The sequence below is a fragment of the Somniosus microcephalus genome, chromosome 1 (assembly GCF_052327205.1).
Source record: "Somniosus microcephalus isolate GS21.2 chromosome 1, FLI_Smic_1.0, whole genome shotgun sequence".
Classification (NCBI taxonomy): domain Eukaryota; kingdom Metazoa; phylum Chordata; class Chondrichthyes; order Squaliformes; family Somniosidae; genus Somniosus; species Somniosus microcephalus.
This window is the reverse complement of record NC_140987.1, coordinates 428720599-428864777: the sequence shown is the minus strand read 5'-3', so window position 1 is coordinate 428864777 and position 144179 is coordinate 428720599. Positions and strand designations below refer to the sequence as shown.

Here is a 144179-nt window from a genome sequence, read left to right as displayed (position 1 = left end):
AAAGCCCCAGAGCAATATTACTGGCAGTAATAAGGCCTAGAGCAATATTACTGGTAGCAATAATCCCCAGAACAATACTACTGATACCAATAATCCCCTGAGCAATATTACTGGTAGAAATAATCCCCAGAGCAATATTACTGGTAGTAATAATCAACAGAGCAATATTACTGGTAGAAATAATCCCCAGAGCAATATTGCAGGTAGTAATAATCTCCAGATCAATATTACTGGCAGTAATAATCCCCAGAGCAGTATTACAGGTAGTAATAATACCCAGAGCAATATTACTGGTAGCAATAATCCCAAGAGTAATATTACTGGTAGCAATACTTCACACATTACTACTGAAAGCAATAATTCAGAGAGCAATACTACTGATAGCAATAATACCCAGAGCAATATTACTGGTAGTAATAATCCCCAGAGAGTTATTATTGATAGCAATAATCTCCAGAACAATATTACTGGTAGTAATAATGCCCCAAGCAATATTACTGAAAGCAATAATCCCCAGAGCAAAATTAGTGATAGCAATAATTCCAGAGACAAATTACTGATAGCAATAATCCCCAGAGCAATATTGCTGGTAGCAATAATCCCCAGTGCAATACTACTGATAGCAATAATCTCCAGAGCAATATTACTGGTAGTAATAATCCCCAGAGCTTTATTACTGGTAGCAATAATCCCCAGAGCAATATTACTGGTAGTAATAATCCTTAGAGCAATATTACTGATAGCAATAATCCACAGAGCAATATTACTGTTAGTAATAATCCCCAGAGCAATATTACTGGTAGTGATAATCCCCAGAGCAATATTACTGATAGCAATAATCCCCAGAGCAATATTACTGGTAGCAATAATCCCTGAGCAATATTACTGGTAGCAATAATCCCCAGAGCAATATTACTGGTAGCAATAATACCCAAAGCAATACCCAGAGCAATATTACTGATAGCAATAATACCCAGAGCAATATTACTGATAGCAATAATACCCAGAGCAATATTACTGACAGCAGTAATACCCAGAGCAATATTACAGATAGCAATAATGCCCAGAGCAATATTACTGACAGCAGTAATACCCAGAGCAATATTACAGATAGCAATAATGCCCAGAGCAATATTACTGACAGCAATAATCCCCAGAGCAGTATTACTGATAGCAATAATCCCCAGAGAAATATTACTGGTAGCAATTTTCAGGAGTCAAGAAACCTGAGATTCAGCTATGCCATGCTTCTGTGTAACTAGCTTTTGAATCTTCAATTGCTGCACACTGTTCAAAACATTTACTTGCTTATGCAATGACAAGTCACAGGGCTTTTATTGTTGAGCCATCTTGAAATTCAATTTCCATTCCTCCCTCACAAAACTAACAAACATGATGTGGAGATGCCGGTGTTGGACAAACATTACAGATAACGGGAAAACAGGTCAAACCGGTTTTTAGGCATGTTGACCAATGGATCCATTCAGATTGTAAGGTGAAACCCTCACGTTCCAAGGTGAAAAATCTCATTAAATCAGGATTTCTGCGCACCACACTTGCATTTACGTGGGAATTGCAATAAATAAAATTGCAATAAAATGGAACATTTCACAATTAATAGTACAGAAGAAAAAAGGAGACTATAGAAATGGTAGCGTTAAAACAAGAATTACAAGTAAGTGATTTGCAAATAACCAGGTATGACTGTAAAGAACAAATTTTTTAAAACTTAGTTTTATTACCAATAGCAATAATAAATACTAATAATAGTAATAAACATGCAGAATATCCAGTCTATTAAAACCCCTGCTCGCCTTTGAATTGCGCCAGAGGATATTTTATATCTAGCTGAACAAGTAAGCTTTGCTTTAATGCCTCATCTGAAAAGCCTAGATTATGCACATGAGAAAATAAGGGGAGCCATCACACCCAACCTCCTACTGGGCAGTGATAGGATTGGCATTGGCAATAGGCCGGGGACCCCAGCTTGTTAGGTAATGCAATTTAAAAAAATGTTTGTTTAAGAGGTTGGAAATAGAGATAAATTTAATGACAACTCTGAGCTACAACAACTTGTATTTACATACCAGAAAATTATAAAATCTGTTCCTTCAAAGCCCTTCAAGCCCATACCTCACTTTCTGATTCTGGTTCTATTTTGAAGTAAGAAAAAGAAAAGAAAACGAAAGACTTGCATTTATATAGCACCTTTCACGACCACTGGACGTCTCAAAGCGCTTTATAGCCAATGAAGTACTTTTTGAAGTGGAGTCGCGGGGGGTGATTTTCTGAGGCCCGAGGAGGCGGGTTTGGAGGCGGGAAGGTGGGAAAATCGGAAAAAATTAGTGCAGGTTCGGAACCCGCCTCCATGGGATTTTGCCGGTGCCAGTTTTGCAGGGTGGGAAACGGTCCCGCCTCCAGATGGCCAGAGAGCTTGTTTAGAGGCTTCAATGGTCATTAAGGGCCTCTCTAATCCTATTTTGAGAGGCCCTCATTACTTTTCGACCATTTCGGTGTGTTCCACGACCCTCCTAAACCACGCCAGCTAAACCTGGCGGGTTGACAAGTGGGTGGTCTCCTCACAGCTGCAGCTCTACCATTAAATCGGAGATTTCCTCAGGGATTAGTTGCAGGTGGCAGAACGTTGCTTTAAAAAGGTCTTTCAGCACTTTTAGAAGGCCTTCTAAAGTCAGAGGTGCTGCAGGTTGTATCTATCAACTGTGGGCTCTCCTTGGAAGACCTTCTCCCCGCTTGCAATGAGCGCTTCTCCAATGGAGACATCTGCCTGCAGCATGGGAACCATTCATTTCATTTCACCATGGACCTCAGATTCGGATGTGGAGCATCCACGACAGCAGCAGAACCAGGCAGCTCAGCAGCAACAGCAGCAGGAGCCCCAACCTCCTGTTCACCCACCTGATGCTGCACAGGGCAGAAGGCGCCAGCGCATCGAGTCACCTCGCCGCAGGAGATACCCACGACAGAGGGTTTACAGACAGAGGATGAGCTACCTCAACATGAGTGAGCAGCAGTGCCAAAGGAGGCTGAGACTTTCGCGAGAGGTTGTCCGAGACATCTGCGCACTGCTGCACCAAGACCTGGTGCCCAGAGGAACAGGTGGACACTCCTTACCAGTGGCTGTCAAAGTCACCACCACACTCAACTTTTTTGCCTCATGCTCCTTCCAGGGATCATCAGCAGACATCAGCGGCATCTCCCAGTCGGCCGCCCACAGTTGCATCACGCAGGTTACTGATGCCCTTTTCGCAAAGGCCCACAATTACATCCAGTTCACAAGAGATCAAGCAAGTATAACCGCGCATTCGGTTGGCTTAGCAAATATGGCAGGCATGCCAATGGTTCAGGGCATCATGGACTGCACACATGTGGCCCTTAGGGCACCCCATCACAACCCAGCTATCTTTGTCAACTGAAAGAGCTTCCACTCCCTCAACGTACAGCTGGTGTGTAACCACAAGAAGGAGTTTTTGCATGTTTGCGCCAAGTTCTGTGGTAGTTGCCATGACTCTTTCATCCTGTGGCATTCTAGTGTTCCTCCGCTTTTCAATCCGCCAAACCAACTTAATGGATGGCTCCTTGGTGACAAAGTCTACCCCCTGAAGAAGTGGCTAATGACGCTGATCAGGAGGCCAGCTAACGAGGTTGAAGAGCACTACAATGCCAGCCACACTTCGACCAGGTCCATCATCGAGCAAACCATTGGGTTGTTGAAGATGCGCTTCCGATGCCTTGACCGATCAGGTGGAGCCCTGCAGTATACACCATACAGGGTCTTCAGAATGGTCGTAGTCTGCTGTGCACTGCACAACATCGCACAGCGTCGTGGCTTGCAGCTTCCTGATGAGCAAGAGGCTCAGTTCCAGCCCTCCTCAGATGAGGGTGAGGATGAGGAGGAGGACGAGGAGGCTGAGGAGGAGGAGGATCTGGAGGAGCAGGAGGAGGACAGGGCGCCGGTGTATCGACCAGCAGCAGCGGCAGCACACGAGCACATGGCTGCCCGTGATGCAAGGGATGAACTTATCCTGGCCAGATTTGCATAGGTTGTCCAAGTTGGCACATGTCCTTGGCTCCATCTTAAGACATCATAGACAATGGACATGACTCTCTGGACTCCTTTCACTCTGGCCACCAACCTGACATTGCAAGTGTGGCTGAGCCCGCAATGTGGAGCTGCCTAAGGCGAAAGAACAGATGGCATAACGCCAACATTTTGGCATCAAATCATTTTAATGCTTTCCAACAGGGATGGCATTTCATCAATACACACAAACATTCTCCCAATCTGCACACAGATCTGGAGGTTATATCCCTTGCCAGCTGGACCCACACAGCCTTGGTTTCTTTGGGAGGCCTCTTCCTCCCAGATGAGTGGAAGAGCACCTCCCGGCTAGCTCTCACCCCCTCAACCAACATTTGCAGTGCTCGGGGAGGCCGTTGCCTTGGAACTGGACATAGTGGTTTCTCAGAATATGTTGCAGGTGGTGCAGCATTGGCAGAAATCCAGTGGAATGATCCAAGGCAGCAAGCAGCCCTAAAATCAGGCTGGAATAGTGATGTCAGCGGAGGCGAGTTTCAGCCCCAAAACACTAATTGACCAAGGGCAACCCACACCTCTGAAATCAACTGGCCAATCAGGGGAAAATCGCAATTTTTTCAAAACTATCAGTGGAGGCGGGTTTCAAACCCACCCAAACCAAAACCCGCCTCCAGAGGGAAAATCGCCCCCACTGTTGTAATGTGGGAAATTCTACATAGAATTAATATTGATATTCTAGCATTGATATAATAATGCACATTTATGAATCCAATGTACATAATACGTAACACATCAATGCAATCATTGTGTTAAGATTTCAGCACAGCAGCAACATTCAGGGATACCGATAACTGAAGCAGCCATAAAGCAGTTGTCAGTATCTACAAGGTGGCCACAGACACACTTTCCTGCTCATCAATATTTCACTTTGAGATATAAAAAAAATGCGGCATCAAGAACAACCGATAGAAACAAATGTGTGGTTTGCGCTTTCCCATTTTAAAACACAAACCTTGGGGATGATCTAGTCTAAGTGCAAAAGCAGGAAATGTACTTCTTTCGGGTGGCGCTGCAGTGAGCGAGTCAGATGAGATATCACCAGAGAAAGGGGCCAGCCAGCAGGTGGAGCCAGGAAATAACTAAAAAAAACAGAGGCAACGACACAGGAAGAAACGTGGATTAATTTCTCTCTCTCTCTTTCTCTTGTGTTTCATTTCGGAGCAGTGTCTGGGGAAGTGGGCGGGGGGGGGGGGGGCAATCTGGGCTGGGGCAGTGTGTGTGTTGCCCTTGTCTATGGAAGCTGATTTCTCCATTGCCAGCATCATCATGCCTTGCCACAACGCCCAGCAGCAGCAACACAGCAACTCCGAGCCAAGCCACTCGCTGCCCAAGCAAGTGAGGTTTGCCCCCAGCGCCGAGCCGGGCGAGCCGATCGGAGCCCAGCTCAAACTGCTGCCCATGAACGATCAGATCAGGGAGCTGCAGACCATCATCAGGGACAAGTAAGTGGCGGAGGGAGGGAGCAACAAAGTGCGACTGGGAAATGCATCACTTGCTGGTGAGATTGGCCTTCCTTCCCTTTCCCCCTTGTGTGGGTGTCTATCTATCTATATATATGTGTGTGTGTGTGAAGAGCCTGGAGCTCGAGGCCTCCGCTCAGTCACACGAGGAGGAGGGAAATGAGTCACTTTCTGCAAGCTCATGAAGTTTTTTTCTCTCACATGCATCGTAAAGTGAGCGAGCGGCCGCAGCCCTCCTCAAATGCACAATCCAATCTAACAATGCATAATAATCATTTTTTTTTGTAATTGTCCGAAATAGCCACAGGGGGATGTTGTCCAAACACAAATATGTATGTGAAAAGCAAAATACTGCGGGTGTTGGAAATCTCTCCTTTCCCGTGCTTGTGGCCTTGCTTTGCATTTCCAGTATTTTTTATTGCGTTCATTTGCAGTTTTTTTTCATTGCCTTGTCTCGGTTAACCAAACCGGCTGGACCTCACAGTGTGTCCTGATAATCTGGTTGGACTGCATTTCAGTTTCTCTCTTAAGTTCAACGCAGTGCAACATTGAAAAGCCATGATGTGGAGATGCCGGTGTTGGACTGGGGTGGACAAATGTGGGAAGTCACACAACACCAGGTTATAGTCCAACAGCTTTATTTGAAATCACAAGCTTTCCGAGTACTGCTCCTTCGTCAGGTGAAGTCGTCACTTCACGACGAAGGAGCAGCGCTCAGAAAGCTTGTGATTTCAAATAAAGCTGTTGGACTATAACCTGGTGTGTGACTTCCAACATTGAAAAGAAAGACTAGCATTTATATAGCGCCTTTCATGACCACCAGACCTCTCAAAGTGCTTTACAACCAATGAAGTACTATTTGAAGTGGAGTCACTGTTGTAATGTGGGAAATGCAGCAGCTAATTTGCGCACAGCAAACTCCCACAAACAGCAATGTGATAATGACCAGACAGTCTGTTTTTTTAATGTTGATTGAGGGATAAATATTGGCCAGGATGTGATGAAATATATTCCATTCATCACTGCCTGTTTTCTGTGTCTTCTAACTGCCTGCTTTCTGTGTCTTTTCCCTTCCCCCAGTCCTCATGTATTATGCATTGGAATGTGCTGGAACTGGTTGTGTGCAGGGCTCCGCCCATACCTGGCTCCTTTGTAATCTAACTTCAGTCCGGCATCAGCCTCCTGAAGGTAGACATCTCTCTATTTTACGTGTTATGTTCTGAGTTAATAAAAGCCTTACTTTTGTTCTGCTAACTTCGAGTCTCGGAATAATTGAGGCACATCAATTTTATTAACTCAATTTTCAACACTATGGATCAACTCCTGAAACCCGAACGTTTGGATTTGGATCAACATGCTCCGGACGCATCAGCACGCTTCGGACACTGGTTTGACTGTATGGAATTCTTCCTGGACAATTCCGCAGCCGTCAAAGACGCTACGGACACTGCGAAGATGAGACTCGGAATGCTACGGAATTGGGTAAGCCACCGGGTTTACCCCCTCATCCAAGACGCCGATACGTACCTGGCCGCCTGCAACACCTTAAAGGCGCATTACCAGCAGCCTACGAATGAGGTGTATGCTAGGCATCTACTCGCTACTCGCGCACAGCGACCTGGGGAATCGGTGGAGGAGTTCCTAAGCATCCTGAAAAAGCTTGGCAAGGACTGTAAGTGCCGAGATGTAAAAGCCGCAGTGTACACCGACGAGCTTGTTCGCGATGCCTTTATCACAGGCCTCAGCTCCACTCACATCCGGCAAAGACTGCTGGAAAAAACGGGGTTGGACCTGAAACAGGCTGCGGACACCGCGCGGTCCCTGGAGATGGCCCAGAGAAACTCGGACGCCTACTCTTCAGCCCGCGCCGCCCACGCCGCCACGTGTGCGCCGAGGGCGCCGCCATCTTGGAAGGCATCTTCCCCGCCCGGCAGCCCGACACCGGCGGGGCCCAGCTCTCCCCCCAGAAGCCCTACGACAGCCGCGACGCGTCAAGGACCCAACTGCTACTTCTGCGGGCAGCCAAAGCACACCAGAAACCTGTGCCCGGCGAAAGGCACCACCTGCTTTAAGTGCGGTAAGAAGGGGCACTTCGGGAAGGTGTGCAGAGGGAACCCCGCCGGAAAACCAACCGCCGGAAAACCCGCCACCGCCGCGTGTGCGCCGTGGGAGCGGCCATCTTGGACGCCATCTTGCCCGACCTCGTGGGGTCCGCCATCTTATGAGCAGACAGCGTGGACGCCATCTTGTCTCGATCAGGGCCCTACAGTGGCATCGGTCACAGTGGACCAGACCAGGCCGCATCCGCTATCCAAATCAATGGTGGACATCGAGGTAAACGGGTGCCGGGTTAAATGCTTAATTGACAGTGGAAGCACGGAGAGTTTTATCCACCCTGAACTGGCACAACAACTCTCCCTAAAGGTGGTCCCTGCTCAGGGTACCATCTCTATGGCCGATAAAACCCAGACATCGACCATTCTGGGTTACTGCACGGTACAATTGTGCGTTAACGGAACTGTGTATGATAATTTTAAAGTATTAATCATGAAGAATCTATGTGCGAGCGTGATCTTGGGTTTGGATTTCCAGTGCAACCACCAAAGCATCACGCTCAAGTACGGTGGGTCCCAGCCGCCCCTCACAGTGTGCGGTCTGGCTACCCTGAAGGTAAAGCCGCCTTCGCTATTCGCGAACCTTACCCCTAACTGCCGACCAATAGCGACCAAAAGCAGGAGGTACAGCTGGGAGGACAGGCGGTTTATCGCGACCGAGGTAGACAGGCTCCTGAAAGAGCGCATTATTGAACACAGCAACAGCCCGTGGCGCGCCCAAGTGGTAGTGGTAAGGGGTAGCGAGAAGAAACGGATGGTGATCGACTATAGTCAAACGATCAACAGGTACACCCTACTAGACGCCTACCCGCTACCCCGCATATCAGAAATGGTGAACCAAATCGCCCAATACCGGGTGTTCTCCACCATCGACCTCAAGTCAGCGTACCACCAGCTCCCTATCAGACCAGAGGACCGCCCGTACACCGCCTTCGAGGCGAACGGACGCCTCTACCAATTCCTCAGAGTCCCCTTTGGGGTGACGAACGGGGTCTCGGTCTTTCAGAGGGAGATGGATCGCATGGTCGATGACCACCACTTGCAGGCAACCTTCCCCTACCTCGACAACGTCACCATCTGCGGTCACAACCAGCAGGATCACGACTCGAACCTCGAGAGGTTCCTGAAAACCGCACAAAAACTCAACCTCACCTATAACGAGGACAAGTGCGTTTTCAACACCACGCGCCTCTGCATACTGGGCAGCGTGGTGGAGAATGGGGAAATCGGACCAGACCCCGACCGATTGCGCCCCCTACGGGAGCTGCCCCTGCCCAACACTCCCAAAGCCCTGAAAAGGTGCCTGGGGTTATTTTCTTACTATTCCCAATGGGTTCCCAACTACTCCGACAAAGCCCGCCCCCTCTTGAAAGCATCCTCTTTTCCGCTCTCTGCTGAGGCCCACGCCGCCTTCAAAAGCATTAAGCAGGATATTGAGCGGGCCACGCTACAGGCAGTGGACGAGAACACTCCATTTCAAGTGGAAAGTGATGCGTCCGACTTCGCCTTGGCGGCCACCCTCAACCAGGCGGGGCGGCCCGTAGCTTTCTTCTCGAGGACCCTCCAAGGCCCCGAGATCAGACACTCCTCCGTGGAAAAGGAGGCCCAAGCCATCGTGGAGGCAGTGCGCCACTGGCGCCACTACCTAGCCGGCAAACGCTTCACCCTACTTACCGACCAGCGATCGGTAGCGTTTATGTTCAACAATAAACAGAGGGGGAAGATTAAAAATGATAAGATTCTTAGGTGGCGGATCGAGCTCTCCACTTTCGAGTACGACATCATTTACCGGCCAGGGGCCCTTAACGAATCCCCTGACGCCCTCTCACGAGGGATGTGTGCCAGCGCCACCGAGGATCGGCTACAGACCCTCCACAACGACCTCTGCCACCCAGGGGTCACGCGGCTGTTCCACTTCATAAAGTCCCGTAACTTACCCTACTCGATTGAGGAAGTTCGGTCTCTGACCAGGAACTGCCGCACTTGCGCTGAGTGCAAGCCTCGGTTCTACCGCCCAGATAGAGCCCACTTAATCAAAGCTACACGGCCCTTCGAGCGGCTCAGCTTAGATTTCAAGGGCCCCCTCCCGTCCGTCGACCGCAATGTTTACTTCCTGAACATTGTGGACGAATACTCCCGTTTCCCATTCGCCTTCCCCTGCCCAGACATGACCAGCGCCACGGTCATTAAATGCCTCAACAGCCTGTTCTGCCTGTTCGGTATGCCGAGCTATATCCACACGGATAGGGGGGCGTCCTTCATGAGTGAAGAGCTACGCCAGTACATGCTGTCCAAGGGGATCGCCACGAGCCGTACCACCAGCTACAACCCCCGGGGTAACGGCCAGGTGGAGCGAGAGAACGGGACAGTGTGGAAAGCAGTCACTCTAGCTCTAAGGACCAAGGGCCTCCCTATCTCCCGCTGGCAGGAAGTCCTCTCGGATGTGCTCCATTCGATACGGTCGCTATTGTGTACGGCCACTAATACCACGCCTCATGAACGAATGTTTGTCTTTCCCCGGAAATCCACCTCGGGCGTATCCATGCCGTCATGGCTCTCCACCCCAGGTCCGGTACTCGTGCGAAGGCATGTGAGGGGCCACAAGACGGACCCTCTCGTGGAGCCAGTACACCTACTCCACGCCAACCCCCAATACGCATATGTCCGGCACGCCGACGGAAGGGAGGACACCGTGTCCATAAAAGACGTCGCCCCAGCCGGCATCAACAACAACCACGGCAATAGCAGCGACGACGATCACAGCAACCCTTACCCACCCACTATTCTTTCATCACCCCCGGAAGAACATCGACCAACGGCACCCCCACCAACTACCCCTTCAACAACCCCGGCGGCACCCCCGGCAGAGACCCAGGAGGCTACCGGGGACACCCAGCCGACACCCGCGGCACCACAACAGCCACGTCGGTCGCAGAGGACTATCAAACCCCCGAACAGACTAAATCTATAGAAGGGGTGAATGTGATGAAATATATTCCATTCATCACTGCCTGTTTTCTGTGTCTTCTAACTGCCTGCTTTCTGTGTCTTTTCCCTTCCCCCAGTCCTCATGTATTATGCATTGGAATGTGCTGGAACTGGTTGTGTGCAGGGCTCCGCCCATACCTGGCTCCTTTGTAATCTAACTTCAGTCCGGCATCAGCCTCCTGAAGGTAGACATCTCTCTATTTTACGTGTTATGTTCTGAGTTAATAAAAGCCTTACTTTTGTTCTGCTAACTTCGAGTCTCGGAATAATTGAGGCACATCACAGGACACCAGGGATAACTCCCCTAGCTCTTCTTCGAAATAGTGCCATGGGATCTTTTGCATCCACCTGAGAGAGCAGACAGGGCCTCAGTTGAACATCTCATCCAAAAGACAACACCATCTGACAGTGCAGCACTCCCTCAGTACTGCACTGGAGTGTCAGCTTAGATTTATGGGCTCATGTTTCATGGAGTGGGACCTGACCCCACAACCTTCGGACTCAGAGGCGAGTGTGCTACACACTGAGCCACAGCTGACACTAGGTTTAGTCGCTTATTTGTGTAGGGGTTTGGATAAATGATGTCCTACTGTATTAAACATTGGTGCCAATAACAAAATATAAATGAAAGTTACCTGTGGGTTAATTTGTTTTTTGCTTATCTAAAGCCAGTGTATATTTTGGTCTAAAAGTTACACCCGACTATCAGCCCAAAGTTTCCTCTGAACTGAGTAGGTTAATGCATAATTATTCACTTTTCTAAAATATGTTGAGAATATAATTATTTTTGTGTAGCCCTCTTTTCTGCCAATTTTATATCCTCTGCTGCTTCTCTGCTGAAGGTGGTTCTAGGGCATCAGGAACTCTCCAATACCTCACCCATATAGACATCCTTCATGTGTAAGCCTAGGCGTTGAGCCTTTGCAGGCTGTTCAAGCACGGGGGGCAGCACAGTTGAGCCCGACCCTGTTCTCACTCGAGTTCCACACAAGCGCAGTTCCACCAGAGGTCATTGGATAGCAATCAAGAGCAGGAACCATGTCGCACCCCTACTGCCGTCCTGGCTGAGATAGCTAACTTAGCGCAGATCAGGAACGGGGACCTTCTGGTTGGCATGGTTCAGTTACACGCTGGCTTTATACCAACTGAGCTATCAGCGGAGCTAGCTCTTACACTGCATTCACAGTGAAAGTTTTTCGTCAAGTGCAAAGCGGTTCTAGCTTTGCGCCAACACTAAATTTGTGAAGTATAAATCAGTCGTCAAAGCCTGAACCGACTTCAAAGCAAAGCAGGCACTGGATTCAGGCTGCATTTACACTGTAATTGCAGCATCAGTGCAAAGTGAATCCTCTTCACTACAGTTATAGTCATTTTTTCATTACACTTTTGTGGAACGTTTTGGGACATTTTTCTACATTAAAGGTGCCATATAAATGTAAGTTGTTGTTATTGTTGCTGCTATACCTGCCCTAAACCTACTCCCAGTCAGAGGAACACAGGAACAGGAGTAGGCCATTGAGCCCCTCGAGCCTGTTTCGCCATTCAATCAATTTATGGCTGATCTGCGACCTAACTCCATAAACCCGCCTTTGGCCCATATCTCTCAATACCTTTGGTTAATAAAAAGCTATCAATCGCCGATTTAAAATTAACAATTGACCCAGCATCAGTTGCCATTTGCAGAAGAGAGTTCCAAACTTCTACCACCCTTTGTGTGTAGAAGTGTTTCCTAATTTCACTCCTGAAGGTCTGGCTCGAATTTTTAGACTATGTCCCCTATTCCTAGAATCCCCAACCAGTGGAAATAGTTTCTCTCTATCTACCTTATCTGTTCCCCTTAATATCTTGAAAACTTTGATCAGGTCACCCATAACCTTCTAAATTCTAGGGACTACAACCCCCTAATTTGTGTAATCTCTCCGTGGAGTCCGGGTATCATTCTGGTAAATCTTCGCTGCACTCCCTCCAAGGCCAATATATCCTTCCTAAGGTGTGGTGCCCAGAACTGCTCACAGTGCTCCAGGTGTGGTCTAACCAGCACTTTGTACAGCTGCAGCATAACTTCTACCACCTTGTACTCTAGTCCTCTAGCTATAAAGGCCAGCATCCCATTAGCCTTTTTGATTATTTTCTGCACCTGTTCATGACATTTTAATGTCCCAACCCCCACCCCTCCCATAGTTGGAATTCTATTGGAACAATTTTGTGATGCTGAAATTATACATGTTGGGCTTGAAGTCAGTCGATTTTTATAATGGTAAATGTTTCTTTTTATATTGTATGGTTCAGTCTGAAGAAAATGACATTTCATTAGTTAAAAAAACAGCCTAAATCATGATATTTCAGAATATTATTGAGGCTTTTGTTTCCAACTAGAAACATTTGTTGGCGTAAAAAATATTTGGATTTTTCTCCCCTTCTCATCCTTTTTCTTTTTGATGTAAACCACAATCAGTAATTATTTTGATTGTAATGTGATTATCAATATGGGTTCAACCCATTAGAAATCACAATTCTATACACAATGGGATGTCCTACCTGGTGCGTGTTTGTGAGTGTGAAAGGTAAATGATAAACTCCTGACAACAACAGAAGGTTATGTGTATGCGTCATCTTCTCGCTCTGTGGGTGAAATAGGGGAGGGGAAGGGGGAGGGGGAGAAGGCAGATACAGGTGCCAGCGTTTCAAATTCAGAAAGAATGTGACGGCAGGACTAGACAATGACACATGAGGGAGATACAAGGCAGATGCTTATCACAGGGAAACATTTAACCTCGACAGTGGCAGAAGAGTGAAACTAAAAATGGTACGGTGGTGGTTTCCAATGGCAGCGTGTGCAGTTTCTGTACTTCTGTTATCAATGATTGAGAGGTCACACGGTGCAAATTATCATACATAATTCTTATATTTTCCGATATTACAACAGTGACTGCACATCAAAAGTAATCTATTGGTATAAAGTGGTGTGAGTTGCCCTGAAGATGTGATAATAAAGCACTATATGAATGCTGGTTCTTTCATCCAATTTTCAATCCTAAGTCGCATAATTAAGTATTTAAATGTTTGGAAATAACAACAACTTGCATTTATATAGCGTCTTTAATGTACTAAAAACATCCCAAGGCGCTTCACAGGAGCGTTATCAGACAAAGTTTGACACCGAGCCGCATAAAGAGATATTAGCACATGTGACCAAAAGCTGGGTGAAAGAGGTAGATTTTAAGGAGCAACTTAAAGGAGGAGAGAATGGTAGAGAGTAATATTCCTTGTAAGATGCGTGGCTGTGCAGCGCTCCAGGGACCCCGCGCAGCCGGCTTGCCCGCTTTTAATGAGAAAAACCGCGCATGCTAGGTATTTTGAATGGCCCGCGCAGCCCTTAAAGGGACCAAGCGGCCCCAAACAAAATTACAGGGAGCACCGATGGAAAGGCGGAGAACTTTAGGGAGGGAATTCCAGAGATTAGGGCCTCGGCAGCTGAAAGCACGGCTGCCAGTGGTGGAGCGATGAATATCAGGGATGCGCAAGTGGCCAGAATTGGAGAAGCGCGGAGATCTCGGGGGGGGGGCTTGTAGGGCTGAAGGAGGTTACAGAGATCGGGAAGGGCGAGGCCATGGAGGGATTTAAACACAATGAAAATTTTAAAATTGAGGCGTTGCTAGACCAAGAGCACAGGGGTGATGGGGGAACGGGACTTGGTGCGAGTTAGGATACGGGCAGCAGAGTTTTGGATGAGCTCAAGTTTACGGAAGGTGGAAGATAGAAGGCTGGCCAGGAAAGCATTGGAATAATCGAGTCTGGAGGTAACAAAGGCATGGATGAGGGTTTCAGCAGCAGATGAGCTGAGGCAGGTGCGGAAACGGGCGATGTTATGGAGCTGGAAGTAGGCGGTCTTTGTGATGGAGAGGCTATGGGGTGGAAGTTCATCTCAGGGTCAAATAAGACGGCAAGGTTGCGAACAGTCCAGTTCACCCTCAGACAGTGGCCAGAGAGGGGGATGGAGTCGGTGGCTAGGGAAAGAAAGAAAGAAAGACTTGCATTTATATAGCACCTTTCACAACCTCAGGGTGTTGCAAAGCGCTTTACAGCTAATGAAATACTTTTGAAGTAATGTAGGAAACAGAGTTTGTGACGGGGACCGAAGACAATGGCTTCGGTCTTCCCAATATTTAATTGGAAATAAAAATCGGAACATCGCAGGAATTGTGGTGATGGGCTGATCAGGAACATCACAAGTCCCATGCTAAATTTTTGGGAGTTGGCAGGTGTGTGGATGGTGAATTCACAGAATATCTGTAACGACCTGCTGCTGGGACATTCTTATATGTAGGGCAGTCAGCATCTGTAAAGGGAAAAGACAGGTAACTGAGATCTCGGTTGTGTATCCTTTATCGGAAAACGAGTTCTGATGAAGGGCTACACATACAAAAAGTCAATAATCTGTATTTCTCTTTACAGATACTGACTGGTTTTCTGTTTATTTCCAGAATTTTCTATTTTTATATCAGATTCTCAGCATTTACATTTTTTCCCTTTAACATTTTGACATGTTGTCCCGGGGTGTAAGCGCTCCGAGACACCATATACTAAAACCAGCCAGTTTTACTTTCTGACGCGCCCCCCCCATTACTGCCCTAGAATTAATTAATACAGTAAAGGGCTACTAAAGACCATCATAACTGCAACAGTTATTAATGACTACCAGGTCTACATATATAAGTAATTGGATCTTGTAAAACTTTAGCAGGGACAGGGTACTGAATTTGGATGATCAGCCATGATCTCATTAAATGGCGGAACAGGCTCGAGGGGCCGAATGGCCTACTCCTGCTCCTATCTTCTATGTTTCTATGTCTATGTTTTACTTAACATATTTTAATGTTGCTCTTAGGATTTTAGTAAAGTGTGATGTGGGCGTGTAAGGTATATACTACGCCCACTTGAACTGGTGTAATAAAGATAGATTTTCCCTTCCAAATTTGGGTTGTGTCTGGAAAGGAAAGAGAACTTTTGTTCTATGTAACACTGGATTGGTGGTAACAAGCCTGTCATTGGTACTGGTAGTGGTGGGAGAAAATTGAATGATAAATTAGATGTTTTACACAAGGAGCACAACATTACAATACATTGAAGTAGATTTTTGCCACAGTGTATTGGTGCAAATATGCTAAGTAAGCCTAGTGACACTCCTGTATTGTGGTTTTCAAAACCTTTTTAACAATTTTATCCAGCAATAACTGGAAAATCTAACTGTCCAAATCCAAACTATTGAATCAATAGATCCAACTGTCAACACTTGTTTTGAATCAGAAAGGGTTGTTCTTCAGATCAAGGTGTACAGGGTATAAAGGTTTAATATTTTTCTCACAGTTGTGATTTATACGGAAGATCTCAGTAAGGTACAAAAGCTCCACTTACACACGAAACATTTCACCAGTGTTACCCTAGAATTTAAATATATTACCTAACACATAATGCAGGTTTTACAAAGGTACTGTACTTACCATAGTAAGAACCTTTAGTTCCAAAATTCTTACCTTGGTTTTGGGAACTTTTACTATGGTAAACAGGGAATTTTTAGTCACCACGAGACATTTCTGATTTTGGCTATGCCATCAGGGAGATGGTGCAGAGTAGAGGCCAAATGCTTCAAACCAAGGTGTCAGCCTTGCATCAGTGGTAGCACCCTCGTCTCTGAGCCAGGAGGTCACGGATTCAAGTCCCACTCCAGAGACTTGAGCACATAATCTGGGCTGGCACCTCAGTACAGTACTTGAGGGAGTGCTGCACTGTCAGAAGTGCCATCTTTTGGATGAGACGTCAAACCGAGGCCCCGTCTGTCATCTTGGATCCCACGGCACTCGAAGAGCAGGGGGTTTTAAGGAGCGTCTTAAAGGAGGAGAGAGAGGCGGAGAGGTTTAGGGTGGGAATTCCATAGTTGTGGGCAGTGGTGCAACATTGGCAGGCACCTTTGATCAGGTTCTCTCAATCACTCTCTTTGATCAGGTTCTCTCAATCACTCTCTTTGATCAGGTTCTCTCAATCATTCTCTTTGATCACTCTCTCAACAGGGAATGGTGCATGACCCAGAAGACATAAAGAGGAGCAAAAATTAACTTAAAGAGTGCCATTATCAGGGTTCAAATCCAGACCAGACTAATAAGTTAAAAGACTCTCCTGTGTATCTGTTCACTGTTAACTCACTTCCTGAGGGGCGTTAACTCATCAATACAAACTCTCCCTAATTGGCAGTCTTAAGAAAAGCTGTAGCATGGCTGCTGTGGGAAATAGAAACATTCACATTAGTGCAATTGGGAGTTCTGAGTTTGCAGCTAAGGCATATTGTTGGGGCAGAGTGGAAGGAGCTTCACTCTACCGTTGGCCATGCTGCACTGGGGATACTTGATTGTGACACTGGCTGGCCAAAATGGGAAAGTATTCCATTTCCTCGCACTAACAGTCCTCACATTGATGAGCACAATATTCATGTAAGACGGCGCATTTGTTTTTGAATTGAGCTTAAAATATCTTCAGACTTTGGCTTTGTCTGATCTTTGTTCACGTTTGTGAAGGGCGAAACGTTTGTGCTAAAATAACTGACATTTTGAAGGCTTTTGTCTATTACTAAGTAGGCTGCCCCTTTCCTTTCATCCCCAGAACAACCAGCAGAGGGGACTTCGTATTTTGTGCTGATCGTTTGGTGAGTCGCAACGTAAACTTGTCATTATTTCTGTATTTTTAATTTGTTGATCCATCAAAACTCCTCCTCAGTCAGGGTTCTCCCAGGAAAGGTGAGTGGGAAGGGAGAAGAAGGTAGAGTGCAGTGGGGCTTTTGGGAATGATGTTACAGTATTTCAAATGGTAGCCCCCCTTTTTAAAAAAATAAATAAAAACTGTATGTATATTTGACACATTTCTCTTTTGGCAAAGAAATGGACATTGTTGCTTAATTTATTTTCTCTTTATTGTCCAGTGAAAGGATAATATTTTTTTAAATTTGTGATACATGTGTGCAGGACAAAGTCAATGTTCCTTGACCTAGGAATATTATATTACAGATCAGACTGGTGGTTGAAGAAGGACTGAACCAGCTGCCATACACTGAGTGTACAGTCACAACTCCTACAGGTTAGAGATAAGCAACGTGCACTTAACTAAGGCGCCACAGTAATTGGGCTGCTTCACTACTATACCTGTGATATTAAAAAAAGTTCTAAATGTCTTGTTATATAGATGCCATTTTAAAAGCTGCACATTAAAAGGGATATGGCACTTAACAAAGTTCTTTTTTGCCTTTACTAATAACTGAAATATTTTCTTTTACTACGGTGGGTGCGGTAATTGTCAGCAATCAGGCAGCCCTCCATTTGTAAATGAGGTTCATTGCCTAGACAGATACTTTAAGCTGATGTCCCAATGCCTTAAAGAGAATCACAATCATTACCTTTTTGGAAATCAGAGGGGGTAATTTTGCCAACAATAGTGTAAAACGGGCAATACCGGATCAGCCGCCCAGTATACCTCTCTCCCGATTTTCATTTCCATAGAAGTCGGGAGCGATGTAAACAGGCATCTGATCCGATATTGCCCGTTTTACACTCGCTCAAAGTCAAAATTACCCCCAAATTGTTCAAAAGGATCACAGCAGGCAGCAGTAGGACCTCATGGTCTTCAGGCTAATTAAGTGAAAAATGGCCAGGCTTCCCACCCTGGGGCTGGAATTTTCCGTGGGGTCAGCAGGCGCGATCAGTGGGAAAGTTTTTTTCCCCAGCGGGTCGGGACCCTGCTGTGAACCCGCCGCCATGTGCCTTTCCCAATGTCGGGTTTGTCAGCGCTGAGTAGACCTGACACGCAGCGGTGGGTTCACAGCGGGGGACCAAATTCAGGAAATTAGTAGCTTGTTTAGAACCACTTAAGAATGATTTTCAGCTCAGCTTCTGCATTTGACAGCTTGCCCATGGAGTCCACACTGGTCATGGACCACATCTTTCAAGCTGAGGCGGGAGTTCAGTAGCCATTGAATCAGCTGTTGAGTTGACAGCTTTAAATGTAAAGTGAAAGCTCCCACCTTACAGAGATACCTTCCCTCATCCACAAGCTCTTCCTCGCTGCATTTCCACAACAGTGTCACCATGCTGCAAGTCTTTACACAAGTCTCCATCCAGTCTAACCTCATTACCTCTCTCACCATTGACAGATCGCTTCTGTCATCTCTACTTTACCTGCCATCTATTCCATCAGCATGGGTGCCCTTTATACTCTCTCACCTTGGTCCTCAGAATCCTACCACGATCAGCCCAACATCAGCAGCACCAGGCACACCAGCAGCACCAACACCAACCTCCGCAATCACCTGATGCTACACAGGACACAGGGCATCAGCACCTGACCACATTGCTGCCGGGGAGGCCAGGGATGGCCTCACCATAGCCAGATTTACTTCGCTTGACGCTGTACACCCTGGCTGCCACATGACGCGCCAAGTTGGCACCACCCCACACCAACACCATAAAGCATCACTACAATGCCCAAGCCATTCCTTACACACTCCCCACCATTGCGGGGGGTACAGTTATGTCTCACCATTCACTGCAACTCACTAAGCCACTTCCAAAGGTGCACACACATCTGTCCAAGAATTCAAAGTGTTGAAAATAAAGGTTTCAGTGTTTGACACCACATTAATAGAAGCTTTACATGAACATTGCATAAAACACCCAAGTGCCTACATTTGTGTGTCGTTAGTTGGTATGATTGCACTAGGATGAGGGTGAGTGTGAGGGGTGGCTAGTGAGATGGGGATGGAGATGTCGCCCGCCACGGACCTGCTGAGCTTCCCCAGAGACTAAGCTGTACGCAGCCAGACACAAAGAAAGGGGGAATTCTAACCTAAAAAACATGTGGGTGTGGGGTTAGTTAAATTGTTAAAAATCGGATTCCCGACCTGAACCCGCCTCCAACCACCCACTTCCAGTTTTAACGGGGGTGGGCAGCCAACCCGCTCTCAGGAGGTGGGATGTCAATTTCAATATTATAATGAGGCTGGAAGTCTCTTCTTTAACCTCCATTTTGTTTTTAGCTGCATCTGGTCGGGTTTTACACACTTTGTAAAACCCGGCAGTTACAGCAAGGTTAAAAATTTATACCTTTATACCTACCTCTTGGATCTAGGGTCCCTACCTAACACCTGGATGAGTACAGCTCCAACAACACTCAAGAAGCTCGACACCATCCAGGACAAAGCAGCCCGCTTTTTGATTGGCACCTCATCCACCACCTTAAACATTCACTCCCTCCACCACCGGCGCACCGTGGCTGCAGTGTGTAACATCTAGAAGATGCACAGCAGCAACTCGCCAAGGCTTCTACGGCAGCACCTCCCAAACCCGCGACCTCTTCCACCTAGAAGGACAAGGGCAGCAGGCGCATGGGAACACCACCACCTCCAAGTTCCCCTCCAAGTCACACACCATCCTGACTTGGAAATATACCGCCGATCCTTCATCGTCGCTGGGTCAAAATCCTGGAACTCCATCCCTAACAGCACTGTGGGAGTACCTTCACCACGCGGTTCAAGAAGGCGGCTCACCACCACCACCTTTAGGGCAATTAGGGATGGGCAATAAATGCTGGCCTTGCCAGTGACGCCCACATCCCAGGAATGAATAATTTTTAAAAAACACCCCCCGTGATCGGAGACCCCCTCACGAGGCCTTTGATCGCCTTCCTGGACTCCCCACCCGCTCCCGATGATCCTGAGGCCCGCCCGATCCTCCGGTGGCCGTAGGTGAAGTACTTTGCTGAGGTTCGGATTTGGACAATTTTAGAGGATAGCACTTTTAAGGAGTTGCTAGATCACTGTTTTTTGGGGAGCCATGTTGGCTGTTGTGAAACTTTATGTAAGCCATTTAATGCTATAGGTGTCATGAATAGTATCATTTACATTACGTTTGTATCAAGATTGCGAGAAAGATCTCCCAAACACTTTAATTACACTTTCTCTTGATTTTTCAGTCCATTTCTAATGATAGTCGAAACGATTTTTGTTTAAGCTAAGAATTGATATCACAGACTTGGCTTAGGGGAGTCAGTGAGCCTGATAGTGAAATCAACAACGGCAGATAAAAGTCATTAAGTGCGGAAACTTCAGTGATTTTTATCACTTAGCAGTGTTCCATAAGGCTCCCTTGCTTACTCAGTGCCTTTATCCAGTAAGTAGCTGAGACTCACAGACCAGGTTTGATCCACAGTCTGTTCTGAGTTAACTGATGTCAGCCATGGCTGGAACTGGGGTGGAACAATTGGCCTCAGTTCTTGTGGGTTTAGGGAGGGAAAAATCAACCAAAGTGCCCATTGCTGATCACTCTCCAGCGACACCTTCTGGAAGTGTATGTGCTGTGTGGGTAATGTCAGGTGGGGGCAGGGTTGGGCTGAGCTGTGATGCCCCCACCTGTATTGGAGCAGTACACTCACTCTGAGGGCTTACACAGAGCCTCTTGCTGAGGTACTGAAAACTGGCTGTGGACACCTGATTAAAATTTACCCCAGGAGAGGAGGGGAGTCTGTGATCGACAGCCAAGGCAGCAGTTGGGGACATTTGTTGAACTAGGGAAGGCGGTTGAAACAGCCAGGGTTGCCACATCTGATCATTATCCAACCACCCTGGAGGTGGTAACAGGATTAAAGAAAGACTTGCATTTACGTAGTGCCTTTCATGACCACCAGACATCCCAAAGCGCTTTACAGCCAAGTACTTTTGAAGTGTAGTCACTGTTGTAATGTAAGAAATGCAGCAGCCAATTTGCGCACAGCAAGCTCCCACAAACAGCAATGTGATAATGATCAGGTAATCTGTTTTAGTGATGCTGATTGAGATATAAACATTGGCCCAGAACACCAGGAATAACTCCCCTGCTCTTCGAAATAGTGCCATGGGATCTTTTATGTCCACCTGAGAGAGCAAACAGGGCCTTGGTTTAACGTCTCATCCGAAAGACGGCACTTCCAGACAGTGCAGCGCTCCCTCAGCACTGCACTGGAGTGTCAGCCTAGACTTTTGTTCTCAAGTATCTGGAGTGGGACTATGAACCCACAACCTTCAGATTCAGAGGCGAGAGTGCTACCACTGAGCCATGGCTCTGACATTAGTTGAGATGGTCCTCAAAACACCTGCCACCGCTCACTGTTTGGACTCATAGGACTAGCAACTTGGGCAATGCACAGGAGGGCAGCAGGCATGAGCAGGAGTCGCCACATTCAAAGAGATGGGGGGAGAAATGGGAGGTAAACAGAACCCTGCGAACCCTCCCTGACAAAACAAAGAATGTTAGTTAATCATAGCTCCTTTGGAGTTCTTTCTTTAGGAGGCTAGATGGTTAACCTTACTGACCCACTTTTATTTTTAAATGAGACTGTGCCAGTCAATCAAGAGGAAGCGCAATTTATTTACTGACTTGTCAGGGGTCAGTACTGAAGCCAGTCCTGGCGGGCATCGTAGAAATGTTTGAATGTTGGTCTGGTCGTATTCAAGGCCAGATTGTTGATGCTGCTGCGATAACAGAACAGGCACTGCCATGCAGTTTTGTTCTTTTGTTTAGTATTGCAGCTTGGAACCAAAGTATGTGCTGGCTGCACAATGTAAACACAGTAAGTCAGGGTTCACTGAACTCCACATGAATGTACTACAAGGGACTGAGCAAACACTTACCCTGATCAGTGGGGTATTTTTATTGTAGTTTAAAGGATGGGTAGCTCAATGAGGCAGTACTCAAAATGCAAAATACTTGTTCCCTTAGGAGACCCCGAATTTATTTATTTTTAATTTTTAATTATTCTCCTTTCTTTGAGGAGTAGTTGTGAGTTGAAAGGGATTCGTCCATCAAGACTGAGAGACAGTTTATCAAGGTAGAGGGCTCTGCTGAAAGTATGTCTGAGTCAAGGACTGCTTTAAAAAAAATATACAACTTGAATTGGTTCACTCTCCTTGTGCATTCCCTTTGCAGAGAGTGGGTGGGTGACCTGCTGCCAGGCAGAACATAAGAATTAGGAGCAGGAGTAGGCTATCCGGCCCCTCGAGCCTTCTCCACAATTCAATAAGATCATGGCTGATCATCGACCTCAACTCCACTTTCCTGCCCGATCCCCGTATCCCTCGATTCCCCTAGAGTCCAAAAATCTATCTATCTCAGCCTTGAATATGCTCAACGACTGAGCATCAACAGCCCTTTGGGGCAGAGAATTCCAAAGACTCACAACCCTCTGACTCAAGAAATTCCTCCTCAACTCAGTCGTAAATGGCCAATCCCTTATCCTGAGACTATGCCCCCTAGTTCTAGACTCTCCAGTCAGGGGGAAACAACCTCTCAGCATCTACCCTGTCAATCCCCCTCAGAATCTTACATGTTTCAATGAGATCACCTCTCATTCTTCTAAACTTCAGAGAGTATCGGCCCAATCTACTCAATCTCTGCTCATAGGACAGCCCTCTCATCCCAGGAATCAATCTAGTGAACCTTCGTTGCACCGCCTCTAAGGCAAGCATATCCTTCCTTAGATAAGGAGACCGAAACCAAAAGAGACCAGTGCACCTCCTGAGTCAGCCACTAGAGGACGCCGCTGCATTTTAATTTCGAGGTTGAGAAGTAAGCACTTCAGTGACTGGTCAGGAACAACTTCCTTCCTGTGTCCAGCTGAAGATGAGCAGAGGCCAAGTAATGCGGTGTCTACCTGCGCGCTCTGAGAATGATGTGTGACATTACAGATGGGATGGGGGGCGGGGTGGAGTGGAAGGAATTTAAATCACTAATGTGATGCTAACCCCAATTAATATTTCATTTTATACAGGCCATAAATATGATGGCGTGAAGTTTGAGAAGGGAAACTGTGGTGTTAGTATTATGAGAAGTGGTAAGTTATCATTGTTGAGTATTATTAAAGCTGTTTGCCATCCATTATCTTACTTGCATTCAGTAGGCCAGCCTGACGTCAATGAGAATTGCAGCACCTAACCTCGGAAATGTGGAGAAGATGGCAACTTGATCAGGAGGCTAATCATGAACACCTACCTCTTCTTCCTGCTCCTCCATTTGCCTTTTGTGATCCCCACTGCCATGCCCTTGAATGTGTGCAAAGACTCGGTCATCACTGTCCTTCTGTGCACTACACACAAAGCTATATTCTGATCTTGTGGCACCTGACCGTGCTGCCAGTGCATTCAGAGTCTCTGGAAAATAGTCCAGAGGAAGAAGGCTGTGTCGATGGTTCTGTCAGGACACACCCCTAAGAATTTTGACTCCCTTCTTGGAGTAGAGTGTGCAGCAAGGGACAGAAATGTGGGTGGGGACAGAGCCAGAACATTCCATGAGCACATTCACACCTCCCAGGATGGCTGGCGGTTCCCTGAACCACCCCATTATTTACACAACCTACCAAATATCTCCTGTTCGAAGTGATGATCGCCCATTTTGGTTTAAAATTGTGTCCTGTATTGTTTGTATTTTAATTGTAAGTAAACTCCAAGCAATTTGTTTAAACTACTCATGAGATTGTCTATGAAAAAAAATGAAATAATAATACATCCATTGGAGTTTTCCTATAACATTTACACAAATTGATGAGGCGTTTACAAATGCTTAAACATTAGTTTGGGAGATTGTTACTGGTAAAAATGCATTAACAGTTACACCTAACAAAACCTGGCGATTGCATGATCTTCTTTCAAAATTAACAGTTCCACTTTGCGCACATGGGAAGAGAAGATTGCTGACGCAGATCATTTTCTATCTTCTTACAGGTGAAGCAATGGAGCAGGGTTTGCGAGATTGTTGTCGATCAATACGCATCGGAAAAATCCTAATACAAAGTGACGAAGAGACCCAGAGGGCAAAGGTGTACTATGCAAAATTCCCACCTGACATCTACCGCAGGAAAGTGCTTCTAATGTACCCGATATTGAGTAGGTACCACATGGTCTCATCGAACCATTCGGTTGAAACCTGTGAATGGAAAGATCAGAACAGGTTTCTTATTGAAAGTATAGAGTTTTACACTGATTTAGCGTGTAGTTGTGTTTTGGCGTAGACGTACATTTTACATACAGACCATTCACAGGAGTGCGTTGGTACAATGAATTTGGCATAATTGCACATACATAAACACCTCAGGATCCAGGAGTTTTGCTGGTAGTGGCCATGGGGCTGGGGGTAGTCAGATAGGGCCATATGCAGTGCAAAGTTTGGTCAGAACGAGTGATATTTGGTCTCCACTTGGGACTGGACCTCCTCCCTGGAGGCCTGTACAAAATCATCCCCAAACATGATGATAATGGGGGGAACCAGGATGAGATGACACAGAAGACAGATCCAGGTGCCATGAGAAAGCGACCCAATCTAGATGGGAATATACATTCTGTAGATAGTAATCAATTGTTATGTTTTAGGTATTTTAAATGATAGATTAGCTATGGATAATAATAGTTTGGCTCAGTTCTATTATTAGAGGAAACTGCTAGAGAGAAATATGCATGCAGATAAAGGCCCGGATTTTACAGTCAGTGCCGAACGAATGCCGCTCGCCGTTCATTACATTTACACTTGCCCACAGACTTTCTGTGGGCTTTTGCACTGCGATTTGCGATAATTATAGGGCCAAAACAGCGCGGCATCGGCTACAGGGGATCTGAGACCTGTGTGAACAGTGCAAGCAATGGTGTGTCTCCTTAACCAATCAGATTGAAGAGTCCTTACTGCGACACGCAGAATCTAATCCAGGAACTCCAAGTTAGAATATTTAATGTAATGCAAAATCATGTACAGAAAGAGAAAGAAAGATGGAATTAAGAGAGAGAGATAAGAGACAGAAAGAAAATTAAAATTTTTTTTTTTTTTTTAAACCTCCAACAATAATTAAAATCTGAAGGAACACTTTTAAAAGTAAATTTTCAGGCAGAGAAGTTGTTTGGCAGTAATTAGGACATCATGCCATTAAAAATTCACTTACACTGAAAGGGACAAGACCTAACATTTTCTGGCGTGTTTAGTGGGTATCTATCACGTAAGTACCGCAACTTCACGCCCGTCCATGTGTTTCAATGCCGAGTCTCTCGGTGAGATACTGTTACAGTGAAGCTTCTGGAGGAGCGGGGCAACTCGGACAGCAACTTCCTGATTTCCGCGTTTAACTGCGTACGTGCGGACGCCGGAAGTTTCTGTCCGACTTACTCACCGTTATTCTTACCGCAAAATCCGGGCCATTACCATTTAACATACTTTTTCATGAATACACAAAGAAAGAATTTGCATTTATATAGCGCCTTTCACGCCCACAGGACGCCCTGAAGCGCTTTACAGCCAATGAAGTACTTTTGAAAGGTAGTCGCTGAAATGTAGGAAACACAGCAGTCAATGTGTACAGCAGGATCCCACAAACAGCAATGAAGTAAATGACCAGATCCTCCCTTTTTCTTGGTGTTGAATGAATGATAAATGTTGGCCAGGATACCAGGAGAACTCACCTGCTCTTTGAATAGTGCCGAGGGATATTTTACATCCACCTGAAAGGGCAGAAAGATGACACCTCTGACGGTGCAGCACTCCCTCAGTACTGCACTGAAGTTCCATTTTAGATTATGTGTTCAAGTATCTGGAGTTTGGTCTTGAACCCACAACCGTCTGACTCAGGCGAGAGTGCTACCACTGAGCCAAGGCTGACACCTTACTGTAACTTACTGCCAATGATGAAGGAGGTGAAAAAGCAGTTTTGAAAAAACATTTAAGTTTGAATCAGAAATTCTGCTTTTCCCAAAAACTGGCCAACTTCAGATCTCATCCATCACTCGGAATTTCCCAGTTCTTTCGTATGGTAAAACGAATTCAATCTTTTTTATAAAGCTGTCAGAAAGGAGAGCGGGATGTTAAAGTTCATCCTCATGTGACATTTTCATGGGCTGTTTACCATTTTTCTGCTGGGATGAAAGATGGCAGTGGACACTGCAGGACAGGCCACCATTAGCCATCCCAGAGAGGACCAGTCACACCCTACAAACCCACTGCTCATGTCAAACAATGACAAGTGTGGTATGGATTGCAATCAAGGGCCGAGACCACGTTCCTGGTTTTCAAACGGACAGCTTGGTTTTGAGGCAAGCTGCACAGTAAGGAGGTCATTTTAAAATCGGGCATGGTAGTGTAGAGGTTACTTTACTGGACAATTAATCTAGAGAATGTGAGTTTAAATCTCATGTTGGCGGTTTGCAAATTTGAATTCAGTTTAAAAAATAAATAAATCTGGAAATAAAAAGCCGCTATCCGTAAAAGTGACCATGAAGCTGTCGGATTGTCGTAAAACTCCAGCTGATGTCCTTTTGGGAAGGAAACCTGCCATCTTTACCCGGTCTGACCTATATGTGGCTGCAGTCCCACACCAAAGTGGTTGACTCTTAACTGCCCTCTGAAGTGGCCTGGTGAACCAATCAAAAACCACCATGCGGGTTCAAGAAGGCGGCTCACCGTCACCGTCTCCGGGCAACCAGGGATAGTCAGTAAATGTTGGCCTTGTCAGCGATGCCCAGATCCTAAGAATAATTTTTAAAGAGGCAGGGAATGTCCCGTTTTTGGGAGTGTGCAGTGGGAAAGTGCTGAGGATGCTTGCTCTCCAAATGCTCCTTCCCTGCTGTTGTCTCTTCTCAAAAATAGGAATGTTTTACTATTTTGTACTCAGTTTTTCAAATAGGTAAAACACCACTATTTTAATTTTGTTTAACCTGTTCTTTGTGCGTAACTCAACACAAGCTAATCATTTTACCAGATTGGCCAATTGACTGCACTACCGTTGTAGCAGTAGTTTTCTTGAAATGAGAAACTCTTAGAGCTTCTTCATGAATGCGCAGATGCATGTGGCACTGATGTCCCAGGTTAAGCGCAGAGTCAAGCTGATCTCAGGTGGGGCAGTTATAAACCGCTATAGTTAACCTGTCTCCTGACAGCAATCCACTGACCTCCCACCCCCCCCTCCCTGGAAGTTCCCCTTAGGGACACAGCGCTTTGGACTGATCTGAGAAGAGAAATTTCCACTCCGGATAATCGCAGGTCATCTGTCTACTCTGCAGGTACGGGCAACACGGTTATTGAAGCTGTGAAGGTCCTGATTGAGCACGGAGTGCAGCCAAACCATATAATCCTCCTCAGCCTTTTTTCAACTCCACATGGTAAGTGAGGCATGTGAATACTTATTATGATATGACAGATTTTAAAACTGATATGCGCACTAGAGCGTCTTTTTTTATAAAGTACAAGAACTGAAAGCGTATGGTAATTGCTTTCTTTAAGCACTGCTCGATTTAAGTACGGGCCATACCAACTGCAACTGTGGGCAGTCTGGCGTAGACATTGGTCTCCGTTTTATCCTTCATTTTCTTCTATTGAATGAGCTGATAGACAGGCAACTGCACTGCCTCTGGATCCAGACAGTAGGAGGTGCTAATGTGGCCCCAGGTGGAATTGCTGCCCAATTTTAAATTCACAGCGTGAGTTAAATAATTTGCTCAAGGGCTGGAGCAAAAGCAGGAATGGACTAGCAGGATCCGGAGTGAGGCAGCCCTCGGAAACGCTGAGTCTCCACCTCAGAGATAGTAGTTGGGAGTTCTTGCATTGGGCCAAGAACCCGTGGCATTCCATTGACCCCTTAAATGGGCTGATGTTTAAAAGGAGGCAGGGATGGTGTCGCCTGCTGGATTATCCACCACTCAGCCATCTGGATGTCAGAAAAATAGTGGCATCCAGGTCCATGGATTGGCGAATGTGGAGCCCATGGAGTCTTCTGGCCTGGAAGACCCCAGAATTGCTCTGGCTAATTTTTTTAATTCTTATAAAGTGGGCCCATTGATTGCAGGCCTTTACTTTTTAAGCCAGTCACGCTGGGTTTTCCTCAGAGTGGCTCTCTGCAGTCTTTCAACTGCACCATCCTTCTCCAAAGCTTCTCCTCCATTTCCACTTTGGTGAAATTACCCTCGCTTGGTTCCACTCTTGCCTATCCAGTTGTTGCCAGAGCATCTGTGGTAATGGCCTCTTTTCCCACTGTCACCTCAGCAGTCCCCCAAGGATTCATTCTTAGTCCTCTTCCTCATCCACATGATGCTTCTTGGCGACATTACCTGCAGATATGGGGTCAGGGTCCACATGTTCACTCAAGACACCCAGCTCCACCTCTCCAGTACTATTAGACTGCTTGTCCGACATCCAGTTTAGGATGAGCTGTAATTTCCTCCAGCTGAATACTGGGAAGACCAAATGCATCGTATTCAGTCCCTGGCACAAACTCCATACTCTTCTCTCCATAGTCCATTCCCCTCCCCAGCCACCATCTCAGGCCCGTCCAAACTGTTTGCAACCTCGGCATCCTAATTTGACCTTAAGCTGAGTTTCTGATCTCACATCCTCTCCATTATAAAGGCCACCTATTTCCACCTCCATAGGCCACCACCTCCAGCTCAGCCCGTCTGCTGCTAAAAGCATGACATTTATGCCTTTCTCACCTCCAGACTTGATCTAAACTTCAGCTCATCCAAAACTCTGCAGCTTGTATCATAGCACACATCAAGTCACGTTCGCTCATCGCCTCTGTCCTCGCTGACTGATGTTGGGCCCTGGTTCCCCAGTGCCTCAAATTTTAAATCCCCCCATTGCCTTGTCCCTCCCCATCTCAGCAACCTTTCCAAGACTCCCTATTCCTCTGAACCCAACCTCTTGTGATTCTCCCCCGTCCTTCGCCCTGCCATTGGCAGCCATTGTTTGAGCCACCTTGTCCCCAGGCTCTGGAATTTACCCCTTTAATCCCTCCACCACCAAGCAAGTTTTTGAAACACAATTCAGGTGTTTACCTGGGTAGCAGGTGCTTCTTTTCTCAGCAGCTGAGGGTGTGGTGTTCATGCATATTGTTGAGTGGGGGGGGGGGGGGGGGGGGGAGTGCAATCTTTTTTTTTGAGAGTGACTTGTGTTGATGATTCTGCCAGAATTGCAATACTGCGCTGGTTCTTCAGTGTGAATCGCAGAATAGATTACATTTCAGGCACAGCACTGATATACAGAGGGTAGCTACACAAAGATATTTTGTGTTCTTTATAACAAATAGGACAGAGCAGATTTCTGTCCCGCTTTCATGAAATTCAGTTATTTGCAGTTGAAACATCAGCTTGTTTTTTTTTCCCTCCCAAAAGGTGCAAAATCTATTATAGAAGAATTTCCTGAGATCACAATTTTAGCAACAGAGGTCCATCCCGTGGCACCCACACACTTTGGACAGAAGTATTTCGGCACGGACTGAAGCCAGGATAGAATCCAAATGAAATCTTTGAATGCACTGCTGCTTCGATAGATAAAGACTTTGTTTTATCTTAGTAGGCGTGTTTCCCCACCCTCTCCCCTCATCCTTTCTGGAACGTGTCTAAATGTTAACTAGCTTAATGTTGATATCTGGGAGCATTTGATCTGAACTTTTTGCCTTAAATTCTTTTCTCCAAGTATTTTTTTTATAAAAGGAAGCCAGTTTTGAAAAGCACATTCCAATTCCATCAAAATTCTTTGCGCTGTGCTTGCATGCATCCTTGGCACGTAAGTCATTTTAGCATATTTATTGTTTGCAAATTAGAGGCAGTGCCTAATTGTAACTTAAAACTACATTAAATTTGTTTTTAAAAAAAAAGCTTGGGATTATTTAAACGGTTTCTTTTTCCAGATTTTCTCTCTTTAGGTGATACTAGGCCACAGTTCTACGAGCGTGACAGCTTTCAGACACCTCACTAAAGTGACCATTCTTCATGCGCGGGTGTAGATACAAGTGTCAACAGGCTGTTTGACTTTTGGGTTGCGAGGGGAGGGGGCAATTGTGGCTGATGTTTCCCCTTCCGACCTCTGCAACGATGAAGACCAGAGACCAAACCTGGGACCTTCCTGATCTGTATGACTCAGCAGCACACCAGAGGTACGTCCCCAAGACATTAAGATGCCCCAAATTATTCAGCATTTTTACTGTTGCATCTTATCCAGGGTCACCTGGAGTTAGTAACCACTTAGTTCAATATTGGGAGAGAAAGCAAATGGGCATTAGTAACTCCACACTTCAATGTGTAGAATCTGCAGCAAATTATGGACAATTTTTATAAGATTGGTAAACTGAGAGAAAATTCCCTCCTCCAAGTGTCGTGAAGGTGAAGACTTTGATTGAAGGGCTTGTTTAAAGAATAGAATTAAAAAAATTATGAACCAGAAAGGCGGGGGGAGGGGAAGCAAGGATTTCCTCCATGAATACTCGATCGAGCATCCCTTTCTGCTGCAGCAAGTTTTTATCGTTTCTACTACTGCCCACTAGATGGAGCAGCTCAGTGCTACATCTGACAGGAGAGGGGGTGAATTTCCTCGCCGTTTTCAGTATTTACTGTGGAAACAGCACAGGAATTTTTTTTTTTTTAAAGTGAGGAAGTATGTGTTTCTGCCACTTATGTGTCTTTAAAATGCTTCTCGAGTTTCTTCTTGCTTTTGGAGCCTTCCTGCAATCTGCCCCCGGGTCTTGTGTGGCCTCATTTGAATATGTCAGCGAGAGCCGGTGGTGTGGCACCGCTCGTTTCCTGGGTTTGCATTGCTAGTGCACTCTGGGTAACAGAGCTAAATGAGGTGCAGCAGCTGTCAGGATCACCTGATCACGCTGGAAGTGAAGAGTTTGCTTGTTTAGAGTCTGGAAAATTCATAGGGTGATTGGCGAGTGATTCCTGCAGCTTGGAAATGATGTTTGAACAGCTTTTCTTTGTTGCATATTTTTCCTGCCAAGACCCGCACCTGATTCTGCCTGCCTCTCACAAGGTCAACCCAATGGAAGATTTTCAGACCACCCCCTTCCACCAATCAGTGGATCTCGGATTCAGGCCTGGCTTTCCCCGATTTCAATCTTCGCTATTATAGTGGAGGAGGGGCAGCAACACAGGCTGAATTTAAAAGGGGAGTCAGGAACCATCGCAGGTGGATTCAACCCACCTGATATTAACCCCCTCGCCTCAGCAAAAAATATACAGGCTGCGCATTCAGGAGCTCTGCACGTTACCAAAGAGGAAATAAGCGACCTCTGACTTGCTTAGCACTCAGTGTCAAAGCCACCTCCCTCCAGGCAGCACAAGTGACATTTCTGGATGATTAGGTAGCGCCCACGCCCAATAACCTATGCCTCCTGCCTTCAAGGGCGTGTATGCCTGAAGTTGTGCAATCTTCTCTGACTTGATGCCAAGCCCTTCTGCCCTCTGGGTCCAGATGGTGGCTGCGTAGTCATAGTTCTATACAAGTATTATGACAATATTGCTGAGACACGTAGTGAAGAGAGTGAAGTGAAAAAGCCAAGCATTGTTGCTCTCTCACTAGTTTGTCCCCCGATCTGCTGCCAGAGATCACAGGCTGAACTTTCATTTGAGGCTGCACCGAAGTTTCCGAGTACTTCACCTCTTTGCACAGGTTTTACACCAATGGGAATGCAAATGAGCAGATCCAAGAAATCCACATGTAATTCACTCTCGAGGTCACCGTTGGGTGCAATTTGTTTTATTGAAGGGGGGTGGGGCAACTGCTTTGTAACTCTGAGGAAATTCTAGGCCAGAGCCATTAACTTAACATAGAAGACAGGAGCAGGAGTAGGCCATTCGGCCCCTCGAGCCTGCTCCGCCATTCAATGAGATCATGGCTGATCATCCAAATTCAGTACCCTGTTCCTGCCTTCTCTCCATACCCCTTGATCCCTTTAGCCTTACGAAATATATCCAACTCCTTCTTGAATATATTTAATGAATTGGCCTCTACTGCCTTTGGCAGAGAATTCCACAGGTTCACCACTCTCTGGGTGAAGAAATTCCTCCTCATCTCTGTCCTAAATGGCTTACCCCTTATCCTTAGACTGTGACCCCTGGTTCTGGACTCCCCGACCATCGGGAACATCCTTCCAGCATCTAGTCTGTCTAGTCCTGTTAGAATTTTATAAGTTTGGATGAGATCCCCTCTCATTCTTCTAAACTCTAGTGAGTACAAGCCCAATCAACCTAATCTCTCCTCATACGTCATTCCTGCCATCCTAGGTATCAGCCTGGTGAATCTTCGCTGCACTCCTTCCATGGCAAGAACATCCTTCCTCAGATAAGGCGACCAAAACTGCACACAATACTCAAGATGTGGTCTCACCAAGGCCCTGTACAACTGCAGCAAGACATCCTTGTTCCTGTACTCAAACCCTCTCGCTGCGAAGGCCAACATACCATTTGCCTTCTTAACCGCCTGCTGCACCTGCATGCTTACTTTCAGCGACTGGTGCACAAGGACGCCCAGGTCTCTTTGCACGTCCCCTTCTCCCAATCTATTGCCATTCAGATAATAATCTGCCTTCCTGATTTTGACACCAAAGTGGATAACCTCGCATTTATCCACGTTATATTGCATCTGCCATGCTTCTGCCCAATCACCCAACCTGTCCAAATCATACTGGAGTTTCTTGGCATCCTCCTCACAGCACACACGCCCACCCAGCTTTGTGTTGTCTGCAAACTTGGAGATATTACATCTAGTTCCCTTGTCCAGATCATTAATATATATTGTGAATAGCTGGCGTCCAATAACTGATCCCTGCGCTACCCCACTAGTCACTGCCTGCCACTCGGAAAAAGAGCCGTTTATTCCAACTCTTTGCTTTCTGTCTGCCAACCAGTTCTCTATCCAAGTCAATACCTTGCCCCCAATCCCATGTGCCTTAATTTTACACGCTAATCTCTTATGCGGGACCTTATCGAAAGCCTTTTGAAAATCCAAATACACCACATCCACTGGTTCTCCCTTATCTATTTTACCAGTTACATCCTCAAAAATTTCCAGTAGATTAGTCAAGCACAATTTACCTTTTGTAAAGCCATGTTGACTTTGTCCGATCCGGTCACTTTTTTCCAAGTGCTCTGCAATTACATCCTTTATAATGGACTCTAGCATTTTCCCCACTACCGATATCAGGCTTACCGGTCTATAATTCCCCGTTTTCTCTCTACCAACTTTTTTGAATAGTGGGGTAACATTAGCTACCCTCCAATCCATGGGAACTGTTCCAGAGTCTATCGAATTTTGGAAGATGACTAGCAATGCATTACTATTTCTAGGGCCACTTCCTTAAGTACCCTAGGATGTAGATTATCAGGCCCTGGAGATTTATCAGCCCTCAATCCCATCAATTTCCCTAACACCATTTCCCTACAAATACTGATTTCTATCAGTTCCTCCCTTTCATTACACCCTATGTTCCCCGACATCTTTGGGAGGTTATTTGTGTCCTCCTTTGTGAAGACAGAACCAAAGTATGTATTTAATTGGTCTGCCATTTCTTTGTTCCCCATTATAAATTCCCCTGATTCTGACTGCAAGGGACCTACGCTTGACTTCACCAATCTTTTTCTCTTCACATATCTATAAAAGCTTTTACAGTCAGTTTTTATGTTCCCTGCAAGCTTACTCTCATACTCTATTTTCCCCCTCTTAATTAATCCCTTTGTCCTCCTTTGTTGGATCCTAAACTGCTCCCAATCCTCAGGTTTACTGCTTTTTCTGGCCAATTTATATGTCCTCTCCTTGGATCTTATGCTATCCCTAATTTCCCTCGTTAGCCACGGTTGAGTCACCTTTTTTGTTTTATTTTTATACCAAACTGGGATGAACAAATTCTGTAGTTCATCCATGCGATCTTTGAATGTTTGCCATTGCCCATCCACCTTCAACCCTTTGAGTGACATTCCCCAATCAATCCTACCCAACTCGCACTTCATACCATCGTAGACTCCTTTATTTAAATTCAGGACCCTAGTCTCTGAGTCAACTATTTCACTCGCCATCTTAATGAAGAATTCTATTATATTATGATCGCTCCGACCCAAGGGGCCTCGCACAACAAGATTGCTAATTAATCCTTTCTCATTACATAATACCCAGTCTAAGATGGCCTGATCTCCAGTTGGTTCCTCGACATATTGGTCCAGGAAACCATCCCGTCTACACTCCAGGAATTCCTCCTCCACAGTATTGTTACTAATTTGGTTAGTCCAATCTATATGTAGATTAAAGTCACCCATGATAACTGCTATGATACTTGAATACACAACTTCCCATTAGTCCCACTATTTATCTCACTTTATGCCACCCCCCCCCCCACAACTTTCTCCGTTCTTGCCCTCTTGCAAGCAATTTCTCCTTGGTGTAGTATAGCTTGATAGGGATCCTCCGATACCGTGCCCAAATGGCCATTATTCAGTGAGAGCCTAAACAGAGTGCGGATTCTCTAATAGAATGGGGTAGGGGAGAAAGCACCAGCTGAGCCTGATCCTGTCCTCATCCTACACACACACACTTCCAGAAGGGATCACTGGATAGCAATCAGGAGCAGGAACGCCAGCTAATTTTTCTCCTCTTAATCCAAAGCATTCCCATTTCACGAGATCAGCAAACAACAGACCAGGAATCAAACCTGGAACACTCCCATTCTGTATGGCTCAGCTACTCACTGGATAAACTTGCTGAGCTATGAGGGAACCTCTACCTGTTTTCATTGCTAGCAGGAAAAAAAAGCAATAAAAGCTCTCCTCATGTCACTGCAGGCATAGCTGCACACAACCCAAAAACAAGGAAGAAAATTCCCAGATTGTCAGGGTCTCTGCAGTTAATATAACACAGCACCACTGGCAAAGAACGGTAATATATACATCATGTTCCATAAACGTTCAGCTGAGAGATTAAGTAGGAACAAAAGACCAATCTCTTTTTGATAGATCTGAATCCAGTTCACCCCAGAAATGATCCAAATGCTTCTTGTACCCATTTATAATGCTGTGTTTTTTTTGTTTGTTCCAGGGACGTGGGCATCACTGGCAAGGCCAGCATTTATTGCCCATCCCTAACAGCCCTTGAGAAGGTGGCAGTGAGCCGCCTTCTTGAACCGCTGCAGTCCGTGAGATGAAGGTACTCCCACAGTGCTGTTATGGAGGGAGTTCCTGGATTTTGACCCAGCGACAATGGAGGAATGGTGATATATTTCCAAGTCGGATGGTGTATCAGCCATGATCTCATTGAATGGCGGAGCAGGCTCGAAGGGCCGAATGGCCTACTCCTGTTCCTATCTCTATGTTTCTATGTTTCTAAGTCGGATGGTGTATGATTTGGAGGGGAACTTGTAGGTGATGGTGTTCCCATGCGCCTGCTGCCCTTGTCCTTCTAGGTGGTAGAGGTCGCGGGTTTGGGACGTGCTGTCGAAGAAGCCTTGGCGAGTTGCTGTAGTGCATCTTGTAAATGGTACACACTGCAGTCACGGTGCGCCGGTGGTGGAGGGAGTGAATGTTTAAGGTGGTGGATGGGGTGCCAATCAAGTGGGCTGCTTTGTCCTGGATGGTGTCGAGCTTCTTGAGTGTTGTTTGAGCTGCACTCATCCAGGCAAGTGGAGAGTATTCCATCACACTCCTGACTTGTGCCTTGTGGAAAGGCTTTGGGGAGTCAGGTGGTGAGCCACTCGCCACAAAATACCCAGCCTCCGACCTACTGTTGTAGCCACAGTAATTATGTGGATGGTGCAGTTAAGTTTCTGGTCAATGGTAACCCCCAGGATGTTGATGGTGGGGGATTCGGCGATGGTAATGCCAATGACTATCAAGGGGCGGTGGTTAGACTCTCGCTTGTTGGAGATAGTCATTGCCTGGCACTTGCGTGGCGCGAATGTTACTTGCCACTTATCAGCCCAAGCCTGAATGTCGTCCAGGTCTTGCTGCATGTGGGCATGGACTACTTCATTATCTGAGTTGTTGTGAATGGCGCTGAACATTGTGCAGTCATCAGCGAACATCCCCACTTCTGACCGTATGATGGAGGGAAAGTCATTGATGAAGCAGCTGAAGATGGTTGGGCCTGGGACACTGCCCTGAGGAACTCCTGCAGCGATGTCCTGGGGCTGAGCTGATTGACCTCCAACAACCACAACCATCTTCCTTTGTGCTAGGTATGAATCCAGCCAGTGGAGAGTTTTCCCCTGGATTCCCGTTGACTTCAATTTTACTAGGGCCCCTTGATGCCACACTCGGTCAAATGCTGCCTTGATGTCAAGGGCAGTCACTCTCGCCTCACCTCTGGAATTCAGCTCTTTTGTCCAAGTTTGGACCAAGGCTGTAATAAGGTCTGGAGCCAAGTGGTCCTGGCTGAATCCAAACTGAGCACTGATGAGCAGGTTATTGGTGAGTAAGTGCCGCTTGATAGCACTGTTGACGACACCTTCCATCACTTTGCTGATGATTGAGTGGCAATTGGCTGGATTTCATTTGTCCTGCTTTTTGTGGACAGGACATACCTGGGCTGTTGTCCAAATTGTTGGGTAGGTGCCAGTGTTGTAGCTGTACTGGAACAGCTTGGCTAGAGGTGTGGCTAGTTCTGGAGCACAAGTCTTCAGCACGACAGCTGGGATGTTGTCGGGGCCCGTAGCCTTTGCTGTATCCAGTGCGCTCAGCCTTTTCTTGATATCACGTGGCATGAATCGAATTGGCTGAAGATTGGCTTCTGTGATGGTGGGGACCTCAGGAGGAGGCTGAGATGGATCATCTACTCAGCCCTTTTGGCTGACGATAGTTGTAAAAGCTTCAGCCTTGTCTTTTTCACTTGCATGCTGGGCTCTGCCATCATTGAGGATGGGGATATTCATGGAGCCTCCTCCTCCCATTAGTTGTTTAATTAACCATTCATGACTGAATGTGGCAGGACTGCAGAGTTTTGATCTGATCTGTTGGTTGTGGGATTGCTTAGCTCTGTCTATAGCATGCTGCTTCCGCTGTTTAGCATGCATGTAGTTCTGTGTTGCAGCTTCCCCAGTTTGGCACCTCATTTTTAGATACACCTGGTGCTGCTGTAATGGCCTTCACTGATAACTTAGTCCACACGTCCATTGTCTTTTGTGTACAAAGAAAGTCCCACTCTACTTTTACTCCTAATTTTTAACTTGTATCCCATGGTATTTGGACAAGAAGAGCAGCATTATCTTCCTTTTTTTCTTGATTAAATGTTTGGCAATGCTGGCCTTCATTGAAGCTCAACTCTTCTAGTTTTTCTGGACTCGCTCCTCAGAATGACGCCTTCTGCTCCACCTCTTGTTCCCAGGGATACTTCACTAGCACTCCGGGAGTCAGGTCCAGGTCTCTCTTTTGTGCCTTGCACTAGATCTTGTTTGCAGCCCCTGCTTACTTTGACTCTCTGCTGCTTCTGCCACTGACCAGCACAGCGGGTCCTGACTGCATGAGGGGCTGAGGTCAGGTATGGGCAGATCCAGCACTTGCAACTCTTAAGGAAACTGGGGAACAAGTGCCAGCAGTTCTTCACCACTATCCTTGACACTCAAACTGGCACCTAGTGAAGAGTATATCAGTATCATTACTGCATGACTATAACAAAAATATTAGTGTAAATATAAACTATATATATACAAAACTACACCAGTTTCACATAAAATGTCAATTATGAACAATGCAGGTGACATAAAACAAAATATTGCATTATAAACAATTTTATGTATTATACATGTCTAGACCCTTGTCTATTTTTTATTCATTAAATCTATGCAATTGGTCTTTAGTGACAAATTTGATCAAAATTCCCGAGAAAAAGAACAGCTCTTAATATTGGATGACATTATAGCTTCTTCAGTATATACTTAATTCTGAGCACTTTCCTCCAGCACCTGCCCTTTCCCTTTCAAACCCTTCCATTAAGATCCACTCCGTAAAAGACCATCTTCAACCCATCTGACATCTCCAACTACCACCCCACCTATTAACATGTTGGTGCCTAAAACTCCATCTGAATCCCTCCAGTCTGGCTTCTGTCCTTCTTACAGCATCAAAACCACATAAGCCATGAATTAGATTCTCTATGACTGTGATGAGTTATACCTCCTTGTCCACCTCAACCTCTGCAACATTCGACATGATTGACCGTCCCATCCTCCTCGGACATCTTCCATGTGAGACTGTTTTGACTCCCATCTGTCTAAACCTAGCCAGACCATCTCCAACTGGTGGCTTCCCTTTCCTCCCTTGTAATCTCACCTCTGGATTCCCTAAGATTCTAATATTTGGCCTTCTCCTCTACATACTGCTCTCTCTAATCCACAGGCATTGAGTCAGCTTCCATACGTATGCTGATTATACCAAGCTCCACCTGTCTACCACTGCCTGTCCCTTATCCAATATGGTCATGGCTGAGTCACAATGCCCTCCAACTGAAAACTGGAAAGACCAAAGCCATTATTTTCAACCACCATCATAAATGGTAATCCTTTGCTATTGACTCTATTGCCCTCCATGATCTTGCCCATCCTATCTCTGCAACGTCTTTTACATTACATAGGATATACGGCACAGAAACAGGCCATTCGGCCCCACCAGTCCATGCCGGCGTTTATGCTCCACACGAGCCTCCTCCTGTCTTTCCTCATTTAAATCTATCAGCATAACCCTTTATTTCCTTCTCCCTCATATGCTTGTCCAGCCTCCCCTTAAATGCATCTATACTATTTGCTTCAACCACTCTGTGGGTGCAAGTTCCACATTCTCACCACTCTCTGGGTAAAGTTTCTTCTGAATTCCCTATTGGATTTCTTGGTGACTATCTTATATTGATGGCCTCTAGTTTTGCTCTTCCCCACAAGTGGAAACATCCTCTCTGTATCCACTCTATCAAAATTTTTCATAATTTTAAAGACCTTTAGGGGGCGAAATTCGGTATCGCCCCGTTTGGGGCGCTAGTATTGGCGGTGCGCAAAGTTTAACGCCAGGCGCAAATTATTGCCACCTCCTGCGAAATTGGGTACCTGCGCCCCTGAGGGTGATTGCAGCGCTAAATCAGGCGCTGCACGACAGTCTTAAGGCGCTAACCCAGCGGAGCGAGGCGCTACCTCACAGTGCTGGCGAAGCTCATATGATTTCAGTCAGCAATGGAACACAGACACACTGGCACCATCCAATTCTTAAAGGGGAGTTCTGACGAATGGTCATCGACCTGAAACGTTAAATCTGTTTCTCTCTTCACAGATGCTGCTTGACCTGCTGAGCTTCTCCTGCATTTTCTGTTTTTTTCTTAAAGGGGAGGGTTGATCTTGCCTTGCTCTCCATCCACATCCTGCTCATTGCAGCCTTGAATCTCGGCCTGAATCTCAGCCTGGAGAGACCCGTACGTCTAATCTGCTGGAAAGAACAATGGAGAGAACCAGGGAAAGATCTCAGAGTGCAGACCCCCACAGTCTCTTCTAAATCGATACAAGGGCAAATCAAAACCAACCTGCAAAACTCCTTCACACAGCGTGGAATCTCTCCAGAAGTCTGTCTCTCTCACAATGTGTGGTGCAAAAATGTCACCTTCAAAAAAAGGCAGGAGGTGTTTCCCTTTAAATGGCACTCTCCTAGTCCCTTTCAGACAGCATAACGGTCCCCTCAACCAGTCGTTGCTAGCGCCAGGCGGTAAGGCAGGGGGCGCCACTGAATTTCCGGACCGGGGCGCCCCAAGGGCGTTGCACTCTGGAATGACGTCATGATCTGCGTGCGCCGGTGAGCGGGCACTACGGTTTAGCGCCGGCGCTAAATGTCTGCTCAATTTGGGAAGAGGTGCAGGGTTCGCTGCGCCCGGGCGCTAGTTGGTTAGCGCCCCACTTCTCAACCTCTTTAGGCGCTAATGGGTGGCGCAACCAACCAAATTTTTCCCCCTTAAAGTCTTAATTCCCTTCCACACCTTTCGGTCTTCCAACTCTGGCCTTTTGTGCATGCCCCCTCCCTTTTCCCACCATTGGTGGCCGCTGAAGAGTCTGCCTTGGCCCTAATCACTACCTCTCCCCCCTAAATCCCTCCGCCGCTCCACTTCTTTCTCAGCCTTTAAAAACCTTCTCAAAACCCATCTTTTCAACCAACCTTTTGGTCACCTTTCCCAATCTTTTCCTCCTTGGCTTTTGGGTTTTCTTCTTCCTTCTCCCAGGAAGAGCCTTAGGACTTTTTCTATGTTAGAAATGCAAGATGTTTAATGCAAATTTACACTTAAACCAATAACACGCAAGACTGAGTGCACTGACAGATGCAGGAGTCTGACAAACTACTCGAGCCATCAGCTTAGTTCTTTAGTGTGTTCCAGCTTTGCAACATGCTTCAACCTTAGTTTTATTACACCTATGGCTAATAGGTTTGACTGCAGCTCAATAAGTGGTGTTAAAAGGCCGACACTTATTAAAACAAAGCATTTATTCTTGTAAACACATTTTCTTACAATAATAAAGATTTGAACGGACATATTACTGAATGCATTACAAAGTGCAGTAAAAACCCATGAAAAAACCATTAACCCTTTCATTGGCATAGACATACAGGTTTAATGAAAAATAATCACTGGACTGGCAACATCTTTGCATTGTATAGACATGTGAAGACAGAGGAAAATTGAAAGATATAATTTGGATTTTGTCAGAGAAACTGCATTATGACGATATACTTACGCTTACAACGCGCACAAAATACAGTAATTTGGTTCAATCGGTGCATTAAATAGGGCAACTTGGAGGAAAAAATAAAGTGCGAGAGTCCCTGGCACAAGAAAAACATGCCAGATGCAAGACCTTGTACATACGATTTAATAAAAGCATATACTTTTTCTGTACTGTGACAGGACAGAATGGCAATCAAATGGGATGGAAGGATATTCGTACACATCTCCTTTGATAATACATTGTTCTATGGGATAGCACGAGGGATGTTAGACTAGAAATAAAAGCTCAGCCGATTTGGCATCCGTCTGGTACTGACTGGACTTTTCTTTATCTCAAACGCTGACAATCAAATCACATGGACCAGATCAGCGATTATTTGGATGTTGCAGCTGAATAAAGAGGATCTCTTTTGCTCCCTACCCATCGCTTTACATCAAAATAATCATTTCAACAGGGCCGATTGCAAAGTACTGTGGACATGCCAGGTAAAGGTTTAAAGGATTTTCACAGCTTCTTTATATAAGTAAAGTAAGTGAAAAGAAACTACTGCATACAATTTCATGTTCAGACTGACCAGCGATTTTAAAAGCACAGGCATCATTAAAGTGGTTTTCTTCAAGTACAGTCCTTTTCAGTTTAATACAATATAAAAAGGTACAGGACGACAGTGCACCAGAACAGAGTGGGAATTCAATCTCAAGCACAAGGTCGGTAAAGCACTGCAAAATGTCTTGCTGCAGCTCGAACAAGGAATTAATAAAGGAAGAAGTTTCAGTTTTCTGTGGAGCTAGGAAAGAAAATTCCACATGTCAGGGCAGAGGGAATTCTCTGATGAAATCAACTTTGGTTAGCGGAGCTGTTTGGAACTCAGTTACCTGAAATAATCGCCAAATGATACTTAATACAAACATAAACCAAGTACGGCACACAGGACTGAAGGCGTCAAGTGTTGGGACTTAGTTTGTTGCTCTTAAATGTCACACAACTCAACTAATACTATAAAAGACAGATCTTTTTGGTATATTAAATCACTTTCCAAAATGAGATTCAGTAGCTGTGGTTTTCAGGGTTGGCTAGCACCCTGCATTGGCTGCTTTATCGAAATCAAATTTCTTTTTATTTTAGTAAACACATTAGTAAAATAGGATAATGCAAGATGGGAGAGAAAACCCACTACACAAGTCAATACTGGATTAGCAGTCACTGGGGGCAGTTTCATTCAAAAGCCTTGGTCCTGTCCCCAACATTGGTTGAACATGCAGACTGGACGCCTTAACAGCAGAGAAGGTGATAAGTTGCAGACAGACAAGTTTGGGAGCTACAGATAATTATTGTACATGCTTTGGGAACATCATTCCCATCACCCTATGGGCGCTCAGGTCAGAGCCAGGGCTGTGGAAGCTCTGACATTTGTGCACTTCCAGGAGATATACTTTCAGTTGTAATATCAGACGCTGTTTTTGTTAAAGGGAAATAGCCAGGAATGCTTGTCTGGCAAGCTAGAAATCCTTGATTAAAAACACAACCTTTGTGGCAGGTTCAGACACGGTGATGGCAGGCTGGGGCATGGTAAGTCATTTTCAGCCAGTTTTGATTGGATCCCCTCCACCGCAATTGCTGTACAGATATGGTTGAATATTACCTATTGGTGATGGCCTGCGCAGTTCTAAACTAAAAACAAACTGCTCACCTTTCCATCCCTCTCAGACGGTCAACTTTGCTGCTTCGATGACATAGCACAATAATGTCTGCGTCACTCTCTATGCAACTTCGTCTCATTTAAGAGTTCCTCCTCATGTTTTCCCCAGCTGGCTGCTCCTATTTCAGGAGGCCATTCTGACTGGCTGGCATCCTATAATACATCCACTCTGGATGGTAATGTCAGCGATTACTCTACATTTAAAAAAACTTCAATAATTGACAAAAATCATTCTCTACAAGCTTGACGACTGCCCTGGTAAGTTCTTTATGCACAGGTATAGAAACTACGTGATCTTTTGGCCAAATAGGCTTTTGAAGACACTAGAGTGAGCTGGCAGAAAAGAGAGACTGATTACTGTAATTTTTCACACATAACACACATTATGTTACATTGAAAAATGGGCTCGAATCCCATGGTGCCCGTTATAAACCAGCGTACCTTACATGCAAACAATTAGAGGCAGGTGAAAGTGTGCATATGTAAATATGCAACATGTGAAAAATCCCAGCATATCAAATTAAAATAAGCATTAGAAAGAATACAAATTCCTTGTAAAATATTGTTTGCCGTGTTGGATAATTGCCTCAGAATCTGATGTTTGCCTATAAATGCAGTCCAACCCACAGTTTTAAAAGTTGCTGCCGGTCAAAATCCCCACATAAAGCAATAAATAGATTGCTTTATAATTTAATTCAATGAACTTTCCATCTGAATGTGTCAGGAACAAAATATTTTCCTTTTTGCAGCAGCAGCTCTTTATTTTGGGAAGTGTTACTGATTTCCGTTAATCACACAACTGAGGTCAATGCAGATTTTAACACAAAACAAAATAAGACACAATTTTTAAAAAATATTCTCCCCCCTCTTCTTCCCTGGTGCCTCCCGTCACTACACTCCTTCCTTCAGCTAACAGAATTCTTTACAAATGTAGTTTTACAACTGATCAATTGGAGGTATACTTCTGTTATGGCAAGACCAACCTTTTCTACATCTCTGCCTTCAAAATCAAGAGAATGGTTCAACCGAGGGGACCAATGAAGAATTTACAAAATTGATCCTTTTCAGGGCAGTCAATCAGCAATGTGAACTGGTGGACCCTGACTTTGAGTCATATATTCAACTGCTGAAGCTACCAAGGTATCAGGGATGTTAACGTTTTAAAGCACTTGTTTAGGAAAGCTAAAATTAAAAGAAAAACTCAGGACCAAGTAGTGAGATAGTTAAGCAGTATCTGGTATCTGTAAGGTTTCAAATGATGTTAAATGATAGTTCAGTATGATATAATTGAGTGACCTTGTCATAAGATACCAGGTATGCGGTATCAGTTCAGCTCTCCTTAAGACAAAAAGATAAGGATACGAGGGGATATACGAGAATGGATTAGGAAAAAAAGGAGGGCTTTTGGTAGATACAAAAGGCTAAAGACGGAGGAAGCCCTAGAGAAGCCCTAGAGGAGTACAAAAAGTGCAGGGGGATACTTAAAAAAGAAATTAGATCAAGGAGGGGCCATGAAATAACACTGGCAAGCAAAATAAAGGAAAATCCGAAGATGTTTTATAAGTATATTAAGGGTAAGAGGATAACTAGGGAAAAAATAGGGCCCATTAGGGACAAAAGTGGCAATCTGTGTGTGGAGCCGGAAGATGTAGGAGGGGTTCTAAATGAATTTTTTGCATCTGTTTTCACTATGGAGAAGGACGATGTAGACATAGAAATAGGGCGGGGGGACTGTGATATGCTCGAACATATTAACATCGAGAGGGAGGAGGTATTGGCGGTTTTAGCTGGCCTAAAAATGGATAAATCCCCAGGCCCGGATGAAATGTATCCCAGGCTGCTGTGTGAGGCAAAGGAGGAGATTGCGGGGGCTCTAACACATATATTCAGGACCTCTCTGGCCACAGGGGATGTGCCAGAGGACTGGAGAACCGCTAATGTAGTACCATTATTCAAGAAGGGTAGTAGGGAAAAACCGGGGAACTACAGGCCAGTGAGCCTAACATCAGTGGTAGGAAAATTATTGGAAAAAATCCTGAGGGACAAAATTTGTCTCCACTTGGAGAGGCAAGGATTAATCAGGGATAGTCAACATGGCTTTGTCAAGGGAAGATCATGTCTGACTAATTTGATTGAATTTTTTGAGGGGGTGACTAGGTGTGTGGATGAGGGTAACGCAGTGGATGTGGTATACATGGATTTCAGTAAGGCCTTCGATAAAGTCCCGCACAGGAGACTGGTCAAGAAGGTAAGAGCCCATGGAATCCAGGGTGCCTTGGCACATTGGATACAAAACTGGCTTAGTGGCAGAAGGTGATGGTCGAAGGTTGTTTTTGTGACTGGAAGCCTGTGGCCAGTGGGGTACCACAAGGATCGGTGCTGGGTCCCTTGCTGTTTGTGGTCTACATTAATGACTTGGATATGAATGTAAAGGGTATGATCAGTAAGTTCGCGGATGATACAAAAATTGGTAGGGTGGTAAATAGCGAGAAGGGTAGCCTCAGTCTGCAGGATGATATAGATGGGTTGGTCAGATGGGCGGAACAGTGGCAAATGGAATTTAACCCGGAAAAGTGCGAGGTGATGCACTTTGGGGGGACTAACAAGGCAAAGGAATACACAATGAATGGAAAGACCCTAGGCAAGACGGAGGGTCAGAGGGATCTGGGTGTGCAAGTACACAGATCCCTGAAGGCGGCGGAACAGGTGGATAAGGTGGTAAAAAAGGCATATGGGATACTTGCCTTCATTAGCCGAGGCATTGAATATAAGAGCAAGGAGGTTATGATGGAGCTGTATAAAACACTGGTTAGGCCACAGCTGGAATATTGTGTGCAGTTCTGGTCGCCACACTACAGGAAGGATGTGATCGCGTTAGAGAGGGTGCAGAGGAGGTTCACCAGGATGTTACCAGGGCTGGAGCGCTTCAGCTATGAAGAGAGACTGGGCAGGTTGGGTTTGTTTTCCTTGGAGCTGAGGAGGCTGAGGGGGGACATGATTGAGGTGTACAAAATTATGAGGGGCATAGATAGGATGGATGCTGAGGAGCTTTTTCCCTTAGTAGAGGGGTCAATAACTAGGGGGCATAGATTCAAGGTAAAGGGCGGGAGGTTTAGAGGGGATTTGAGAAAGAACTTTTTCACCCAGAGGGTGGTTGGAGTCTGGAACTCACTGCCTGAAAGGGTTGTGGAGGCAGAAACCCTCACAACATTTAAGAAGCATTTGGATGTGCACTTGAAATGCCATAGCATACAAGGCTACGGGCCAAATGCTGGAATATGGGATTAGATTAGACAGGGCTTGATGGCCGGCGCGGACACGATGGGCCGAAGGGCCTCTATCCGTGCTGTATTACTCTATGACTCTATGACTCTATGACCCTCTTATGAGCACCATATTTTCTACTATTTTCTTTACCACCAAGTATACGTCACAAAAGGTCAAGGTGATGAACCAATAGTAAATCTATTTACAAGCTTCTTACAGTATGTCAGCAAATGGGTACCCTGCCAAAACATAACTGAACTTTCACTCACTTTAAAATCATAAATCTATAGATGCCGAGAGGCAGTTTTCCATGGCTGGAAAGTCTATAACTAAGGGGCATATTCTCAGGATAAGGCATCGGTCATTTAGGACCGAGATGAGGAGAAATTTCTTCACTTAAAGAGTAATGAATCTTTGGAATTCTCTACCCCAGAGGGCTGGGATGCTCAGTCATTGAGTATATTCAAGACTGAGATCAATAGATTTTTGGACACTGAGGGAATCAAGGGATAGGGCGAGAAAGTAGAGTTGTAGAAGATCAGCCATGATCTGATTGAATGTCGGAGCAGGCTCCAGGGGCATATGATCTATGTCTTATGTTTATCACTCTTCAAAATAAATACAGCTCCCCAAGTTTACAGTCCTTCAACCATGCTGATCATAAATTTCATAATGTTTTTTTGAAGTTGACAGCTGTGGATAATAGGATGTTTACTTAACAAGGACTGCTTCATTTGCTACACAGCTAATGGACAAAGGGCAGCTTCATCCTCCAGTCAGTGCAATGGACACTGGCCAAATCCATTCCTCAAACAGACTGATTTATTCCACTAGCTTTTTATGTTTTCTATAGAAACCAATTGGCCTACTCCTGCTCCTGTTTCTTATGCTCTATCCTGTGCTGATCTAATTCCCAACTGCCAGATAAAGAAAAAAAACAGTCTCTCCATTTTTATACATCGTCACCTGGATTCTTTTTGAGGAATGCGGATTAGATTTTCCTAAGTATTTTAAGTGTAACCACCGTCACTAAATAGATTTTACAAGCTTCCTACTATTATGGCAAAAACGCCCCGACGATCGCAAATGGATCAGTTGGACACTCATGTACTTCCCCAGTGTAAAACTACTACTATTAGGGATGGATTAATGTCTTGAATTTGTGGACTTTTCCAGGAAATGCTACAAGCAAATAGCACTGGTAAACTGGTGGTGATGAAATTTTTCCAGTCAATAATTTCAGTGTTGCAAATACAAAACAGGTTTCCATTTTGCATTAGTGACGACTTTTATTTTTGAGTAAAAACAGCAGGTATTTCACTCTCTCGTTCTTGATAAATTTACATAGGAATAATTAGATAAAGAGGACATTATCTAATCAGGTAGGAGAGAGAGAGTGCGAGAGATAGAGAGAGCGAGTGCGAGAAAGCTAGAGAGAGGCACTGTCACTTTTAAGGCCTGTGTTTAATAGTCTAGTTGCAAGTTGATCTGAACCTTGCAGGATAGAGATATCTGAAGGACAGTACCATTGCAGTTAAATAAATAGAAAATAACAGCGATATATCAAGTTATTAAAAAGGCAGTATTTTATTACACTTACCATAGACCAAATATACATTCCGACCTCATCCAGGCTATTACTATCTATAAATGCTGCATGGGAACCAACAAATGAGAAATTGGCACAAAGATTTAAGGGCTTTCTTATCTGTTGTATTGCAAAACCTACTTCTGCTTTACTTCATAACCCATTTCATAAAGACACTCAGAAAAGTATGTATAGTAACAATTAATGACTTCCTCCTTGCTCAGCATGACATCATTCTGTTCCAGTTTAATTTGCAGTGGATGGCCTGACAGCGCGCTGATGTGGTAAAAATATCTGCAAGTCACCAGATAATTAACCAGTAACAAAGTCACAGTAGGTTATGTCAGCTCACTGATGGAGATACTAATTACATCAAGCTACGAACAGTCATGGCTTATTTTAGGCACTTGTCTTAACTTTTCATATTCAAAAAGTATTACATTGCATAAGTGCTTTGTTAGCATTGGAAAATCAATTAACGCTCTCCCTCAATCTCTGCAATTATATCAGTGGGAATAGGAATTTTATTTCCACCTGTATTTTTCCACACAACGGTTTCAAAAGACATTTTCCAAGTTTGGAATTTCTCACATTCCAGCATTCTTTTACTTGCACTTTCCTTTTTTTTTAAAATTGGGGGCGGGGGGGAGGGAGGTAGGGGGAAAGAGGGATTGTCTGAAAGCCAAGATAAATTACAATAAAAATCAAAGCTTGCATAATACCAAATATACTCTGGCACAAAACCATCAAGAGTAATCTATTAAAATATAATTGTTCAAAAATATTGATGTGAATTCTTTTACGGAGACCAAATTGCCTATCCTCCAAATGCAAATCCAGCATCATTTAAGATCATATAATAGCAAAATACTGCAGATGCTGGAAATCTGAAATAACAACAGAAAACACTGGAAATACTCAGCAGGCCAGGGCAGCATCCGTGGAGAGAGAAACAGAGTTAATGTTTCAGGTCTGGGACCCTTCATCAGAACTCATCCTCCTCCACGGTCAAAAATCTCTCGTCAATTAAAAAAAAAATTCTATGCAATACCTTCTTCCTGCCACTAGATGTGTCTTAATCATTGGAAAATTCTGTAAGAGGATTTAGCAAGTACACCAGTTACTTCTGCTGTAGTAGCAGAAAAGAATCAGGACTGCGTGAACGTTTTCTGTTATATTTAAATCATTCCTAATAACCCAGCCCTGTTTAAAACTATTTTTCTCTGTCAACATGTTGAAATGACCTTAGATGCAATATCACAGAAAAGTTGCTCTTACAAAACAGCGGGCTTGGTGAAGCCATCACATGGCTGAAAAACTGTATCAAAAGTGTTTACATTGAAACAGATAATAATGTATGCTGGAGTATGAACGTTTCATAGCATTACAGTGCAGTTTCCAGAAAAGTCTGTTACAGGAACTGAGCCTGTCTTAACACTGCAACACCACTTTTTTTTAAATGGGCTCCATTGTAGGACAATCCTATAGTCTTGTGTTTAAATGAAGTACTGAAGTTGTGTGTGTAGGTCGAGTTAAATGTCAAACTTGTGAAAGTTTGGTGTATTTATTAAAGCTGCTTAAAAATCAGCCAAACATCAGGGACCAGACTATTCAATTCTCAGTTGGGGAACTTGTGCGCGTACATTGCATAAGGTGTCACATTACAATAAGCAAATCTCGGTTATCAAACAGAATTCTCAGAGATAAGCCTCACAATTACTTCCACTTTTCTAAACTTAAAAAAAAACCTATTGTAAGAATCAGTTTCAATTTCTACATATATCATTCATCAGTTAAAAAAAAAGAACTGGAATATTTACAACCTAACTATTTCAATGCTTGCAATTTGGTCACTGATTGGATCATAGTAAAGTGGTTTAGCCTATGACAGGAAAGCTCTTTTGTTTAAATATATATCTGCAATGCAATCAAAAATAAGAGGTACAACACCTCAAATAGGTTCTGACAGAAAAAACAAGAGCAGAGCTGCGAGAGCATTTATAGTACCTGAAAAATCCCATGGTTTTGTTATAGTGGGCAGCAAACTATCCAATGCCTTTATTATTAATATAAGACAGTTTCCTGTGATTTTCTTTATTGGAAATCCAATTTCCTTGCATTACCATTGCCTCAATTCCCAGATGGCTCTGCATTGTATGGCCAGAAAGGAAATGTGTTCTTGTCAGGCGACAGGAAGGGCCAGTTTTACAACACTTTTTTTTAAATATAAAAGGTATACATAATCCTGTCCCTATTACAATCCTGGGAGTCCACAATGAATCCCTTAATTCAGTTTGGCCAGTAACAGAGTCTAAAAAAGGAAAATAAAGATAGATCAAAGTTGTATTTATATAGAGCCTTTCACAACACAGGATGTCCCAAAACACCTTGCAGCCAACAAAGTACTTTTGAAGTGTAGTCACTGTTGTAATGTAGGAAACGCGGCAGACAATTTGCGCACAACAAGCTCCCACAAACAGCAATAAAATAAATGACCAGATAATCTGTTTTAGGTGTTGGTTGAGGGATAAATGTTGACAAGGATAAAAGGAAAACGATTAAGTAGTGTATTTGAATGAGCTTGCACTAAAAGGAAATAATTGGGCAAAAAATGCTTGGAATGCTAGTGATACTTGTAAGAACAACATTTTAACTGTGGGAAGTGGTTTCACTAAACCCCACTGATATAAATAATTGTGTTTTTTTTTAAAACTGAGTTGCATGTCAAGGATGGACGCTGCTCAGTGCTTTCATACTTTACTCCTTAAAAAAAACACATTCTGACGTCAATCAGCAGGTTATTTTTTTCTTTGTGGATTAACGTCCCTGAACCTAGCAGCAGTTATTCCTCAATGTCACTGGAGATTTTCTCCGGTTCAAGCAGCTTGCTCTGCCTTAACCTCAGCACTTTGGGCTCATAAGGCTTACCTGGAGTCAGAAACCCTCCACAAGTCAAATTTCAGGAAATTCAAAAGCCACATGATGAGAACACAAGTCATAACTGGAACCTGGAAAAGATGTTACAAAGTTCTCACAGTAATACACACTAACCTCAGTCAGGTTATTGAATATATGCATTTCTAGGCAGCCAACTGCTCTTGAGGAATGTACTTTTTAATATAAGATTTACATACCTTTGTTTCAACAGTTAATTTCTTTCCTGAATTTAAATATATATTTTAAATAAAACGTAAACAGGTAGCAAACTCTCAACCTTGCTTGGTCCTCACCAATTGGAGGTCGCACAGGGAGAAAGCGCAGGGTGACACTTTAGGGGTGGAATTGTGCCACAGGGTTCAGCCACAAATTGGTAAACTTTTTTTTGGATGTGGAGGAAGATCAAGAGAGTTTTTACTGTAGATTTTATGTTGGTCATTTCTATTACTCAAAATTAAGGTTAGGAGAAAAAGGAAATCACACCTTCATGGAACGACAATGAAAACTGGACGGGTCACTGACCCTGTGCTATCATGTGAAAGGTTAATACTGGCATGAGCGCACTAACTAGCAGATAACTGGACTTTCCTTAGGTTCGAGAGTGACTCAAACTTTGAGCAGATACTGCTTTACCAATCTTTGGTCCCTCACTGGAGTAATTTTATTATATTTAATTTTGAGGGTAAATTAGTCATTTAAAAAAATATGTACATCACATTACAAACATATCCAAAAAAAAACTAGCTAAATTCAAGAATCTTCTAAACATATTTTAAAAACATTTTTTTAAAAATGACCTGGTTTGAAATGACTTAATTCATATAAACACAGTAAACAATCAATCCACCGCTCTTGTGTTTGAACACATGGTTGAACAGACAGTGCAGGTTTTCCCATTTGACAGTTCTATATTTGTACCTTACCCGTGCAAAATGCAAGGAACACTTTTGTTTAGCACTTTACCCTAATGAGTTAAATACAGCACGTCAATGTTAAATTAATCCCAACCTTGGTTTTAGGTATCTGTGATAGAGCCTCATTCACACACACATTATTTACATCAAAGTCCATGTCTGTGGGTACCCAGTTTGTAACTGAATTTACAGTGTTTCCCTCCCCCACCCCAAGAAAACGCAGTTGTTCATGAACCAAAGCCTATATGTACATCATCTATTGAAAAGATCTTCAGGAGACTGCCTGATGTAAGGCATGTAATACTCAGTTCCATCTCGCATGTTGAAGACTCTCGAGGATCTTTGGTTCTCACATTTGCCCATCAAATGATACTGTGGCCTCTGGGAACGACCTGAAAAGATGGCAAGAACTGATATCAAGAATAGGAGAAGTCATTTTTGATAAATTATTTACCATTAATGAACACTTCTTGGAGGCAATCTCCTCTGTTTATGGAGGTGACCTATCAAGCAGTAAATAAATCAAAAAGTTTTTGAGCCACGTCAGTGTTGCAGATAAACTATGGCAAGGTTCCGAGCTGTACGTCTGGTAGGCATTAAAATGATCGACATTGAAACATAATCAAAGACAGTATGAAGCAGTGTAATTTGTCAGCAGCTTCAAGGCCGGTTTTGAAATTTAAAGGAGCAAACTTACTCCATAGGTGTTGTTCACCACCACCAATTTTTCCCGCTTATGTCTGCTCCTGAAAGTGCAGACGCACGCTGAGATACAATTCAGTGGGCAGAGGCGTTCTCCCGTACCTAATCAAATGGCCATGCTTCATGTGCAAGTCTATACAGTGTTGGATAGCCCTTTGACAATGGAGACGATGAGCCCAATCCTATCCTGGTCAGACATCCACGCAGGTGTATGTCTAGCAAGTGGGGGAGGGCGGCGGTCCCTGGATAATGATCAAAAGCAGAAGCTTTAGCTGAACCCTGGGTGCAGAGAGTCCAATTGTGAAACTACTCCCAGTTGATTTCAGCACAGACCATGAATTTAGCCTGGGGCTTCTTTCGTCTGCAGGGTTTAGTACCACATCATGAACCACCAGGGGAGATTTTAAAATCATTAGATTAATGGACTGGAAATTTGGACTTCTGAATTTTCAAATCTTAACAAAATAAATAATATTGCTTGTGTATTACAGAACCTTTCTATTCTCACCAATTGGGGTTTCTTGTGCCATGCAGCTCATCTCAATTGAAAGGGAGAAGAAACAACCTGATTCAAGCCTTTCCAAATGACACTCAAAGTGGTCACTAGCAGGCTTGCAAGAGTGATCCAGGGTGACCCTCTTCCGATGTGGAAGTACTGGGCTTCTGCTCAGCTGTGACCAGAACTCAGAGAAAGCAAGATGTAATCTGCTCGTTGATGCACATGCTAATGCTCTGTCTTTCGAAGGAAGGCACTCTACCCCATACGCTATTCCAAGATGATTGCTAATTAAGCTCTATGACCAGCCAAGAAGCAAGGTGCTGAACAGTCGCCTGGGGTGAGTCAATTTTGCCTGCCGACTGTGGGAAGGAATCTCCATTCATTGGCTTCCTCTTTACCATCTACCTTGGACTGGGAAGTTGTCACGAAACAAAACCACACATAATGCCGCAGCTTCACCATACAACAATTCTTATTAATCTGTAGGATAAATTTTGTTTACCTCCTTACACTTTTTCATTGTCCAAGTCTCAAAAAATCCTTACATTTGTCAATCTCACGTGTCACTTAGATTTTTGGGTAGCAAGTTTGAGACTACTGTACTTACTCGAAAACACCAGGACCTAGCACATTCCAGGATGAACTACATTTTTGCTTCTATCCTCTTAATGATATGAAATAGAAATCTGCGATCAGTGAAAATTACTGGGGCTCACGGACACTGACCTGTGAGTGCTAAACAGAAGCAGAGGTCAGCTAGGACTCCATTTCTACAGTCACAGAGGTACTTGCAGTTGCTAAAGGGGAAAAAAAGTTTTGTTTTAGAGAAAACAAATAATTGATTCCTTTCAAAAAACCAACATAATTTTCCCTGTGTTTTTTATAGGTTTTGTATTGAATATTAAGCACATTAGATTGAATATTACAATGCACAAATTTCTTTACTTGAATTATTCCACCCCCCTCCCACCCACCCCGCCCCAATTTTCTCCTTCCAGTCCCAAGCAGCCATTCCTCATGTGTGAGCACATTGCTTGACCACGAAGAGCAGCGGGAAACTACCCTGTCCTCATTCAATGTTTTAAAAAAAAATTTGTTTATGGGATGTGGGCATCGCTGGCAAGGCCAGCATTTATTGCCCATCCCTAATTGCCCTTGAGAAGGTGGTGGTGAGCCGCCTTCTTGAACCGCTGCAGTCCGTGTGGTGAAGGTACTCCCACAGTGCTGTTAGGGAGGGAGTTCCAGGATTTTGACCCAACGACGATGAAGGATCGGTGATGTATTTCTAAGTCAGGATGGTGTGTGACTTGGAGGGGAACTTGGAGGTGGTGGTGTTCCCAGGCGCCTGCTGCCCTTGTCCTTCTAGGTGGAAGAGGTCGCAGGTTTGGGAGGTGCTGTCGAAGAAGCCTTGGCGAGTTGCTGCAGTGCATCTTATAGATGGTACACGCTGCAGCTACGGTACGCCAGTGGTGGAGGGAGTGAATGTTTAAGGTGGTGGATGGGGTTCCAATCAAGTGGGCTGCTTTGTCCTGGATGGTGTCAAGCTTATTTAGTGCTGTTAGAGCTGCACTCATCCAGGCAAGTGGAGAGTATTCCAGCACACTCCTTAATTGTGTCTTGTAGATGGTGGAAAGGCCCTGCTCTTGTTGCCATAGTATGTATGTGGCTGGTCCAGTTAAGTTTCTGGTCAATGGTGACCCCCAGGATATTGATGGTGGGGGATTCGGCGGTGGTAATGCCGTTGAATGTCAAGGGACAGTGGTTAGACTCTCGCTTGTTGGAGATAGTCATTGCCTGGCACTTGTGTGGCGCGAATGTCAAGCCTGAATGTCGTCCAGGTCTTGTTGCATGCGGGCATGGACTGCTTCATTATCTGAGGAGTTGTGAATGGCACTGAACACTGCAGTCATCAGCGAACATCCCCAGTTCTGACCTTATGTTGGAGTGAAGGTCATTGATGAAGCAGCTGAAGGTGGTTGGGCCTAGGACACTGCCCTGAGGAACTCCTGCAGCGATGTCCTGGGGCTGTGATGATTGACCTTCAACCACCACAACCATCTTCCTTTGTGCTAGGTATGACTCTAGCCATACACACAATCTTCCAGCAAATCAAGCAATCAAGAGCTGGAAAAACTGGCTACGGTTTCCCCTTTCTTTAGGTTGAGGACACCAAGGCCAATTGTAGTTACCCGCTACTGCTCGAGATCATCACAGAACAGGGATCAAACCTGAAGCTTTCCTATTTTGCTCTGTACCATGCCAAGTGGTACATTTACTTAATGAATCATTCGGAGGAGACACTCTGATTATTCTTCCTTAATTTCAGCCTTCAAGACGTGGCAGAAATGCTGTAGCATTTTCCTAAGAGGCTAATGGCTGACTGAATTTAAACTGATAAAGTTTAGCAAAAAATGACAACAGGTTTATTAGAGAAGTGGAGTGTGCATGGGCTCCTTTCACGACAGGGACTTGGGTTTGAATCCACCTACGTTAATGGAAGAAATTCCCCACTGTTTGCTATTTGCGAGGATCTTATATGAAATCTCAGCCCAATTCCGAATGGGCAGGAGTGCCCGACACAAATCTGTCCACAATTTGACATAAATTGGCAACCACATCACGATAGCTGGTGCGGGAAATGGAAAAGTTCACAGCTGCATGGCCTTACAGTGTGTGGAAAGAGAGAGCGAGGGGGTGGAAAGCAAGAGCGCGAGGTGGAAAGCGAGACAGAAGGAGGAGTGAGAGAGGTGGAGAGAGAGCGCGAGTGAGAGAAGGTGGAAAGAGAGAGCGCGAGGGAGGGTGGCGAGAGAGCGCGAGAGAGAGGGCGCGAGAGAGGGCGAGCGAGAGAGAGGGCGGAGAGAGAGCGCGAGAGAGGGCGGAGAGAGAGCGCGAGAGAGAGCGCGAGAGAGAGCGCGAGAGAGGGCGGAGAGAGAGCGCGAGAGAGGGCGGAGAGAGAGCGCGAGAGAGGGCGGAGAGAGAGCGCGAGAGAGGGCGGAGAGAGAGCGCGAGAGAGGGCGGAGAGAGAGCGCGAGAGAGGGCGGAGAGAGAGCGCGAGAGAGGGCGGAGAGAGAGCGCGAGAGAGGGCGGAGAGAGGGCGGAGAGAGGGCGGAGAGAGGGCGGAGAGAGAGCGGAGAGAGAGCGCGAGAGAGGGCGGAGAGAGAGCGCGAGAGAGGGCGGGGAGAGAGCGCGAGAGAGGGCGGGGAGAGGGCGGGGAGAGAGGGCGGAGAGAGAGCGGAGAGAGAGCGCGAGAGAGGGCGGAGAGAGAGCGCGAGAGAGGGCGGAGAGAGAGCGCGAGAGAGGGCGGAGAGAGAGCGCGAGAGAGCGGAGAGAGGGCGCGGGAGAGGGCGCGGGAGAGGGCGCGGGAGAGAGCGAGAGAGGGCGGAGAGAGAGCGAGAGAGGGCGGAGAGAGAGCGAGAGAGGGCGGAGAGAGAGCGAGAGAGGGCGGAGAGAGAGCGAGAGAGGGCGGAGAGAGAGCGAGAGAGGGCGGAGAGAGAGCGAGAGAGAGCGAGAGAGGGCGGAGAGAGAGCGAGAGAGGGCAGAGAGAGGGCGGAGAGAGAGCGAGAGAGGTTGGAGAGCGCGAGAGGGGGCGCGAGAGAGGGCGCGAGAGGGAGCGCGAGAGGGAGCGCGAGAGGGAACGCGAGAGAGAGCGCGAGAGAGAGCGCGAGAGAGAGCGCGAGAGGGTGGAGAGAGAGGGTGGAGAGAGAGGGTGGAGAGAGAGAGAGGGTGGAGAGAGAGAGGGTGGAGAGAGAGAGGGTGGAGAGAGAGAGGGTGGAGAGAGAGAGAGGGTGGAGAGAGAGAGAGAGTGGAGAGAGAGAGAGGGTGGAGACAGAGCGAGAGAGGGTAGAAAAAGAGAGAGGGAAAGAGAGAGGAGGTAGAAAGAGAGAGGTGGAGAGAGTGGTGGAAAGAGAGAAAAAGAATAAAAAAATAAGACACACAAATCCACATCTCATGAGCAGTGACACATATGGGCAATTCAATTAATTGCCGATAACATACTAATGAGTCCTTTATACTTACTGTGAGGTGGGCTAGCTCCAAATTGGGGCTGCCACCTTCTAGGTGATCTCCTGAACCAAGTACGGAAACATAGGGGGAAAAATTTGGTTGCTTTGCGCCTCCCGTTAGCGCCCTAAGAGTGCCCTAAAACAACTAGCGCCCAGGCGCGGCGCCGCCAACCCCTCCTGCGAAATTCAGTGGGAGGTTAGCGGCGGCAGTAACTGTTAACGCCCCGCGGCGCTGCATCACCGGCGATGACGTCTTCACCGTGCCCAGCGCCCCGGCCGCGATCTTCGTTATAGCCCCCTGACTTACCGCCGAACGCTATGTCCGACGGGGTCAGGGGGGCCTACCTGTGGCTGGGGAGGCGCTAATTATAGGCGAGGTGCCGGGCGGCTGTATTTGTTGCTGGCTGCCTGCCAGCACTTGCCCCCGTCGCCGTCCTCGGTCTCCTCAGCAGCACCCCCGCGGAATGCCGGCTGCGCTCTGTGAGACCTGCACTCCTCTTGAGTGCCGGGCTCTTTTGCCGGCACTCCGGTCCCTGGTGGCCCAGCTGGGCCCCGGGTCGCGCTGCACTAGGCCCCTCACCTTTAAGAAGAGGAGGAAGGCCTGCAGTACCGTGGCATGGCGCTGTGGCATGTAGCGCCGCGATATTCCCTCACAGCGCCCCAAGAGGGAGGCGGGGCCATTCCCTGTAGTGCCCCGCTTCCCTCTTTGGGCGCTACCAATGAATTTCCGCCGCGGGTCGCTAATTTTTTCGGGGTGCTAAAAGTAGCGCCCCAGCAAAGTTAGTGCCCCAAGGGGGGTGCGACTCAATTCTTCCCCCATGTTTAATTATTCAGCTCCTAGTGCACCGATATAATCCTTTAAAAGGTTATTAGATGCAGAAAAACACTCAAGGATGATGGGATTATTATGAAGTATTCTAAAAGGAGCTGGCTGAATATCAACTAAAATTTGCAGCGCAACTTATCTCCAAAGCAACTACACTTACAATAAAGTTTCTCATTTGACATGTCAGAAAGGACGATTTCTTTCATTAAAGCAAGAATCCAATCATCTTACCGGAGTATTCTACGTCTGATTCACCCTCGTCCCAGTGTTCCTCATTAGACAGTAATGGATTGTGACTCTCTGACTGCGACCTCATGGGGAAGAAATGTCCATCTCCAACACTGAAAAGATTGAATTTGGCATTCAAGGAAGCTCGTCATAAAGAGTATATAATTCAGTCATTTTATTGGACCCCTCCACCAGTGACCTTGCACACCCCTATTACATTCTGCTCGTGTCAGAACTAAAACTGCATACAATATTACAAATGCACATCAGTAATGGAAGTCTGAATGGATAGAATACAACCCAAGAAGACATAGTACCTGGTAAAGATGGGCAGCAGCCAGTGCTTCTTTTTTGGTCCAAATACTTGCTTTAAATTTTTCCACACACCAAGGTTAAAACCATTTTTATCTGGGCCGTGCTGAAATACTGGTGCTGAAAAGGCCTCTAGAAGGAAAGAAAGAACAAATAAAGAAAAATTCCATGGCACTGTTTCACTTACAAAAAGCAATCTGATGGCACATGCTTTGAATGAGCAGCCAGTTATTACAGATAGCTGGTAGCTAGCCAAACAGATGAAAAATTGCTCAGTTCTTGGGGCGGCTCTGAGTAGATTCTATCTTTTGGTAAAATTAGAAGATCAAGCTGGTAATTTAATGACTGATGAATATGTAGAAAGCCCACTGAAGTCCCATTGCTTTGCATGGTGGAAAATACCATATTGTGAGGCCATCATACAGACTAAATTACTGGTCCAGCTTACTTGCAAGTAAAATACTACACAGAAGCAGAAACACTGTGTTGATTGTCCCTCCAGCTACTTTTGTAAAATGCTTGGAAAACTAGACCCAGGTGGTATATATGCAAATGTTGCTAATTGAATTCTACCATCTCTGACATGTGTAGTGTCACAATGAAACAGACCGAGGTCATGGAAGGTCCCTGGGTTATAACAATGTTTTCCCCTTAAAGTTCAAGCAGGTTCCTTGAAGATAACATCACCCATCAGCTCCATGACAATGATGTCAATCCTAAGCCACAATTTACGATGGATCTCCACTTACAAAGCAATTATAGGAGCAAGGGCCACCTGTGTCCTGCAGACTTTACAACAGCTACCTGTGCTAACACTAACAAGCCAGTCGCAAACAGTATAGTCAGGGAGATTGTTCATGGAATTAACATTTAAAATACTTCCCTCCTTCAAAGATAACCTTTAATTTGATAAATTCTTTAATTAATGGCAAGAGGAGAAAACAATTTACCAGTGGTAAGAGAAAACAAAAACAGTATCTCCAATCTACCCTACCCGTTTCCATTAACAGTGCAATGCTGGAGAGATATTGCTCAACTCTTACCTAATGTAGATCTGTTCAAACTGACCAGCCAACAATGGTAGCTGAGGAGGAACATGAGGCTAAGGAAGAACATGACAGCCACGAAAAGAAGAAAGAGAACATGGAATTTTGCACGGCCATCAGGCAGACCACCCTGTCAATCAGAGAAAAATGAGCTGATGAAATTCGTCCCCCATTGTGGAAGATCAAAATAAACTTCTGATTTCCAAGGCTTAACTTCTCAAATTTGAAATCCTGTATTACATGCTGAAAATATCACCGTTATTCTATGCATTTTCGTATGTTCTGAGCCACATCGACAATTAAATAAAACCGGATTCCAGGCACCACTTGGTGTAGCATTAAACTATACAGTTGAGAAGATCCGAAGTTCAATTTGCAGTCTGTGTTGAGTTAACTGATCTTAGTCTGGTCAGTAATTACAGTACAGGTTGAGCGTCCAAAATCCGGAGTTCTGGAATCTGGAATGTTCCGGAATCTGAACTCCGGGACGATTGGTGGCAGGGTCGTCCAGAATCCGTAAAATGTTCTGGAATCCAGACACCCTGTCAAACCGTAACCTGGGCCCAGGCATTTCCGGACTCGGAACGTGTTTCTGCTGTCCGAAGTCCAGAAACGCCCGAGCCCAGGTTGCGATATTTCCGGACTTCGGACATCAGAAACATGTTCCGAAGTCCGGAAAAACACGAAAACCGGCTTGGCCTTGGTCCCGAGGTTGCCGGATTCGGGACGCTCAACCTGTACTACAATTGGTCTCTGCCCCTGTATCAGAAAAGTCAGCCAGGGCTCCCACTCCTGATCACTTTCTAGTAGCACCTGCTGAAACATGTCAATACTGAGCGAGGTCAGGATTGGGCTTGCCTGCGACACCATCCGAGGCCAAACAGCTTGACAACACTGGCTTGTCGGCTCAGTTGATCAATGGCCACTAGGATAAGGTACTGTCAGGTTGCCAGCATCCATGGAACTGCATATCTTCAAGAGATGAAAGGAAAAACTGAGAGGAAAAAAATCTGTACTATATATAAAAAATATTTTAATTCATAGTTGTAATAATGATTTTTAAATCATGAAATGTAAAAAGATGTAAAAGCTTGGTTTCTGTGCATCACACCAATTACTCTCACTAGTTAAACAGCAAAAAGAAGCAATACCCAGGCCTTATTTGTGTGTGTTGTGTGTTTTGGGTGGGGTTAGATGCAAATTAGAACTTACCGTCCAAAACATGATGAAATATTGTAGGGCAGTGGCAGCAACAAACAAGCAATACAACATGGAATATCCCAAAAACAGCAGAAAAAATTTGTAGTTTGAAAATCCAACACAGTTGTTCACCCTAGAGAGAAAGACAATTTTCAGGGCAGAGTCTTTCTGTTCATAATCATAAAGAAAGAACGTGTGTTTATATAGCACCTTTCATGACCTCAGGATGTCCCAAAGTGCTTTACAACCAATGAATTACTCTTGAAAGATAGTCACTGCTGTAAGGTAGGAAACGCGGTAGCCAATATGCACACAGCAAAGTCCCACAAACAGTAGTGAGATGATGACCAGATAATCTGGGTTTTTTTGTGATGTTGGCTGAGTGATAAATATTGGCCAGGACGAACTCCCTAGTTCTTCTTTGAAATAGTGTCATGGGATCTTTTACGTCCACCTGAGGGGGCAGACGGGGCCTCGGTTTACTGTCTCACCTGAGACAACACCTCTGACAGCGCAGCACTCCCTCAGTACTGCACTGGAGTGTCAGCCTAGATTATGGGCTCAAGACCCTAGAGTGGACTTGAACCTACAACCTGTTGACTCAGAGGCGAGTGCTACCACTGAGTCAATCATGTAGAATTTTAATGCTGCCTGCTCTCTTGTGCCAAGGTGTAAATGTAAACGTAAACAGATTCCCCAAATCACCTTGATTCCAAGAAGGACTTATCTTTTTTTACAGTAAACTACCAGGAAAAAGCTGCATCGAAAGATCCACTTGTCTGAATTCAAGTTATTTGGAAGTAATGTTAAGTGATAGCACATGCAATCAGATGGTCACGAGAGGGAGCTTCTTAGGCCTTTCAAATTAAGTAGTCTTAGAATACTAACTGTGAATTTATGTTATATTTAAATTCATGTTTTAATTCTCCAAACTAACACTTCGTGCCCACAGTGACAACTGAACAATAACTAAATAGTAATTTTGAAGGGTTTTCAAAATGTGTTACCAAGGAGATAATATGGCTATAACAAATTACCACAGGAGCATTAGAACAGGATTTACAATGTAAATGAGTAAATGATTAAACAATTACAGTCTTAAATTATAACCATGCAATCCAGACATTAACACATAGGCAAGAGGGAATATATCCTCTGTATGTTGTGTAACAAAACTGCAAACTTTGTTACAAATGGGTTTATGACTTGGTTACACATAATGCCCAGTGCGTCTGATGAGGGTTAGGAGCTCATTAAATATCAGTTTGGACCTACCAAGGACAGTGATGATCCATTTTCAACACACATCTAAGAAACAAAGACAACAATGAAATCCAGTTAGCGTTAAATAGTGATACAGGACGTTTAAAAAGTAAACCCTCAGGTGGCTCTAGGAGAAATTAGTTTCAGTGAAATTGAATTCAAAAGTATTAAAAAAAAAATTGAATTGGTTATTTTAACAAAAAGCTGACATCCTTGTGACACAGAGTTCTGTGATTTAGGTGCATCAGGATTTCAATTTGAGTTTCGCTTTAACTGGCATTACAGAACAACAATAACTTTGCATTTATATAGTGGCTTTAATGTAGTAAAATATCCCAAGGCGCTTCACAGGAGCAGTTATCAAACAAAATTTGAAGGAGATATTAGGACAGGTGACCAAAAGCTTGGCCAAAGAGGTAGGTTTTAAGGAACATCTTAAAAGGAGAGAGAGGTGGAGAGGTTTAGGGAGATAATTCCAGAGTTTAGGGCCTAGGTGGCTGAAGGCACGGCTGCCAATGGTGGAGTGATTAAAATCGGCGATGCGCAAGAGGCCAGAATTAGAGGAACGCAGAGATCTGGGGGAGAAGGGAAAATGATAAGTTCATTCTTGAGCTCCAGGAAGTTATTTCAGTCGATGATTCAATCTAGATAATGTGATCTACTGAGAGCAACATTAATCGTTCACACATTTCAACAATTTGCAAGGTTTCGCCCCTTCCCCATTGTATATGCAATTGTTCCAAGCTTTCTTATATTTTTATGTATTTCACCTTGTTTTGTAAGCGTTCCACTGTCACCGTCACCTCAGTATCACCATTTTCTGACTGAGATATCAGATAGTTCACAGTCTTCTACCAATAGTGCTCTGAACTAACTGCTAATTGCTGTGAAGGCAGTACAGATTAATTTACTCTCACTATTACCCCACTCTATTTTGGGAGACATGCTTTGCTCTGCTCAGTGCCTCTAAACAGTTTGGCAGTGTGGGAATTTAACCATGTAGAAAAATGTGTTCGGGGGGTGGGGGGGGGGGGGGGGGGGGAAAAGAGGGAGCATCCCACTGGTGTACTGTTTTAACCATTGTTTATTTAACCATTCACAGCATCAGATAATTATACAACCTTACATATAATAAACATCACCTTGTCATACTAAATGATTATATTTGGGCATTTGTTCAGTGTAGGGTTGAATGCATTGCAGTATTTCTCATGATCTTGTAACATTCATATTCTCAGCAGTGTGTCTGAAATTAGATCGCAACCACCTCCACTTGCAATAAACGCAAGAAAGATGAACTTCCAGCGTGGTGTAATATATTGCATGCAATCTGTCAGTCTCACAGAGATGGAATTACATTCATCTAACAGAAGCGTTCCAGTATTACCTGCAAAACGCACAGAGAGGTGAGCAACGCACCAAATGCAACTTTACAAATACGAACAGCGGTGTCGGGTAAAAACTGAGGCTCAGGAGATGCAGTAACCAGAGAGCGGCGGTGCGGTCAGCACGACAGACACTCTCCAACAGGGAGAGGAAACCATGGGCAGGATTTTCATTGGGCCGTGGAGGCGGGATTGGAGGCGTGTGGGGGCTTAAAATCCCCAAATCAGGGGGCACAAACCCATCCCGCCCCCATGCCAGTTTCAAAGGAGGCAGATACCCGACCTGTGCTGGGAGCCACCTCCCGAGGCAGGAAGGGAATTAGTGCCAATTAACTGCCTGTTAACAGGTAGTTGACAGGCAGTTTTTAGCCTAATCCCTATTTTCATTCTTGAAGTGTGGGATTCCCGATGGCTCCAAACCACGCCAAGTTAGCGAGGTGGACCGTTGGGCTGAAGGGCTTGGAGGGGTTGAGATGTCCGGTGTTCAGGTGAGTGATGGGTGCATGAGTGCAGAAGTAAGTGTGTTTGCTATGTTTAAAGTGTTTAAAGAAGTTTTACTTACCTTTACAGCCTTCCTTCCTTCAGGTCTCGGGAGTCCCTCATCTCACCGGCACAGAAAGCAGAATGGCCACGATCTGTCAAAAATTGCAGCATTCAGCTTTCTGTTCCGGAGAGATCTCTAAATCATCCTGAGAGGAAGGAATTAACTTGGAGTACAGATTGTCAGTGTTTGACAGCTTCAAACAGCTGTGAAACGCTGATATTTCATCTGTCAAAAGGTCTTGACAGATGAAATATCAATCTGTGACGTCACCTGTTGCCGGGTGGCCCTTAATTGGCCTGCTGAGCCCGCTGGGTGGGCTCAACAAGGTCAACCAAGTCAAAATCGCGTGGGTTGGCTACAACTCGATGGAGGCGGGGCTACAACCCTGAAAGTTGTAGTCCCACCTCCTACCCACCTCCTCAATGAAAATCCAGCCCCATGTTTCTAATTACAAGGTAACACCGCTAATACGTAACACTGCAGGTGAGAAATCCATTCACTGCATGCAAGTGGTATCACTGTTGAGTTGCACTGCATTCAAATCAAGCCATTTGAACTGTTCCATATAGGTGATGGGCATTTGTTACAATTGGGTCTGTTATATGTGGAATCCAGTGTATATGTATGATCCTTTGTGCAAGGAATTGGTTAATCTACAGAGTCTCGTTCCCTTATTTTAGATTTTCTTAATGAAAAGATCTGAACTACATACGTATCACAGATGGAGCAGTGATGGCAGCGGTCAGGCTTAATCAGTTGGCATCGGTCACAGTATCGGATGGCTGATGATGGAAGAAAGCAAGGATTAGTACACCAAATATACCTGAATATACTTGCACATCCTGCAATTCCAATTCCAAGATGTCAAGATTTTTCAAAATCAGAAACTTCTTAAAAAAGACTTTTCCTTTTTAAAGCATTGCCACTTATTTATGAACAATCTGTAAATGTAGAAATATTGCAGTTCAACAGGTCTACTGGGTGGAGAATGTTGAAATACACCTTCAAAAATTTATCACTGCTTAAAGTTTAGTAAATTCTTTCTTCCCTTTAGAAAGGCAGTAAAGCCAGAGGAAGGAGAACAGTTAGCGAGTTAGGCTTTACCCCCTCTCTTTCAAAATGCTCCGATTTACTTATCAGTAATGATCAACACTGTTACAATTATTCTCTCTTCAGATAGTGCTTCCACAATGTGGAACTGAACATCATGTTCCTACCCAGCTCATTGAGAAACATTCGTTTTTCCATAATATCTCATGAATATTCATAAATATAATAGAAGAAAGTACATTTCAAAGATTTTAGGATGATCTGGGGTGGGTGGGCACTCACACTTCATCCTATTAAATGTCACATTCAAGGTATATTGCAAGCCATCATCTTTAGCATCACTGTCAATTGGTTCCCACTTCGCAGTGATGCTAAAAGTGGTGCGTTACACGAGTTGATGGCAGATCAAAGTGAATTCCAGAGCCGATCCTCTAATCCCAGCACCTGGTGCTTTCAGACTGCAGACCACAGGGCAAACATAGTCTTTTGGAGTTTGGATCCAAATGGGCAAAGTTTTGTAGTGCCAAGAAGGGGAAAAAATTGTCAAAACTCAAACCCCAATTGATTGTCCCTCCCGAGGATAAAATTAACAATAATTTTAAAGGTTAAAAAAAAAGAACTATTTTGTCTGCATACATCATGACTTCACAACATCATAAATCAGAAAGAAGAGTCCCCACAAGCTTAGATCAGGTTTTGGGGGTTCCTGTGTGAATGAGGCCTTCAAACCAGAAGTGAACTCGGGAGTGACTGGGTTCGAGTTCCATTGCTGAAGTACGAATGTGCCACACGACAGTATTTGTCTGAACTCAAATCATTAATTGTTTTCCAGCTATTAGTTTTAAGACATCAATTAAGGTGCTATCCCATTATTCTCATTTCTAATTAAGGTAGCAATAACTTTACTACAGTAGCTTGGGCCTGGGAATTGCTACATATGAGATGCCAAAAGGTTACTTTTACTACTGATTTATTGCAATTACCATGATTTAGAAGTTTATTTTTAAAATAGTTATCACAGGTTATAAATGTCATCCATCATAACATCACACCTACAGTGACATTTATGGCCCAATACCACCTTGGCTACTTGCAATTTTTTTTGTTAAGTTTGCTATTGGATCCTGGTACCTCCAGATGCAGTCCTGGTGTACACTGGCAACATTTTAGCAGCATCCAAGAGAATTTGCTTTTGTACTTCCGGCCTTTCTTCTCGCTCGTACCTTTCTTTATCAGCTCTGGACAATTGGAACTATAAGCACATAAAAAAAATACAACAAAATCACGCACATTATCAAGAGTACGCCAGAGAGTGTCAAAATAAAACAGGCTAATAGCAGCAGAGCATGAAGCATAAAACAGACTTCTATAGCAGGAAATCAGAAAGGAGTGCTCAGGTTGCCAGAGGTCTGTAACCCTTCCCTTCTCCCCTATAAATACTCAAGCTGATTCACCCTCACAGCTTGTTGCTGTTTACCATCAGGACTAGTTCTGTAAAACTCAGTGGAAATAAGACAATAGAATTCAATCCTCCATAAAAACCTACAATCTCTCAGTCAATGGTTTTACTACACTAGAATCTATCTGCATTAATAATTGCTATATTTTAAAACCAAAGGTCTGCAGTATTCTAGTGCTGCGTATTGAGTACTAGCAGGCAGTGCTACAAAGTTGAAAGGTCACATATTTAATCGGCCACACCATTCATATCCTGATTGGAGCCTGGCTGGGCCTTGAAGTGCTAAGCAGAGTTTCTGCTGTCCTCCTCAGTAAGGAGACAAAAGTCAGGGGGCTGTCCTGTCTGAGCAGTACATTGGTTGCTACAGTACCTCACGACCCTCAACAGCCAGACAAAGCAGGCTCTGCTAAATGTCTGTAAGCCGGCTGCCTGCCCAGACACAAGTCCGAGCAGAACTGAAGTAAAAACACAAATTTGCGCTGGGGAAGGGGAACAAAAAAAATAATTAAGAGTCTTTAGAGTTATATACTATCCTGCAAAGATCTTATAGCCTGTAAAATCCTACAATACTATATTATGAACATACCACAGCAGTAAGTTTTATACAACTGCCGGTTGCTGGTTTTAGAAGAACATAAGAAATAGGAGCAGGAGTCGGCCATTTGGCCCCTCGAGCCTGCTCCGCCATTTAATGAGATCATGGCTGATCTGATCTTGGGCTCGGCTCCATTTCCCTGCCTGCTCCCCATAACCCATCACTCCCTTATTGTTCAAAAATCTGTCTCTCTCCACCTTCAATATATTCAATGACCCAGCCTCCACAGCTCTCTGGGGCAGAGAATTCCACAGATTTACGACCCTCTGAAAGAAGAAATTCCTCCTCATCTCAGGTTTAAATGGGCGACCCCTCATTCTGAAACTATGCCCCCGAGTTCTAGATTCCCCCACGAGGGGAAACAGCCTCTCTGCATCTACCTTGTCGAGCCCCCTCAGTATCTTATATGTTTCAATAAGATCACCTCTCATTCTTCTAAACTCCAATGAGTATAGGTCCAATCTGCTCAACCTTTCTTCATAAGTCAACCCCTTCATCTCTGGAATCAACCTTGTGAACCTTCTCTGAACTGTTTCCAATGCAAGTATATCCCTCCTTAAATAAGGAGACCAAACGTTTTCGCAGTACTTCAGGTGTGATCTCACCAATACCCTGTACAGTTGTAGCAGGACTTCCCTGCTTTTATACTCCAGCCCCTTTGCAATAAAGGCCAACATTCCGTTTGCCTTCCTGATTACTTGCTGTACCTGCATGCTAACTTGGTCTGTTTCACAAGGACCCCCAGGTCCCTCTGTACTGCAGCAATTTGTAATCTCTCTCCATTTAAATAATAATTTGCTTTTTTATTTTTCTTACCAAAGTGGATAACCTCACATGTTCCCACATTATACTCCATCTGCCAAATGTTTGCCCACTCACTTAGCCTGTCTATATCCCTTTGCAGATTCTTTGGGCAGGATTTTCACTGGGCAGTGGGGAGCCGGGATTGGAGGCATGTGGGGGGTTAAAATCTCGAAATCAGGGGGCACAAACCCATCCCGCCTCCATGCCAGTTTCAAAGGAGGCAGATACCCGACCTGTGCTGGGACCCGCCTCCCCGAGACGGGAACGGGATTAGTGCCAATTAACTGCCTGTTAACAGGTAGTTAACAGGCAGTTTTTAGCCTAATCCCTATTTTTATTGCTGAAGTGTGGGATTCCCGACTGCTCCAAACCATGCCAAGTTAGCGAGGCGGGCCGTCGGGCTGAAGGGCTTGGAGGGTTCGAGATGTCCGGTGTTCAGGTGAGTGATGGGTGCATGAGTGCAGAGGTAAGTGTGTTTGGTGTGTTTAAAGTAGTTTTACTTACCTTTACAGCCTTCCTTCCTTCAGGTCTCGGGAGTCCCTCATCTCACCGGCACAGAAAGCAAAATGGCCGCGAGCTGTCAAAAGTTGCAGCATTCAGCTTTTTGTTCTGGAGAGATCTCTAAATCAGCTTTTGACAGATGAAATGTCAATCTGTGACGTCACCTGTTGCCGGGTGGCCCTTAATTGGCCTGCTGAGCCCGCTGGGCGGGCTCAACAAGGTCAATCAAGAGAAAATCGCGTGGGTTGGCCACAACTCGATGGAGGCGGGACCACAACCCTGAAAGTTGTAGTCCCACCTCCTCAATCAAAATCCAGCCCAGTGTGTCCTCTTCATAACTTGCTTTCCCACCTATCTTTGTATCAGCAGCAAATTTGACTACATTACACTCGGTCCCTTCATCCAAGTCATTAATATAGATTGTAAATAGTTGAGGCCCCAGCACTGATCCCTGCGGCACCCCACTAGTCACCGTTTGCCAACCGGAAAATGACCCATTTATCCGGACTCTGTTTTCTGTTAATTTAGCCAATCCTCTATCCATGCTAATATATTACCCCCAACCCCGTGAGCTCTTATCTTGTGCAGTAACCTATTAAGTGGCACCTTATCGAATGCCTTCTGGAAATCCAAATACACCACATCCACTGGTTCCCCTTTATCCACCCTGCTCATTACATCCAGCAAATTTGTCAAACATGCTTTCCCTTTCATAAAACCATGCTGACTCTGTTTGACTGTATTAAGATTTTCTAAATGTTCTGCTACTGCTTCCTTAATAATGGACTCCAACATTTTCCAAATGACAGATGTTAGGCTAACTGGTCTATAGTTTCCTGCTATCCGTTTCCCTCCCTTCTTAAATAGGGGTGTTACATTTGCGGTTTTTCAATCCGCTGGGACCTTTCCAGCATCCAGGGAATTTTGGTAGATTGCAACAATGCATCCACTATCTCTGCAGCCACTTCTTTTAAGACCCTAGTATGCAGGCCATCAGGTCCAGGGAACTTATCCACCTTTAGTCCTGTTATTTTACCGAGTACTTTTTCTTTAGTGATAATGATTGTTTTAAGTTCCGCCCTCCCTATAGCCCCTTGATTATGTATTATTGGGATGGTTTTAGTGTCTTCTACCGTGAAGACTGGTACAAAATATTTGTTCAAAGTCTCTGCCATTTCCCTGTTCCCCATTATTAATTCCCCAGTCTCATCCTCTAAGGGACCAACATTTACTTTAGCTACTCTCTTCCTTTTTATATACCTGTAGAAGCTCTTACTATCTGTTTTTATATTTCTTGCTAGTTTACTCTCATAATCCATCTTCTCTCTTTATTTTTTTTTAGTCATCCTTTGCTGGTTTTTAAAACTTTCCCAATCTTCTGGACTTCCACTAATCTTGGCAACATTGTATGCCTTTGTTTTCAATTTGATACCATCTTTTATTTCCTTAATTAGCCGCGGATGGTTTTCCCTTCTCTTAAAGTCTTTCCTTCTCACTGGAATATATTTTTGTTCACAGTTATGAAATATCTCCTTAAATGTCTGCCATTGCTTATCAACCGTCTTACCCTTTAATCTATTTTCCCAGTCCACTTTAGCCAACTCTGCCTTCATGCCTTTGTAATTGCCTTTATTTAAGATCAGGACACTGGTTTGAGATCCAACTTTCTCACCCTCCAATTGAATTTGAAATTCAACCATGATATGATCACTATTTCCTAGAAGATCCTTTACTATGAAATAATTTATTAATCCTGTCTCATTACACAGTAGCAGATCTAAGATAGCCTGCTCCCTGGTTGGTTCCACAACATATTGTTCTAGGAAACCATCCCAGATACACTCTATGAACTCTTCCTCGAGGCTACCTTGGCCAATTTGATTTGTCCAATCAATATGAAGATTAAAATTGCCCATGATTATTGCTGTATCTTTTTTACAAGCCTCCATTAATTCTTGATTTATACTCTGTCCTACAGTGTAGCTACTGTTAGGGAGCCTATAGACTATGCCCACCAGTGACTTCTTTCCCTTATTATTTCTTATTATCTCCACCCAAACTGATTCAACATCTTGCTCTTTTGAGCCAATATCATTTCTCACTACTGCACTGATCTCATCCTTTATTAACAGAGCTACCCCACCTCCTTTTCCTTTCTGTCTATCCTTCCAAAATATCAAATACCCCTGAATATTCAGTTCCCAGCCTTGGTCACCTTGCAACCACGTCTCTGTAATGGCTATCAGATCATACCCATTTATATCTATTTGTGCCGTCAACTCATCTATCTTGTTATGAATGCTGCGTGCATTCAGATAAAGAGCTTTTAATTTTATCTTTTTACTATTTTTCCATGCTTTAACCCCACTTTCTGATGCACTCTTATTTTTATACATTCTGTCCCTTCCTGTCACACTCTGGTTACCATTACCCCCATCGCTACCCTACTCTATTGCCATCTCCTTTCTCTTTGACTTTTTAAATTCCCACTCACCTGAGCCCTCCCCCCCATCCCCCATTATTTAGTTTAAAGCCCTTTCTACAGTCTTAGTTATTCGATTCGCCAGGACACTAGTCCCAACATGGTTCAAGTGAAGTCCGTCCCAATGCAACAGCTCCCTCTTACCCCAGTACTGGTGCCAGTGCCCCATGAATCTAAACCCATTTCTCCCACACCAGTCTTTGTGCCACACATTCATCTCTATGATCTTATTTACTCTATGCAAATTTGCTCATGGCTCAGGTAGTAATCCAGAAATTACCACCTTTTTGGATCTGCTTTTTAATTTAGCCCCTAGCTGCTCATACTCCCTCAGCAGAACCTCTTTCTCTGCTCTACCTATGTCATTGTTACCTACGTGGACCATGACAACTGGATCTTTCCCCTCCCACTCCAAGTTCCTCTCCAGCTCAGAGGAGATGCCCTTAACCCTGGTACCGGGCAGGCAACACAGCCTTCGGGACTCACGCTCTCAGCTGCAGAGAACAGTATCTATCCCCCCAACTATACTGTCTCCTACCACTACTACATTTCTTTTTACTCCCCCAACTTGAATGGCCCCTTGTACCACGGTGCTGTGGTCAGTTTGCTCATCCTCCCTGCAGTCCCTGCTCTCGTCCACACAGGGAGTAAGAACCTTGTACCTGTTGGACAAGTGCAAGGGCCGAGGCTCCTCCAATGCTACCTTCTGGATCCCCATACCTGCCTCACTCGTAGTCACACCCTCCTGTCCCTGACAACGAACCAAATTTGAATTATTTAACCGAAGGGGTGTGACTGCCTCCTGGAACACAGTGTCCAGGTAACTCTCCCCCTCCCTGATGTATCGCAATGTCCGAAGCTCAGACTCCAGCTCATCAACTCAGAGGTTTTTTCATTGTTTATTCCCTCCCCCTTTAATTTGTTTAAATTCTCCCTCTTCACCTTAAAAGTCTCCAATTGAAACAGCCAACAGGCCAAGTAGGTGCATATTTGCCAATGCTGCTTGAGGCAAAGTACCATGCACAAAGAACTCTCCCTCTCGATGGCCTTCTCTACAGCTTCCTCCAGCAGCACTGCTGGACTCAGCATCCATCTGCACTGAAGGGACAGCGGCATACACCTTGCAATCCTCCACTCTGTAGCAGAGTGCCTTGGAGCATCAAGACCTTGGAATGAGTCTGCTCGATCCAGTCATCTTTACATAAACCTTGTTGAAGTTAAACACTACAAAAAGTTTGAACTTATATAAAAAAAAACAGAACAGTCACTGCAAATTTCAGTCAAATTGAGTTACCTTTCGGGAAGGTTGAGATGCTTCTGTAAAAATAGCTTTGCAATAGGTCCACACAAACATCACAAAAAATAAATGAAATACCACAAGATACGCAGCTGCAATATAAAAAAAAGTTGATCAGATAAAGCAAAGGTGGTTCTATTTTTAACAGATAAATAATGACATTTGAATTAAAAAAACACATGTAGCTAAATTTACCAACAAATATGTTCGTGTAGGTAAAGGTTGATTAGACATTCAGTTCTGCTTTTCAAAGAGACGGTGGCTTAGGTTTTTCAATGATAATGCTGATGGCAATCCATTAAAATTAATGGACAACTGTTGGCATTACAATTGGAAAACGTGTGCCAGTGGCTTTTTTTTTTTTAATTCGTTCATGGGATGTGGATGTCACTGGCAAGGCCAGCATTTATTGCCCATCCCTAATTGCCCTTGAGAAGATGGTGGTGAGCCACCTTCTTGAACTGCTGCAGGCCGTGCAGTGAAGGTACTCCCACAGTGTTGTTAGGAAGGGAGTTCCAGGATTTTGACCCAGCGAAGATGAAGGAATGGCGATATACTTCCAAGTCAGGATGGTGAGTGACTTGGAGGGGAACTTGGAGGCGATAGTGTTCCCATGCACCTGCTGCCCTTGTCCTTCTAGGTGGTGGAGGTCGCGGGTTTGGGAGGTGCTGCCGAAGAAGCCTTGGCGAGTTGCTGCCGTGCATCTTGTAAATGGTACACACTGCTGCCACGGTACGCCAGTGGTGGAGGGAGTGAATCTTTAAGGTGGTGGATGGGGTGCCAATCAAGCAGGCTGCTTTGTCCTGGATGGTGTTGAGCTTCTTGAGTGTTGTTGGAGCTGCGCTCGCCGCAGAATACCCAGCCTCTGACCTGCTTTTGTAGCCACAGTATTTATGTGGCAGGTCCAGTTAAGTTTCTGGTCAATGGTGACCCCCAGGATGTTGATGGTGGGGGATTCGGCCGTTGAATGTCAAGGGGCGGTGGTTAGACTCTTGCTTGTTGGAGATAGTCATTGTCTGGCACTTGTGTGGCGCGAATGTTACCTCATTTAGATCCAGTGGAGAACAAAGTGGAGGACTTCAGGATAACTTCTTATAATGGCCCTATCCTCGAGTATTTGGCTCACTCACACTCCAAATCAAAAATCTGTTTTTCTTTCAAAAGATTAATTTAATTAAATCTCAGGTGGCTGTGTCTCCAATTAAGGTAGCCATTTTTGACCAGTTTCTGATTTATGGGTATTGAAATATATAATTCCTCCCAGAACACCATGCTCCTCTTCCGAAAGCAAGGAGTGGTTTGTTGCTGGGCAGAGGGGGAGGTTGAGTAGAGGTGGGAGCAGAAGCCAAGTAACCTAAAGTCTTTTTTTAAGAATTGGCCTTGGAAACCTCACCTATAAGGCAGCCTCAAATGGAGAATATTTATAGCTCGACCGAAAACTTCCTCTGCTGTGCCCCAACAACTGGCTTTGGTTCTCACCTGCAGAATTTTCCATCTCCTACACCAGCTACCTTCATCACCTTTCTGTTGAAATTGCTAAATTAGCACCAATTTGCACTCAACGGAAACAGTTTTTGTGCTGCCAGTCATGAGCTGAGACAACCAGAATCTTTTTAATTTAGAACTCTATTAGCAAATGGAGACGTTTCATCCCAGCAGTCCCCAAACCCAAGGCCAGATATCAAAAACACACTGTGCTACCCGACGGTGTTGCACAGCCCCAAGGCTACTTCAAACAAGTACAAAAAGAGAGCCTTACTGTGGAGTATTTCTTAAACATTCATTAAATAGCTCAGATAGAAACCAGTGTAAACACTAAAGAAACTAATAAGTGAGACGAGTCATCCAATATTAAAATACGTGCACCGTTAGTTTTGCAATATTCATGGGTTCAGTTCACTTTTGCTGACCACAGTATGAGAGAGTGATTTCATATCTTTGGATTTAAAAAAAATTTATATAGTGTTTTATTACGTTTATTAGAAATGTCCGAAAGCAATTTAGACACAGTGAATTATTTTGAAGTGCAGTGATAGTTGTTCTGTCAGCAAATGCACAACCATTTCTTTTTATAAGCAGGTTTCCTGATGTTAAAACTTTTTGTCAACGAGTCTTTCCTAAGTGTCGCAACACCATAAAATTGTGATAAACAGATTTGGTTTCCTCACGTGCGTCACTATTTTGGGACTATTGCAATAGGAACCTTGCATTTATGTTGCAATTAGGACTAAATAAAATAAAAAGACGGGGAAAACATATTATGCAGTGTACTGTAACTTGGCAGAAAATACATTCTTACTTTTAAACAGTCTAAAGGGGATAAGCTTAAAATAAATCGAATCATCTTTAGCAACAGAAGTGCAACTTTTACTGATTTTTCACAAACAATTTAACAAATAGTAGCCTCACTCAAAATTTTGGGAGAGGATAAAAATAAATCTCGATTGGAACATGTAGCTAAGCTGCCAGACCCTGGGCAGGATGAGTAGATTCCAGCCCAGCTGCCACCTGACTCCATGTTGCAGATGAGGAGAGCAGGGGCAGACATGATAGAGTCACACTACCTGAACTGGAGTCATTGACAGATCACGTATTAGAATGGCCCGGATTTTGTGGTGGTAATGACAGTGAAACTGTCAGCGTTCATCGTTATTACCCCTTTGAAACTGACAGCAACTTCAGGATTTAGCCCATGCACAGATAAATGCGGAAGTCCAAAAGTTGCGGTTGGTCATTCCCTGCTCCTCTACAGGTTGCGCTCTTCAACTCCACAGAGCCGGCAATCAATTCAAATCAGTTCCTGATGGAAACTTCCCCTATTACGCTGGAATATCGCTGTTAAAATCCCCAAAAAAGCCTTGTTGAAAGAGGTGTAACTGGGTTTTTAATGGCGTAGTGACTGCTGAACAACCGTTCTGGCCCTGAAAAGTTAATTTTATATTTGTGGAATGTCAAATGTTTCCATTAATATGATTAAAAATTACATGGTTTTTAAAATATATATTTTTTAAAGTTTGATATTTCAGCCCTTAATCCTATGTGTATGTCCCAATCTTTATTTCGCACGCTGTAAAATTTATAAAAAGCTAATTAGAATCTGTGCATTTTAATTCCTGGTTTGCTGTCTGTGAGAATTCTTCAATGTGATTGGCTGCTCAACCTGCTTGTTGACATCACTGTTGCTGGACGCTGGAGATTCGCTTGATTTGGCGCCAGATTCAAACAAAGGTCGGGAGAACTTAAATGCATGCCACAGAGATCGCTAGATCTTTGTGCGCAGCTTTCTTCTAGGTCAGTGACAAATGCTGTTGCTTTGCTGCTGACCGCAAATTCCGGGCCATTATGTTTAACATATATACACACATCAGATAACTCTAATTTATTTCCAGTTATAATCCACACAAGAACAAAGCTCAGGAGTTTTCTGGATATCAGCAGAACCACAAGACTAAGTGTACAGGTGGTGCAATGCCCTTTCACCTCTGTGACCTGCTTTAAAATGGATTGCAGATTGATGGGAAGGAAAGCTCTGATGTCAGTTGGCTGTAAGGGTCTTACATGAAGGAGTTAGCACAATCTCAACCCACTGCACATGGGCCATTTGGAGGTTGAGACACACTATTGGAGCAGAGGTTTCCTCTGCAGTTTGCTGCGCCATTCCTGACCTGAAAGGTGCTCAACACTGGCACTGGATGTTTAAAATGAGAAAATGATGCCTTTGTTAACAGTCACATCCCTCACCTCAATGAGCGGAAAAAATTCACCAAAAGAGAGTAAAAGGTAGAAGTAATGCCTTTACCCATGGAGTTTGTTTTAAATTGAGAAATTGAAGGGCCAAAGCCCATATTGCAGCACACTCTCAAGGCAGAATGGAATAGGTGAAAAGACAAAGTAAATCGAGGAACGGTGGTGGGTGAGGCCAGGCTTGAGTTTTAAAAGCTTGAAGAATGTAGGAAGGAAAAAAAAGACGAGGGAGATGGGTTCCAGCTTTGAGGTTTTGGGAAAGATTGTTAGAGTAGAAGATTGTGTGATGAGATCTGATTTCAACACAGAAGATGCAGAACAGCATTGATAAAATAGAAAGCGGAGGGATGTGCTTGGAGCTGAAAGAGCAATTGCCTATCAGAAGGCAAGCTTTTTCCTCAAGTTTTGTGCGGGAGCAATATTCCAGACTTGGACTGTTTGTTATTATCTACATAAACATATTAAATTATTGCATAAAGTGTGCAATTTGCCCAAGTGTTGCACTTTAACTTCCTGTAACACTTTGTTGATAACACAGTATGTCCTCCCATTCACCGTGAAACTTGTCACAGGAGATATGCTGGTGGTCATTATTTATTAAAACATTTGGGCCTAGAAATTGGGTATAGCCCCGCTTGAGGCGTTAGAACTGGCGATGCGCAAAGTTTATAGCCAGACGAGACTTATCTGCGCCTGGCGCGATATTGGGTTGCTTTGCCCCCAAAGGGGATTGAGGCGCTAAATCAGCCATTGCACGGTGCTCTTAAGGCGCAAAAGGTCAGGCGCTACTCAATATCGACGCGGACGGGCGCAGCGCAGGTGAACTCAATTACGGCAAAGCACGAGACCTACAGGAGCCGGTCGGCTCTTAAAGGGGTGGGTCAGTCAGACTGAGCTTAAACACCCAACGCCCTGCAGGCCTCAGATTCGGCGCTCGCCCTTGTCTGGCGGTACAAGGTGATCATTATGGAGAAGGTTAGGCAGAGAGCAGAGCGTTTCAGCGCTGAGGCTCTGGACCACTTGGTGGCTGCAGTTGAACACCGTCGGGAGGTCCTGTACCCGGATAATGGCAAGAGGCCAAATCAGAAGGCTTACCGACGATCTTGGAGGGAGGTTGCTGTGAGGGTGAACTCCAGCAGCATGGTGACCAGGACCCCTGTTCAGTGCAGGAAGAAATTCAACGACCTCACACGGATCGTTAGGGTGAGTGATGGTTTACCAAACTTGTGCTTCCCTCCATCTGCAGCTGACTTCGGCCACCCTGCTGCAATGAGGTGCCAATGGCCATCTGTCAGTATGCACCCATGGCCCTTTCTGGGCACACACATGGACAGATGTCTCAAGGCCTCATGTAAGGGCTCTTGCACCATGGGGGGCATGCGAGGAGGTCTCAAGGCCTCATGTAAGGGCTCTTGCACAATGGGGGCATGCGAGGAAGTCTCAAGGCCTCATGTAACAGAACCTCCCCTTCTTTCCCCTGCAGTCCAAGATGGCGCAGATTCGGAAGGAGCAGCGTCGAACTGGTGGCGGACCTGCACAAGTGGTCACTCTAACGGATCTGGAGGAGAGAGTGCACCAGATACTTGGAGGACGTCTGTCTGGTCCAGTCACCACTGCATCTGCCGACCCCATTATCGACAGCGAGGGTAAGACTCTTACCTTTTCCACCTGTTGCCTTCCACTTGGTCCCCCCACCAGCATGCATCCTCAGTGTGCAGCCATGTCAGAGCCTTGCCGCAATCTGGCATGCCTTTCAGCAAACCTGTCCTTCTGCTAAAGCCACTCTTCCACCTCCCACTTTCAGATGAAGCAGCACCAACTCGGGCTCAACGCGCTGAAGCTGCCAGTGCCAGTGCCACCAGAGGCGAGGACCAGGAGGAATCCGGACCAGCCGCTGCAGAATCCGGGGAGCTGAGACATCTGCAGACTGGGGATAGTAGTCCCCTGGAGGGGAGGGGGGGTGGCTCCGAGGATGAACCAGTTGCCAGACCAAGCGGCATGGAGCAACGCAGGGGGGATAGGCAAGTTCGGCCACCGTCTCCCCGCAGGGCAAGGCAGGTCGTCATGACTGCTGCACAGAGTGCAGATGAGGTCCGTCGCCTGGCAGAGATGAGCAAACAGGCCCGGGTCAGACACACGGAGCTGATGGCTGCAGTGGAGAAGATGCCTGAGTCAATAGATTCATTGGCTAGGAGTATGCTGGACTTCGGGGCAACAATGGAGAGGAGCAAGAATTTAGGGAGCTAGGTGAAGGATTAAAGAGCAGGACCTCAAGGGTTGTCATCTCTGGATTACTCCCGGTGCCACGTGCTAGTAAGTATAGGAATAGGAAGATAGAACAGATGAATGCGTGGCTAAAGGGATGGTGCAGGGGGGAGGGCTTTAGTTTCCTGGATCACTGGGTCTGCTTCTGGGAAAGGTGGGACTTGTACAAGTCGGACGGTTTACACCTGAACCAGAGGGGAACCAATATCCTTGCGGGGAGGTTTGCTAGCACTGCTGGGGGGGGTTTAAACTAACTTGGCAGGGGGATGGGGTACAGAGTGGAGCTATAGTAGGGGGTGATTTACAGCCAAATACAGAGGGAAAAACAAGTCAGCTGGGAAGGCAAAGCAAATATGTGAAGGCAAAAGAGAATATGGCAGGGCTGGAAGGCATTTATTTTAATGCAAGGAGTCTTGCAAATAAGGTGGATGAACTGAAGTTGTTGTTGAACACATGGGAGTACGATATTGTTGCTATCACGGAGACATGGTTGAGGGAGGGTCAGGACTGGCAGCTCAATATTCCGGGGTATAGAATCTTCAGGCGAGACAGAGGGGGGTGTAAAAGGGGAGGGGGTGTTGCAATATTAATTAAGGAGTCAATTACTGCTGTAAGGAGGGATGATATATTAGCGGGTTCCTCTAATGAGGCCATATGGGTAGAACTTAAAAACAAAAAGGGGGCAAGCACTTTGCTGGGAGTGTACTATAGGCCCCCAAACAGTCAGGGGGAGATAGAGGAACAGATATGTAGGCAAATCTCAGAAAAGTGCGAAAATAATAGGGTAATAATAGTGGGGGATTTCAACTTCCCCAATATAAATTGGGATAGTCAGAGTGTGAAAGGCTTAGAGGGTGCAGAATTCTTAAGTGCATCCAGGAGAGCTTTTTGAGCCAACATGTAGAAAGTCCTACAAGAGAGGGGGCGGTACTGGACCTAATTCTGGGGAATGTAGCCGGGCAAGTGGTGGAAGTGTCAGTAGGAGAGCATTTTGGCGACAGTGACCATAATTCGGTGAGATTTAAGGTGGTCATGGAAAAAGACAAAGACGGCCCGGAAATAAGGGTTCTAAATTGGGGGAAGGCCGATTTTAATATGATAAGGCAGGATCTGGCCAAATTGGACTGGGAGCAGCTACTTATAGGAAAATCCGCATCAAAACAGTGGGAGACTTTCAGAAGGGAAACAGAGAGAGTACAACGCCAACATGTTCCTGTAAAGGTCAAGGGTGGGACCAACAAGCAAAGGGAACCTTGGATGACAAGGGATATACAAAAATGCATTAGAAATAAAAGGGGGGCTTTTGGCAGTTACAAAAGACTAAAGACGGAAGAAGCCCTAGAGGAGTATAAAAAATGCAGGGGCATACTTAAAAAAGAAATTAGGAGGGCGAGGAGGGGCCATGAAATAACACTGGCGAGCAAAATAAAGGAAAATCCTAAGATGTTTTATAAGTATATTAAGGGCAAGAGGATAACCAGGGAAAGGGTAGGGCCCATTAGGGACCAAAGTGGCAATCTGTGTGTAGAGCCAGATGATGTAGGCGGGGTTTTAAATGAATTTTTTGCATCTGTGTTCACTATGGAGAAAGACGATGCAGACATAGAAATCGGGCAAGGGGGCTGTGACATACTTGAACATATTAGCATCGAGAGGGAGGAGGTGCTAGCGGTTTTAGCAGGCCAAAAAGTGGATAAATCCCCAGGCCCAGACGAGATGTATCCCAGGCTGCTGTGGGAGGCAAAGGAGGAGATTGCAGGGGCTCTGACACAAATTTTCAGAACCTCTCTGGCCACAGGGGATGTACCAGAGGACTGGAGAACAGCTAACGTAGTACCATTATTCAAGAAGGGTAGCAGGGATAAACCAGGGAATTACAGGCCAGTGAGCCTAACATCTGTGGTAGGGAAATTATTGGAAAAAATTCTGAGGGACAAAATTAGTCTCCACTTGGAGAGGCAAGGATTAATCGGGGATAGTCAGCATGGCTTTGTCAAGGGTAAATCATGTCTGACAAATCTGATTGAATTTTTCGAGGGGGTGACTAGGGGGGTGGATGAGGGAAATGCTGTGGATGTGGTTTACATGGACTTCAGTAAAGCTTTTGACAAAGTCCCGCATAGGAGACTGGTCAAGAAGGTAAGAGCCCATGGGATCCAGGGTGCCTTGGCGCGTTGGATCATAAACTGGCTGAGTGGCAGGAGGCAGAGGGTGATGGTCGAAGGTTGCTTTTGTGACTGGAAGCCTGTGTCCAGTGGGGTACCTCAGGGATCGGTGCTGGGTCCCTTGTTGTTTGTGATCTACATAAATGATTTGGATGAGAATGTAAAAGGTATGATCAGTAAGTTCGCAGATGACACGAAAATTGGTGGGGTGGTAAATTGTGAGGAGGAAAGCCTCAGGCTACAGGACGATATAAACGGGTTGGTCAGATGGGCGGAAAAGTGGCAAATGGAATTTAACCCTGAAAAGTGCGAGGTGATGCATTTTGGACGGACAAATAAGGCAAGGGAATACACAATGAGTGGTAGGACCCTAGGAAGTACAGAGGGTCAGAGGGACCTTGGTGTACATGTACATAGATCCCTGAAGGCAGCGGAACAGGTAGATAAGGTGGTTAAAAAGGCATATGGGATACTTGCCTTCATTAGCCGAGGCATAGAATATAAGAGCAGGGAGGTTATGATGGAGCTGTACAAAACGCTGGTGAGGCCACAGCTGGAGTACTGTGTGCAGTTCTGGTCGCCTCACTATAGGAAGGATGTGATTGCTTTGGAGAGGGTGCAGAGAAGATTCACCAGGATGTTACCTGGGATGGAGCGCCTCAGCTATGAAGAGAGGCTGGACAGGCTGGGGTTGTTTTCCTTGGAGCAAAGAAGGCTGAGGGGGGACCTGATTGAGGTGTACAAAATGATGAGGGGCATAGATAGGGTAGACAAAGAGGAACTTTTCCCCTTAGTAGGGGGGTCAATAACAAGGGGGCATAGATTCAGGGTAAGGGGCAGGAGATTTAGAGGGGATTTGAGGAGGAACTTTTTCACCCAGAGGGTGGTTGGAATGTGGAACTCAATGCCTGAAAGGGTGGTGGAGGCAGGAACCCTCACAACATTCAAGAAGCATTTGGATGAGCACTTGAAATGTCATTGCATACAAGGCTATGGACCAAATGCTGGAAAATGGGATTAGACTGGACAGGGATTGATGGGCGGCGCAGACACGATGGGCCGAAGGGCCTCTTTCTGTGCTGTAAAACTCTATGACTCTATGACTCTGCAGGGCTTTGGTGCAACAATGGAGAGGTCTCGCCAGGTGTTCGGGGAAACAATGGACAGGTCTATCCAGGGCTTCGGGGCCACAATGGACAGGATTATCCAGGGCTTCGGCCCAACAATGGAGAGGACTGTCCACGGCTTTGAGTCGGCAATGGAAAGGACTGTTCAGGGCTTCGGACAATCCCTGGAAAGGTCTGTGCAGGGCTTGTCCGAGGCAGTGGAGCGGTCGGCTCCTGCCTTGTCCGAAGCCATGGGAAGAACTGTCCAGGCGTTCTCCGAAGCACTGGCACCTGGCACACAGGTCCTCACTGTTGCCACGCAGTCACTTGCTGGGCTCCTCCACAGCCAGATTGACACAACGCGATGTCTGACTGCAGCCACCCTCTCTGCATCAGATAGGATCACCCCAGGCCCTTCCACTCCCGTACAATGCCAGGAATCCGTGGAGCCTGCGATTGTGCCGGATGAGCCGAGCTGCTCCCCTCAGATAGCCAGTGTGTCGTCCGACCATGGTGCAGGTGTCCTCTCTCGTCAGGAGACCATTGCACATGCCAGCGCTGGGACGCCTGCATTGCAGCTGCCACCACCTGCAGCCCACACTGCTTCCAGCCATGCTCAAAGCAAGCATCCTGCGTCCGCATCCGCCAAGCCCAGAGGTCGGCCAGGCCGTACCTCAGGGGCTTCTGCGCGTCCAGACAGTCAGCAAGCGTCCCCCAGCCTTGAGCCCGCCACTGGGATGCAATTACGTAGGAGCAGCAGGGAGGGAAGGGGCCGGGTGCGCAAGAGAAGTCGTTCTCCCTCAAGGGGCCAGTTGTAGAGGGAGGTGCTGAGACGTTTGTTTGTCCAAATTGAAGGACACCCTCAGCTGCTGTTATAGTTGCAGATTTTTGTTGAGTTTTGCGGCTTGGCCGAACAGGTCACATTTATTTTGTAAGTTATGGTTTCTGCTCACTTTATGTTGTTTAGCTGTAATGAAAGACTTTTGTGTCAATAAACAGAAGTTTCAATGTTGCTTGGTGCATGTGACTACTTTCAGTGATGCTATCATGCAGAGGCCCTCAAACATCCAAAGTGCGCATGAGGTAAGACTCTCATCATTCCGCCACAGGGGTGTCGAGACGAGTCCAGAGGAGCCTCTGACGTATGGACCTTCCACTTTCAGCAGCCCTTCTTCCATCTTCCTCCTCCTCCTCCTGCTCATACTCCTCCTCCTCCTCCGATTGCTTGTGCAGGGTCCGAGGGAAGGTAATGAATGGACGCGTTCGCCTATAAGGGCCTCTGTCACTTGCCGGATGCAACAGCGGACTGCAGCCTGAGCGTCAGTTGCATTGTCCCCAATGGCTGACTGAAAGGATCCGTTTGCATAAAAATGGAGGCCATCAGTCAGTGTAGCCATCACGGACAGAGAGGTTCTGCAGCGTTCACGCGGCTGCAGATCCTGACCAAGCAGGTGGCACAGATCAGTAACAATGTCCCTCCAGATTCGGAGCCTTCGCTAACACTGCTCCACCGAAATGTCAAGGCTTGTCACCTGCTGCCTAAAGACCCTCGCAGCATCCTGTCGGATTGGACGACCTCGATTGCCCCTCCTCCTTCTGGCCAATCCCTGCCCTCTCTCCCGCCGTCTCTCTGCCCCTTCACAGTGTTGGGCGATGAGGCCGTTGCCCTCCGAACAAGCTCCCATTCCGATGCCAGTTGGTCAAAAGGCTTTTAGGTGTAGTGCTGCAAGTGCTTCGGACAGGGTTGAGGGTCCCAAGTACTGTGAAGCTCAAATCCCAGAACGCCGCTCCACATTAGCTCGCCAACTCTCTCTAGCAGCGATCGCAATGAGCAGGCTAAGTGGCAGAAGATTCTGCACTAGAGCTGTCCCCTTTAAATAGCGCCGCCCTACTCCGAGAAGGGCCTGTTAGCCCTCCCTCGAACTGTCACTAATAGCGCTGGGCGCTAAGGCTCCGGGCGCCACCCAATATGCGCTCAGGCGCTCCTAAAAGGTGTTGCACACTGAAATGACGTCATGAGCTGCTTGTGCTCGCGGGCGCGCGCAAACACTTAGCGCAGGCGCTAAATGTATAGTCAATATCTGAGTTGGCGCTATCTTCATAGCGACCGCCCCAACATAGGGTATCGCCCCAATTCTAGGTCTCTTTAGGCGCTCAGCGCCGGCGCTACCAACCCAATTTCTAGGCCCAGGTTTATTGCAGACGGACAGGTAGAAGAGACTGCTGAATACGAAAGGTTTATTAAGCGGACTGGGTGTGCAGTAGAGCAGCAGTATACAGGTGAAAGGAAAATGAAGGGTCATGGGCTCCAATCCAAGTGCTGTGAGCTTGCACAGTGTGACACCAGTGAAAGGATAACATGGTTCATGGCATGTGATCTGGGCATATGGCATCACACATCAGATATCACAGTAGTAACACTGTTACTGGATTACGAGCTCATTACTTATTCAGCACAGGTTTTAACCTTGCTAAAATCAGTTTGGGAACCACTTGCCAAGCTAACCCTTTGATTATTGACAGCAAAAAAATTTCAGCACAATAAAAACGATTTTTAAGACACAAGTTTTTAATGAATTCAGTGTTTAGGATGAAGATGTTTCTGGCCATACCTCCAATTAAATGACTTATTCATTATCGGAAAATGACACATATTCAGTTTTTCAATTTCCATACAAAAACAAGACAGACACGCATGGATATTCAGCTCTGAAAGCTCATCTGTTAAGATCAAAAGGACAACATGCTTGGTGAAGAGCTTTAGTTTCTGGGCACTGTTTAGTGAAAGTCTGTTGTTGTATCCAGAACAACTGGCCTTTATGCTCTTGTGTAGCTTTGTTTCAGTAAAATCTTACCAACGGAGATACCTTTCATTTCAACACTGCAGTTCCCAGTAGTTTATTTCTGCAATGTGGTTGAACTAAAAAAAAAACTAAATTTACCTCAGATTTTTCCATCCCGAATCATACTTTTTCTCTTTTTTTCCCCATGTCCAATTTCTTACACACCGTAACAGAGGTAACTTCCGCAATTTGTGTTTAAACCACTGATTCATGAAAGGTTTTTACCTCATTTTTTGTGAAATAAAATTAAGATGCCAGATCTTACTGACTACAAGGGTGCTGCCGCTCAGCAGCGGTCAGCTTCTCCCGTGGATCTCACGCTGCCATCCGCCGCAGCCAGGGTACCAGTTGCAGTGTTGGGCAGAGGTCAGCAGGAAGTGTGTGGCAGCGTGCCAGCAGGCTCAACAGGGCCCACACTGTATTTACATAGACACTGTCTCTTTTGTTTGCCTTTCAGTTCGGCCAATTTTTTAAATACCAGTAGGATCAATCTATACATCCATCTGGAAGATTCTCCAGCATTTTTAAACAGCTTGCAGTCAAATTTCCTTCTCTACGCAAAATATTGTTTTCAACGACCAGAAGATAACTGCAGAGCTCAGTCTCTGTCCCATTATTCAAGTTTTATATCATTTGCTGTGCGGATGTGTTCACACGAGGCTCATCAATGACTGGCGCTGTGTGCCAGTTAACTATCTTCTTTATAATAATTATTTTGCGTCTGTAATTTTCATCTTTCCAATTAAATATCTGCTTTTCTGCTTTCTAATTGGTCTTACCTTTTTTCCCCGAATTTTCTCATTCATCAATCACATTCTATGGCCAAAATGATCAATCACTTTCTGTTAAATAACACCAAATTTCAGAAACTAGATAAAACATATCCAGCAGGATACAGGAATATAGTAGACTACCACCATCTTGGACAATGCCGCCACAGAAGACTTTGATCGCAGAAGTGGGATTCCGAGTTCCAATCACCACTTCCTGTCCCCTCCCAAGTCATAGGTCATGCTCTTTCTCCCTTGAGGAGTCACACCCAAACTCTCCTTGCTCTCCCAACACACAGTCCAACCTCATCTTGAGCCTCAGCCCCAGGTTTCTGCTTCCTCCCAGACCCACTGACCCCCCACAGACAGAGTCATTTCCCCAGCTTGTAACAGCTGCTACCCACCATGTTTACAGATCTCACCGAGAGTTTGGCCTACAGTTATCAGCCGTCTATGCTCAGTCCAGTGAGCAATAGCATGAGATGCACTTGCTCAGTTTTATTTTTATTAATCAGTCGGTCAGGCTGCCATACCCAACATGCACACTTTTACAAATAATGCACAGCAGCAACTAGGTGCAAAGCCATCTCTTTGTCCAGCAACTACACAACACACACACACACACACACACACACGAGCTCTCGCACAACAGATTACTCTCATATTAAATCACCATTTGGCAAAGTAAGACAGTGTCAGAACAACTGGCATTGCAACGTTACCCCCAAACTACAGCCCCTTATTCAACTTTTCCTGCCTGCAAGGTCTCCAATGTCATTATCAACAACTATGTGCCCACCTCTCTAACCATTCAATGTTTGAATCCCTCTGATCACCTAGAAGATTCTTCAGCATTCATTAACATCCGTACCGCCAATATCACTGAAACCACACTGATCAAAACCGCCAACATCCTGTGACTGGGTCAGCAGCACACTATCCCTTCTTGTCCTTGCTGCTGCCGTTGAAATAGCTGGCCATTCCATCCATCTTCATACGGCCTGCAGCATGTGGGAATTCCTAGACGCTTCTTGCCGTCAGGATGACCACATGTGCAGTAAGTGCCAACGGTTTGGCCAACTTGAGATCCGGTTTTCGGAGCTTGAGCATCAGCTGGAGGCACTGCGGTGTATCCGCGAGGCTGAGAGTTATGTGGATAGCACGTTTTTAGACGTGGTCACCCCGCAGCTTAAGAAAGTGCAGTCAGAGGGGGAATGGGAGACCACCAGTCAGAAGAAGGGGGGCAGGCAGGTAGTCAGGAAAGCCCCAGAGTGCATCTCACTCAACAACCGTTATTCTGTGTTGGAAAACGGTGAAAGTGACGGTTCCTCTGGGGAGTGCAGCCAGAGCCAAGTTCATGGCACTGTGGGTGGCTCAGCTGCACAAGGGGGGAGGAGTAAGAGTGGAAAGGAAATAGTGGTAGGAGACTCAATAGTGAGGGGTGCAGACAGGCGTTTCTGCGGCCGCAGACGTGACTCCAGGATGGTATGTTGCCTCCCTGGTGCCAGGGTCAAGGATGTCACTGAATGGCTGCAGGGCATTCTGAAGGGGGAGGGCAAACAGTCAGAGGTCGTGGTTCACATTGGTACCAACGACATAGGTAGAAAGAGGGATGAGATACTGCAACAAGAATTTAGGGAACTAGGTAGCAGATTAAAAAGCAGGACCTCAAAGGTTGTAATCTCTGGATTACTCCCGGTGCCACGTGCTAGTGAGTATAGGGATAGGAGGATAGAGCAGATGAGTGCGTGGCTAAAGAGTTGGTGCAGGAGGGAGGGCTTTAGTTTCCTGGATCACTGGGTCTGTTTCTGGGGAAGGTGGGACCTGTACAAGTCGGACGGGTTGCACCTGAACCGGAACGGGACCAACATCCTTGCGGGGAGGTTTATTAGTGCTGTTGGGGGGAGTTTAAACTAACTTGGCAGGGGGATGAGATACGGAGTGGAGCTAGAATAGGGGGTGATGCACAGCCAAATATAGAGGAAAAAACAAGTCAGTCTGGAAGGCAGAGCAAATATGTAACGGCACAAGGGAGTATGGCAAGGCTGAATGGTATTTATTTTAATGCAAGGCGTCTTGCGAGTAAGGCAGATGAATTGAAGGTGTTGATGAACACATGGGAGTACGATATTGTTACTATCACAGAGACATGGTTGAGGGCGGGGCAGGACTGGCAGCTCAATATTCCAGGGTATAGAATCTTCAGGCGAGACAAAGGGGGGGTGTAAAAGAGGAGGGGGTGTCGCAATATTAATCAAGGAGTCAATTACTGCTGTAAGGAGGGATGATATCTTAGCAGGTTCCTCTAATGAGGCCATATGGGTAGAACTTAAAAACAAAAAGGGGGCAAGTACTTTGCTGAAAGTGTACTATAGGCCCCCAAACAGTCAGGGGGAGATAGAGCAACAGGTATGTAGGCAAATCTCAGAGAAGTATAGAAATAATAGGGTAATAATAGTAGGGGATTTCAACTTCCCCAATATTAACTGGGATAGTCAGAGTGTGAAAGGCTTAGAGGGTGCAGAATTCTTAAAGTGCATCCAGGAGAGCTTTTTGAGCCAGCATGTAGAAAGTCCTACAAGAGAGGGGGCGGTACTAGACCTAATTCTAGGGAATGTAGCCGGGCAAGTGGTAGAAGTGTCAGTAGGAGAGCATTTTGGTGACAGTGACCATAATTCAGTGAGATTTAAGATAGTCATGGAAAAGGACAAAGATGGACTGGAAATAAAGGTTCTACATTGGGGGAAGGCCGATTTTAATATGATAAGGCAGGATCTGGCCAAAGTGGACTGGGATCAGCTACTTGTAGGAAAATCCACATCAGAGCAGTGGGAGTCATTCAGAAAGGAAATAGAGAGAGTACAGTGCCAACATGTTCCCGTAAAGGTCAAGGGTGAGACCAACAAGTCCAGGAAACCCTGGATGTCAAGGGATATACAAGAATGGATTAGGAAAAAAAGGGAGGCTTTTGGCAGATACAAAGGACTAAAAACAGTGGAAGCCCTAGAGGAGTATAGAAAGTGCAGGGGGGTACTTAAAAAAGAAATTAGGAGAGCGAAGAGGGGGCATGAAAAAACACTGGCGGGCAAAATAAAGGAAAATCCCAAGGTGTTTTATAAGTATATTAAGGGCAAGAGGATAACCAGGGAAAGAGTAGGGCCCATTAGGGACCAAAGTGATCATCTGTGTGTAGAGCCGGAAGATGTAGGTGAGGTTTTAAATGAATATTTTGCATCTGTGTTTGTGGGATTGTGATATACTTGAACAAATTAGTATTGAGAGGGAGTGGGATTGTGATATACTTGAACAAATTAGTATTGAGAGGGAGGAGGTACTAACAGTTTTAGCGGGCTTAAAAGTGGATAAATCCCCAGGACCAGACGAGATGTATCCCAGGCTGCTGTGTGAGGCAAGGGAGGAGATTGCAGGGGCTCTGACACAAATTTTCAGAACCTCTCTGGCCACAGGGGAGGTGCCAGAGGGCTGGAGGACAGCTAACGTAGTACCATTATTCAAGAAGGGATAAACCAGGGAATTACAGGCCAGTGAGCCTAACATCAGTGGTAGGGAAATTATTGGAAAAAAATTCTGAGGAACAGAATTAGTCTCCACTTGGAGAGGCAAGAATTAATCAAGGATAGTCAGTATGGCTTTGTCAGGGGGAGATCATGTCTAAACAATTTGATTGAATTTTTCAAGGGGGTGACTAGGTGTGTGGATGAGGGTAGTGTAGTTGATGTAGTCTACATGGACTTCAGTAAGGCTTTTGACAAAGTCCCACATGGGAGACTGGTCAAGAAGGTAAGAGCCCATGGGATCCAGGGCAATTTGACACATTTGATCCAAAATTGGCTTAGTGGCAGGAGGCAGAGGGTGATGATCGAAGGTTGTTTTTGTGACTGGAAGCCTGTGTCCAGTGGTGTACCACAGGGATCGGTGCTGAGTCCTTTGCTATTTGTAGTGTACATTAATGATTTAGATATGAATGTAGGAGGTATGATCAGTAAGTTTGCAGATGACACGAAAATTGGTGGAGTGGTAAATAGTGAGGAGGGAAGCCTCAGGCTACAGGATGGGTTGTTTAGATGGGCAGAACAGTGACAAATGGAATTTAACCCTGAAAAGTGTGAGGTGATGCATTTTGGGAGGACTAACAAGGCAAGGGAATACACAATGAATGGTAGGACCCTAGGAAGGACAGAGGATCAGAGGGACCTTGGTGTGCATGTACATAGATCCCTGAAGGCAGCAGGACAGGTAGGTAAGATGGTTAAAAAGGCATCTGGGATAATTGCCTTCATTAGCCGAGGCATAGAATATAAGAGCAGGGAGGTTATAATGGAGCTGTACAAAATGCTAGTTAGGCCACAACTGGAATACTGTTGCAGTTCTGGTCGCCACACTATAGGAAAGATGTGATTGCATTGGAGAGGGTGCAGAGGAAATTCACCAGGATGTTACCTGGGCTGGAGCACTTCAGCTATGAAGAAAGACTGGACAGGCTGGGGTGGTTTTCCTTAGAGCAGAGAAGGCTGAGGGGGGACCTGATTGAGGTGTACAAAATTATGAGGGGCATAGATAGGGTAGATAGAAAGGAACTTTTCCCCTTAGTAGAGGGGTCAATAACCAGGGGGCATAGTTTCAAGGTAAGGGGCAGGAGGTTTAGAGGGGATTTGAGGAAAAACTTTTTCACCCAAAGGGTGGTTGGAATCTGCAACTCACTGCCTGAAAGGGTGGTAGAGGCAGGAACCCTCACAACATTCAAGAAGCATTTAGATGAGCACTTGAAACGCCATAGCATACAAGGCTACGGACCAAGTGCTGGAAAATGGGATTAGAATAGACAGGGCTTGATGGCCAGCGCGGACACGATGGGCCGAAGGGCCTCTTTCTGTGCTGTATGACTCTATGGGGTATATTTCCCCATAGCTGTCGGGAAGGAGGCGGGACTACAACTTTTGGGTTTTAGTCCCACCTACATCGACGTCCGGCCAATCCGCGCGATTTTCCCTTGATTGACCTTGTTGAGCCCGCCCAGCGGGCTCAGCAGGCCAATTAAGGGCCACCTGGCAACAGGTGACGTCACAGACTGAAATTTCATCTGTCAAGAGTTCTTGACAAATGAAATATCAGTGTTTCACAGCTGTTTGAAGCTGTCAAACACTGACAGTCTGACTTCTAACCTGAGTCCTTCTACACAGACTCAGTTAGAAGTCTCACCAGCAATGAAAGCTGAAGGCTGTCACTTTTGACAGCTCGCAGCCATTTTGCTTTCAGTGCCGGCTGAGTGATGGACTCCCGCAGCTTGGAGGAGGAAAGGCTGTTAAGGTAAGTACAGGTAATTTAAACTTCTTTACACACTTTAGACACACCAAACACACTTACCTTTGCACTCATGCACCCATCACTCACCTGAACACCGACCCCTCCAAGTCCTTCAACCAGATGGCCCGACTGCTCTAACCTGGCGTGGTTTGGAGCCGTCGGGAATCTCACACGACACCCCTCAAAATAGGGATTAGGCTAAAAACTGCCTGTTAACTATCTGTTAACAGGCAGTTAATTGGCACTAATCCCGTCCCGCCTCGGGTCGGCGGGTCCCAGTGCGGGGCGGGTACCCGCCTCCCTTGAAACTTACGTGGAGGCGGATTTTGGGCGGGATGGTGTCGGGACCCCCAAATTCGGGATTTTCCCCCCCCCCCCACACGCCTGAAACCCTGACTCACGGCACAGTGAAAATCTACCCCTATGACTCTATGGTCCACCTCTGCGGCATTCCATTTCTAGCTGTGCCCACAAAGCTGATGTATCTCTTCCAACGGCTTGCCCTTCCATACACAAACAAACAAGCAAACAATCACCACTGGTGTACTGATTGGCTCAGCTCAGTCTGTGTCTTCTCTCCTATTCCTTTTTTGCATAATGCCCCTCGGCAACATCATTCACAAAAATAGGGGTCGGTTTACTATACATAGGCCAACGACACCAAGCTCCACCGCTCTACCTCAACTCTTGATTTGACAACTTCTGGTGAGCTGTCTGACTGCCTGTCTGAATCAAGTCCTGGATGAGCCATAACTTTCTTCAGCTCAACATCTGCAAGTCTGAAGTCATCCTATTTAGCTCCACTGGAACTCAGTGCCTCAGGTATTGATTTTATTCTTCTCTTCACTGCTTACACAGTCTGAACCTACAAGTACCCAATCTCAGTATCCTGCTCGACCCGGAGTGGAACTTCAAACCCCACATCTGATTCGCTGGCATGACCACTTACTTCCGCCTCTGGAACAGTGCCCACCGATGCCACCATCTTAGCCCCACCGTTGCTAAAACCTTCATTTGTACCTTCATCACTTCAAGACTTCATTTCTCCGCTGCACAAACTCCAAACTATCCAGGATTCTATTTCTGCATCTTACTCAACACAAAGTCCCGCATCCCAGTTTTCACTGACCTCCACTGCTTCCTATCCCCAGAACATTGATTTCAAAATCTTCATTCTGGGCTTCAAATCCCTCCGTGGCCTCGCTCCACTCTACTTCTGTAATCTTCTCCAGCGCCACATCCTAACACACATCATCCAGCCTTCCAACTTTGGTTTACTATGCATTCCTCTGCTCCCCCATCAGTGGCAGAGCCTTCAGCCACCACTCTCCTGGATTCTGCAACACTCTTCTTAAAAAAATCTCTTTGCCTCGCTACTTCTCTCCCCACCTTCAAAAACCTCATCTCTGACCGTTTTTGGCCACCTCCCCAAGTTCATTCCTACTTCCGGCTCAGTATTCTCTTTCCCCCTGTAAAGCACCTTAGGATGTTTTGTTACATGAAACGCATTGTACACGTGCAAGTTATTCTACTTACTGAGCACTAACTTATTTAGACATTCCCCCCCAAAAAAGGCCACCAAGAGGTAAAGAAAGAAGAAATAATATCTTATCATTTAGAACATTACATGATATGATACAAGCCCCTTCTAGGACCGCAGTAACATTTTTGCATCAAGAGCAACTAGGTCCCTTGGGGAGTGGGTGGTGTAGTAAACTTGCACACTTTGCTTTCTCTTCTGGGACCTGGGTCTGAATTTCGCTTGAAGTGTTGCTTGTCTATTAGCTGTAAGGGTCCTACATGAAATGAGTTTTGATATCTCAACCCAGTGGCTTGTGGACCAATATTCCTTTAATTTGGCACTAATTGATAATGTCACTCAGAGAAGCTACTGAGGTGGCTGGTGTAAGAAATGGAAATGTCAAACGGAGCAGCAGGAAATTATTTTCTGAGTTCGGGTTAAAACAGACGGCTGAGTAGAGTGCAGGGAGCTTTACTATGCACTGATTGCAGTAGTCCATACTGGATCCGGGAGGCTTAGACTGGGTGCTGGAGATGGAATAATGTTTCACTCTCCAGAATTAACATCCCTCTTCTAACGAGTTACTCCCCAAAAAGAATCAGGTTCCATTTTGTTACTCTTTCAAGCATGTGGGGGCAGAATCTGCTTCTGGAAGTTTCTAACTTGCAGCCATTATTTTTGGAGCAGTTGTTAGACAGGTATATTATTTGTGTGCATTATGAATGCAGGAGAAATGTCTCAGTTGTCAAAAGATTAAGAGAACGCATGGAAAAAAAGCAAATTTAATCTTAAATCTAACAAATTTCAGTCCTTCAAAGGTTTTCAAGTAAAATAGGAACAGGAATAAAGTTTAAAATAACAACAGAAAATGCTGGAAAAACTCAGCAGGCCAGGCAACATCCGTGGAGAGAAAATAGAGTCAACGTTTCGAGTCAAACCCTTTGTCAAGACTGGAAAGGCACAGGAAATGAAATAGATTGAGAGGCCGGGCTGGGAGAGAACAAAAGAGAAATGAAGAGACATTAAGAGGTATTCAAAACAAGACGAGATGGTGATAGGACTAGTGGAGACAAAAGACGGCTCTAGATTAGGTGTGAAATGTGCTGGCAGAATGGGAGACAGCTGCCATGTGGGAGAGAAAAAAAAAGAAAAAAAAAAGGGGGCAGGGGAAAGGGCAAAACAAAGGTGAGGATAAAAAATAAGTAAAAATATAATGGGGGCCGAGGTCATGATCTGAAATTGTTGAACTCGATATTGAGTCTGGAAGGCTGTAAAGTGCCTAATCGGAATAAAGTTTATATGAATAGATATTGACTGAGTCACTGAAATAGCCCATGGGGCACAATGGTTCCTATCCTGTTGCCAAAGGGGAAATGTTTCTATGGGGGACAGCACGTCAGGGTTGAATATTCCTGATGTGATGATAAACCATTCATAACCGTTGAATATCTTGGTGTATTTATGCAAAACTTTCCCTCGGGTGGATAAAGTGGGTAGGGTAAAGTCTGTGATAGGGTAGGTTTTACAGGGGAAAGAGCAGAGGACTGGGACTAATTGGGTAGCTCTTCCAAAGAGCCAGTACAGGCAGGATGGGCTGAAAGGCCTCCTTCTGTGCTGTATGATTCGATGATTGGTCCGTGGAACAAGGTTGACTTAGTGGGCCGAACATTTTTCTCATGCTCATGAAAGGCCAATGCAAACAGACAGACTCAAACGTTCAGACATGCAACAAATAGCCTAAAGGAGACTTTTTTTTTGGGGGGGGGGGGGTGGTTGGGGGCTGAGAATGGAGAGAGAGCGCATTAGTAAATCAGAGCCATAATGCTAGCACAACTAAAAGATGCAGTGACAAATTGGTGCTCAAGTAACACTGCATAATGCAAACAAGCTCTTCACTCTTGGTTTATGAATCCCTCAATTAAATATTGGATATAACTTTATATGTATAATTCATTGCTATAAAATATTGAATTTTCATCAGGGTTTTGTAGGGAATGTGTTTATACTCTACATTTCGAAGAATCATATTTAAATGAAAGCCAGCTATTTGATTAGCATTCCCCTCCAAGTCACACACCATCCTGACTTGGAAATATATCGCCGTTCCTTCATCGTCGCTGGGTCAAAATCCTGGAACTCCCTCCCTAACAGCACTGTGGGAGTACCTTCACCACATGGACTGCAGCGGTTCAAGAAGGCAGCTCACCACCACCTTCTCGAGGGTAATTAGGGATGGGCAATAAATGCTGGCCTTGCCAGCGACGCCCACATCCCACGAACGAATAATTTTAAAAAATGAGCATCTGGTTTTACAGTCTGCAACTGAATACAACGATTAATGTAGACTTTTTGAAAAGGCAGAAGCATACTGGCTTTTCATTGAGGTAGCACATTCCATAAAAGGATATATAGATCCAAAACAAAAACTTACCCTTCTCAAACCCATTCTGGACGGTAACTATGTAGAGAAAGAAAAAAGAGAACAGTGTTTTAACACATAAAGACTCAACAACATAACAAACAGATCAAAATTAGCAATCACTGTTATTCAGACTCAAAGGGCAGGATTTTCATTGGGCTGTGGAGGCGGGATTGGAGGCGTGTGGGGGATTAAAATCTCAAAATCGGGGGGGCACGAACCCACCTCCATGCCAGTTTCAAAGGAGGCGGATACCTGACCTGTGCTGAGAGCCGCCTCCCCGAGGCGGGAAGGGGATTAGTGGAAATTAATTGCCTGTTAACAGGCAGTTTTTAGCCTAATCCCTTTTTTTATTCCTGAAGTGTGGGATTCCCGACGGCTCCAAACCACGCCAAGTTAGCGAGGCGGACCGTCGGGATGAAGGGCTTGGAGGGTTCGAGATGTCCGGAGTTCAGGTGAGTGATGGGTGCATGAGTTCAGAGGTAAGTGTGTTTGGTGTGTGTAAAGTGTTTAAAGAAGTTTTACTTACCTTTACTTACCTTTACAGCCTTCCTTCCTTCAGGTCTCGGGAGTCCCTCATCTCACCGGCACAGAAAGCAGAATGGCCGCGAGCTGTCAAAAGTTGCAGCATTCAGCTTTCTGTTCTGGAGTGATCTCTAAATCAGCCTGAGCGGAAGGAATTAACTTAGTGTACAGATTGTCAGTGTTTGACAGCTTCAAAGAGCTGTCAAACGCTGATATTTAATCTGTCAAAAGCTCTTGACAGATAAAATGTCAATCTGCGACGTCACCTGTTGCCAGGTGGCCCTTAATTGGCCTGCTGAGCCCGCTGGGCGGGCTTAACAAGGTCAATCAAGTGAAAATCACGTGGGTTGGCCACAACTCGATGGAGGCGGGACTACAACCCCAAAAGTTGTAGTCCCGCCTCCTACACGCCTACTCAATCAAAATCCAGCCCAAAGTATAAAAATACATTACTATTGATCCATTAACTATAGAAGCTTCAAATGATTTTCATTTATTAGAAATGTCAGCAAAGGGAGACCATTGTGCCTTTGCCAGTTCCTCGTGAGCTAGCTACTTTAATCTCTACTTCCCCATGCCCTTTAATACATTCCCTCAATTTCATCTTAAAATGTTATGATTGACTCAGCTTCAAAAGCCATTTGTGGTAATACATTCCATATCCTAATAAATTTTCCATAAAACAAAAATCTAACATCCCCTCCGTTTATGCCTTTAGCACCAATCCTCGGCCTAGAAATTGGGTTTTGGCTTAGCCAGGGCTTTAGCGCCGGAAATTAGTGCCGGCGCTAAGTCCCCTGCGCGCGCCAAAAATTCAGTGGCGCCGCGCCCAAACGGCTGCCGGCGCTACTGAAGGGTCTTAGCGCCTGGAAAAGGGCGCTAACTGCCGTTTCGCGCTGCAATTCCGGCGCTGCGGCACCCGATGCGGTGCGGCAGGCTGGGGAAGTGCAGGCCTCCTCCTTCCGTTAACGAGGAGCTGCCTGCACCCGGCCGCGGCCCGCGCAAATCTGCTTAAAAATGAGCCCGGCACCTCGGACAAGTGCCGGGCTTGCATCTGTTCCGGAGGGGGGGGGGGGGGGGGGGGGGGGGGGGGAGAGAAGTCCGGGGAGGGAGCTGCGGGCAGGCGGCCGGCGGGAAAGCGGCCGGCCGCCGCGGGGCCTTTAATGCGCCGGCGCTAACTGCAGTAAGGCACCTCTGACAAAACGCTGGTTGCGGCTGCCACGGGCGAGGCGGCCGCAACTCAATTTCGGAGTTCGGGCGGGTTACCATGGCAACCGGGACGCTGCGCACACCGATGACGTCATCGGTGCCGGCGCAGCGCTACCGGAGCAACGCCGATTTAGGGCCCCAGGGAATTTCACTACTGGCCATAACTCCGGCGCAAGGCCCTCTAGCGCCTCAAATGAGGCGCTAAGGCTACTGAATTTTCAGCCGCTCATGTTTTGCCCTCTTCCAAGTGATTCACCAACCAATGGAAATAATCTTTCACTATATAGCCTGTGAAACCCTCTAGCATTTTTAACATTTCCATTACATTTCCCCTTAACCTTGTCTGCTGCAGCAAATACCAATCCTGGTTTGTCCAAGTCTCTCACTGTAACTATATCCCTGGTATTTTCCATGGCTCCGATATCCTTTCTATAATGAGTGTCCAAAACTGTACATTACTCCAACTGTTTGCCCTCTTCTAGCTTTTGCCACTTGAAACCCAGCTTTCAAAGACCTGTGTACTGCATCTTGCAGCCTAGATCTGTCTAATCCTCCACTGCAATTGACAATTTTACCACAGAGGGTATATTTCCATTCTCTGCTCTTCTCCCCCAAAACACTTCACATTTATCTACACTGAACTCTGCTTTCCATAGCCCGTTGATATCTTCCTGCAGTCTGTCAAATACTTCCTCAGTTCAGTTTGTTACAGCCCCTAATTTGGTATAGTGTGCAAATACCCTTTGTGTGTGTGTCCAGATCATTTATGTATATGAGAAATCCAAAGGCAGATTCCAGGGACTTTTAAAAAAAAAATTTGTTTATGGGATCAGGGCATCGCTGGCAAGGCCAGCATTTATTGCCCATCCCTAGTTGCTCTCGAGAAGGTGGTGGTGAGCCGCCTTCTTGAACCGCTGCAGTCTGTGTGGTGATGGTACTCCCACTCCTACTGTTAGGGAGGGAGTTCCAGGATTTTGACCCAGCGATGATGAAGGATCGGCGATATACTTCTAAGTCAGGATGGTGTGTGACTTGGAGGGGAACTTGGAGGTGGTGGTGTTCCCATACGCCTGCTGCCCTTGTCCTTCTAGGTGGAAGAGGTCGTGGGTTTGGGACGCACTGCCGAAGAAGCCTTGGCGAGTTACTGCAGTGCATCTTGTAGATGGTACACACTGCAGCCACGGTACGCCAGTGGTGGAGGGAGTGAATGTTTAAGGTGGTGGATGGGGTGCCAATCAAGCGAGCTGCTTTGTCCTGGATGGTGTCGAGCTTCTTGAGTGTTGTTGGAGCCGCACTCATCCAGGTAAGTGGAGAGTATTCCATCACACTCCTTACTTGTGCCTTGTAGATGGTGGAAAGGCTTTGGGGAGTCAGGAGGTGAGACACTCGCCACAGAATACCTACCCTCTGACCTGCTCTTGTTGCCACAGTATTTATGTGGCTGGTCCAGTTAAGTTTCTGGTTAATGGTGATCCCCCAGGATGTTGATAGTGGGGGATTCGGCGATGGTAATGCCACTGAATGTCAAGGGGAGGTGGTTAGACTCTCGCTTGTTGGAGATAGTCATTGCCTGGCACTTCTGTGGCGCGAATGTTACCTGCCACATATCAGCCCAAGCCTGAACGTCGTCCAGGTCTTGTTGCATGCGGGCATGGGCTGCTTCATTATCTGTGGAGTTGTGAACTAAATATAGCTTGCGTATCTGAGAAACAGACATTTACTTCTACCTTCTATCCTTCAACCAGCCCTCTATCTGTGTTACTACATTTAATATCTTTAATCTTTGAAGTAATCTCTTGAGCAGTATTTAACAAATGCATTTTGAAAATCCAAATATACCATATTTACTGCATTCCCTGTCTGTGCTCAGCAATTTCCTTGAAGAATTAATTACTCAAGCATGACCTACCCCTTACTATCCTGGTGTTTACTATCTCGGATAACCCATACCTTTCCAAGTGTTCATGAATGTTACCCCCCTTGTCTCTAGTAAATTTACTCTATTACTGATGTGAAGCTAATTTGTCTGTAGATACCAAGTGAAAACCACCTTGGATAGCATTCTTTTTCAAATTCTGCAATTGTGACCTTAGTTTGTAATCTCTTTCACGATCTCTTCTATCTAATCTGCAGCCTTCACTGTCACATTAAATTGAACAGACAGATGCGCTTTATTTACAACACCCAGAACGAAAGGTGCATTCGTAGAATCGTTGATTTTATTACACAGTTGGTCTGATAATCAACACACACACACACAAGCATGACTGGCTGGAAGGAAGTGCTGGGTTTTAAGAATTGAATATTATGGCTTGAGGGGAATGTGCACCGATCATCCTAAGCGCACAATACCACTCCGAGAGACTGTTATTTAAATTTCACCCTTTGATGGAGAAAACAGTGGCAGTGAAAAGATGCTGGTTTTAAATTTCCAAAAACACACACACGATCCAATCATCAGACTCCTGCTTCATTGAAACAGGATATGATGCAGTTTCCCATTACCAACAGTGAATTAAAAAATGAATTATTAATTTTAAGAAATAAGTCTGATCTACAGTTTGTACAACGGCAAGAGAGCCATCAGCTCCACAGTGATAATTAAATATTGAAAGTTTTAACTATTTTCCCTTTGTAGTTAATTAATACTGAATGGAAGATGAACCTTTTTTTCCCTCCTCATCTCTTCTAAAGGTGCTGACCCATGCTGATTCTCAGATTACAAGTGCAGATGGCTCTCTGGCATCTTACCTAAATAGCCAGCCTTCATGAGAGAGACTGGACAGAAAGTGACAGATGGTTCAATCATGGAGGGCATCACAACAAAGCTTGATCCTGTCTTCTGTCCACATCCACAATTCCACACTTTCCAGCAGCATGGGGAATGGACACCAGAATCAGGTTGAAACCTTCACTGGTTTTTCTCCACAGTTCAGGAATAATACCTGTAACCTGTACCATCATTCACATCCACCCAGAGCCTGGCATCTTTAACCGCCTCGTGTCAGCTTGGCTCAGTTGGCAGCCCGCTCAGTCAGAAGGTTGTAAGCTCATGTCCCGTTATAGACTTGAGCACATAGTCCAGGCTGACACTCCTGTGCAGTATTGAAAGAGTTCTGCATGGTTGGAAATGTCTGTGCTGATCAGACTGCTGGTCTGAACCGAGATCCTACCTACGTTTTCAGGTGGATGCAAACCATTCCAATGGCACTATTCGAAGAAGAGCAGGAGTTCTCCCAGCATTCCATCATCTCGCAACCACTGAACACAAAGGCCTAGAAATTCAGTTTGGGGCGCCCAGCTCGCCTGGGCGCCGGAATTACCGCTGCGCGCGGATCCACTTGCGCAAGCGGGATATTCAGTTTCAGCGCCCCAAGTGGAAGGCGGCCGCTAAACAGGGGTTTCGGCGCCCCGCTTGGGGCGCTGAAACTGAATATCGGCGGGAAAGGTGCCGCAGCGCCACCCGCTGCGGCACGGCAGCCTGCGGTACTGCAGGCCTTCCTCTCACCCTTAAGGGGGAGGTGCCTGCAACAGCGCGATCTCCGCTCGCGAGTGCCAGCAAATGAGCCCGGCACCAAGGAGAAGTGCTGGGCTCTCTGGAAACAGCCGGCAATGCCGCGGGGGGGGGTGTAGGAGGCCGGGGACGGAGGTGCGGGCAGGCGGCCGCGGAAAAAGCGGCCGGCCGCACCTCCACTTTAATTACCGCCACAGGTAGGCCCTGTGTACCGGTCGCTGTTTGCGGCCGGCGCTGAAGAGGCGGGCGCGACTTAATATGGCGTTCGGGGCGATAGCGGGGCGCAATATGGCCAGCGGGGCGATAGCGGGGCGCTGCGCACACCGATGACGTCATCGGTGGCGGCGCAGCGCTACAGCCTAACGCCGCCATTAGCGCACCGCTGAATTTCGCCTGAAGTTTGCAGACTGGCGCAAAAGCCCTCTTTGGGCGCAAACTGGTGGCGCAGGCCACTGAATTTCTAGGCCAAAGTATCTGGTCACTCGTTCACTTGCTGTTTGTGGGGCGTTGCTGGCAGGTTTACACAACAGTAACTGCACTTCAAAAGAAACACATTTGTTGAAACATAGAAACATAGAAGATAGGAGCAGGAGTAGGCCAATCGGCCCCTCGAGCCTACTCCGCCATTCAATGAGATCATGGCTGATCTGATTTTAACCGCCAATCTACTATCACAGAACCATCTCCTGAATCTAACAGAATTAGACACACGAAATAGGAGCAGGATCAGGCTACACGGCCCCTGGGCCCGCTCCGCTACCCACAGGGCCATGACCGATCCGAACCTAGACTCATGTCCAAATTCCTGCCCGCTCCCCATAACCCTTTACTTCTAGGAAACTGTCTATTTCTGTTTTAAATTTATGTAATGATGTAGCTTCTACAGCTTTTTGGGGCAGCATATTCCATGGACCTACCACCCTCTGAGTGAAGTAGTTTCTCCTCATCTCAGTTTTGAAAGAGCAGCCCCTTATTCTAAGACTATGCCCCCTAGTTCTAGTTTCACCCATCATCGGGAACATCCTCCCCGCATCCACCCGATCCAACCCCTTCACAATCTTATATGTTTCAATAAGATCGCCTCTCATTCTTCTGAACTCCAATGAGTAGAGTCCCAATCTACTCAACCTCTCCTTATATGTCCATCCCTTCATCCCCGGGATTAACCGAGTGAACCTTCTTTGGACTGACTCGAGAGCAAGGCTGATCATCCAAACTCAGTACCCTGTCCCTGCCTTCTCCCCATATCCCTTGATCCCTTTAGCCTTAAGAAATATATCTGACTCCTTCTTGAATATATTTAATGAACTGGCCTCTACTGCCTTCTGTGGTAGAGAATTCCACAGGTTCACCACTCTCTGATGAAGAAATTCCTCCTCATCTCTGTCCTAAATGGCTTACCCCTTATCATTAGACTGTGACCCCTGGTTCTGGACTCCCCCGCCATCGGGAACATCCTTCCTGCATCTAGTCTGTCTAGTCCTGTTAGAATTTTATAAGTTTCAATGAGATCCCCTCTCATTCTTCTAAACTCCAGCGAGTATAAGCCCAATCGGCCCAATCTCTCCTCATACGTCATTCCTGCCATTCCAGGTATCAGCCTGGTGAATCTTCGCTGCACTCCTTCCATGGCAAGAACGTCCTTCCTCAGATAAGACGACCAAAACTGCACACAATACTCAAGGTGTGGTCTCACCAAGGCCCTGTACAACTGCAGCAAGACATCAAGAAAAGTGCTTTATGGTGATGAGATGCTATACTAATGTAAATATTTGCTTCCAGATTTTTTTAAATGTAAAATTGCTGTACATGGCAGCAAAACACATCATTTGTGGAAGGCATAGAAATTTGTGGCATTAATTGTACGATGTCACATGACGATAAATCAGTTGACCTAACTATTTCTTAGTTTAGTGCAGGATAGGGGACCTACACTAAAATTCAGCCCAAGGTGGTGTCACCTCAGTACTCAGTTAGGCCTGGTCAGCATCATGCATTGTTTTTGTCTAGCGGTTGCCAAAAATAGTCAGAAACTGTCAAATGCAAATCTGACTTCACCAAATTCTGAGAAAAGAAAGAAAATTCTGTGAGAAGACCGCAGATTTATTTCAACAAACAAAAATAGCGTCTTTCTTGGCAGCTGCTGCTGGTGTCGTCTTTCCTGTTACACGCAAGAGCAGTTATTGGTCAATTTCACTTTCTGCAGTTGATATTCTAAGAAATAGTTACCGTAAATACCAGTGCCCAGATTGTAGGTTTTTAATGACTTGTAAACCTGCTGGTGTGAATCAATTTCTTGTTACATACAAATGTTGCAATTGTAACTTTTTGGTTTCATCTTAGAGACACACATATACTATGAACAGGACTGACCATATAGCTGCACTGACTGACTTATATAGTACCTCAACGCTTAAAAAAAGTCTCAAAGCCTTTCACAGAGGCATAATCAAAAAATGGACGTCAAATTAAAGGAGGAGATATTAGGAAGGGTGACCAAATGCTTGCTCAACAACGTGGATCTGAAGGAGAGAGGTGGAGACGTTTAGGCAGGGAGTTTCAGAGCATGGGGCCTAGTAGGGGTGGAGGCAGACGATGTTACAGAGGTGGACATAGGCAGTCTTTGTGATGGAGCGGATATGGGGTTGGAAGCACAGTTCAGAGACGAGGTGGCAAACAATCTGGTTCAACCGGAAACAATGGCTGGGAAGGGGATGGAATCGGATCACTGGTAATGGCCGAAGACAATGGCTTTGGTCTTCTCAACATTTAGTTGGCGGAAATTGCAGCTCATCCATGACTGGAGGTCTGACGAGCAGTCTGACAACATAGAAGCAGTGGAGGGGTCAAGAGAGATAATGGAGCGGTAGAGAGCTGGGTTTCATCAGCATACACATGGAAGCTGGTCCAATGCTGGGATGATGTTGCCAAGAAGCAGCATGTACTGTAGATGAGTTGGCCAATGACAGATCCTTGGGGGCTTTGAAGGAACAGTGTGGAGGGCAGGAGGAGAAGCCACTGCTGAATGTCCGGGCTATGATCAGATCGTTAAGAGTGGAACCAAGTAAAGACAATATATAATTGCAAAATACTGCGGATGCTGGAAATCTGAAATAACAACAGAAAATGCTGGAAATACTCAGCAGGCCAGGCAGCATCCGTGGAGAGAGAAACAGTTAACGTTTCAGGTCTGGGACCCTTCATCAGAACTGGAAAAAGCTGGAGATGTAACAGATATTAAGCAGGTGCAGAGACGGGGGGGGGGGGGGGGGGGGGCGGTTAGGAGGGGAGGAAGAAATAGAAAGAACATCCTGTACTTTTGTAAGAGGCAGGAAAGATAAAATGTTGCAAATGGGAATGGCAAAAATCATACTGCATGAAAAATGGGGGCAGGGATAATTATCTGAAATTGTTGAACTCAATGTTGAGTCCGGCAGGCTGCAAAGTGCCCAATCAAAAGATGAGGTGCTTTTCCTCGAGCTTACGTTGAGCTTCATTGGAACAATGCAATAGCCCGAGGACAGAGAGATCAGAGTGGGAGTGAAGCGGTGAATTAAAGTGACAGGCGACCGGAAGCTCAGGGTCACCCGTACGGACTGAACGGAGGTGTTCCGCAAAGACAATATATATCCTTTCTCAGAGACCCATTTGACTCCAACCTTGGAATATGGGAAGGAAGGGGAAAGAGAGGAAGAGAACAGAAGTAATGGAGAAATCATCTTAGGACAGGCACAGTTACTGTTGGACACCCTGCCCCGAGGGAAAAAAGGGGTGACGGTCAGGTACACTTGAATTCGACAGGCAAGAAGCACTTCTGGAGGATTAAACCTTCGCCACAATGTTGACAAGATCCTTGAGAAAGTCTGTCTTCAGCATGGCACTAGGACGCTGCCGCACATCAGCATGGCCCAGCGAATGTCAGCATTGGGAAATGAAAACTTGTATCTCCAGTTCAGGTACAACATGGCCAAGTGCAAAGTAAAACGCCCTCTAATCTGTCCAATTGGCCTTTACTCCAACCTCGGGAGCCATCCATCAGTGCAAGAACCTCGGCGGTTCAAGCAAAAGATCCACTACCACCTTCTCTGGGTAACTAGGGATGGCAAATAAAAATGTGGCTTTTCCAGAGTTGCCCACATCCTGAGAACTAAGAAAAGCCTCCTTACCGAGACATTTCCATGCCCCACAGAAGCCACCTTTACAGTCCGAGTCAAATTGTCCACTTTGCTCAAATTATAGGCTGCTTTGTGCTGTAGATCTACACACATCTCACTGAAACGTATAAAATTCTGACAGGGCTCGACAGACTGGATGCAGGGAGGATGTTTCCCCTAGCTGGGGGGGCTAGAACAAGGGGTCACAGTCTCAGGATACGGGGTAGGACATTTAGGACTGAGATGAGGAGAAATTTCTTCACTCAGAGGGTGGTGAACCTGTGGAATTCTCTACCACAGAAGGCTGTGGAGGCCAAGTCACTGAATATATTTAAGAAGGAGATAGATAGATTTCTAGACACAAAAGGCATCAAGGGGTATGGGGAGAGAGCGGGAATATGGTATTGAGATAGAAGATCAGTCATGATCATATTGAATGGTGGAGCAGGCCCGAAGGGCCGAATGGCCTACTCCTGCTCCTATTTTTTTATGTTTCTACATCAAGAAAGCTTAAAGAGACTGCACGAACAGATATCACATAGGATCCTTACAACTGGCAGAGAAAGCAGACTTCCTTCCCATCAGTCTGGGATGAATTTGATGCTAGATCAGAGAAGTGAAAGATCATTTGTGCATCACCCATCCCTCAAACAAAGGGTTTTGAGGATGGAAGAAAGACAAAAGTACAGCAAAGATGCTGTGTTATGTGGATCTTTTGGTTTATAAAGAACTAGCTGGGGGAGCCCGGCTTTGCCAGGGCTGTTTTGGGCCGGGCGGTTTAAATCGAGTCCCAGGCTTTGGGGTCTCTCTGTGTCCCTCTGTGAATCTGGTGCCGGGCAACATTTTAAATCGAGTCCCAGGCTTTTGGGCCCTGTCTCTGTGTCCCTCTCTCAATCTGCTGCCGGGCAACATTTCTACCTTTTAATACCTTGAAAGATGAAAGTGAAAGTACTTATAAAACGTTTTTGGTAAATCTTATGTTATTTTTAAAAGAGATACTAACTTTTTCGAAGCTGGATTAGCAGATTTTGAGCTGGAAGTAAATGGGGTTTTTAGCTTGAGGCAATGGCTGCCAGATCCCTGAGATGAAAACGATTAGTCCCGCCCACAGACGCAGCAATTGGCCAACCATCAGGCGACTGAACTGTAGGATTGGTCAATCGTGACGGCACAGGATTGGTCGAACCTTGACGTCAGTCAATCAATGCTAATTAGCAGATAATGAGTTTAATTTTGAAGGTTTTTTGCATAAGGCGCGAACAATTTTCGTCCCGACCGAAAAGTAAATACGCTTACGACCGTCCTGGAAGCGTAAGCTTTCTTTGGAGGTAACGCACGCGTAGGTACGCTCTATAACTTTCGAGTGCATAGCCGGACAGACGCATATCGGAGGACAGACAGACAGATCGATCCTTTTATATTTATATATATAGATAGATAGCTGCTGGTCAGCTCAATAAGAGAGGAGTGGGAAAGGCAGTGTACAAAGAATATTACACAGCAGTGCACAAAAATCATACCACTGCAACATTGATTGGAAATAAAATGATCTCTGAGCACTCAGTATTCAGTACTACTTAGCAAGAAAATCAGTATTAAACCCAAGAATGCTAAACTTTTAGAAAGTATTTTAGTTAACACAGCCAAGTCTCTCTTTGGGATCAGCTCTTCAAAAATATGCACTCTGTCCCAAACAGATTTACAGTTACAGCAGCATCATTCTAATTTTCTGGATTACCAAAAAATAATACTGTCTGGTATTTCCCTGAAGGAGCACAATTTACGTTTTCCAAGCATTTCTATTCCCACCTTTAAGCTTTTAATGCAAAGAGTTAGAATAAAAATGGGGCGTTTAGCCGTGACGCAGGCGAGACATTTTCTGAAGACTTGGTCACATCTATGGCAGGCCATGTCAGCTGTCATTGTTCTAAGCCTTAGTTGGAGCCAATCAAAATCTAACTTTTCAATGTAGGCCTTACGAGGATCAGATTAAAACGCTAAGCAGGGCCACTGATTTGAATGAATGAATGTCAAACTCTACTTGCAAGGGATCAAATTCTGTGATCCCATCCGTTTTGCCTCGAAAAATGTAGGTCACTATCCTTGAAGAGAAGCAAATGTAATTAAAAGATCATTTTAAGGGGATGAAAGGTAATGGAATATGAAATCTGGAGCCTGAATCTTGGAGTTTGAGTTGTAGTGCTAGAGATGGCTGTCACAAATTATTTGGACAAGAAGAATGATTAATGAGAATATGCTTGAACAAGCACAAGAAAAAGAAGAGGTAATGAGGGTGGGTGATGGTGATGGGAAAATGATGTATTGTGGCTTCATTATGCACGGAAAGTTACTGGGGGTGCCTGTAAAGTTGATGCTAATGGGTCAAAAGGCAGTAAATGAAGAATAGAGCTAGGTGATGTGATGGAATGGGCAGGGCTAACATCAGAGGCTGATAGAAAATGTATGGAATGCACTGTTCGCCAACCTCCAGGGCAGAAGGTAGAGAGAGAGAGAGCGAGAGAGAGAGAGAGCGAGAACGAGAGGTTAAAATAATGAGAGTAGGAAAGAGAAAATGTTTAATTTTATCAATTTAAGCTTTGATTGTTTAAAATATTTATTTTAGTTGGACTGGGGTGTTATAGTAATAAAGGTAGTTTTATTCGTACAATATTGGGGTGCATGAGCTGAAACTGGTCTGCCCAGAGATTGGAATGTCCTGGAGCTGCCAGCGGTCTAAGGGTTAAGATCAGAAATATTAAGTGATTTGTAGTACCACCTGGTGTGATCGTACTGGCTTTAAGTAAGACTGCCATCTCAAAACAGCAAGAAGAGAAAAAAAATCACATTTTCACAGAGCCACTGAAGCTGCATAAAAGCTGATTTCCCCAGCTAGTATGCTTCTAGTTAGAGCGCTGACCAGGGAATGTCTGTGCTCAGTTAGCTCATCTTAGCTGGGGGGGGGGGGGGGCGGGGGGAGTAGGAGTTCTACAATTAGCCATGGGCGAGGAAAGAAGAAAGCAAAATCAGACAGATTTCCTACCTCTCATCACTGTGTCCCTGCTGAAAAGTGCATGTGGTGCAAAGTTAGATGAAGACAAGACGGAGTTCAGTTACTGCACTCAAAATAGAACTATGATCAAGCAGCCTACTGACATTCAAGTGTCCAGAGTCACACTTGAAGCTAATGAAGCAGTGGAATACCAGCATCTGTGAAACTATAAGCCAGCACCTTCAAAAGAGAGGAGGGAAGGGAAGGAAATGGAAGCAGAGATTCTTTGCATGGAAGAAAATTGGGGCTGCAATACTCCATCTCAGTCAATGCCCTGAACTTGTTTAGGGAGAGAATGTGTTCATCATGGGGGCGGGAGATTGCTGAGCAGAGAGCAGTTCCTCCACAATGGGAGCAAAGAAAACAAATCACACCTTTTGAGAACCTTCCAACTACAACCCACTGAACAGCAAAGGCCCGAGATCAACTCACTACCTGGCTGCTCAGTCAGTTATGCTGCTCGAGGTTTAGGCTACAGGCAGCACTTGGACCTCATATACTCTAAAAATGTTCCTTTCTGAACAAACCAGGCCTGCATGGACTATGAAGCTTTCCCCTTTGAAACAGATGTGCCACAAGATCTTCCCATTTTAATCGCAATGCCGTAGCCCCTTGTAATTCAGCACTCGGCCTTCTCCACAGGTTCTAATGATGCAAAACTACTTTGTGTACACAGATTGCAGCAAGGTTTCATCATAGATATAGAAGATAGGAGCAGGAATAGGCCATTCGGCCCCTCGAGCCCACTCCGCCATTTAATGAGATCATGGCTGATCATCCAAATTCAGTGCCCTGTCCCTGCTTTCTCCCCATATCCCTTGATCCCTTTAGCCTTAAGAAATATATCTAACTCCTTCTTGAATATATTTAATGAATTGGCCTCAACTGTCTTCTGTGGTAGAGAATTCCACAGGTTCACCACTCTCTGGGTGAAGAAATTCCTCCTCATCTCTGTCCTAAATGGCTTACCCCTTATCCTTAGACTGTGACCCCTGGTTCTGGACTCCCCCGCCATCGGGAACATCCTTCCTGCATCTAGTCTGTCTAGTCCTGTTAGAATTTTATAAGTTTCAATGAGATCCCCTCTCATTCTTCTAAACTCTAGCGAATATAAGCCTAATCGACCCAATCTCTCCTCATACGTCATTCCTGCCATCCCAGGTATCAGTCTGGTGAATCTTCGCTGCACTCTCTCCATGACAAGAACATCCTTCCTCAGATAAGGCGACCAAAACTGCACAGAATACTCAAGGTGTGGTCTCACCAAGGCCCTGTACAACTGCAGCAAGACATCCTTGCTCCTGTACTCGAATCCTCTCGCTATGAAGGCCAACATACCATTTGCCTTCTTAACCGCCTGCTGCACCTGCATGCTCACCTTCAGCGACTGGTGCACAAAGACACCCAGGTCTCGTTGCACTTCCCCTTTTCCCAATCTATTGCCGTTCAGATAATAATCTGTCTTCCTGTTTTTGCCACCGAAGTGGATAACCCCGCATTTATCCACATTATACTGCATTTGCCATGCATCTGCCCAATCACCCAACCTGTCCAAATCGTACTGGAGTTTCTCTGCATCCTCCTCACAGCACACACGCCCACCCAGCTTTGTGTCATCTGCAAACTTGGAGATATTACATCTAGTTCCCTCGTCTAGATCATTTATATATATTGTGAATAGCTGGGGTCCTCTAGTTCTAAGCAGTAATATTACACATCACATGAATCTCTTGCTACATCTACCTCAAAACTTGGCCCTGCTTTTCTCCATAGCAAGAGCTCTGGTTACTGTGCATCACTTCAGTCTAATACGTTTGTCACCCAGTTTTGTATCCACGCGGCAAGCAATCTATGCTCCCCAAGAGTGATGTGATTATGCAGTAGATGGTAAAGTGAGACTCGTGTGCTGTAACCCAACATAGTTTGCTTGTACAAGAAAACAATTCACACGATTGGGACAAACATCTAAAGAAAATGTAAATGACACGGTGTGAAGAGAAACCTGAAAATGTGTCAATAAAATCTGAAAGGCTAGAAGTCTGAAAATGAAAACAGAAACTCCTGCAATTACACAGCAGTTCCATCAGTGTTGGTGAAGAGAATAGACAGGTTAACCCTTTGGGTGTTACTTTTCACCAGCACTAAAGACTGAAACGTAAGCAAGCATTTTAGCAAGGCTGGGGGAAAGAGTGGGCAGTAGGGAGGAGAGAAACAGAGAGGAGTTTGTAGGTCATTAACTCCCTGTCACTGGAATACCTACTGTTTCTTTCTGCTTCGACGATAGCAAAATACTGCGGATGCTGGAAATCCGAAATAGCAACAGAAAACGCTGGAAAAACTCAGCAGGCCAGGCAACATCCGTGGAGAGAGAAACAGAGTTAACGTTTCAGGTCGAAGACCTTTCGTCAGAACTGGAAAAAAGCAGGAAAAGGAATCGATTGTGAAGCTTCATCGACCTGAAACGTTGACTCGGTTTCTCTCTCCACGGATGCTGCCTGGCCTGCTGAGGTTTTCCAGCGTTTTCTGTTGTTGTTTCTTTCTGCTTCCCTTCTCTATTTTCCCCATCCTATTAAAATGCTTGTCTTTCAGTTCAGGTGAAGGATTACACCTGAAATGTTAACCAGTCTTTCCTCTTTCCAGATGCTGGTGTTGTTTCTGATTTGGGACAGCAATGTTGACTCTACATCCTTATGTGAAGTTAATCATAATTCTTACAGTGTACACTATAAGAATTATGAAGTGTGGAAATATGGCAACCATTACTAAACCGGAAAGATGCCCTTAAATTTGAAGACCTGGTAGTAATTTAAAATAGTAAATTTGTAACTTCAGATAGAAAGGTCTAGTCGCTATGGGACTAGACTAAGGGAGGAAGACAGCAGTTTTTATATTGACCCAGAATTTGCAGTCAGCGGTGAAGCAAAGGCATTCACCCACTGGCTCTGAAGAAAGCTGACCACAAAGATCTCGCGATCTCTGGCAAGAAGTTTGCCTTTTTTGAAGTGCAGTTGAGGTCAGTGCAGTGTAGCGGGAATCCCTTAGCGCGAGCTGCTGTGACGTCAACAAGCAGCCAATCACAATGCAGAATTCTCACAGACAGGGAACCAGGCAGTGAAGAGGTTGCTTTTATTCTGACTTTTTAAAAATGTTACAGAGAGCGAAGAAAACGATTGGGGCTCTCACATGGGGAAAAGATAAACTTGAAATAAATATGAACAAACTTTGAAAAAAAATTTTTTTTTTAATTTTCTAAAAAATTGTAATTTTTATTATAATGGAGAACTTTGACACTCCACAAAATTAAAATTAGTTTTTCAGCAGTCAATACGCTGTTAAAACCCCAGTTACACCTAATCCAACAATCTTCTTCTTCTTCTGTCCCTCAGAATTGAGGATGACTTGCTTCCACACTAAAAATGAGTTCTCAGGTGACTGATGAGCTCAATGCGGGACCTACAGTCTCTGTCACATGTGGGGCAGATGGTGGCTGAAGGGACGGGTGGGTGGGGTGCTTGGGTTGACTTGCGCGGCTTGCGCTGCCTGCACTTGGCTTCCGCTTGCTCCTGCCGAAGAGGCTCAAGGTGTTCGGCGCCTTCCTGAATGCTTTTCCTCCACTTTGTGCGGTCTTGGGCCAGGGATTCCCAGGTGTCAGTAGGGATGCTGCACTTTTTCAAGGAGGCTTTGAGGGTGTCCTTGAAGCGTTTCCTCTGCCCACCTGGGGCTCTCTTGCCGTGTCGGAGCTCCGAGTAGAGCGCTTGTTTTGGGAGTCTCGTATCGGGCATGCGGACGATGTGACCCGTCCATCGGAGCTGATCGAGCATGGTCAAAGCTTCGATGCTGGGGATGTTGGCCTGAGCGAGAACACTGACGTAGGTGCGCCTATCCTGCCAATGGATTTGCAGGATCTTGCGGAGGCAGCGTTGGTGGTACCTCTCCAGTGCTTTGAGGTGCCTGCTGTACATGGTCCATGTCTCTGAGGCATACAGCAGGGCGGGTATCACTGCTGCCCTGTAGACCATGAGCTTAGTGCCGGGTTTGAGGTCCTGGTCTTCAAACACTCTCTTCCTCAGGTGACCGAAGGCTGCACTGGCACACTGAAGGCGGTGTTGGACTTTGTCATCAACGTCTGCCCTAGGTGACAGTAGGCACACGAGGTATGGAAAGTGGTCCACGTTGTCCAAGGCCTCGATATTAGCACGGAAAAGCCCAAGTTCTTGTCAGTTTCACTGATTGCCGGCTTTCGGGGGGTGGGGGGTGGGGGGGCGCGGACAGCACAGCCAGTGTAGGAGCAGTGAATGACTGACAGCAACTTCAGGATTTCCGCGTTAGGAGGTGCATGCGCTAAATCCTGACGTTGGGGTCAGTTTCAAAGGAGTAATAGCAGCGAACGCTGTTCGTTCGCTGTTATTACCCACCGCAAATTCCGGGTCATTATCTATTGCTGGATCTATTTTTTTTGCTGTGCATTTCATTAGAAACCGCCATGGAATGCCGACATTCAGAGGCAATGTGCTGTCACTAAATCCACAAGCTTGCCATTAGGTTTAGAGTCCTGGGGGTTATTGGCAAGATTTGGATAGGATTACAGCAAGGTTACATAACGGCTCTTTAGAATCCCTGTGGAATTTGGCTGGAACACATCCTGAAAGAGCAGGATCGAACTCCATCTGAAATGCAAGCGATTACACATTGATTCCCTCCCCCCACAACCCAGGGGAATGTCCTGCATAAATCATTTTTAAATAATTGACAAATTTGATCTAAATTTCCAACACCACATTAGGTAAAGATTGAACTTCTGATAACATCTGGCACTGCAGCGTGCAACTGGAAACAGTATCTTCAGACAACAGTATGTATGCTGCATTTCTGTCCTGCATCCAACGGCGGGATTTTAGTGACTGATGCCCTGGAGGTACCTCTCACAACCAGGACAGGAATCTAATCAGGGCTAAAACTACACTTAAAAAAAAATGACCTTTGTGTGGCAACTTCGCAAACCTAGCGTAACTACAATAGCATTTCACTCATGACAATTTGTTTCAAATATAATGAATCCTGTTTCAGTATTCCTCTCGTCAAAACAGCTTGCTGCTGCGTGTTATTTGTAGGTTCATTTAATTTCCATTATCACAGGTTGTTTACGTTACATTTTCACTTACATATGAAGTTATAATCCAAAAACACAAGCTGTGTGAATCAATAATCAGAAATCAAATTAACCCTAATAAGTGCCAGTCAACATGGTTTTAGATGGGTTAGACCTTGTCTGATCAACCTCAAACTTTTCTGAGGTGGTAAGATCCCAGATTGGGGAGGGTAAGCCATATGCTGTCGTGTTCTTTGACTTCCAAAAAGCCTTTTGATAAAGTACTGCATGAGAGATTCCTTTCCACTTGAAAAAGTACCATGGATTAAGAATTGGCTAGAGGGAAGGAAACAGGGGGTAGTCATCATGAGGGGAATTAGGTCTCCATCTCCCTCTCCTCCTTTAAGACCCTTCTTAAAACCCACCTCTTCAATCAAACTTTTGGTTACCTCTCCTAATCTCCTACACATTGCCTCGGTGTTCATTTTTTCCTTATGCCTCTGTGAAGTGATTTGAAATGCTTTTTTCTAAGCTAAAGGCTCTATATTATTGCAAGTTGTTGTTGAATGGGAAGTATCCAGGGGTCCATGCTGGGGCCATGGTGTACATAAATGACCTAGAACCAGGGTTTAGGGAGGGAATTCCAGAGCTTAGAGCCTAGGCTGCTGAAGGCACAGCCGTCAATGGTGGCGCGATTAAAATCGGGAATGTTCAAGAGGCCAGAGTTGGAGGAGCACAGAGATCTCGAGCGGTTGCAGGTAGAGAGGGATGAGGCCATGGAGGGATTTAAAAACAAGGATGAGAATTTTAAAATCGAGGTGTTAGGAGCCAATGTAGGTCATAGGTCAGCGAGCACAGAAGTGATGGGTGAACGGGACTCAGTGCGAGTTAGGACACGGGCAGCAGAGTTTTGGATGAACTCAAGTTTATGGAGGGTGGCAGGTGGGAGGCCAGCCAGGAGTGCGTTGGAATAGTCAAGTCTAGAGGTAACAAAGGTATGGACGAGGGTTTCAGCAGATGAGCTGAGGCAGGGGCAGAGTCGTGCAATGTTATGGAGATTGAGATTGGTGGTCTTGGTGATGGAGCTGATGGGGTCAGATGCGCATCTCGGGGTCAAATATGACACCAAGGTTCAGCCTCAGACAGTTGCCAGGGAGAGAGTTGGATGATGTTGCCGAGGGGCAGCATGTAGATGAGAAGTAGGAGTGGGCCAAGGATAGATCCTTGGGGGACTCCAGAGGTAACAGTGCAGGAATGGGAAGAGAAGCCGTTGCAGGTGATTCTCTGGCTACGACTGGATAGATAATGGAACCAGGTGAGGGCTGTCCCACCCAGCTGGATGACGGAAGAGATGGCATTGGAGGTGGGTGGTGTGGTCAATCATGTCAAAGACTGCGGACAGGTCGAGAAGGATGAGGAGGGATTGTTCACAGTTACTCAGGATGTAATTTGTGACTTTGATAAGTACAAGTTATTATGAATAGGAAGAAAAAAATGGGCAACATATTTAACAATTGGTGTCAAACTAGCTGGGGGAAGAGGCTGAAAGAAATCTGGGAGTAGAGCGACTCCAAAGTGACCAGGTCCAGTCATTGAGGAGCAGCAATCAACACAGTAAACAGAATACAGAATCAGCAGAAGACAAAACTGAAGCTGTCCCGCTGAAACTATATAATGCCCTGGTCAAGATTCACCCTGAGCACTGTGTCCAGTTCTGGTCATGGATGCACAAGAGAAACATCAAAGCGCTGGAAGCAGAGAAGAATCATACTGCTGATCCTTGGAGACAGAGGAGAATGAGAGGAAATCTTGTAGAGGTATACAATATTAAGTGGAACAGAAAAAATAAATCCAGAGTACTACTTAAAGTTAAACGAGGGCTGTAAGACAAAGGGACCTGGTACAAACTAGTAAGAGGCAAGTTCAGGATGGCAGCTGGAAGCAGTTTGTCACGCAGCGTGACTAGGCACTAGAAACTATTCCTAAAAATGTATCACTATCATTGGATTTAGTATTGAGTTAAGCTTAAGGAACTTGCTTGTATATGACACAGCAACACTAGTTATTGTAAACAATTGCTGATCTCAGACATACGTTCACTGCCTAACTGCAGACCTAGCTGGCCTGGTTGCACGCAGCTCTGTCCACAACCAGGGCACGTACCAGACAGTATCAAATTACCCACCCAATGCATTAGCAGAAAACGAATTTAGCAGAAAACGTCGACTCTATTTTCTCTCCACGGATGTTGCCTGGCCTGCTGAGTTTTTCCAGCATTTTCTGTTGTTATTTCGGATTTCCAGCATCTGCAGTATTTTGTTATGTACTAATTGTAATCTGATCATTTACACAGGTTAGAATTCAATCTATTTACTTTAATGCCATCCCCCCAAAAAAGGGGGGGGGGAGAAACAACACAGGGAATGAAACACTGGACTAAATCTGTACCATTTACATTTATATCTGTCAATGTAAATCTGAAAACAGTCTTAACGTTTACAGGTTTGGCAGGAACAGGCTTTAAATGCTGAGTTTCAAAATCAAACAGCTATAACTTCAGAATGTATTGTAAAATAAGTGAAACTAGAACTGTCAACTGAACCTAAAGGATCTGTATATTTAAAAACTGTTTGCTGTAAGATATTAAAAGTTGAGGAACAGAAAGGTGTCCTACTCTGAATTCCTCCTGTTCTGACAGCTTGTTAAAGGCCCAAACACTGAGTGTGATCTGTGATCTGAGCTTTGATGCCAAGACCCATTGACTTTTATCGCTCACTGGATGCAGCCAGTAACTTCCTCTTCCTGTCAGCAGCACTAATTTCACAACAAAAAGCCACTTACACACACACAGCTCGAACACATAGGCGTAGTAAGACCACAGCACGACCAGGGTGATGATGAGCACGGGAATCCAGGCCAACACCCGCTGACAGCACCACAGCCCCCGCGATATCGCCATCTTTCCCCACCTGGCCTACCGGCCGGCCCCCGCTCTCCACCTCACCGAGCGTCGGGGCTCGTCGCTGGCAGCCACACGGACCCCGCCGAACACCTCGGCCCACTTCGGGTGTTTCCGGCACAGCGTCGGCCCCCTTCGGCTGTTTCCGGAACAGCGCTTGCCCCCTTCGGCTGTTTCCGGAACAGCGCCGGCCCACCGGATATTTCCGGAACCGTGTCGGCACACTTCGGGTATTTCCGGAACAGCGTCTGTCCACTTCGGATGTTTCCGGAACAGCGCCGGCCCATCGGATATTTCCGGAACTGCGTCAGTCCACTTCGGGCATTTCCGGAACAGTGGCAGCCCACTTCGGGAGTTTCCGTAAAAACGTCGGCCGCTTCGGGTATTTTCGGTTAGTGAGCGGATGACTTTGATATTAAATTCTTCTTAGCAATTTCCATGGTGGTGGTTGAGGGGGTGGGGAGACATCGACTCTTTTCGGAAATCTTCGATAATTTCCGACTGGCACAATCAACAATATCAAAGAGGGGAGCAGCGTAGATGCAGTGGCGCCCCCTAACGCCGAGGATCAATAACTGCCCGGCTTCCACACTGTCTTCCAAGGACAGTATCACTGAAAAGTTGGGTGGATATTTGTAACACAGTTACCAATGAATTAATAAATTCCTGAATTAATATTAGCAATGTTGTATCTACAATAAATATATTAAAACCTTTAAAATATTGTTTTTAAAAACAAAAAAAATAACAAGCCCCAGTTAGATCTAAAGAAAGAAGTTGCATTTATCCACACCAAGTGTTTCGCATGCAATGAATTACTTTGAAGTGCAGCAACTTCTTATTTAGTCAAATGCGGCAACAACACCCACAAACAGCAGCAAAATGAATGACCATTTAATTTTTTTAAAATAATTTAATTTCCAGATGTGGCTGGACTCCTTCAAGCTTTACCGTCACTCCCTCTCCTTGGTTGCTACTCTAGGACCATGTAGAGAGCAGAAAAACTTTAAACTCCTCCACACAATCTTGTTTCCTCGGACCTTCCTCCTCCATATCCGCATCTTCACCTTGGATTCAAAATACGAGATACTCACCGATTTTTTTTGTGCCCAACATTGAGGCCATGTGCATATCTGCCTCTGCTTCCACTAACTTCCCCTGAGTTCCGAGGGGGAAAAATTGAGTCATGTCCCCTTTGGGGTGCTAACTTCGCCGGGGCGCTAGTGCCCCCGTGGCTGGTTTTCCCAGGTAGCGCCCCGCGTCCCTCTTGGGGCACTGTGAGGCAATATCATGGTGCTACATACCGCTGTGCCACCAGGGATCAGGAATGCCGGCTGCTCTCTGTGAGCCCGGCACTCAAGAGGAGTGCCGGGCTCACGGAGGGCAGCCGGCACCCCGCGGGGGGGCTTCACGGGGGCCGGGGAAAGCAACGGGGGCAGGTGCTGGCAGGCGACCAGCAACAAAAATGGCCACCCGCCACCTTCCCTTTAACTAGTGCCACCCCGCCGCAGGTAGGCCCCCCTGACCCCGTCAGACATAGCATCCGGCGGTAAGTCAGGGGCCGCTACCGAAGATCGTGGCCGGGGCGCGAGCGGGGCGCTGCGCACGGCGATGATGTCATCACCAGCGGCGCAGCGCCGCGGGGCGCTAACGGTTACCCCCGTTGCTAACCTCCTGCTGAATTTTGCGGGAGGCATTGGCGGCACTGCGACTGGGTGCGAGTTGATTTGCGCCCTGTTAGCGCACTCAACCAAATCTTTCCCCCCTAGCTTTCACACCTGTCTTCCATCCAACTGAGTCCTCGCCCATCCCATGTTGTGCAGTTTCTTCCCCTCAATTCTCAACACATTTATCTCATCCATAATACTTAAGACCTACTCCCGTCTCCCAGTTCTGGACCACCCAACTTCGCCTTCTTAGCCCCATGTGCACTGACATCATCCACTTCTTTTGGCACGATCCTTATCCCCTTCAAGACCACTGCTATCACACGTTCCTCAAGAAGTCCAATCTCAAACCCTCTATTTGCTTTAACTTCCAACCTATCTCCTCCTGCCCTTTCTTTCCAAATTCCTGGACCTAATCATTGCCTTGTAACTACAGTTTTAGTTTTCCCTCCATTCCCTACTCAAGACCCTCTGAGCAGCTTCTGCCTCACTAATTCCTGATTTACCTCACTTTCTCTCCTATTCATTTCAAACAGGTCTACATAGTAACTAGTTCCATGAGGTCTGAACTCAGAACCTCCCACCTCTGACGTCATGACGTCATCACGTTTCCCGCCTCTCGGGGCACCACGTGACCAACGTGATGACGTCATCGCGTTGTTTCAGGGTTTTTACAGAAAGCTTGTTTACACTCAGCAAATGGACAAAGGTGCTGTAACATTGCTTTAAAGACAGTTATTCATTTGTACAGGAGTTCATTGGTGGTTTTACCACAGTGTATTGGTGTGCCAGTATTAGCCCAGCATTCCACAGTGGATTGTATTACTGTGCCAAATATCCCCAACACACAAACTTCTTTTAGTAGGCATTCTACATCATTGCTGTATTATATCTATATGACGGCCAGCTCCCAGAAGCAGCACAGACGAAGTGAATGACCAGAATATTTTAGCATAAATGTAACCATGCTGCATCCATGATCCAGTCTTCTCCATTGTCGCACGGGTTGGGAATCTGTGCAGGGAGACAGAGGAAAGGGAAGCAAGGATAGAAACAAAAGACAGGAAGGAGAAAAGCAAAAGTGGAAGGCAGAGAAATCAAGGGTGTAAATCAAACAGGGCTACAGTAAATAATAATTCTAAAAGGACTAAGAGTGTTAAAAAAACAAGCCTGAAGGCTTTGTGTCTTAATGCGAGGAGCATTCGTAATAAGGTGGATGAATTAGCTGCGCAAATAGATGTAAACGGATATGATGTAATTGGAATTACGGAGACATGGCTCCAGGGTGACTAAGGCTGGGAATTCAACATCCAGGGGTATTCAATATTCAGGAAGGATAGGCCAAAAGGAAAAGGAGGTGGGGTAGCATTGCTGGTTAAAGAGGAGATTAACACAATAGTAAGGAAGGATATTAGCTCTGATGATGTGGAATCTGTATGGGTAGAGCTGAGAAATACCAAGGGGCAGAAAACATTAGTGGGAGTTGTATAAAATGGCAGGGGTTGGGAACCTGAGCAGGGAGACAGAGGAAAGGGAAACAAGGATAAAAGCAAAAGGCGGATTCAGCGAGGCGAGGCATACCAATTCAGCAGCAAGGGAGAGAGGTAAAAAGTAATCCAAGTGTGACGTCACCAGGAAGCAGGTAAGTGATTGGTTGGTGAGTATTTCGTTCTTTCTCCTTTACATTACAAGCTTAAATTCTGCGGTTTATATTTTCTTGGGTCTCTGTGGTGTGGTGAGGACAGTTGGTAAATAAGCGCCCTAGAGTATATCTTTAACTGGTGGTATTGAATTAGTTTAAATTAATTAAAGGGGTAAGTCATGCCAGGAGAGCCCAGCCCCGTGTTATGCTCCTCTTGCTCTATGTGGGAATTCAGGGACGCTGCCAGTGTCCCTGATGACCACGTCTGCCAGAAATGCATCCAGCTGCAGCTACTAACGGGCCGTATGGAGGCGCTGGAGCTGCGGATGGAAGGGTTGTGGAGCATTCACGATGCTGAGAGGGTCGTGGATTACACGTTTGATGAGTTGGTCACACCGCAGGGTAGGGCTGCACAAGCAGAAGGGAAATGGGTGACCACCAGGCGGAGCAATAGAAGCAGGCAGGTAGTGCAGGGGACCCCTATGGCCATCCCCCTTTCAAACAGGTATACCAGTTTGGATACTGTTGAGGGGGATGACTCACCAGGGGAAGGCAGCAGCAGCCAACTTCCTGGCACCAGGGGTGCTTTTGCTGCTCAGGAAGGGAGGAAAAAGAGTGGGAGAGCAATAGTGGTAGGGGATTCTATCTTAAGGGGAACAGATAGGCATTTCTGTGGCCGTAGACGTGACTCCAGGATGGTTTGTTGCCTCCCTGGTGCCAGGGTCAAGGATGTCACTGAACAGCTGCAGGGCATCCTGAAGGGGGAGGGTGAACAGGCAGAGGTCGTGGTTCACATTGGGACCAACGACATAGGTAGGAAGAGGGATGAGGTCCGGCAGCAAGAATTTAGGGAGCTAGGTAGCAGATTAAAGAGTAGGACCTCAAAGGTTGTAATCTCTGGATTACTCCCAGTGCCACGTGCTAGTGAGTATAGGAATAGGAGGATAGAGCAGATGAATGCGTGGCTAAAGAGTTGGTGCAGGAGGGAGGCCTTTAGTTTCCTGGATCACTGGGCCTGCTTCTGGGGAAGGTGGGACTTGTACAAGTCGGACGGGTTGCACTTGAACCAGAGCGGGACAAATATCCTTGTGGGGAGGTTTGCTAGCACTGTTCGGGGGGTTTAAACTAAAATGGCAGGGGTTTGGGAACCTGAGCAGGGAGACAGAGGAAAGGAAAACAGGGATAAAAGCAAAAGATAGGAAGGAGAAAAACAAAAGTGGCAGTCAGAGAAATCAACGGTTTAAATCAAACATGGCCACAGTAAATAATAATTCTAATAGGTCTAAGAGCGTTAAAAAAACAAGCCTGAAGGCTTTGTGTCTTAATACGAGGAGCATTTGTAATAAGGTGGATAAATTGGCTGCGCAAATAGAAGTAAACGAATGTGATTTGGTTGGGATTACGGAAACATGGCTCAAGGATGGCCAAGACTGGGAACTCAACATCCAGGGGTATTCGATATTCAGGAAAGATAGGCAAAAAGGAAAGGGAGGTGGGGTAGCATTACTGGTTAAAGAAGGGATTAATACAATTGAAATGAAGGATATTAGCTCTGATGATGTGGAATCTGTATGGGTAGAATTGAGAAATACTAAGGGGAAAAAAACATTAGTGGGAGTGGTATATAGACCTCCAAACAGTAAGGCGGAGGTTGGGGATGGCATGAAAAGGGAAATTAAAGAAGCGTGCAATAAGGGCACAGCAGTCATCATGGGTGACTTTAATCTACATATAGATTGGGCCAACCAAATTAGTAACAATACTGTGGAGGAGGAATTTCTGGAGTGTTTACGGGATGGTTTCCTGGACCAATATGTCGAGGAACCAACCAGAGATCAGGCCATCATAGACTGGGTATTATGTAATGAGAAAGGATTAATTAGCAATCTTGTTGTACGAGGCCCCTTGGGTCGGAGCGATCATAATATGATCGAATTCTTCATTAAGATGGAGAATGAAGTAGTTGACTCAGAGACAAGGGTCCTCAATTTAAATCAAGGAAACTACGATGGTCTGAGGAGCGAGTTGGGTAGGATTGATTGGGGAATGGCACTCAAAGGGTTGACGGTGGATAGGCAATGGCAAACATTCAAAGGCCGAATGGATGAGCTACAGAATTTGTTCACCCCAGTTTGGCATAAAAATAAAACAAAAAAGGTGACTCAACCGTGGCTAACAAGGGAAATTAGGGATAGCATAAGATCCAAGGAAAGGACATATAAATTGGCTAGAAAAAGCAATAATCCTGAGGATTGGGAGCAGTTTAGGATTTAACAAAGGAGGACAAAGGGATTAATTAAGAAAGGGAAAATAGAATATGAGAGTAAGCTAGCAAGGAACATAAAAACTGACTGTAAAAGCTTTTATAGATATGTGAAGAGAAATAGATTGGTGAAGTCAAGCGTAGGTCCCTTGCAGTCAGAATCAGGGGAATTTATAATGGGAAACAAGGAAATGGCAGACCAACTAAATACATACTTTGGTTCTGTCTTCACAAAGGAGGACACGAATAACCTCCCAGAGATGTCAGAGAACATAGGGTCTGTGAGGGTGCCGGTCAGTTCCTTCAGTAACCCCTAGATGGCACCTTCACTGGTTGGTTTCCCTTTGTTAATTGTTACTTGTTTCTCCTCTTTTGGTAAGACCAAATAAATGAACAAATAAACTGTAACTAAACCACTAACAAATCTTTAAATAAACCTTAACAAATCAAATTAAAATTTGGTTGTTTAATCCAATTATGCACTCCAGTTCCCGCGGCGCCCAGTGGTCACGGAAGTGCTCGAGCGCGCCGGCGGACACCGCGTGCTCCATCTCCAGGGCCACCCGGGCGCGAACATGGCCGCGGAAGAGAGGGAGGCAATCTGGCTGGATGACCCCCTCGACCGCCCGCTGCCTGGACCAATTGATGGCTTTTTTCGCCAGGCCCAGGAGCAGACCCACGAGGAGGTCCTCCAACCTGCCTGCTCCCCTCCGCACCGGTTACCGTAGATCAAGAGCGTGGGACTGAAGTGCAACCAAAAATCGAGGAGCAGCCCCTTCAAATAATGGAAGAGGGGCTGCAACCTCTCACATTGAACATAAACATGGAAAACGGACTCCTCCAGACCGCAGAACAAACAGGCGGTCTGGGTGTCCGTGAACCTATTTAACAATATATTGCACGGGACTGCTCCGTGCAACACCCTCCAGGCCAAGTCCCCAATAGAACAAGGGAGGACTCCCGCATAGAGAGCCCTCCATTGGGGACCTCCGCCTCCGCTGGAAGGCAAAACGGCACGCCACGGTGTGTCCGGACGGCGGGCGAAGATGACAAAGTGGAAAGTGTGCAGGAGCAGCCCGTACAGGAAACCCCTCCGTGCGGAATGAAAAGGCACAGAGGGCATCTCCTCGAGACGGCTCAAGTTGTGAGGCGCCGGTTCCCGAGGGGGGTTTCGGGGCAGGGCGCCGATAAGGAATTCCGTCCGAACGGGGGAAAGCTCGGACGGGATCGCCCCACGCGCTTGAGCCGCCTCGATACACCTCGTGGCGCCGGGGTGCAGCGTCGCTTTCACCGACTCGATGGCATCGACCGCGAGCCGGACGTTTTCCCAAGACATGCGCCGCGCCAACTCCTCCGGCGCCATCCAGCCCGCTCCTCCGCCATCGAGTAAGTCCCCGACTCTAGTCACCTTGCCAGGCACAGCCCTGCGTTCCACCAGCCACCCGAACTCACGGACGTGGAGGTGCGGATTCCTGAACAGCGGCTCCCGAAGGACAGCCGCCATTCCTGACGGGGGAGAGCTCCGCCTGGAGGTGACATAGTTCCAAACCCATAGCAGTTCCTGGTAGAAGACAGGCAGCTCCCGCAGGCTGGCACGCCTGCCGCCCACTTCCAAAAACAGGAGCTGCATGTCGTAATTGAGGCCGTGCAGCTGGCGGAAAAAGTACGTCGCCAGCGCACACCATCTCGGAGGATTCTCGACGTACAGGTATCTCTGCAGCGTCCGAAGATGGAAAGTCGCAGCCTGGGTGCGGAGGCACACCAACGCCTGACCGCCCTCCCTAAGCGGGAGACTCAGAACCGCGGCAGAGACCCAGTGCATCCTTTTGTCCCAGAAGAAGTCGACGAGCTTCTTCTGTATCTTGGCGACAAACGCAGGGGGAGGGATCAAAGTGACGAACCGGTACCACAACATGGCGGCCACCAGTTGGTTCATGACCATCACTCGACCCCTGTAGGACAACACTCGGAGCAATCCTGTCCAGCGTCCTAAGCGAGTGGTGACTTTGGCCTCCAACTCTTGCCAGTTCGCCGGCCAGGCGTCCTCGGCAGGGCTGAGGTAGACTCCCAAGTAGAGGAGGTGCGTGGTGCTCCAGGCGAAGGGCCTGAACTCCTCCGGCAGGGAGTCCAACCGCCACTGACCCACCAGGAGTCCAGAACATTTCTCCCAGTTGATCCTGGCGGAGGATGCGTCCGAGTAAATCTGCTGGCATTCCCGCATCCTCCGCAAGTCAGCGGGATCCGTGACCGTGAGGGGCACGTCATCGGCGTAAGCCGAGAGGACCACCTCCACGCCCGGCCCTTGCAGAGCCAGTCCCGTCAACCTCTTCCGCAAGAGGCGCAGGAAAGGCTCTACGCAAACGGCGTATAACTGGCCGGACATGGGGCATCCCTGACGCACCCACCTCCCGAAGCGAAGGGGCGCCGTCAAGGACCCGTTAACTTTAATCAGACACTCTGCGGCAGCGTACAGAAGTCGGATCCGGGCAACAAAATGCGTCCCGAACCCGAATGCGCGCAGAGTCCCGAAGAGATACTCGTGATCCACCCTGTCGAACGCCTTCTCCTGATCCAGGGAAAGGAAGGCGACCGACAGACCAGCCCTCTGGGAATGGTGGACCAGGTCCCGGACCAGATGGATGTTATCGTGGATGGTCCGGCCCGGGACCGTGTAGGACTGGTCGGGGTGGATCATGTGGGCCAGCACGGCGCCTAGACGAGCAGACATAGCCCTGGCAAAAATTTTATAGTCTGTGCTGAGGAGGGAGACCGGGCGCCAGTTCTTAAGGAGGCGGAGATCGCCCTTCTTAGGCAGCTGGACAATAACCGCCCTGCGCCAAGAGAGGGGCATCTCCCCGGTCGCCAAACTTTCCCCCAGGACCCGTGCGTAGTCGCCCCCCAAGACGTCCCAGAACGCCCTGTGGAACTCCACGGTCAGCCCGTCCAGCCCCGGGGACTTTCCCCTGGAGAGCTGGCGGAGGGCGCCGGTCAGCTCCTCCAGACTCAGAGGAGCGTCCAATTTTTCGGCGCCCTCCAGGCCGACCTTCGGCAGGTCCTCCCACAAAACTCTGCGCGCAGCCTCGCTGGATGGATCCGGAGAGAACAGAGCCCGGTAATAGGCGCGGGCCTCCGCACTGATTCCCTCCGTCGTCGGCCAGCAGCCCCAAGAGCTGCTTACGGACCCCCTGTCTGTAAGCGAGTAGAAGAAGGGGGAGCCGCGGTCCAGGTCCCGCAGGAACTGGATCCGCGACCTCACGTATGCGCCTCGAGACCCGACAAGCTGCAGGTCCTTCAGCGCGCCCTTCTTCTCTTCGTACACCATCCGCAGGGCCGGGTCCTTGAAGACTTGACCGAGACGGGACTCCAGGTCGAGCACCTCCTTCTCCAACCGCCCGACCCGGGCCTCCCGCCTCTTGGTCGACCCCTTCGCGTACTCCTGACAGAAGAGACGGACGTGAGCCTTGCCCACGTCCCAGCATAGCCTCAAGGAGGGGAAGCCCCCCCGCTTCCTTCTCCAGTCGGCCCAGAACCGGCGAAACGAATCCTGGAACCGCGCATCCTCCAGCAGCCGGTTATTAAAATGCCAGTACGCGGACCACCCCCCCGTGCGCGCAGCGGAGCGAGCTCCGCCCACACCAGGTGGTGGTCCGTGCACGGCACCGGCCGCATGGAAGCTGCCGGAACGCAGGAGACGTACGCCCGGGAAATATAAAGGCGGTCGATCCTGGACCATCCTCCTCCAGACCTCACGCTAGTGAAGGCGCTGGAGTCAGGGTGGAGATGTCGCCAGACGTCCACCAAGTCGAAGGACCCAACCAGGTCCCTCAACTTCTCCATCGCCGCCGGGTATCGCTGGGGGGCCGAACGGTCCCTCGCCTCGAGGGTGCAGTTAAAATCCCCCCCAAGGATGACGCACTCGCCCGCGTCGATGGAGCCCAGAAGAGCGGACACTTCTTCAAACAAGCGCACTTGCTGCGCACCGGCCTGAGGGGCGTACACGTTCACTAGATGGAGCGGCACGCCCCCCAGGCGCACAGTGACCTGGAGCAAGCGGCCCGGCACGAGCTCCTTGACCCCCAAGATCTCCGGCTGAAAATGCGGGGCCAGCAAGATAGCCACCCTGCTGGAAACGCTGGAGAGGTGACTCATGCTGACCCCTCCTTGCCACTCCAGGAGCCACGTGGCCTCGTCTCCCGGAACGGTGTGGGTTTCTTGCAGGAAGCACACCGCATACTTCCCGTCCCGAAGGACCGAAAGGTTATTAAATCTGCGGCGAGCCTCCCTGCTGCCGTTGATGTTGAGGCTGGCTATGGTTATCTTCATCTCAGAAGCATAGTGCAACCTCTACCTACAACTAACGGGGGGAGGGAGCGCAGCCGCTAGTCGACCGCCACTCCCTCAGGAGCCCAGTGAGGAGCGACCTGAGCCGACGCAGCTCGAGCGGGCTCACGTCCGCGTCCGCGCCCACGGCCCTGACGGCGGCGCGGACCGACCCGATGAGCAGCGCCAGCTCCGACCACCTGGCGAGGGCCAGCTGGGTCTTATTCTGACGACCGTGGCGCACGGCCACAAAATCCCAGAGATCCCTGATGGGAATGAGGGGAGACCCGGCGAGGGGCACGGGGTCATCCATCGCCTCGTCGGCGATGGAATCCAAATCGTCCTCCATGCCCATCACCGAGTCCCCGTCCTCCTCCGGGGGGTCGTCGCCGGCGGCCGACCTGTCCGTCGCGCAGTGCGCAGCGAACGGCTCGGCCGCAACAGCCGGCCCCGCCTCTGCCCGGACCCCACCCCCAGGATCGATGGCAGAGGAATCCTCCCTGGGCTCCTCTGGGTGCGCCGGGCCAGAAGATGGAGGCGGTTCGAAGCCCCCCTCCGCCTCAGACGCCGGAGGAATCGGGGAAAAAACAAAGCCCAACTCCTCCAAGACGTCCGGCGCCGGAGACACAGTCAGAGGGCCCTCCTCTTCCCTGCCACCGGCCTCCGACCCAGCAGATGGGGTGTCCTTAACTAAACCCTCGACCAGGTCGAGCAGCCCCTGGGAAATGCCCGGGTCGCTTTGGGCGAGCTCACTTTCGTCAAACTCGCCCGACCCAGACCCCAGGCCGCCCGACCCGTCGAGGGGTAACGGCACCGAGAGACAATCTACTTCTGCCGCGGGTTGTTCTGCGACCCCCCCCACGGGCAGGGTCTCGTCCCCATCCCCGGGAGGCGCGTGCTGGACAGACCCATCTGCCTCAGCCTCCCGAGGGACAGGCGACCCCTGCCGACCGCCTGAGATGGTGACAGCGGAGGGGGGGGCGCAGTACCCGCGGCGGGCAACGACTCCCCCTGTTCGGAGGGACCTTCCTCCTCCCGGTCCTCCTCCTCGTCCAGGGGGTCGTGCCTTCTTTTTAGCGTGGAGGGAGAGAGGGAGACCTCCATGCCTGCAGGGGCCTCCTCCTCTGCTCCCTCCGGCAGGGCAGGTTCGTCTGGTTCCTCGGGCCCGAGCCCGGCCGCAGGTATTAACGTTTCCACCTCGGCGGCGGCGGCCACAGGCTCGGGCACGAGGCCCCTCCCACCCTCGTCTGCCCTGACCAACTCTGCAATGCGCGCGGGTGTCAGGGGATCTAAGTCCAGGGGCTCGCCCTCCGTGGGGGGACCCACCCTGAAATGCTTGGATTTGCCCCGCGCCATCTTTCCGCCCGGACGGGCTCCCTCCCCCCCGCCGGAGGCCCCGGTGGCATCGGCCTCCGACGACGACCGCGCATCAGTTGTTTGGGGGGCGCGGCCAGACCCGGGGAGAGGAGCGGTGGCGGCGCCAGCCTCGGCCACGCCAGACGATCTGGCGGCCTTGGAGGCGGGGCAGTTCCTTCTAATATGCCCCACCTCCTTGCAGGCGTGGCACCGCACACCGTCCGACGTCCAAAAGGCGCGGTAAGTGGTCCCCTCGTGGAGGATGACAAATGCCCCGTCGGTGTCCTCCTCCCGCGCCAGCTGGATGTAGACCTGGCGCCGGAAGGAGAAAACGTGCCGAAGGCTGGCTTCCCGGCAGCCGAGCGGGATAGGCGCAATCCCCGACCTCACCTCCCCAAGTTGATGCAAGTGGGGGAGGAGGAGCTCACCAAGAATGTAGGGCGGGACGTTAGAAATAACGATCCTCCTCGCGGTGGCCTCGAGAGGATCCACCGCCAGGAAGGTCCCGCCCACAGTGAGCCCCTTTGTGATGGCCAGGGACACCGCCCGCTCCGACCCCAGGAAGAACACAGCCTTCCCGTGCATTTTTGAGGCGGCGAGGATGGCTGAAGGGCCGACAACCCCAGCCATGGCCTTAACGCACGCCTCAGTTGTCATATTGGGGTGGGTGTAGCTCTTCACCTCAAGCTTTTTAGTGATGAGTTTAAAAGGTGATGGGGCAGCAGAAGCAGCGAGAGCGGATGTGGCTGTGGCTACCACTCTCGCGTACGACCTGGCTGACCCCGCCACCGGCGAAGATGTACTCGCTATTATGGGGTGGTTCTCTTTTTTAAAAAGAAAGAGCTACACTCACCCCAAGTCACAGGCCTGAAGGTGTTAAAGGGCCTCAGGTTTTTTTTTAAGTCTTCCCTTGAGCAGAGGGAGCTGTTAAACGAAAGGCCCGCCTCTCCCCTTGTTGGAAGTAATTGGGAGAGGGGCCGACTCCCCTCTGCTCAGGTGGCAATTAGTATGAAAGAAGTTTTGAACCAGAGGTGCCTCCTGAGAGACAGAGAGAGAGACAAAGAAAGGGAGGGGGGAGGGGGTGGGAAGGAGGGAGGCCGCAAAGGCAGGGGTGCCACTCAGGATGGTAGGTAGGTGGGTGGGTGTCGGCAGGGGGTGCACTCCCCGATGGATAAATAAAGTCTCTGCGGGTGGTCTTCAGGCAGGGGGAGAAGATGTCTTCGCCTGGGAAAGCTGGAGAAAAGCCCAGGCTCAGCCCCACACCAGGTCTTCGCGATGAAGGCTTCACCTGGGCAGCTCCAGCTAACCCAGGCCAGGCAATGGAAGGGGCTTTTGACACCCCTTGGTCTTCCGGCCCGGTCTTCTTTCCTCCCCCTACCCACAATACAAAGTCTTTGGGGAATGCACCGAATGTCACCCCCCTGCAGAAGTTTCAAATGGAAAAGAAGTTGCTCCTACCCTCCTTCCAAGTAGTGTGTGTTGAAGGCCGCTCCTCTCCCCTCTCTCCCTCTCCTGGAATGGAGGCCAATTTGGGGAGGCAGTGATGGAAAAAGCCTCTCCTCCTCTCTCTCCAGGCACCTCGGTAGATGATGTTGGTTGATGGTGGTTGATGGTGGTGGTGGCCTGGGGTCTCTCCTTCCCCTCCACTCCCAGGTCAAGGCGACCACCACTTCCCACACAGCTGCTGCAGCACAACCTGCTCCACAGACAGCAAGGTCTGGAATGAGTGTGAGGGTGCCAGTCAGTTCCTTCACTAACCCCTAGATGGCACCTTCACTGGTTGGTTTCTCTTTCCTTTTTTCACTGGTTGGTTCCTCTTTTGCGAGACAAATAAGTTAAACAAATAAACTGTAAACAAAACTCTAATAACCCTTTAAATAAACCTTAACAAATCAAATTAAAATTTGGTTGTTTGCACTAATTATGCACTCCAGTCCCCGCGGCGCCCACCGGTCACGAAATTGCTCGAGCGCGCCGGTGGACACCGCGTGCTCCATCTCTAGGGCCACCCGGGCGCAAACATGGCCACGGAAGAGAGGGAAGCAATCCGGTCGGACGACCCCCTCGACCGCCCGCTGCCTGGACCAATTAATGGCCTTCTTGGCCAGGCCCAGGAGCAGACCCACGAGGAGGTCCTCCAACCTGCCCGCTCCCCTCCGCACCGGGTGACCGTAGATCAAGAGCGTGGGACTGAAGTGCAACCAAAACTTGAGGAGCAGCCCCTTCAAATAATGAAAGAGGGGCTGCAACCTCTCACACTCACTATATGCGTGAAACACGGACTCCTCCAGACCGCAAAACAAACAGGCGGCCTGGGAGTCCGTAAACAAACTTAAGAGTCTATTGCACGGGACTGCTCTGTGCAACACCCTCCAGGCCAAGTCCCCAATAGAACAAGGGCGGACCCCCGCATAGAGAGCCCCCCATTGGGGACCTCCGCCTCCGTCGGAAGGTAAAACGGCACGCCACGGCGTGTCCGGACGGCAGGCGAAGATGGCAAAGTGGAAGGTGTGCAGGAGCAGCCCGTACAGGAAACCCCTCCGTGCGGAATGAAAAGGCACGGAGGGCATTTCCTCGAGACGGCTCAGGTTGTGAGGCGCCGATCCCCGAGGGGAGTTTCGGGGCAGGGCGCCGATAAGGAACTCTGTCCGAACGGGGGTAAGCTCGGACGGAATCGCCCCACGTGCCTGAGCCGCCTCGATACACCTCGTGGCGCCGGGGGGCAGCATCGCTTTCACCGCCCCGATGGCATTGGCCGCGAGCCGGACGCTGTTCCAGGACATGCGCCGCGCCAACTCCTCTGGCGCCATCCAGCCCGCTCCTCCGCCATCGAGTAGGTCCCCGACTCTAGTCAACCTGGCAGGCACAGCCCTGCGCTCCGCCAGCCACCCGAACCCGCGGACGTGGAGGTGCGGATTCCTGAACAGCGGCTCCCGGAGGACAGCCGCCATTCCTGACGGGGGAGAGCTCCGCCTGGAGGCGACGCAGCTCCAAACCCATAGTAGTTCCTGGTAGAAGACAGGCAGCTCCCGCAGGCTGGCATGCCTGCCGCTCAGTTCCAAAAACAGGAGCTGCATGTCGTAATTGAGGCCGTGCAGCTGGCGGAAAAAATACGTCGCCAGCGCACACCATCTCGGAGGATTCTCGACGTACAGGTATCTCTGCAGCGTCTGAAGACGGAAAGTCGCAGCCTGGGTGCGGAGGCACACCAACGCCTGACCGCCCTCCCTAAGCGGGAGACTCAGAACCGCGGCAGAGACCCAGTGCTTCCTTTTGTCCCAGAAGAAGTCGACGAGCTTCTTCTGTATCTTGGCGACAAACGCAGGGGGAGGGATCAAAGTGACGAACCGGTACCACAACATGGCGGCCACCAGTTGGTTTATGACCATCGCTCGACCCCTGTAGGACAACACTCGGAGCAATCCTGTCCAGCGTCCTAAGCGAGCGGTGACTTTGGCCTCCAACTCTTGCCAGTTCGCCGGCCAGGCGTCCTCGGCAGGGCTGAGGTAGACTCCCAAGTAGAGGAGGTGTGTAGTGCTCCAGGCAAAGGGCCTGAACTCCTCCGGCAGGGAGTCCACCCGCCACTGACCCACCAGGAGTCCGGAACATTTCTCCCAGTTGATCCTGGCGGAGGATGCGTCCGAGTAAATCTGCTGGCATTCCCGCATCCTCCGCAAGTCAACGGGATCCGTGACCATGAGGAGCACGTCATCGGCGTAAGCCGAGAGGACCACCTCCACGCCCGGCCCTTGCAGAGCCAGTCCCGCCAACCTCTTCCGCAAGAGGCGCAGGAAAGGCTCTACGCAAATGGCATATAACTGGCCGGACATGGGGCATCCCTGACACCCCCCCCTCCCGAAGCGAAGGGGCGCCGTCAAGGACCCGTTAACTTTAATCAGGCACTCCGCGGCAGCGTACAGAAGTCGGATCCGGGCGACAAAATGCGTCCCGAACCCGAATGCGCGCAGAGTCCCGAAAAGATACTCGTGATCCACCCTGTCGAACGCCTTCTCCTGATCCAGGGAAAGGAAGGCGACCGACAGACCAGCCCTCTGGGAGTGGTGGACCAGGTCCCGGACCAGATGGATGTTATCATAGATGGTCCGGCCCGGGACCGTGTAGGACTGGTCGGGGTGGATCATGTGGGCCAGCACGGCGCCAAGGCGAACAGACATGGCCCTGGCAAAGATTTTGTAATCCGTGCTGAGGAGGGAGACCGGGCGCCAGTTCTTAAGGAGGCGGAGAACACCCATCTTAGGCAGCAGGACAATCACCGCCCTGCGCCAAGAGAGGGGCATCTCCCCGGTCGCCAAACATTCCCCCAGGACCCGCGCGTAGTCGCCCCCCAGGACGCCCCAGAATGCCCTGTGGAACTCCACGGTAAGCCCGTCCAGCACCGGGGACTTCCCCCTAGAGAGCTGGCGGAGGGCGCCGGACAGCTCCTCCAAACTCAGAGGAGCGTCCAATTTTTCGGCGCCCTCCAGGCCGACCTTCGGCAGGTCCTCCCACAAAACTCTGCGCGCGTCCTCGCTGGACGGATCCGGAGAGAACAGAGCCCCGTAATAGGCGCGGGTTTCCGCGCGGATTCCCTCCGGATCCGAGACCAGAGATCCGTCGTCGGCCAGCACCTCCAGGAGCTGCTTACGGAACCCCCGTCTTTTTTCCAGCGAGTAGAAGAAGGGGGAGCCGCGGTCCAGGTCCCGCAGGAACTGGATCCGCGACCTCACGTACGCGCCTCGGGACCCGACGAGCTGCAGGTCCTTCAGCGCGCCCTTCTTCTCTTCGTACACCAGCCGCAGGGCCGGATCCTCGACGACTTGACCGAGACGGGACTCCAGGTCGAGCACCTCCTTCTCCAACTGCCCGACCCGGGCCTCCCGCCTCTTGGTCGACCCCTTCGCGTACTCCTGACAGAAGAGACGGATGTGAGCCTTGCCCACATCCCACCATAGCCTCAAGGAGGGGAAGCCCCCCTGCTTCCTTCTCCAGCCGGACCAGAACCGACTAAACGAATCCCGGAACCGTGCGTCCTCCAGCAGCAGATTGTTAAAGTGGCAATACGCGGACCCCCACCGTGCGCGCGGCAGAACGAGCTCCGCCCACACCAGGTGGTGGTCCGTGCACGGCACCGGCCGCATGGAAGCCGCCGGAACGCAGGAGACGTATGCCCGAGAAATGTAGAGGCAGTCGATCCTGGACGCTCCTCTCCCAGACCTCACGCAAGTGAAGGCGCTGGAGTCGGGATGGAGATTTCGCCAGACGTCCACCAAGTCGAGGGACCCGACCAGGTCCCTCAACTTCTCCGTCGCCGCCGGGCAAGGCAGGGCACCCGTGCGGTCCCTCGCCTCGAGGGTACAATTAAAATCACCCCCGAGGATAACGCACTCGCCCGCGTCGATTGAGCCCAAAAGAGTGGACACTTCTTCAAAGAAGCGCGCCTGCTGCGCACCGGCCTGAGGGGCGTACACGTTCACTAGATGGAGCGGCACGCCCCCCAGGCGAACAGTGACCTGGAGCAAGCGGCCCGGCACGAGCTCCTTGACCCCCAAGATCTCCGGCTGAAAATGCGGGGCCAACAAGATAGCCACCCCACTGGAAACACTGGAGAGGTGACTCATGTTGACCCCTCCTTGCCACTCCAGGAGCCACGTGGCCTCGTCTCCCAGAACGGTGTGGGTTTCTTGCAGGAAGCACACCGCATACTTCCCGTCCCGAAGGACCGAAAAGTTATTAAATCTGCGGCTAGCTTCCCTGCTGCCGTTGATGTTGAGGCTGGCTATGGTTATCTTCATTTCAGAAGCATAAACCAACCCCTACTTATCACTAACGGGGGAAGGAAGGGCGGCCGCTAGTCGACCGCCACTTCCTTAGCAGCCCAGTGAGAAACAACCGGAACTGACGCAGCTCGAGCGGGTTCACGCCTGCGTCCTCGCCCATGGTCTTGTAGGCGACGCGGGCCGACCCGATGAGCAGCGCCAGCTCCGACCATCTGTCGAGGGCCCGCCGGGTGCTGTGGCGACCCTGGCACGCGGCCACAAAGTCCCGGAGCTCCCTGATGGGAATAAGAATGAGGGGGGTCCCGGCGAGGGGCGCAAGGTCATCCATCGCCTCATCGGCGAAGGAATCTAAGTCCTCCTCCGCCCCTACCAGCGAGTCCCCGTCCTCCTCCGGGGGTCGCCACTGGCGGCCGAACCGTCCGCCACGCAGTGCGCATCGGGCCGCGACGGCCGGCCCCGCCTCCGCCCGGATCCCACCCCCAGGATCGGTAGCGGAGGATTCCTCCCTGGGCTCCTCTAGGGGGGCCGGGCCAGAAGACGGCGGTGGTTCGGAGACCCCCTCCGCCCCAGGCGCCGGGACGACAGGAGAAACCGGAAAGACGGGAGAATACGTGGACCCGGCCTCTTCCAAGTCGCCTGGCGCCGGAGACACAGACAGAGGGCCCTCCTCTGCTACGCCACCGGCCTCCGACCCAGCAGATGGGGTAAATTTTTGACAGACCTCGACGAAGTCGAGCAGCAGCTGGGAAAAGTCCGGGCCGCTCTGGGCGAGCTCATCTTCCGCGAGCTCGCCCGACCCAGACCCCAAGCCGCCCGACCCGTCGAGGGGCAATTCCACCGTTAAGGGGTCAATCCCCGCCGCGGGTTGTTCCGCTACCCCCCCCACGGGCAGGGTCTCGTCCCCATCCCCGGGAGGCACAAACTGGGCAGACGCCTCTGCCTCAGCCTCCCCAGGGACAGGCGACCCCTGCCGTTCGCCCGCGATGGTGTTAGCGGTGGGGTGGGGCGCAGTATCCGCGGCGGGCGACGACCCCCCCCGACTGGAGGGACCTTCCTCCTCCCGGTCCTCCTCCTCGTCCAGGGGGTCGCGCCTTCTCTTGAGCGCGGAGGGGTAGAGGGAGGCCTCCATTTCTTCAGGGGCCTCCCCTGCTCCCTGCGGTGGAGCGAGTTCTTCGGGTCCCCCGGGCCCGAGCCCGGCCGCAGGTTCTAGTGTACCCCCCTCGGCGGTCGCGGCCACGGGCTCAGGCATGAGGTCCCCCTCACCTCCGCACTCCGCGATCAGCGCGATGACGCGCTCGGGCGTCAGGGGCTCCAAGTTAAGGGGGACGCCCTCCACGGGGGGACCCACCCTGCGGTTTTTGGTTTTGCACCGCGCCTTCTTTCCGACCGGACCTCCCTCCTCCCCCCCGCCGGAGGCCTGGATGGCGACGGCCTCCGACGACGACCGCGCCCCGGTGGCATTTGTTTGGCTAGACCCGGAGGGAGGAGCGGCGGCGGCGCCAGCCTTGGCCACGCCAGTCACCCTGGCGGCTTTGGAGGCGGGGCAGTTTTTCCGAACGTGCCCCACCTCCTTACAGGCGTGGCACCGCACGCCGTCCGTCGTCCAGAAGACGCGGTACGGGGTCCCCTCGTGGAGGACCGTGAAGGCCCCGTCCGTCTCCCCCTCCCGCGCCAGCTGGATAAAGGCCTGGCGCCGGAAGGAGAAGACATGGCGAAGGCTGCTCTCCCGGAATCCGAGCGGGATCGGAGAAATCCCTGACCTCACCTCCCCAAGTTGGTATAAGTGGGGGAGGAGGAGCTCACCGGCGATAAAGGGCGGGACGTTTGACAAAACGACCCTCTGCGCGGTGGCCTCAAGAGGGTCCACCGGCAGGAAGGTCCCGCCCACGGTGAGCCCCTTGGCGATGGCCAGGGCCACCGCCCGCTCGGACTCCAGGAAGAATACAGCCTTCCCATACATCTTCGAGGCGGCCACTATGGCCGGAGGGCCGACAACCCCAGCCATAGCCTTGACGCACGCCTCGATGGTCATGTTTGGGTGGGTGTAGCTCTTCACCCCAAGCTTCTTAGTCATTAGCCGGAACGGCGACGGGGCAGCAGCAGCAGCGGGAGCAGCCGAGGCTTTGGCCGTCGCCATCGCATAGGTCATCGCTGGCCCCGTCACCGCCGAAGAAGCACTGGCCATCATGGGGTGGTTCTTAAAAAAGAGCTACACACACCCCAACTTCGTCACAGGCCTGGAGGTTTTTAATGGCCTCGGTAAAAGAGTCCTGAGCAGAGGGAGTGTAAATGTACTGGGCCACCTCTCCCCTTGATGGTATAAATTGGGAGGGGGCCCTTTCCTCCCTCTGCTCAATTAGTAATAATAAACAGGAAAAGAGGTGCCTTTTGGAGAGGCAGAGAGAGGACAAAGAGAGAGAGAGAGGGGGGGTGGGAAGGAGGGGGGGGCCGCAAAGGCAGGGTCCCCACTCAACGATGGTAGACGGTGGGTGGGTGTCGGCAGGGTGCACTCCCCCGATGGTAACACGCAAAGTCTTTAAGCTATAGGCTGGTCTTCGGGCAGGGGGAGAGGATGTCTTCGCCTGGGCAGGCTGGAGAACGCCCAAGGTCAGCCCACACCAGGTCTTCTCGATGCGCAGGAACAAGCTTCACCTGGGCAGGCTCCAGCCAACCCAGGCCAGGCTTTCGGCCCGTCTTCTTTCCCTCCCCCCGCCTAGAATGCAAAAGTCTTTAGGGGGAGTACACAGAGACACCCACCTGCAGATGTTTGAGTTGCAGCTCCTCCCCTCCTTCCAAGTGGAGCTGTTTGTATCCTCTCTCCCTCTCTCCCTCTCCTGGGCTGGAGGCCGAATTGGGAGGCTGTGCTGGAAAAGGCCTCACCTGTTCTAATGCTGGCCTCCTCCTCTGTCCTCCACTCCTTCCTCTCCAGGCACCTCTGTAGATGATGTAGATGGGTTGGTGTGGGCAGGTTGTAGTGGTGGTGGCCTGGGGTCACTCCTTCCTTCCACTCCACTCTACTCCCAGGCCAAGGCAACCACACACTCTCTCCCCACAGTAGCAGGAGCAGCTCAGCAACACAACCTGCTCCTCTGACTGCAAGGTCCAAAATGAGCTTGTGTGAGGGTGCCGGTAAGTTCCCTCAGTAACCCCTAGATGGCACCTTCACTGGTTGGTTCCTCTTTTTTCGAGACAAATAAATTAAACAAATAAACTGTAAACAAAACTCTAATAACCCTTTAAATAAACCTTAACAAATCAAATTAAAATTTGGTTGTTTGAACTAATTATGCACTCCAGTCCCCGCGGCGCCCACCGGTCACGAAATTGCTCGAGCGCGCCGGTGGACACCGCGTGCTCCATCTCTAGGGCCACCCGGGCGCGAACATGGCCACGGAAGAGAGGGAGGCAATCCGGTCGGACGACCCCCTCGACCGCCCGCTGCCTGGACCAATTAATGGCCTTCTTGGCCAGGCCCAGGAGCAGACCCACGAGGAGGTCCTCCAATCTGCCCGCTCCCCTCCGCACCGGGTGACCGTAGATCAAGAGCGTGGGACTGAAGTGCAACCAAAACTTGAGGAGCAGCCCCTTCAAATAATGAAAGAGGGGCTGCAACCTCTCACACTCACTATATGCGTGATACACGGACTCCTCCAGACCGCAAAACAAACAGGCGGCCTGGGAGTCCGTAAACAAACTTAAGAGTCTATTGCACGGGACTGCTCTGTGCAACACCCTCCAGGCCAAGTCCCCAATAGAACAAGGGAGGACTCCTGCATAGAGAGCCCCCCATTGGGGACCTCCGCCTCCGTCGGAAGGTAAAACGGCATGCCACGGCGTGTCCGGACGGCAGGCGAAGATGGCAAAGTGGAAGGTGTGCAGGAGCAGCCCGTACAGGAAACCCCTCCGTGCGGAATGAAAAGGCACGGAGGGCATTTCCTCGAGATGGCTCAGGTTGTGAGGCGCCGATCCCCAAGGGGAGTTTCGGGGCAGGGCGCCGATAAGGAACTCCGTCCGAACGGGGGTAAGCTCGGACGGAATCGCCCCACGCGCCTGAGCCGCCTCGATACACCTCGTGGCGCCAGGGGGCAGCATCGCTTTCACCGCCCCGATGGCATTGGCCGCGAGCCGGACGCTGTTCCAGGACGTGCGCCGCGCCAACTCCTCTGATGCCATCCAGCCCGCTCCTCCGCCATCGAGTAGGTCCCCGACTCTAGTCAACCTGGCAGGCACAGCCCTGCGCTCCGCCAGCCACCCGAACCCGCGGACGTGGAGGTGCGGATTCCTGAACAGCGGCTCCCGGAGGACAGCCGCCATTCCTGACGGGGGAGAGCTCCGCCTGGAGGCGACGCAGCTCCAAACCCATAGTAGTTCCTGGTAGAAGACAGGCAGCTCCCGCAGGCTGGCATGCCTGCCGCTCAGTTCCAAAAACAGGAGCTGCATGTCGTAATTGAGGCCGTGCAGCTGGCGGAAAAAATACGTCGCCAGCGCACACCATCTCGGAGGATTCTCGACGTACAGGTATCTCTGCAGCGTCTGAAGACGGAAAGTCGCAGCCTGGGTGCGGAGGCACACCAACGCCTGACCGCCCTCCCTAAGCGGGAGACTCAGAACCGCAGCAGAGACCCAGTGCTTCCTTTTGTCCCAGAAGAAGTCGACGAGCTTCTTCTGTATCTTGGCGACAAACGCAGGGGGAGGGATCTGATATGCCTATCAATTAGTCCAATAAAAGGCGACGAGTTAAGAACGTAACTGAAGGTTTTTATTGGCTAAATAACAGAGCCCACCCTCGTGGGTGATCCGATCCAACAGGGAGGAATACTAGCCAGTCAGCTACCTTTATACCTGGGCAGGTAATGGGCGGAGTCGGAGGTGGTCAGCCCAGGTATAACAGTGCGACAAGAGGCGACCTCGTGTAGTGATGTGACAGTGAGAACAGTGAGAACAATATACAGTGATAACTATAACAGTGGTTTACCACATTCACCCCTTGTTTAGATTAGAGTCCGGCGGGGTGAAGTGTATTACCAGCTCTGGTATGTCAGTCTGTCCGGAGGCTTCGTTAGCCTCTCCGATCGTCGCAGCGGCGGTGTTACATTATCCGGTGTTAAAGCTGGTGTCTGCGTAGTCGGCAAAGGCTCGTGGGGTTCCGGCATGCCGTCTACCTCGGCTGGACTCGGGGGGTTGGGAGGGGGGGGTGAGGGTGCGAGGTCTCGTAAGGAGACAGTGTCCTCCCGTCCGTCTGGGTAAGCCACATAGGCGTACTGGGGGTTGGCGTGCAGGAGGTTCACCTTCTCGACCAGGGGGTCCGTTTTATGGGCCCTCACGTGCTTTCGCAGCAAGACGGGTCCCGGAGAGGTCAGCCAGGTTGGTAGGGTGGTTCCCGTAGTCGACTTCCTGGGGAAGACAAACATTCGGGCATGGGGGGTGGTGTTAATGGCAGTGCAAAGTAGTGACCGGATGGAGTGCAGCGCAATCGGGAGGACCTCTTGCCAGCGGGAGGTTGGGAGGCCCTTAGACTTTAAGGCTAAGAGGGTGGCCTTCCATACCGTCGCGTTCTCTCTTTCCACCTGGCCGTTCCCTCGGGGGTTGTAGCTGGTGGTCCTGCTTGCTGCAATACCCCTCTCCAATAGGAACTGACGGAGTTCCTCGCTCATGAAGGAGGCGCCCCGGTCACTATGTATATAGTTCGGGAACCCGAACAAGGCGAAGAGTTTGTTCAGGCATTTAATGACCGTGTTACTGGTCATGTCTGGGCAGGGGAAGGCAAAGGGGAAACGGGAGTACTCATCAACGATGTTGAGGAAGTACACATTACGGTCGGATGACGGTAGGGGCCCCTTGAAGTCGATGCTCAGACGCTCGAAGGGGCGGGTGGCCTTGATCAGGCTTGCTCTGTCCGGCTTATAGAAGTGCGGTTTGCACTCAGCACAGATCTGGCAGTTCCTGGTCATGGTCCTGACCTCCTCGATGGAGTATGGCAGGTTGCGGGCCTTAATGAAATGGTAGAGTCTGGTGACTCCGGGGTGGCAGAGGTCATTGTGGAGGGTCTGAAGTCTATCACTTTGCGCGCTGGCGCATGTAATGCGTGAAAGAGCATCAGGGGGGTCGTTCAGTTTACCGGGCCGGTACAAGATCTCATAATCATAGGTGGAAAGCTCGATTCTCCACCTCAAGATTTTGTCGTTCTTGATCTTGCCCCTCAGCTTGTTATTAAACATGAAGGCAACCGAGCGTTGGTCGGTGAGGAGGGTAAATCGTTTGCCTGCCAAGTAGTGCCTCCAGCGCCGTACTGCCTCCACAATTGCCTGGGCTTCCTTCTCGACCGACGAGTGTCGGGTCTCGGGGCCCTGTAGGGTCCTTGAGAAGAAGGCTACCGGCCTACCCTCCTGGTTAAGGGTAGCGGCTAGGGCGAAGTCGGATGCATCGCTCTCCACTTGGAAGGGGATTGACTCATCCACTGCGTGCATTGTGGCCTTGGCTATGTCTCCCTTAATGAGGGAGAAGGCCGCGCACGCCTCTTCCGTGAGGGGGAAGGATGTGGTTTTCAGGAGGGGTCTGGCTTTGTCCGCATAATTGGGTACCCATTGGGCATAGTAGGCGAAAAGCCCCAGGGTTCTCCTAAGTGCTTTTGGACAGTGGGGGAGGGGTAGCTCCATGAGGGGGCGCATTCTTTCGGGGTCGGGGCCGATGACTCCGTTCTCTACTACACAGCCAAGGATGGCAAGGCGCGCTGTGTTAAACACGCATTTCTCCTTATTGTAGGTGAGGTTCAGCCGTTGGGCCGTACGGAGGAATTTCTCCAGATTCACGTCGTGGTCCTGCCGGTCGCGGCCGCAGATGGTGACGTTATCTAGGTAGGGGAATGTGGCCTGCAGTCCGTTCTGGTCAACCATCCGGTCCATCTCCCTTTGGAAGACCGAGACCCCGTTGGTGACACCGAAGGGGACCCTAAGGAAGTGGTATAGGCGCCCATTCGCCTCGAAGGCGGTGTACTGGCGGTCCTCGGGGTGGATAGGGAGTTGGTGGTAGGCCGACTTAAGGTCGATGGTCGAGAATACGCGGTATTGTGCAATCTGATTGACCATGTCAGATATGCGGGGAAGGGGGTATGCGTCCAGCTGGGTGTATCTGTTTATGGTCTGGCTGTAGTCGATGACCAGGCGATTTTTATCGCCGGTCTTAACGACCACGACCTGGGCACGCCAGGGGCTGTTGCTCCCCTCGATGATGCCCTCCTTCAGGAGACGCTGCACCTCAGAGCTAATGAAAGCTCTGTCCCCAGCGCTGTACCGCCTGCTCTTGGTAGCGACGGGTTTGCAGTCGGGGGTGAGGTTAGCGAACAGGGAAGGTGGCGGCACCTTGAGGGTGGATAGGCTGCAGGTGTTACGCGGTGGGCGGTTTAACCTTCGCTGGTTGTCGACTGTGAGTGGGGGGAGGGGTCCACCGTATGCTAGGGTTACACTTTGGAGGTGGGATTGGAAGTCCAGCCCTAGTAGGACGGCAGCGCAGAGCTGGGGGAGGACGAGGAGTTTAAAGTTTTTATACTCTGTACCCTTAACCGACAAGGTCACAGCACAGTAGCCGCTAATGTCCGTGGCGTGGGACCTCGATGCCATCGAGATTCGGTTGCGCGTTGGCAGGACAGGGAGGGAGTAGTGGCTCACCGTGTCTGGGTGGATGAAGCTCTCCGTGCTTCCGCTGTCGAACAGGCAGGTCGTGGCGTGGCCGTTTACTTTGATGTCCATCATCGACTTGGACAGGTGGTGTGGGCGGGCTTGATCCAGAGTGACGGAGGCTAGCGTGTAGGTAAGCGAGTCGTTGTCGTCTGCGGGCGAGGCGGTCGTCGGGTCCGGGGGCCCGGTGGCAGTCGGGCGTGGTGTGTAAAATGGCGTCTCCCACGAGGTAGGACAAAATGGCGGAGAAGATGGCTGCCCCCATAACTCACATGAGGCACTATTGGGGTCGGTTGCCTTGATCAAAGATGGCCGCCCCCATGACTCACGTGTGGGGATACTGGCCTCAGTTGCCGTGAAAGAAGATGGCCGCCCCCACAGTTCGCATGAGGCACTGCTGGCCTCTGAAGATCCGCTCCTGCAGGCCTTAGAGAAATGGCCTTTCTTCCTGCAGGTTGTGCAGGTAGAGTTCCTGGCTGGGCAGCGCGACCTCGGGTGCTTCTCCTGGCCGCAAAAGAAGCAGCCGGCGGCCCGATCGCGGGTGCCCGATGTCGGAGCCGGTACCGGGGGTGGCGGGCCCGGTCGGGTCCGGGACGCCGACGCTGAGGTAGGTCCCGGGGGCGGCGCTGCGAAGGGTATTGCGGTAGGGGTCGGGCCCGAGTCCCAGGGTCGCGAGCAGTACCTGGAAAACGCCTCCTGGTCCTGATGGGCCACCTCCAGGGAGAGAGCGAGGGCTTCAGCTTTGTCCAGGTCGAGGTCTTTAGCTTCAAGCAGTCTTTGCCGTGAGTAGTCGGACCGTAGGCCTTTCACAAAGGCATCGCGGATATTATCTTCCGTATTTTCAACAGCCGTCACCGCTTTAAAGTCACAGTTCCTGCCGAGTGCTCTTAGCGCCCGTAAAAATTCAGCTACAGACTCTCCTGGCTGTTGCGGGCGGGATCTTAGGAGGTGCCTGGTGTACATGTAATTTACCGGGCTGCGGTACTGCTGTTTCAGTAGGTTGATAGCGGCCTCGTACGTAGTCGTGTCCTGTATGAGTGCGTATACTCTCGGGCTCGCTTGGGCGTTCAGAAGTCTTAGTTTGGATCTCTGCGGGGCGCCGGATTCTTCCAGGTAGGATTCGAAGCAGTCCAGCCAGTGTTTGAAGTTGAGGGCTGCGTTTGGTGCCTGTGGGTTTAGATCCAGGTATGGTGGTTTCAAGGCTTGCAGCCAAGCCGGCTGGTGTGGCCCGTTGTCTGGAGGCTGCTGTTGCTGTGCTGCTGGGTGAGCTCCTTGCTGTTGCTGTTCATTATCAGACATCTTTAAAATTTAGCCAATAAAATTGATATGCCTATCAATTAGTCCAATAAAAGGCGACGAGTTAAGAACGTAACTGAAGGTTTTTATTGGCTAAATAACAGAGCCCACCCTCGTGGGTGATCCGATCCAACAGGGAGGAATACTAGCCAGTCAGCTACCTTTATACCTGGGCAGGTAATGGGCGGAGTCGGAGGTGGTCAGCCCAGGTATAACAGTGCGACAAGAGGCGACCTCGTGTAGTGATGTGACAGTGAGAACAGTGAGAACAATATACAGTGATAACTATAACAGTGGTTTACCACATGGTGTGCAGGAGCAGCCCGTACAGGAAACCCCTCCGTGCGGAATGAAAAGGCACGGAGGGCATTTCCTCGAGATGGCTCAGGTTGTGAGGCGCCGATCCCCAAGGGGAGTTTCGGGGCAGGGCGCCGATAAGGAACTCCGTCCGAACGGGGGTAAGCTCGGACGGAATCGCCCCACGCGCCTGAGCCGCCTCGATACACCTCGTGGCGCCAGGGGGCAGCATCGCTTTCACCGCCCCGATGGCATTGGCCGCGAGCCGGACGCTGTTCCAGGACGTGCGCCGCGCCAACTCCTCTGATGCCATCCAGCCCGCTCCTCCGCCATCGAGTAGGTCCCCGACTCTAGTCAACCTGGCAGGCACAGCCCTGCGCTCCGCCAGCCACCCGAACCCGCGGACGTGGAGGTGCGGATTCCTGAACAGCGGCTCCCGGAGGACAGCCGCCATTCCTGACGGGGGAGAGCTCCGCCTGGAGGCGACGCAGCTCCAAACCCATAGTAGTTCCTGGTAGAAGACAGGCAGCTCCCGCAGGCTGGCATGCCTGCCGCTCAGTTCCAAAAACAGGAGCTGCATGTCGTAATTGAGGCCGTGCAGCTGGCGGAAAAAATACGTCGCCAGCGCACACCATCTCGGAGGATTCTCGACGTACAGGTATCTCTGCAGCGTCTGAAGACGGAAAGTCGCAGCCTGGGTGCGGAGGCACACCAACGCCTGACCGCCCTCCCTAAGCGGGAGACTCAGAACCGCAGCAGAGACCCAGTGCTTCCTTTTGTCCCAGAAGAAGTCGACGAGCTTCTTCTGTATCTTGGCGACAAACGCAGGGGGAGGGATCAAAGTGACGAACCGGTACCACAACATGGCGGCCACCAGTTGGTTTATGACCATCGCTCGACCCCTGTAGGACAACACTCGGAGCAATCCTGTCCAGCGTCCTAAGCGAGCGGTGACTTTGGCCTCCAACTCTTGCCAGTTCGCCGGCCAGGCGTCCTCGGCAGGGCTGAGGTAGACTCCCAAGTAGAGGAGGTGTGTAGTGCTCCAGGCAAAGGGCCTGAACTCCTCCGGCAGGGAGTCCACCCGCCACTGACCCACCAGGAGTCCGGAACATTTCTCCCAGTTGATCCTGGCGGAGGATGCGTCCGAGTAAATCTGCTGGCATTCCCGCATCCTCCGCAAGTCAATGGGATCCGTGACCATGAGGAGCACGTCATCGGCGTAAGCCGAGAGGACCACCTCCACGCCCGGCCCTTGCAGAGCCAGTCCCGCCAACCTCTTCCGCAAGAGGCGCAGGAAAGGCTCTACGCAAATGGCATATAACTGGCCGGACATGGGGCATCCCTGACACCCCCCCCTCCCGAAGCGAAGGGGCGCCGTCAAGGACCCGTTAACTTTAATCAGACACTCCGCGGCAGCGTACAGAAGTCGGATCCGGGCGACAAAATGCGTCCCGAACCCGAATGCGCGCAGAGTCCCGAAAAGATACTCGTGATCCACCCTGTCGAACGCCTTCTCCTGATCCAGGGAAAGGAAGGCGACCGACAGACCAGCCCTCTGGGAGTGGTGGACCAGGTCCCGGACCAGATGGATGTTATCATAAATGGTCCGGCCCGGGACCGTGTAGGACTGGTCGGGGTGGATCATGTGGGCCAGCACGGTGCCAAGGCGAACAGACATGGCCCTGGCAAAGATTTTGTAATCCGTGCTGAGGAGGGAGACCAGGCGCCAGTTCTTAAGGAGGCGGAGATCACCCCTCTTAGGCAGCAGGACGATCACCGCCCTGCGCCAAGAGAGGGGCATCTCCCCGGTCGCCAAACATTCCCCCAGGACCCGCGCGTAGTCGCCCCCCAGGACGCCCCAGAACGCCCTGTGGAACTCCACGGTCAGCCCGTCCAGCCCCGGGGACTTCCCCCTAGAGAGCTGGCGGAGGGCGCCGGACAGCTCCTCCAAACTCAGAGGAGCGTCCAATTTTTCGGCGCCCTCCAGGCCGACCTTCGGCAGGTCCTCCCACAAAACTCTGCGCGCGTCCTCGCTGGACGGATCCGGAGAGAACAGAGCCCCGTAATAGGCGCGGGTCTCCGCGCGGATTCCCTCCGGATCCGAGACCAGAGATCCGTCGTCGGCCAGCAGCTCCAAGAGCTGCTTACGGACCCCCCGTCTTTTTTCCAGCGAGTAGAAGAAGGGGGAGCCGCGGTCCAGGTCCCGCAGGAACTGGATCCGCGACTTCACGTACGCGCCTCGGGACCCGACGAGCTGCAGGTCCTTCAGCGCGCCCTTCTTCTCCTCGTACACCAGCCGCAGGGCCGGATCCTCGACGACTTGACCGAGACGGGACTCCAGGTCGAGCACCTCCTTCTCCAACTGCCCGACCCGGGCCTCCCGCCTCTTGGTCGACCCCTTCGCGTACTCCTGACAGAAGAGACGGATGTGAGCCTTGCCCACATCCCACCATAGCCTCAAGGAGGGGAAGCCCCCCTGCTTCCTTCTCCAGCCGGCCCAGATCCGACTAAACGAATCCCGGAACCGTGCGTCCTCCAGCAGCAGATTGTTAAAGTGGCAATACGCGGACCCCCCCCGTGCGCGCGGCAGAACGAGCTCCGCCCACACCAGGTGGTGGTCCGTGCACGGCACCGGCCGCATGGAAGCCGCCGGAACGCAGGAGACGTATGCCCGAGAAATGTAGAGGCAGTCGATCCTGGACGCTCCTCTCCCAGACCTCACGCAAGTGAAGGCGCTGGAGTCGGGATGGAGATTTCGCCAGACGTCCACCAAGTCGAGGGACCCGACCAGGTCCCTCAACTTCTCCGTCGCCGCCGGGCAAGGCAGGGCACCCGTGCGGTCCCTCGCCTCGAGGGTACAATTAAAATCCCCCCCGAGGATAACGCACTCGCCCGCGTCGATTGAGCCCAAAAGAGTGGACACTTCTTCAAAGAAGCGCGCCTGCTGCGCACCGGCCTGAGGGGCGTACACGTTCACTAGATGGAGCGGCACGCCCCCCAGGCGAACAGTGACCTGGAGCAAGCGGCCCGGCACGAGCTCCTTGACCCCCAAGATCTCCGGCTGAAAATGCGGGGCCAACAAGATAGCCACCCCACTGGAAACACTGGAGAGGTGACTCATGTTGACCCCTCCTTGCCACTCCAGGAGCCACGTGGCCTCGTCTCCCGGAACGGTGTGGGTTTCTTGCAGGAAGCACACCGCATACTTCCCGTCCCGAAGGACCGAAAAGTTATTAAATCTGCGGCTAGCTTCCCTGCTGCCGTTGATGTTGAGGCTGGCTATGGTTATCTTCATTTCAGAAGCATAAACCAACCCCTACTTATCACTAACGGGGGAAGGAAGGGCGGCCGCTAGTCGACCGCCACTTCCTTAGCAGCCCAGTGAGAAACAACCGGAACTGACGCA

General features: G+C 48.1%; 2 protein-coding genes and 1 long non-coding RNA gene across 3 annotated transcripts; 2 read left to right on the top strand and 1 right to left on the bottom strand.

The window, feature by feature from the left end:
- Positions 1–5167: 5167 nt before the first annotated feature.
- uprt (uracil phosphoribosyltransferase (FUR1) homolog (S. cerevisiae)) lies at positions 5168–30371 on the top strand. The gene is made up of 7 exons (XM_086000396.1): positions 5168–5559; positions 17334–17376; positions 17735–17804; positions 23520–23582; positions 24469–24630; positions 27781–27879; positions 29887–30371. The coding sequence occupies exons 1-7, from the start codon at positions 5351–5353 to the stop codon at positions 29991–29993; spliced, it is 753 nt and encodes a 250-aa protein (XP_085856522.1). The 5' UTR covers positions 5168–5350; the 3' UTR covers positions 29994–30371.
- A 17380-nt stretch (positions 30372–47751) lies between these two features.
- On the bottom strand, positions 47752–114585 carry zdhhc15b (zDHHC palmitoyltransferase 15b). The gene is made up of 12 exons (XM_086000388.1): positions 114365–114585; positions 93996–94022; positions 71822–71916; positions 65818–65938; positions 64349–64418; positions 61720–61752; positions 60457–60577; positions 59242–59374; positions 58204–58330; positions 57890–57999; positions 53555–53625; positions 47752–52019 (listed from the first exon to the last, which is right to left on the bottom strand). Exons 1-11 carry the CDS (start codon positions 114480–114482, stop codon positions 53585–53587), a joined length of 996 nt encoding a protein of 331 aa, XP_085856514.1. The 5' UTR covers positions 114483–114585; the 3' UTR covers positions 47752–52019; positions 53555–53584.
- Positions 52016–64651, top strand: LOC147125273 (uncharacterized). Its single transcript, XR_015079920.1, has 3 exons — positions 52016–53165; positions 62946–63113; positions 64317–64651. It is a non-coding gene; the product is annotated as an uncharacterized LOC147125273 (long non-coding RNA).
- Positions 114586–144179: the final 29594 nt, after the last annotated feature.

Excerpts from the sequence above, each read along its gene's own strand:
- uprt (XM_086000396.1), top strand. The coding sequence starts at position 5,351 with ATGGAAGCTGATTTCTCCATTGCCAGCATCATCATGCCTTGCCACAAC. Across the intron at positions 17,377-17,734 it reads TATTTTGTGCTGATCGTTTG|ATCAGACTGGTGGTTGAAGA; the intron begins GTGAGTCGCAAC and ends ATTATATTACAG. Across the intron at positions 17,805-23,519 it reads TACAGTCACAACTCCTACAG|GCCATAAATATGATGGCGTG; the intron begins GTTAGAGATAAG and ends CATTTTATACAG.
- zdhhc15b (XM_086000388.1), bottom strand. The coding sequence starts at position 114,482 with ATGGCGATATCGCGGGGGCTGTGGTGCTGTCAGCGGGTGTTGGCCTGG. Across the intron at positions 61,753-64,348 it reads CACTGCTCCATCTGTGATAC|ATGTGTGTTGAAAATGGATC; the intron begins GTATGTAGTTCA and ends TTTGTTTCTTAG. Across the intron at positions 60,578-61,719 it reads ATGGATCATCACTGTCCTTG|GGTGAACAACTGTGTTGGAT; the intron begins GTAGGTCCAAAC and ends CTTTCTCTCTAG.